Source organism: Lolium rigidum, chromosome 1 (genome assembly GCF_022539505.1).
Source record: "Lolium rigidum isolate FL_2022 chromosome 1, APGP_CSIRO_Lrig_0.1, whole genome shotgun sequence".
In the NCBI taxonomy this organism is placed as follows: Eukaryota; Viridiplantae; Streptophyta; class Magnoliopsida; order Poales; family Poaceae; genus Lolium; species Lolium rigidum.
The window spans coordinates 300480852-300615215 of record NC_061508.1 but is presented as its reverse complement, the minus strand read 5'-3'; the positions used below and the strand labels follow the sequence as shown (position 1 = coordinate 300615215).

General features: G+C 46.1%; 11 protein-coding genes, 2 long non-coding RNA genes and 3 other non-coding genes across 18 annotated transcripts; 8 read left to right on the top strand and 8 right to left on the bottom strand.

Annotated features, from left to right (window-relative positions):
• The first annotated feature begins 18222 nt into the window (after window positions 1-18222).
• Window positions 18223-23048, top strand: LOC124684010 (endoglucanase 18-like). Its single transcript, XM_047218419.1, has 5 exons — window positions 18223-18406; window positions 18507-18790; window positions 21805-22387; window positions 22479-22645; window positions 22716-23048. The coding sequence occupies exons 1-5, from the start codon at window positions 18223-18225 to the stop codon at window positions 23046-23048; spliced, it is 1551 nt and encodes a 516-aa protein (XP_047074375.1).
• Window positions 18949-19020, bottom strand: TRNAQ-CUG. The gene has a single exon. It is a non-coding gene; the product is annotated as a tRNA-Gln (tRNA).
• TRNAQ-CUG lies at window positions 19590-19661 on the bottom strand. Its single transcript has one exon. It is a non-coding gene; the product is annotated as a tRNA-Gln (tRNA).
• Window positions 21534-21605, bottom strand: TRNAQ-CUG. The gene has a single exon. It is a non-coding gene; the product is annotated as a tRNA-Gln (tRNA).
• Window positions 23049-23661: 613 nt separating the features above from the next.
• LOC124684009 lies at window positions 23662-24293 on the bottom strand. Its single transcript, XM_047218418.1, has one exon. It carries the CDS (start codon window positions 24237-24239, stop codon window positions 23670-23672), a length of 570 nt encoding a protein of 189 aa, XP_047074374.1. The 5' UTR covers window positions 24240-24293; the 3' UTR covers window positions 23662-23669.
• Window positions 24294-26628: 2335 nt separating this feature from the next.
• Window positions 26629-29781, bottom strand: LOC124684008. 2 transcript variants are annotated; one of them, XR_006996879.1, is made up of 4 exons: window positions 29397-29781; window positions 27593-29189; window positions 26938-27123; window positions 26629-26855 (listed from the first exon to the last, which is right to left on the bottom strand). It is a non-coding gene; the product is annotated as an uncharacterized LOC124684008 (long non-coding RNA). The 2 variants fall into 2 exon arrangements; XR_006996878.1 differs by having other exon boundaries at window positions 26938-29189.
• Window positions 29782-30900: 1119 nt separating this feature from the next.
• Window positions 30901-34187, bottom strand: LOC124660727 (putative nuclease HARBI1). Its single transcript, XM_047198546.1, has 6 exons — window positions 34171-34187; window positions 32804-33215; window positions 32492-32717; window positions 32076-32415; window positions 31490-31670; window positions 30901-31050 (listed from the first exon to the last, which is right to left on the bottom strand). The coding sequence occupies exons 1-6, from the start codon at window positions 34185-34187 to the stop codon at window positions 30901-30903; spliced, it is 1326 nt and encodes a 441-aa protein (XP_047054502.1).
• Window positions 34188-36046: 1859 nt separating this feature from the next.
• LOC124696862 (novel plant SNARE 11-like) lies at window positions 36047-40049 on the top strand. Its single transcript, XM_047229531.1, has 10 exons — window positions 36047-36140; window positions 36414-36506; window positions 36831-36924; window positions 37030-37067; window positions 37251-37336; window positions 37606-37685; window positions 38791-38847; window positions 38945-39037; window positions 39115-39189; window positions 39766-40049. The coding sequence occupies exons 1-10, from the start codon at window positions 36067-36069 to the stop codon at window positions 39856-39858; spliced, it is 783 nt and encodes a 260-aa protein (XP_047085487.1). The 5' UTR covers window positions 36047-36066; the 3' UTR covers window positions 39859-40049.
• A 5165-nt stretch (window positions 40050-45214) lies between these two features.
• LOC124696854 (probable serine/threonine-protein kinase PBL19) lies at window positions 45215-52292 on the top strand. Its single transcript, XM_047229519.1, has 2 exons — window positions 45215-45839; window positions 51407-52292. Exons 1-2 carry the CDS (start codon window positions 45489-45491, stop codon window positions 52187-52189), a joined length of 1134 nt encoding a protein of 377 aa, XP_047085475.1. The 5' UTR covers window positions 45215-45488; the 3' UTR covers window positions 52190-52292.
• Window positions 52293-58910: 6618 nt separating this feature from the next.
• LOC124684007 (ABC transporter G family member 5-like) lies at window positions 58911-60914 on the top strand. Its single transcript, XM_047218417.1, has one exon. The coding sequence runs from the start codon at window positions 58911-58913 to the stop codon at window positions 60912-60914; it is 2004 nt and encodes a 667-aa protein (XP_047074373.1).
• A 1564-nt stretch (window positions 60915-62478) lies between these two features.
• On the top strand, window positions 62479-71303 carry LOC124684006. The gene is made up of 4 exons (XM_047218416.1): window positions 62479-62576; window positions 62978-63092; window positions 63182-63312; window positions 70964-71303. Exons 2-3 carry the CDS (start codon window positions 63022-63024, stop codon window positions 63306-63308), a joined length of 198 nt encoding a protein of 65 aa, XP_047074372.1. The 5' UTR covers window positions 62479-62576; window positions 62978-63021; the 3' UTR covers window positions 63309-63312; window positions 70964-71303.
• Window positions 71304-74164: 2861 nt separating this feature from the next.
• Window positions 74165-75288, bottom strand: LOC124684005 (FCS-Like Zinc finger 6-like). The gene is made up of 2 exons (XM_047218415.1): window positions 74829-75288; window positions 74165-74701 (listed from the first exon to the last, which is right to left on the bottom strand). The coding sequence occupies exons 1-2, from the start codon at window positions 75035-75037 to the stop codon at window positions 74470-74472; spliced, it is 441 nt and encodes a 146-aa protein (XP_047074371.1). The 5' UTR covers window positions 75038-75288; the 3' UTR covers window positions 74165-74469.
• A 45016-nt stretch (window positions 75289-120304) lies between these two features.
• LOC124684004 lies at window positions 120305-121110 on the top strand. Its single transcript, XM_047218414.1, has one exon. It carries the CDS (start codon window positions 120305-120307, stop codon window positions 120851-120853), a length of 549 nt encoding a protein of 182 aa, XP_047074370.1. The 3' UTR covers window positions 120854-121110.
• Window positions 121111-121158: 48 nt separating this feature from the next.
• Window positions 121159-122161, top strand: LOC124684003. Its single transcript, XR_006996877.1, has 5 exons — window positions 121159-121247; window positions 121323-121451; window positions 121543-121643; window positions 121732-121807; window positions 121886-122161. It is a non-coding gene; the product is annotated as an uncharacterized LOC124684003 (long non-coding RNA).
• A 3726-nt stretch (window positions 122162-125887) lies between these two features.
• LOC124696843 (ras-related protein Rab11A-like) lies at window positions 125888-126983 on the top strand. The gene has a single exon (XM_047229508.1). The coding sequence runs from the start codon at window positions 126100-126102 to the stop codon at window positions 126781-126783; it is 684 nt and encodes a 227-aa protein (XP_047085464.1). The 5' UTR covers window positions 125888-126099; the 3' UTR covers window positions 126784-126983.
• Window positions 126984-127218: 235 nt separating this feature from the next.
• LOC124696826 (outer mitochondrial transmembrane helix translocase-like) lies at window positions 127219-131651 on the bottom strand. Of its 2 annotated transcripts, XM_047229496.1 has the most exons (6): window positions 131274-131651; window positions 130888-131188; window positions 130635-130793; window positions 128059-128354; window positions 127656-127775; window positions 127219-127535 (listed from the first exon to the last, which is right to left on the bottom strand). In XM_047229496.1, exons 1-6 carry the CDS (start codon window positions 131469-131471, stop codon window positions 127509-127511), a joined length of 1101 nt encoding a protein of 366 aa, XP_047085452.1. In that variant the 5' UTR covers window positions 131472-131651; the 3' UTR covers window positions 127219-127508. The 2 variants fall into 2 exon arrangements, with proteins under 2 accessions (XP_047085452.1, XP_047085446.1); XM_047229490.1 differs by having other exon boundaries at window positions 127219-127775.
• Between the last annotated feature and the right edge of the window lie 2713 nt (window positions 131652-134364).

Sequence of the window (134364 nt, the reverse complement as noted above, 5' to 3'; positions counted from 1 at the left end):
GAACATAAACCTTGGTTCAATGGTTTCACTCAATAGCATCAATAACAAGTAGAAATCAATACCGGGAGAGTTTCCCCTATCAAACAATCAAGATCAAACCCAAATTGCTACAGCGGTGACGAGGTGCTGCGGTGGAGATGGCGGTGATGATGATGAAGATGATGGTGATGGCGATGGAGATGATGTCCAGTGATACGTCTCCGACGTATCGATAATTTCTTATGTTCTATGCCATATTATTGATGATACCTACATGTTTTATGCACACTTTATGTCATATTCGTGCATTTTCTGGAACTAACCTATTAACAAGATGCCGAAGTGCCGGTTCTTGTTTTCTGCTGTTTTTGGTTTCGAAATCCTAGTAACGAAATATTCTCGGAATTGGACGAAACGAAGACCCGGGGGCCTATTTCGCCACGAACCTTCCGAGAAGACCGAAGAGCATACGAAGTGGGGCCACGAGGTGGCCAAACCACATGGCGGCGCGGCCAAGGGGGGCCGCGCCGCCACTGTGGTGTGGGCCCCTCGTCGGCCCCCGACTCTGCCCTTCCGCCTACTTAAAGCCTCCGTCGCGAAACCCACGATGCGAAAAACCACGATACGGAAAACCTTGCGAGACGCCGCCGCCGCCGATCCCATCTCGGGGGATTACGGAGATCTCCTCCGGCACCCTGCCGGAGAGGGGATTCATCTCCCGGAGGACTCTACACCGCCATGGTCGCCTCACGGAGTGATGAGTGAGTAGTTCACCCCTGGACTATGGGTCCATAACGGTAGCTAGATGGTTGTCTTCTCCTCATTGTGCTTCATTGTTGGATCTTGTGAGCTGCCTAACATGATCAAGATCATCTATCCGTAATACTCTATGTTGTGTTTGTCGGGATCCGATGGATAGAGAATACCATGTTATGTTAATTATCAAGTTATTACATATGTGTTGTTTATGATCTTGCATGCTCTCCGTTACTAGTAGAGGCTGCGGCCAAGTTTTTGCTTTTAACTCCAAGAGGGAGTATTTATGCTCGATAGTGGGTTCATGCCTGCATTGACACACGGGACGGTGACGAAAGTTCTAAGGTTGTGCTTTGTCTTGTTGCCACTAGGGATAAAACATTGGCGCTATGTCCGAGGATGTAGTTGTTGATTACATTACGCACCATACTTAATGCAATTGTCTGTTGCTTTGCAACTTAATGCTTGGAAGGGGTTCGGACGATAACCTGAAGGTGGACTTTTTAGGCATAGATGCAGTTGGATGGCGGTCTATGTACTTTGTCGTAATGCCCAATTAAATCTCACTATACTTATCATGCCATGTATGTGCATTGTTATGCCCTCTCTATTTGTCAATTGCCCGGCTGTAATTTGTTCACCCAACATGCTTTTATCTTATGGGAGAGACACCTCTAGTGAGCTGTGGACCCCGGTCCATTCTTTAACATCGAAATACAAATCTGCTTGCAATACTTGTTTTTCTTGTTTTCTCTGCAAACAATCATCTTCCACACAATACGGTTAATCCTTTGTTACGGCAAGCCGGTGAGATTGACAACCTCATCTGTTTCGTTGGGGCAAAGTACTTTGGTTGTGTTGTGCGGGTTCCACGTTGGCGCCGGAATCCCTGGTGTTGCGCCGCACTACATCCCGCCGCCATCAACCTTCAACGTGCTTCTTGGCTCCTCCTGGTTCGATAAACCTTGGTTTCTTTACGAGGGAAAACTTGCTGCTTGTGCGCATCATACCTTCCTCTTGGGGTTGCCCAACGAACGTGTGAAATACACGCCATCAAGCTCTTTTACGGCGCCGTTGCCGGGGAGATCAAGACACGCTGCAAGGGGAGTCTCCACTTCTCAACCTCTTTACTTTGTTTTTGTCTTGCTTTATTTTATTTACTACTTTGTTTGCTGCATTATATCAAAACACAAAAAAATTAGTTGCTAGTTTTACTTTATTTACTTGTCTTGTTTGCTATATCAAAAACACAAAAAAATTAGTTTACTTGCATTTACTTTATCTAGTTTGCTTTATTTCTTGTCTTGCACTCTATATTAAAAATACAAAAAAAATTAGTTACTTTTGTTACCATGTCTAGCTACGAACCCGTTACTTCTTCGCTGAAGAATTAGTCTTCACTTTTAAACAAGGGGATGAGGAGAGTTTTAAGGATGCTTGGTCTAGAATTTTTACTTCTTATCGTAAAGCTGAACCTCAAATGACTCTAAGTTTGCTCCTTAGTAATTTTTATTTTGGTCTTATGATTCGCTATAGATATGCCTTGGATGCTCTAGTGGGAGGAGATTTCCTCCATTGTAATGGGGATCAAGCTTTTAATGCCATAAAGAAGTTGGTTGCATCACATGATTCATCTAATAATTTTGATTCAGCCCTTATTAGCATTCATAATAGATTAAATACTCTTGAGACAAGTGCATCTCGCTTAAATGAAAATTATGGATACATTCAGTAACTCGTCTTGATCAAGTTTTAGTTAACTACGAACCTTCATTGTGGAAACCCACTATTAAAATTGTCATAGGTGACCAAACTCTTCGTGCTAATTGTGATATTATGACTGAATTTTGCCTAATGCCTAAGGGTATTCATAAATCTTTGAAACTTTGGGAATTCACGAAGGGGAGAAGGAATAACTCTTATTGATAACTCTGTTATAATTCCTAAAGGGATAGCTGCGGGTGTGCATACAACCATTCTTGGGATAACAATATCCATTGATTACCTTGTCATTGAATGCGCGAGGAACAGGACAAATCACACTCGGAAGATCCCTGCTTGAAATTATTGGGAGCGAGTCATAGACGTGAGAGAAGGCACCATAAAATTCACCTCTACACCCGGGGGTAGTCATATATTCCCTAAGCCAAAGAGTAAGGACAAGAAAGGTAAGGGTAAAGCCCAAGGTAATGTCAATGCTTCATCTCGCGATAATACTTGATATACACTTTACGCGCCTAGGTGAAAGGCGTTAAAGAAAAGCGCTTATGGGAGACAACCCATGTTTTTACTACAGTATTTTTGTTTTATATTTGTGTCTTGGAAGTTGTTTACTACTGTAGCAACCTCTCCTTATCTTAGTTTTATGTTTTGTTGTGCCAAGTAAAGTCTTTGATAGTAAAGTAAGTACTAGATTTGGATTACTGCGCAGTTCCAGATTTCTTTGCTGTCACGAATCTGGGTCTACCTCCCTGTAGGTAGCTCAGAAAATTAAGCCAATTTACGTGCATGATCCTCAGATATGTACGCAACTTTCATTCAATTTGAGCATTTTCATTTGAGCAAGTCTGGTGGCCTAATAAAATCCATCTTTACGGACTGTTCTGTTTTGACAGATTCTGCCTTTTATTTCGCATTGCCTCTTTTGCTATGTTGGATGAATTTCTTTGATCCATTAATGTCCGGTAGCTTTATGCAATGTCCAGAAGTGTTAAGAATGATTGTGTCACCTCTGAACATGTGATTTTTTATTATGCACTAACCCTCTAATGAGTTGTTTCGAGTTTGGTGTGGAGGAAGTTTTCAAGGATCAAGAGAGGAGTATGATGCAATATGATCAAGGAGAGTGAAAGCTCTAAGCTTGGGGATGCCCCGGTGGTTCACCCCTGCATATTCTAAGAAGACTCAAGCGTCTAAGCTTGGGGATGCCCAAGGCATCCCCTTCTTCATCGACAACATTATCGGGTTCCTCCCCGAAACTATATTTTTATTCCAGTCACATCTTATGCACTTTGCTTGGAGCGTCGGTTTGTTTTTGATTTTTGTTTTGTTTGAATAAAATGGATCCTAGCATTCACTTTGTGGGAGAGAGACACGCTCCGCTGTAGCATATGGACAAATATGTCCTTAGGCTCTACTCATAGTATTCATGGCGAAGTTTCATCTTCGTTAAATTGTTATATGGTTGGAATTGGAAAATGCTACATGTAGTAACTCTAAAATGTCTTGGATAATTTGATACTTGGCAATTGTTGTGCTCATGTTTAAGCTCTTGCATCATATACTTTGCACCCATTAATGAAGAAACACTTAGAGCTTGCTAATTTGGTTTGCATATTTGGTTTCTCTAGAGTCTAGATAACATCTAGTATTGAGTTTTGAACAACAAGGAAGACGGTATGGAGTCTTATAATGTTTACAATATGTCTTTTATGTGAGTTTTGCTGTACCGTTCATCCTTGTGTTTGTTTCAAATAACCTTGCTAGCCTAAACCTTGTATCGAGAGGGAATACTTCTCATGCATCCAAAATACTTGAGCCAACCACTATGCCATTTGTGTCCACCATACCTACCTACTACATGGTATTTATCCGCCATTCCAAAGTAAATTGCTTGAGTGCTACCTTTAAAATTCCATCATTCACCTTTGCAATATATAGCTCATGGGACAAATAGCTTAAAAACTATTGTGGTATTGAATATGTACTTATGCACTTTATCTCTTATTAAGTTGCTTGTTGTGCGATAACCATGTTTACGGGGACGCCATCAACTATTCTTTGTTGAATATCATGTGAGTTGCTATGCATGTTCGTCTTGTCTGAAGTAAGAGAGATCTACCACCTTTATGGTTGGAGCATGCATATTGTTAGAGAAGAACATTGGGCCGCTAACTAAAGCCATGATTCATGGTGGAAGTTTCAGTTTTGGACACATATCCTCAGTCTCATATGAGAATAATAATTATTGCCACATGCTTATGCATTAAAGAGGAGTCCATTATCTGTTGTCCATGTTGTCCCGGTATGGATGTCTAAGTTGAGAATAATCAAAAGCGAGAAATCCAAAATGCGAGCTTTCTCCTTAGACCTTTGTACGAGCGGCATGGAGGTACCCCATTGTGACACTTGGTTAAAACATGTGCATTGCAAAGATCCGGTAGTCCAAGCTAATTAGGACAAGGTGCGGACACTATTAGTATACTATACATGAGACTTGCAACTTGTAAGATATAACTTTCATAACTCATATGCTTTATTACTACCGTTGACAAAATTGTTTCATGTTTTCAAAATAAAAGCTCTAGCACAAATATAGCAATCGATGCTTTCCTCTTTGAAGGACCATTCTTTTTACTTTTATGTTGAGTCGGTTCACCTATCTCTCTCCACCTCAAGAAGCAAACACTTGTGTGAAGCTGTGCATTGATTCCTACATACTTGCATATTGTACTTGTTATATTACTCTATGTTGACAATTATCCATGAGATATACATGTTACAAGTTGAAAGCAACCGCTGAAACTTAATCTTCCTTTGTGTTGCTTCAATACCTTTACTTTGATTTATTGCTTTATGAGTTAACTCTTATGCAAGACTTATTGATGCTTGTCTTGAAGTACTATTCATGAAAAGTCTTTGCTTTATGATTCACACTTTTACTCATGTCATTACCATTGTTTTGATCGCTGCATTCACTACATATGTTTACAAATAGTATGATCAAGGTTATGATGGCATATCACTTCAGAAAAATTATCTTTGTTATCGTTTTACCTGCTCGGGACGAGCAGAACTAAGCTTGGGGATGCTTGATACGTCTCCGACGTATCGATAATTTCTTATGTTCTATGCCATATTATTGATGATACCTACATGTTTTATGCACACTTTATGTCATATTCGTGCATTTTACGGAACTAACCTATTAACAAGATGCCGAAGTGCCGATTCTTGTTTTCTGCTGTTTTTGGTTTCGAAATCCTAGTAACAAAATATTCTCGGAATTGGACGAAACGAAGACCCGGGGGCCTATTTCGCCACGAACCTTCCAGAAGACCGAAGAGCATACGAAGTGGGGCCACGAGGTGGCCAAACCACATGGCGGCGCGGCCAAGGGGGGGCCCGCGCCGCCCTGTGGTGTGGGCCCCTCGTCGGCCCCCGACTGCGCCCTTCCGCCTACTTAAAGCCTCCGTCGCGAAACCCCCGATGCGAAAAACCACGATACGGAAAACCTTGCCGAGACGCCGACGCCGCCGATCCCATCTCGGGGGATTACGGAGATCTCCTCCGGCACCCTGCCGGAGAGGGGATTCATCTCCCGGAGGACTCTACACCGCCATGGTCGCCTCCGGAGTGATGAGTGAGTAGTTCACCCCTGGACTATGGGTCCATAGCAGTAGCTAGATGGTTGTCTTCTCCTCATTGTGCTTCATTGTTGGATCTTGTGAGCTGCCTAACATGATCAAGATCATCTATCTGTAATACTCTATGTTGTGTTTGTCGGGATTCGATGGATAGAGAATACCATGTTATGTTAATTATCAAGTTATTATTACATATGTGTTGTTTATGATCTTGCATGCTCTCCGTAACTAGTAGAGGCTCTGGCCAAGTTTTTGCTTTTAACTCCAAGAGGGAGTATTTATGCTCGATAGTGGGTTCATGCCTGCATTGACACCAGGACGATGACGAGAAAGTTCTAAGGTTGTGCTTTGTCTTGTTGCCACTAGGGATAAAACATTGGCGCTATGTCAGAGGATGTAGTTGTTGATTACATTACGCACCATACTTAATGCAATTGTACTGTTGCTTTGCAACTTAATACTGGAAGGGGTTCGGACGATAACTCGAAGGTGGACTTTTTAGGCATAGATGCGGTTGGATGGCGGTCTATGTACTTTGTCGTAATGCCCAATTAAATCTCACTATACTTATCATGCCATGTATGTGCATTGTTATGCCCTCTCTATTTGTCAATTGCCCGACTGTAATTTGTTCACCCAACATGCTTTTATCTTATGGGAGAGACACCTCTAGTGAGCTGTGGACCCCGGTCCATTCTTTAATACTTGAAATACAAATCTGCTGCAATACTTGTTTTACTTGTTTTCTCTGCAAACAATCATCTTCCACACAATACGGTTAATCCTTTGTTACGGCAAGCCGGTGAGATTGACAACCTCACTTGTTTCGTTGGGGCAAAGTACTTTGGTTGTGTTGTGCGGGTTCCACGTTGGCGCCGGAATCCCTGGTGTTGCGCCGCACTACATCCCGCCGCCATCAACCTTCAACGTGCTTCTTGGCTCCTCCTGGTTCGATAAACCTTGGTTTCTTTCTGAGGGAAAACTTGCTGCTGTGCGCATCATACCTTCCTCTTGGGGTTGCCCAACGAACGTGTGAAATACACGCCATCATCCAGCTCGATGACGGTGACGATGGCGTCGATTTCCCCCTCCGGGAGGGAATTTCCCCGGCGGATTCCTGCCCGCCGGAGAGCTCTTTTCTCTCTGGTGTTCTCCGCCCCGCAGAGGCGGCTGTGACTCTTCGCGACCTACCCTCTGGAGCTTAGGTTTTCGGGACGAAGGGTTTCGCGAAGAAAAGGAGGCGAAAGGGGCTGTGGGGCCCCCACACCACAAGGTGGCGCGGCCAGGCCATGGGCCGCGCCGGCCTGTGGTCTGGCCCCACCTTGGGTCTTCTCGGCTCCCCCTTCTGGCTTCCTTCGTCATCTGGCTCCGAAATATTGCATCCTGACGGTGCTTTTTCCAGCAGAATCCTGGCTCCGGTGCGCGATCTCCAAATAATCATGAAACATGCAAAATAGATGAAATAAAATAAGTATTGTGTCCCAATATGAAATATATCAATGAATAACAGCAAATTATGATATAAAATAGTGATGCAAATTGGACGTATCAGTCCCCAACACACCAAATACACTTGTCAGATGTATAGGTGCACTAGTTCGGCGAAGAGATAGTGAAATACAAGTAATATGGATGATTATAAGTAGTAATTGCAATCTGAAATAAAAATGGCAGCAAACGAACATGTAGCAGAACTTGTTGGAAACAGTGTTTCAATGCTTAGAAACAAGGCCTAGGGATCATACTTTCGCTAGTGGACACTCTCAACAATGATCACATAAATAAATAACTTCTCTTCACTTGTGCTACTTTCAAACACTCTCTTGTTGGATAACAAACACCATTCATTGTGTAGGGCTACAAAAGCACACCTCAAGCCGGAGTAAACAAGCTCCACAACATCCGGAGTTCATATTAAAGTAACCTCTAGAGAGCATAATAGACCGTTGCAATTTAGACCGAGTACTAACATAGCATACACACTGTCACCAATAGCTATTAAAGGAGGAATAGATCGCATCAATACTATCATAGTAATAGTTAACTTCATAATCTACAAGAGATTACAATCATAACCTACGCCAAGTACTACATGATGCACACTACTCGTCAACTTTACATCATGGAGGAGGAATAGACTACTTTAATAACATCACTAGAGTAGCACATAGATTAATAGTGATACAAAGCTCATGATCACATAAAGATCACACCATGGGAGAGAAAGATGAACCACATAGCTACCGGTAGAGCCCTCATCCTCGGGGGAGAACTACTCCCTCCTCATCATGGGAGTCAGCAGCGGCGATGAAGATGGCGGTGGTGTTGATGGAGATGACTTCCGGGGGCAATTCCCCATCCCGGCGGCGTGCCAGAACAGAGACTTCTGTCCCCCGAAACTTGTCTTCGCGATGGCGGCGGCTACGGAACTCGTCGTGGAATATGACTGGATGTTTTAGGGTTTTCGCGACGGAGATTATATATAGGCGAAGGGGCGATGTCGGTGGAGCCAGGGGGCTCCCTCCCCATAGGTCGGCGCGGCCAGGGGGCCACCCGCGCCGCCATATGGTGTGGGTCCCTTGCTGCCTTCCTTGACTCCTCTTCGGTGTTCTGGAAGCCTCCGTGGAAAATAAGACCTTGGGCTTTTGTTTCGTCCAATTCCGAGAATATTTCCTGTGTAGGATTTCTGAAACCAAAAACAGCGAGAAACGAGAACTGGCGCTTCGGCATCTTGTTAATAGGTTAGTACCGGAAAATGCATCAAAATGATGTAAAGTGTATATAAAACATGTGAGTATTGTTATATAACTAGCATGGAACATAAGAAATTATAGATACGTTTGAGACGTATCAAGCATCCCCAAGCTTAGTTCCTACTCGCCCTCGAGTAGGTAAACGATAACAAGGATAATTTCTGAAGTGATATGCTACTATCATAATCTTGATCAATACTATTGTAAATCATATGAGATGAATGAAGTGATTCAAAGCAATGGTAAAGATGATGACTAAACAACTGAATCATATAGCAAAGACTTTTCATGAATAGTACTTTCAAGACAAGCATCAAAAAGCCTTGCATAAGAGTTAACTCATAAAGCAATAAATTCTTAATAAGAGGTTTTGAAACAACACAAAGGAAGATTTAAGTTTCAGCAGTTGCTTTCAACTTTCAACATGTATATCTCATGGATAATTGTCAACACAAAGTAATATGATGAGCGCAAATAAGCAAGTATGTAAGAATCAATGCACACGAGTTGACACAAGTGTTTGCTTCTAAGATAGAAAGAAGTAGGTAAACTGACTCAACATAAAGTAAAAGAAAGGCCCTTTGCGAGAGGAAGCAGGGATTACTCATGTGCTAGAGCTTTTTATTTTGAAAACATGGAAACAATTTTGTCAATGGTAGTAATAATTCATATGTGTTACGCATAAAACCTCCTATAAGTTGCAAGCCTCATGCATCGAATACTAATAGTGCTCGCACCTTGTCCTAGTTAGCTTGGACTTCCATGGATTATCATTGCATTACATATGTTTCAACCAAGTGTCATAAAGGGGTACCTCTATGCCACATGTACAAAGGTCCAAGGAGATAGATCGCATTTGATTTCTCAATTTTGATAGATCTCAACTTGAGGACATCCATACCGGGACAACATAGAAAACAGATAATGGACTCCTCTTTAATGCTTTAAGCATTCAACAACATATAATATTATCATAAGAGATTGAGGATTAATGTCCAAGCTGAAACTTCCACCATGATACATGGCTTTGGTTGGCGGCCCAATGTTCTTCCCTAACAATATGCATACTCAAACCATTTAACTCATGGCAAATCTCCCTTACTTCAGACAAGACGAACATGCATAGCAACTCACATGATATTCAACAAAGGTGTAACAGGTTGATGGCGTCCCCAAAAACATGGTTACCGCTCAACAAGCAACTTATAAGAAATAAGATACATAAGCGACATATTCTTTACCACAATAGTTTTTAGGCTACTTTCCCATGAGCTATGTATTGCAAAGACAAGGAATGGAATTTTAAAGGTAGCACGCAAGCAATTTACTTTGGAATGACAGAAAAATACCACATAGTAGGTAGTTATGGTGGACACAAATGGCATATGTTTTGGCTCAAGGTTTTGGATGCACGAGAAGCATTCCCTCTCGGTACAAGGCTTTGGCTAGCAAGGTTGTTTGAAGCAAACACAAGTATGAACCGGTACAGCAAAACTTACATAAGAACATATTGCAAGCATTATAAGACTCTACACTGTCTTCCTTGTTGTTCAAACACTTTTACCAGAAAATATCTAGACCTTAGAGAGACCAATCATGCAAACCAAATTTCAACAAGCTCTACGGTAGTTCTCCATTAATAAGTTTAAACTACATGATGCAAGAGCTTAAACATGATCTACTTGAGAGCTCAAAACAATTGCCAAGTCAAATTATTCAAGACAATATACCCGTTACCACATGAAGCATTTTCTGTTTTCAACCAATAAGCAATAAATGCAGCGGCTTCCAGCTTTTGCCATTGAACATTAAAAGTAAAAGCGAAGAACACTAGTGTTCATATGAAAAAGCGGAGCGTGTCTCTCTCCCACACAAGCATGCTAGGATCCGATTTATTCAGAGAATGAAAATAAAAAAACGAAAATAAAAGTACACAGACGCTCCAAGTAAAGTTTGATGTCTACGCATGCTTCTATTCCTGTAGACAGTGTTGGGCCTCCAAGAGCAGAGGTTTGTAGAACAGCAACAAGTTTCCCTTAAGTGAATCACCCAAGGTTTATCGAACTCGTGGAGGTAGAGGTCAAAGATATCCCTCTCAAGCAACCCCGCAATTAAGATACAAGAAGTCTCTTGTGTCCCCAACACACCCAATACACTTGTCAGATGTATAGGTGCACTAGTTCGGCGAAGAGATAGTGAAATACAAGTAATATGGATGATTATAAGTAGTAATTGCAATCTGAAATAAAAATGGCAGCAAGCGAACATGTAGCAGAACTTGTTGGAAACAGTGTTTCAATGCTTAGAAACAAGGCCTAGGGATCATACTTTCGCTAGTGGACACTATCAACAATGATCACATAAATAAATAACTTCTCTTCACTTGTGCTACTTTCAAACACTTTCTTGTTGGATAACAAACACCATTCATTGTGTAGGGCTACAAAAGCACACCTCAAGCCGGAGTAAACAAGCTCCACAACCTCCGGAGTTCATATTAAAGTAACCTCTAGAGTGCATAATAGACCGTTGCAATTTAGACCGAGTACTAACATAGCATACACACTGTCACCAATAGCTATGAAAGGAGGAATAGATCGCATCAATACTATCATAGTAATAGTTAACTTCATAATCTACAAGAGATTACAATCATAACCTACGCCAAGTACTACATGATGCACACACTGTCAACTTTACATCATGGAGGAGGAATAGACTATTTTAATAACACCACTAGAGTAGCACATAGATTAATAGTGATACAAAGCTCATGATCACATAAAGATCACACCATGGGAGAGAGAGATGAACCACATAGCTACCGGTAGAGCCCTCAGCCTCGGGGGAGAACTACTCCCTCCTCATCATGGGAGTCAGCAGCGGCGATGAAGATGGCGGTGGTGTTGATGGAGATGACTTCCGGGGGCAATTCCCCGTCCCGGCGGCGTGCCGGAACAGAGACTTCTGTCCCCCAAAACTTGTCTTTGCGATGGTGGTGGCTACGAAACTCTTCGTGGAATATGACTGGATGTTTTAGGGTTTTCGCGACGGAGAGAATATATAGGCGAAGGGGCGATGTCGGTGGAGCCAGGGAGCTCCCTCCCCATAGGTCGGCGCGGCCAGGGGGCCACCCGTGCCGCCATATGGTGTGGGTCCCCTGTTGCCCTTCCTTGATTCCTCTTCGGTGTTCTGGAAGCCTCCGTGGACAATAAGACCGTGGGCTTTTGTTTCGTCCAATTCCGAGAATATTTCCTGTGTAGGATTTCTGAAACCAAAAACAGCAGAAAACAGGAACTGGCGCTTCGGCATCTTGTTAATAGGTTAGTTCTGGAAAATGCATCAAAACGATATAAAGTATGAATAAAACATGTAGATATTGTCATAAAACTAGCATGGAACATAAGAAATTATAGATACGTTGGAGACGTATCAGTAACTCGGAGACTTGTTGTAACAATAAGGTTGATGGATGAAGTCCCGCGAGATAAGGGATTTTTTCCGGCAAGCACGCTGGAAAGGAAGAAAAGAATCATCATGATGTTGGAGTTCTTCAATTTTCCCCATGCTACCGAGAGGATTGTCGGAAGCAAAAATGATCCAAGCAAGGCGGAAGCAAGAGGTGAATCTCGAAGAACTCTGGGGGCTACTGTTGTGGGTATACTTCATGGGTGTACCATCGACAATGCCTAGATCCGGCAAGCCCGGGTGGCCCATAGACGGTGATGATGGCATATGGCCCATCGGGCGGCCCAGTTGTTGTAGATCAATACGGATGAAGACCGGCCCAGGAACAAGGAGCCGGATCCACCGACCGACACTGTAAGTCGGATCCGACCTGGCCCGTTTGGGGTAGCCGGATCTGGTACGACATGCAAGGGAAGGCGGCAAGATAGCATACCGTAGTTAGGTAACTTGTATTCCGGCTAGGACTCTCCGTGTAAACCCTAGATCGGTGCGCCTTTATAAGCCGGATCCTGGGAGCCCTAGAGGCACAACCAAAACTCATTGTAACAACGCGAAAGCGCCCAGATAATTCCAGACAAGCAGCAGTAGGCCCTGTCATCGTGCAGGTGTTCCGAAGCTGGGTAACTCGCGTACCACCGTCCCGAGGACACTCCGCCCAATGGCCCCTACTTCTTTTCCCCTCGTGAGGATCCCTCCTCCGAGGTACCGTCGAATAGGCAACGATAGCGCAGGTGCGGGGTGAATTTTCTAGCCGTTGTAGCTTCGCGCGCGTCCGAAAAGATGCTGCGCGCTGCAGCCGACGCGTCACATATGACGCTCCGGATAGTGCAAAACGCCACGCGCACCAAATTTTTTGCAGCGCTGGCGCGGATAGCGCGCCTGCTGAAGGAGCAATTTCATCTCCACACGCTGCATATTGGCGGTTTTTATAGCGTGGGCGTCACCAGCCTGTTGGAGATTCTCTAAGTTACTCATAACCTTTTCATTTCCTCCACCTTGCAGAGATTGTCCACCAAGGCTCATGCCAGATCAATAGCCAGAAATTTCTTCCTGTGGAAATTGCAGAATGTGAGTGAACTTCTGCTCAATATGAGCCACATTTTCACTTTCGTAATGACCTGCCGGAGCCCTCGATTGAAGAGGCTATTTGTGCAGGTAAACATGGGATGCTATATGTTCCATTACATGATGATCTTGTTGATGTCATCTTCTCTATCTTAATAAATGGCTCCATTTTGCTGGTCTCACAGGTCACAGCAAGCCACGTCACCCCAATTACTGGCAGCACTCCCGCACGCTTCCCTCGCGTACGAGGGCGTGGGCTGCAGCAAATTATTTTATCTTGGACCACTTCCAAACGAGAGATTGTTTGGACTTAACCCGCTTTGGACCGACATGGCATGGGCTAGGTTGGCCCGCTTCCTAACGCTCCACGGCTCCACGGTCGTTCGTCCTACAAAAGAAATCCTCCTCCGTCTGGTCGATGGGTGTTAATTTCCGTTGATTGGCTCCTCCATCTAGGGATGGCAATGGGTACCCATGACCCACGTACCCGCCGGGTAAAAACCCAATAAGAGTACGGGTATGGGATAAAATATTACCCATGGGTTTGTAAATGGGAAAATATTATTACCATCGGGTAGAGCGGGTACGGGTATGGGATCGTATAACCCATACCCACGTACCCATTCACCCATCTAAGTTTGAAAAATGGCCATCGTAATATTGTAAACTACTTAATTTCTCCCCTAATCATTTCTTCATGTTGCTAGGCTAAACCTCACCCCTTCTGGTCTCACAATCGCTGGCAGATTAGTGTGGATTAGACCCCAATTTTAAATTGCTTCACCTCCTGTCATATTTTTTGCTCATTCTGATGTGTTGTAAGCATGGGTATTTTTACCCGCGGGTACCCATTTACCCTGTCGGGTAACGGGTATGGGAAAAATTTGTACCCGTTGACGGGTATGGGTACGGGTGACGGGTAAGATTGAATGCGACGGGTACGGGTATGGGATGGCTCTACCCGTACCCATACCCTGCGGGTGCCATCCCTACCTCCATCTGCTGATAATCATCCACAATACATAACGCCTTATTCGGTTGGTATGCATCTTCTAACTTCCTCTCAAATTTCCGTTGATTGCCTTAACGCATGCACTTTCTATTTTTCCAATCATGGTATACTAATTTATTGGTTACCTTCCGTCAAGAGCGCATGCACTTTTTATTTTCATAATAATGTTATACTAATTTATTGGTTACCTTCCGTGAAATGCATATGTTCGAACATATTATTGGCTACAGACCACAACAATTTAGCTATTTCTTTGCAATTTGCGTATGTCCGTTTGCAAAGAGGGCCGTTGCAAAGATGGATAGCTTTCCGAATCCCCAACCTGGCCGGGGAATCAGATCTGGCATATATTTGTGCAAGACCTCCTAGATAGCTTCTACTATGTCGTCCCTTTAAATCCTTGGCCCTGACCTTCCTTAATATACATGAGGTAAGTGGATGCCTGAACTCATTTTTTCTCAATTATTGCTCCTAAGGGCCGTGCTTCGGTGTTCCCCCCTCCAAATAAAAGTTGAAGGGGTAAATGTGTGTTTGGTTCGTGACAAAAAATATGGATGATCCCATCCCAAGAGCTGAATATTTCTTAGAAAAGTTGGATTAGATGATCCGCCAATTTCATGACTAATCTCACCAACCGCCACGACCGCGCATGAGAGTCCATGGCCGTCGACACGACTCCGACACCCGTTATCGTTGTCTGTGTGGCTCCACAGCTCAGTGACGGCCACCACGTCACGGCGAGCGGCGGGCTTTCTTTTCTGTGTGACTCTCCAGCTTGGCATCGGCGGCCTCCACGACGCAGTGAGTGGTGGGCTTGATTTTCAACGTGGCTCCCTAGCTCGGCGTCGGCAGCCTCCATGGCGTGGCGAGCAACGAGGTTGCTACGTCTGCGCGGCACCTAGTCGACAACGGCATCCTCGCAAAATACGTGTGGGCAGTGACCTTGCTAAGCCCGGGCAGGCGGCGGCCCCGCTAGGTCCAGCCTCCGCCACAAAGGGAAAATGACCCGTTAATTACATATTAACTGCTATGTTAATGACATATTTATCCTTTTCTATTAAGCGTTAATCAAACATATTTTCATTCCCATCTCATCCCGTACATGTTTATCCATGAACCAAACACACACGTTAAGTTAATCAACAAAGGGGTATCAGAAGATCCTAGCCGTCCAAACAGACCAAAGTGCAGAAGGGGGGGACACCGGAGCAAAAGCCTGCTCCTAATTGGTGAATGATTGGTGCTGCTGCAGCTTAAGTTGATTGATTTTGGACATAGATTATTGCTCTAACATGTCTTATTAATATTTGTTTCGATTTGATCTACGCTCAATGTTTCATTAGATGTTGCCGAAAACTGAAGATGATGGATGTGCCCAAGTGGCAAGAGCTAGCACTAGATCAGATAAATCGCTCGGTTAGCATCTACCTACCCATCCGCTGTTTCTATTATTGTAACTCACCAATATCTATACATTCAGGTTATTCTTTTGGTATGGTTTATAGAGTTTTTCTTTTCTTCCAAGCCCCGTACCTTTATCACTCGTGCTTCCCTCCCTGACATATCTTCCTCTAGACGTGCTTCTCTTTCTTTCAAAAACGTGGAAGTCATTTGAAATTTCGAAATCTAAAATTATAGAATATGTAACAGGTTCCCATGTAATTATCGTTATAAATTGTCTACCTTTGATTAATGTAGAATTGCTTCAGTCTAACTATTTTTTGTTTGCAAATTTGTTATATTTTTTTTACTGTCAGCCTTCATATCATACATAGTACGGAGTAGTTGTAAGGATACACATAAACAATTAGCTTTGGACAAACTACTTCCCCGTGTCTTGAAATTTATATTATGTTAACTGCAATCAAATCGTACGTGTGTCTTTTCAAAATGGTTGAAACAAATTGACCAACCATTGTGTAAAATATTGCAGCCGATATAGTATTACAAACACTTTTAACATCCAATGTGGTACTATTCTTACTTGATGTGTACAAGTACCTTTCATTTGTAATGAGTTGTTTTATACTCCGCTTACAATTTTTGACATGTTCTCAACGATCATGAATTTATTGATATCATAAAATTGGTTTATTTTGAAGGTGTGGTAAATTAACTGTTTTAAAATATTTCTTATTTGTTTTTCAAATATTTTTGACCTTCGAATCCCGCCGCAACGCGCGGGGTATCATCTAGTTGTTTAAAAGTTAGCCTTATGACCAGTGGCGGAGCTTGCTAAAATATTGGGGAGGGTGCAAACCACAAAACTTCATGATCTGAAGGGGCAAAATGCTAAAAATAAATCTACTACACGCCATGTAAACAAAGCCGAGTTGTGCATAGCTACGACAGTGGTTATAACCTAGAGAAATACATTCGTTTAATAGCAACCTTCTTGTCACTGTTTATGCTCTGAACTTTCGGTTTTTTATTTTGTTCAGCTGAATGATGCTGGGTGTGACCACTGTAAACTAATTTACAGCGTACGAGATGTTCTGATTTCCGGCCGCCGACAAGGCCGTGATGGCTCCATCTGCAGCGTGCGCGAGATAATACGCGCCAACAACGTGGTCACCTGCCTCTGGAGATACCGTATCTGCTCTACCGCTTCCGCCTATGGACGGATCCAGCCTATAGTCAAGGGGGGCAGCTGCCCCCACTCCATTTTCATTAACCTTGTAATATGCTAAGCTAAAAACTGATTTTCACTTAGGTTTTGTTTGGTACTAGACTTTTTATGAGGATAGTGGGGATAATTCCCACCAAATTTTAAATCCTCACTTGTTCTTAAAATTTTGTTTGGTACTAGAGTATTGAACGAATTTAATCTCCAATTTTTTTCCAAAGTATTTTTTTTCAATCCCCAATACTCTACTTGTAGATTATGGATGGGGTTTTGCAGGAATTAGGTGACGGTAGGGGATCACATAATACTCTAGAATATTATCCGCACTAATCCTCACAGAAACTCTAGTATCAAACAAGGCCGTAGAAATATTATTTGCACCACTTACCATTTTTTTGCCCCCCGTCAAAAATTGTCCTGAATCCGTCCTTGCTTCCGCCGGCTATGCACTGATCGGTTTCTTCCCATGCCGCCGTCGCCGTTCGTGCCTGTCTCCGCGCGATCAGCGGAAACATGGGAGGTGGGAGTACGACTGCAATTTGCGGCGGTGAGAATCAATAACTGACATGGCACAGACGGTGTGCTGGTGGCCAAACAATTGCCATGTCAGCGGATAGGGTGACATAACGAGAACGGGGACTGTGCCGGTGTGTTCTGCGAGTTTAGGGACTGTTCTGGGCATGGCCAACGAGTTCAGGGACCGAGCATGGATTTCACTCCCAACTAGCAGCATCTCCCTGGACCCTGGAACCCATATTTTGAACCAGTCCGTGTGCATCCAAGGACATAAAACAGGACACAACTAGTCTTATGACCCACGAACAATCTCTGCAACGGATACCATTTTCCATTTGGCAGGGGGACGAGATGTACATTGTGCGCGCCTGCAGCCTGCATTTATCTACGTGGCAACCTGGAAAACTGCACCCATAAAAAGGATCGATCACAGGTGTCAGCAACTGATCATGGGGAGACGGTCATGGCCAGCCTCTAACTCCCCACCCACGCGCGCGCGTCTCTGTCCTCCCCATCGCCGGCGGCACGTCTGCGCCCCCGCGCGCGCTGTCGGTTACCTCGACCGACGTCGCGGCTAATCAGTTCGCGACGCGTGCGGTTGCAACCGATCGGCCGCGCACAGGCAGGGAATAAATTACTATCTCGCCAGAGAAGCTTGGAGGGATCGATCGATTGACAGCAATGGAGCGCTGCGTGCGGTGCTGCTGCTGCCTCCTGGTGCTGCTGCTCGTGGCGCTCGGCGTCACGGCCGTCGTCGTGTTCCTCCGCCACAGGAACGGCGGCGGGCCCGTCGTCCCCGGCGGCATCGACCGCAAGTACGCCGAGGCCCTCGCCGTCGCCCTCCAGTTCTTCCAGGTCCAGAAATGTACGCACGCGCGCGCTAGCACATTTCGCTGCATTAATCTCTGCGATCTGCTTGGCATCTGAATGTATTTCTTGTTGTCATTTGATGATCGGTTTATCAGCCGGGAAGCTGGTGAACAACAAGATCCCGTGGAGGGGCGACTCGGCGGAGGACGACGGGCAGGAGGCCGGGCTGGACCTGTCCAAGGGGATGTACGACGCCGGCGACCACATCAAGTTCGGCTTCCCCATGGCGTTCACGGCCACCATGCTGTCGTGGTCCGTCCTCGAGTACGGCGGCGCCATGCAAGCCGCCAAGCAGCGGGACGCCGCCCTGGACGCGCTGCGCTGGATCATGGATTACCTCCTCAACGCGCACCCATCCGCCGATGTCCTCTACATTCAGGTGATGATCGCGCAAAAATCAATAATGCAGTTTCCTTACTATTTATTTGACCGCATATCACGTTGGTCGTTTGAAGTTCTTGATTTTTAGACCAGCAAAGAAATTTGATGAACATGAAGAACAAGAAGAAAAATGAAAGAAAAAACTCAAAAAAATCTAGGTCCCACCGAGACTTGAACTCGGGTTACAAGATTCAGAGTCTTGTGTCCTAACCACTAGACCATGGGACCATTCGTGCTATTTGTAACACTGCTTTGTTCCTATTAGGAAATACACCTTTTGCAGAAATATGTTCAGAAATGGCGCCCCAAATAAAGAACTCTGCTGATGGATAGATAACACTAGCTTAGCACCGATCTAGAGGAGCGAAACGGAGTTTGTGCAATTCACAAAAAAAGTTTATGAATTAGGTCCCACCGAGACCAAATTTAGTCTTGTGTCCTAATCACCAGACCACGGGACCTATGGTGATTTGTGTGTTCATGCTCAGTTACTTATTCATGTAAAAACTTTGTTGCATAAAAGTATTCAAGTATGACACCTATAGTTAAATTTAAACTTGCTAGTTGGAATAATTAACACTAATTTACCACTGATCTAGATGAGCAAAACTAGCAAACTTTCTTGCACAAAATATTCAGGTATGGCACCCCAGATTAAATTAAAACTGCCCTTAAATTTTTTCTTGATGGAGTAATTAACATTAGTTTACCACTGACCTAGTTGAGCAAAAGTAGTAAAACATCGTTTCTGCAATATATAGAAACTTCGACAAAGAAGAAAAAAAGAAAAAAAAATCAGGTCCCACCGAGACTTGAACTCGGGTTACAAGATTCAGAGTCTTGTGTCCTAACCACTAGACCATGGGACCATTCGTGCTGAAAGTTTTCCTGGTACTCTACTTAATTCTGCTAGTCAAGTTAGAGTTTTTTCATTTTTAGACAAGTCAAAAAGTAAGGTGGAGAGGCAAAATAAATTAGGCCGGTGAATGTTTATGTTTCTGTTCTCTTGCTTCTTGCTGTTAGAGTTCTTGATTTTTTGACTAGGTGTGATATTTGGATCACTGCTTCCTACCAATTAGGGAAATACACTTTTTGGAGAAATATGTTCAGAAATGGCGCCCCAAATAAAGTAAAACCTTGCTGATGGATAGATAACACTAATTTAGCATCGATCTAGAGGAGAAAAACTAGCAAAACGGAGTTTGTGCAGTTCACAAAAAAGGTTATGAATTAGGTCCCACCGAAACCTAATTCAGTCTTATGTCCTAATTACTACACCACGGGACCTAGGGTGATTCATGCCCAGTTACTTATTCATATGCAAACTTTCTTGCACAAAAGTATTTAGGTATGGCACCCATAATTAAATTAGAACTTGCTAGTTGGAATAATTAACACTAGTTTAGCACCGACCTAGATGAGCAAAACTAGAAGAACTTTCTTGCACACAAAAATCAGGTATGGCATTGCAAATTAAATTAAAACTTTCCTTAAAACTTTGCTCAGTGGAATATTTACGTCAGTTTAGCACCTACTTAGATCGATAAAACTAGCAAAACCTCTTTTCTGCAATATATAGGAACTGGAGCACGAGAAAATAATATGAAAAGGAGAAAAACACTGACCTAGATGAGAAAAACCAGCAAGACCACGTTTGTGCAATATAGAGAAACTTTTTTTTTTGAAACAGGCAAAATATTTTTCATTTTAATTAATAAAGAAGAGGTTTAGAGTTTTATAACAAATGCCTAGGAAATGCCCTAGGACTTTATCAAAAGCCTACTCTCCCGGTATTACATTGCACAATTCCTTAGCACCGGCCAAGCACCAAGCCCGAGCCTCATCTTTGATCTTGGCGATGATAGCATTTGTGGCGGAATAGTGGTGGCGGAAGACTCTAGCGTTGCGCTCCTTCCAAATTTCCAAAGATATTAGCATAACCAAGGATGCCAAAGCTTTCCTATGTTAACCTCTTCCTAAGGTAATATTTGTCCACCAAACATCGACGTTTGGCTCATTGATCCATGACTTCGGGGGTCTATCATGAATACCACCCAAGCTAGAATCTCTTTCCAAACTCGCAAGCTAAAGCGACATTTATACATGAGGTGGTCCGCCGTCTCTTGGACTTGGTTGCATAGAGGACAATTTCCACAATTTTCCAAACCTCTACGTTGAAGCCTATCCGCCGTCCATACTCTATTTTGCATAATCAACCAAGCGAAAAACTTGCACTTTGGAGGTACCCAAACTTTCCAAACCGTGGAGTTTAGGGAGGTTGAAACTAGGCCTTAAAATTGCATCTTGTAGGCCGAGGAGGCGGAATATTTTCCATCATTTGTGAACTTCCAAGTAATGGTGTCCGGAACATCATGGAGGTGCACATTTTGAAGGAGACCCCAAAGCTTGACAAATTCTTCAATGTGAGGCACCCCAAACTCATGAGAGATCTTGATTTGATTGACCCAAATTTTTTTATGGAGAGCCTTCCGGATATTGCAATTCTTCTTCTTAGACAATTTAAAGAGCATGGGCGCCAAATCACATGGGCAAAGTCCGCCAAGCCAAGGAGAGGTCCAAAACTTCGCCTTTTCTCCATTTCCAATATTAACAAAAGTGGCGGTCACAAAAAGCCGCCGGTCCTCCTTATTGCAAGGATTACCAAGACCGATCCAAGATTTCGATTCATCGGTCCACTCAAGCCACTGAACACAAGAAGGAAAAAAAAAGACAAAAAAATTAGGTCCCACCGAGACTTGAACTCGGGTTACAAGATTCAGAGTCTTGTGTCCTAACCACTAGACCATGGGACCTTTGCTGATTTTTGGCGCTCCATTTCCGTACTATCCTTGTTTATACAAACATTGTTCAGCGATGGCGCCACAAATATCCTTTGCTCGACAGAACACTAGTTCAGCACTGATATAGACGAGAAAAACGAGTAAAAACGCGATATGCAATTACCAGAACCAATTCTGAAATCTGAAGAGGAACATGTGTGATCATCATCAGGTAGGCGACCCTGAAGCCGACCACAAGTGCTGGGAGAGGCCAGAAACCATGTCCGAGAAGCGGCCGCTGACCAAGATCACCGCCAAGTCCCCCGGCAGCGACGTGGCGGCCGAGACGGCGGCTGCCATGGCCGCGGCGTCGCTGGTGTACAAGCCCATCAACGGCAGCTACTCGTCGTCCCTGCTCGAGCACGCGGAGCAGCTCTTCGCCTTCGCCGACCGGCACAGGGGCGCCTACACGCGCACCTTCCCGGAGCTCAGCAAGTACTACAACTCCACCACGTACCAGGACGAGCTCCTGTGGGCGAGCGGCTGGCTCTACCACGCCACCGGGAACACCAGCTACCTCGCCTACGCCACCGGCAAGAACGGCGAGGAGTTCGCCGACCTCGGGAACCCCAGGTACTTCAGCTGGGACGACAAGCGGCCGGGCACGCAGGTTCTCCTGTCGAGGGCGAGCTTCTTTGCGTCGCAGGGGTCTGGTCTTGCCACGGACAATGGCCTCGAGTCGTACAAGCAGACCGCCGATGCCGTCATGTGCATTCTCCTGCCGGACTCTGAAACTGCCGCATTCAGAACAGAAGGTAAGGATCTTGCTGCATCTTCGCGCCAAACTGATTGATGAAGAAACCAATGAAGTAGTGAAGTAATTCCGCATGGCTGCAACGATTTCAGGGGGGTTGCTGTATGTCGCCGAGTGGAACTCGCTCCAGCACCCGGTGGCCTCGGCCTTCCTCGCCGCGGTTTACAGCGACTACATGCTGACCTCGGGGAAGACGGATCTCAGCTGCGGCGGGCAGAGCTTCGCGCCGGCCGACCTGCGCAATTTCGCCCAGTCTCAGGTAACACCAGTGCTCTGTTCCGACATTCTTCAGGGAAATGGCAGAACCTGAACATGTTTGTGACTACCAGGCGGATTACGTGTTGGGGGAGAACCCGATGAAGCTGAGCTACCTGGTCGGGTACGGCGACAGCTACCCGCAGCGGGTGCACCACCGGGGCGCGTCGATCCCGGCGGACGTCGACACGGGGTGCGGCGGCCAAGAGTGGCTCAACACGGCGGAGGCCAACCCGAACGTGGCCATGGGCGCGCTCGTCGGAGGCCCCTTCAAGAACGACTCGTTCGTGGACGAGCGGGAGAACGTGATGCAGAATGAGGCCACCACGTACAACAGCGCCCTCGTCGTCGGCCTCCTCTCCAGCCTCCTCACCACCTCCTCCGTCGCGCAGTCCTTATCGTCGTGATTGATTCGATGCTCTCGATGGATTCCTGACCTGTTAGCCAACTGATTCTTTGTGTAGATCAAGTGATGAACTCGTGGTCCAACTGACTTACTGAACTAGTCGATGATTTTATCATTCACTAATCACTACTCAGTAGGTAGATCACACTGAATTGTGTAGGATGTTGTATTGTATCATGGAAGAATTCAGAATCTGTACATGGCATTATGATAATTTGATAGTACTGACAAGAGATTATGATTGTTAGCCTGTAAATCTGTTGTTTACATTGTGATCTTCAACTTCAGAATTGTTGCATCAGATTCAGGTCATCGAATTTACATGTCAATAAAAACCCCAAAAAATAAAAGAAATAGAGCTGCAGTTGTGTAAATTATTCAGGAATTCAGGACGCAACAGTACTTACATCCACGATTGCCAGCAAAAGATCAAAATTTTAGCTCCAAAAAAGTGCAGACGAGCACATTCATCCATCTATAGCAAGTTCGTAATCACAAAAGAGCAGCTCAGCAATCATTCATCATTGGTCGATCCATTCATATCCGCTGCACTATCTAATTAACTACAGAAATCTAGGTAGATACTGGACACCACAGGTACGGCCCGACGGCGGCGCTCTCACTACGAGCCACGCAAGACGTCGGTGGGCGCCAGCGGCGGCGCGTCGAGCTGGTAGAGGCCGGTGAGGGGCCCGACGAAGCGGAAGAGGATCCAGGCGCCGGCCATGATGAAGATGGAGGCGTAGGCGAACTTGTTGAGCCAGAAGAGGGCGCCCTTCTCGCCGACGTACAGCTCCACGGCCTTCTCGGGCAGGCTCATCTCGTCCCAGCCCTTCTTCTTCCGCTGCTTCTCCCTCCTCGGCGCCGCCGACTCGGAGGCCTTCGGCTTCGTCTTGCCCCGCATCATCCTCACCTCCACCGGCGGCAGGTACACCATCTCGGGGGCGCGGCGGGCCTGGTTCCTGGCGGCGAGACGGTTCTTGACGCTGCTGGGGCTGGAGCTGGAGGGTGGCTTGGGCTGGGTGTCCGTGGCGGGCTCGGATGCGGCCGTGGAGGTTTCGCCGGAGTTGCCATCGGGTGCGGCGCTGCAGGGGACGTGGCAGCGGCGGTGGCGGATGTGGAGGAGGACGGGCTTGGAGGCGGAGCCGTGGGCGAGGAGAGGGAGCGGGGAGGCCAGGAGGAGGTGCTTCATGGCGTCGCCGGATGGTGGCTGGTTTTCTTGGCGCCGTTGTGACGATGGGGTTTGGGTGGCTGGGGAGATAGCAGGGACGGGCTGATCAACTGCACGCCGCGTCGATGGTCCGATGGAGATTTCAACGGCTCAAATTGAACCACCAGCATAAATGAAAAAGTTAAAGTCGACATCTGGTTAATTGTCTGATTTGAGCGAATTCTTGCAAATTCAGTCTAAATTATGCACAAAGACTCCTAATACTACTGCACTATGCAGCTCGAACCCTAATTACACATAATTTAATGAGGGTACTTTGTAATATCAATTTTATACTGTCTTGTTCTATCAACATACAACGATCAAAGATTTAGTGGATTCTCTATTAATCTCAATTGTTTGATGTTTCTAATGGAGAGTGGTATCATGTATTTTGTGATTTCATTATTTTGGTAGTTTTATTTAAATGTGAGGGGTTATTTTAAAGTACAAAATTACTTACGATATGATAACCTAAAATTGTCTCAATGAGCTAAAATTATCTTTTGAAGGTCTACTGCTAGATCAAGCTAGAAACATAGGTATTTATAATAATTAAAGGTATTGACAATTCTCACACAACTATTTTACTAATTGCTAGTTAGTCTCATCTTCTATTTTCTTTCTGTAAGAATGAATTTGTTGCCTGGTTAAATTTTTTAAACCAAATGAAATCAAATACAAAAAGGCCAAGCCTACTCAAGAACCAAATCAACTAGCGACAAGCCCATTCGTGCTGACTAAGTGGCACACATAGCGAAAATATGCCAATTAGAAAATTGCTTCGTCGAACTAGATGACCTTGTACTATTGTCAAGTAATAAAATTTATGACTACTATGAGAGGATCAAACCAGGACAGTCCAACGGAGGTTATGAAGACTGCACACCACAAAATCTTACCCCAGTTGAACGCCCAACACGCTTTGAGGCCGACCTCGAGGAAATTCTCCATGCCCCTGAGACAGAAGATCATCTTCCTCAAAGGTGTCAAAATCTCGACGTTGCCGCTCAGAATTCTTGTCGTTCTAAGTGTGTTTTGCACTGTTTCATCAACACCTTCTGATTGACATAGATGCATATACACACATTAACTAGTGTCATCATCGATTTGAAACACATACTAGGAGGCATTGGCGCGGCGGCACGCCGCGCCCGTTCATAACATCTTGTTTAGCAGGCCTACGCAGTGAATGTAGCCTACATGTATGCGGGTCAACGGTAGATTACCTTTTTTTTACTTTAGAACTAACGGTAGATTACTTGGGTACGATAGGAGTGGGCTGAAGTAAATGGGCCGCGGCAGCAAATGTAGCCTACATGTATGCGGGTAAGTTCAATGAAACTCTCTGGTGTACATGATGCGGAGATTGGGAGAGAAACAGAAGAAAAAAAGCTAAGTGAGCAATCTAAATAAATGGTGAGAAGCAAAATGGTGTGAGAATACTGCGAACTGGAGCGGTAGAATCGTAGATGGGGGATGGAGACGGCCGCCGTGAGAGTGGACGGCCACCAGCTTCATGGGTAGAATGCCCTCTGTACTCTGCTCGTTTCTTCTTCAACGACGTCGTCGCCTTGGGCAGGACGACGGATCCAGACTCTCGGCAGCTAGTCGGAGATCTAGCGTTGGGGAGACGAGGGCGGCCTTCATCGGTGTGGGCTCCTTGCCGAGCTGGGGCAGTGGCCGGTGCTGGAGCTGCTGTGCGCGTCCTTGTCCGATGCAGAGCAGCCAGCAAGCTAACGGAAGCATGAGGGATCGTGGATTGAGCTACTGATAGGTATGTTATCGTTTTCGCTAGTGCCTCAACAGTTCTGCTCATCTTTGTTGTAGTTAATCGGTAGAATCAAAACAAAGTTAACTTGCCGAAGAATTTGAAGTGCCAAAGCTAGAGGGATGGTTACAATGCCTTAAAGCATGCCGTTAGTTTGCTCATTTTAGTGAAATTACCTGCTAGTACCGTGGCTGGTAATTAAGAACTGAAGGAAAAAAAATCGTTAGTTCGCTCACTTCGGTGAAACTATTCGACAGCACCGTTGGTAACTACAAACTGAAGCAAAAAAAAATACATGGTAGATGCAGTAGCTGTATGCTTTGGCAGCCAATTATTCATTGAAATACATGAGTAATCTGCTTTATTGGTGCTCTCCTTATCACAACCTTCCTACTCGGAATTTGTGAAGTAGATTAATTAGGAGGTTTTAGGTCCCAGTTAGAAACCTGAGGCCACAACCACAACCCCCAGGTGCAGATTTATTGAGCTGAACCCTAGTATCAGCGTGCTGCTCTACGTGCACTAAAGTCTCAACAACAATCATAATCAGCATAAAAACATGAACTGAAAAGATAAAAAATTATATATTTATGTAGCATAGATACGCATGATAACACATAATGCGGAATAAATAGTTGGAAGAGGTAGTTATCAGGTCATCGCCCGGAAAGGTACAGAAAATTAAGCAGTGGCCGTATGGCCCTTCTAGTTAAACTGGGTGCATGGAGCGACTTCAGCTCTTGACATTCTGCACATAGCTTTTGAACCGAGAAACCATCAACAGGGGTTGCCTTTTGTTAGTTAAGCGAGTGAATACGACCTCGAACCTGCAATTAGCTCTATTTGGTCAGCTCTGAACTTTTGCACTTCAATAGAAACAACTAATGAAAGTAGAAGCCGAGAAATTACCATAATAGCACCTAAACAGGAAGAGATTCACCCATGATGGCATCAACATATAGGAACAGATGGAGTACATGACACTTAAAATTGTCAGTTCGGTCTATCTGGGTTCAGTCAGCTAGGTGCGGTGGCAGGACCATAAGTTGTAGCCTCTTTGGTATAGCTTCAGCAGTAGCACACCATGACGTGCACCTGTAAGCAGTAACCGTATTGGATAGGTTTGATGAACTGCTGGTTGTTGCCGTAGTATGTGTTTTTACCACCGTATTTAGGTTGCAGGGCAAGCCATACATCTTAAGGTTAACAATCTGAGAAACCACACAGCCAACTGACCCATACGCAGTTGTCTACTGAATGAGCTCAAGCTCTCCACAGTGAATCCACAATTCAGAAGAAAGACAACATTTCATATAAGGACATGAAGGGTTATCTTGATTGAAAGTGCTTCATCATTCAACAACGTCACTTGCAAGTTATCCTTTAGAAATGAGTCCAATGTAATCCTCCACTATAATCTAGGCCTCTAGTTCTGTATTTTTTTAGCACACTAACCTTTCCGTAGCTGATACGTATGCTCGGGTTACCAATTTTAGTATAATTACAACCACTCTAGACCTCTTAAAGAGAAACATAATTGCAAGTGTTGCAGCAAAAGACTTACCAATTTTAGTGGTGCCGCAAAATTACGCATGTTGATCTGCATTTAACATGTGATGGAGAGAAGCCATATTCCTGAGATCATCTTTTTATTGTACTACATCTTCTATAGGATCAATCTATTACCAAGTAATCTTCCAGTGCCAATCTATTTAAAATGCATCAACCTCTTTTGATAACTGCAATAAAACTTCTTGAGCTGCTAGAGGGAAACGTTTAGATAAAGCTACTTTCTCTTTTATGATAAGAAAAATCAAGGAAGGGCCTACCATTCATGAACAACACCAATATACATCTGACTGTCGTAGTAGCCAAAAAGATATTCAAACACACTTTCTAGAAACTTTACCACTGCTTGTAGTGATTACACAGAGCACTTGCAGGCTACCACAAATAATCTAGCCTTGCTTGAAAAAATTCATGATCCAGGAGAGAGACATAATCTACGTTGTCCATTTTATCAAGAACACCATAGTATGTAAACTTAGGGCTATTTGGCCCCGCTGCAATCCTAGATCTGCATGGATAATGATTGACACAACAAAGGGAATGAATGCAAGAGTAGAGCAGATATCTCTGTACCATTGAAAAATCTGGAAGCATATATTAGCAATAACATATGAAGTAAATTCAGAAGCCGACGCTGGAAAGAGAAATACAGCGAGAACCTAGCCAGTTAATGAGGATTAAGTGGCAAGAAACTAACTTTCATAAATCTGAAATGGTAACATTGATGCGCTCGGAACATCCCATGCACAATTAAATAGAACATCAATTAACATGCATCTCAATGGGGCTGGGAAGAAAATCCCAGTTGATCATAATTTATATTCTCAAGAATAGCATGATCAAGAGGGAAAAGGACAGGGAAGTAAGATAGGCACACTTTCTAACACTACTTTAGTGAAAAGTATAAGCTAAGAGATCAGTCTAGAGATTTCTAAACCAGTCTCTTAATTCAACACCACATTCCTGTATCTGAGAAGTGTTATGTGCATCTTAACTTTTGAAATGGATGCACTTCCAAACCACAGTATATCATTCTAGAATAAAACAATAACAATCAACATATCCAGGGGGTCAACCTTTCATTGTCTTCCTGTAGGAATGAGGGAAACAATTGCTAAAGGTAAGTCATTGGCTGATTGGCATGCATTCTAAAAACAGAATTAGGAATGCCCTGCAAAATTAGTGTTTGAATACATGTTTTTTATTATCGCTTCCAGGATTTCTGATGTATCATATTCCAGTAAAATAGGCACATCGTTCAGAACTGCTGCACGTAATACACTGGCGGTGGTAATATTTAACTTTTAAGTAAATTAAAACAACTTTCTTGACTTAATCTTATCCCTTAAGTAAATTATAACTCATATATAGTATGCAACCTTTGCTGGAAGACCAAGATTCATGAATCCTAAAGGAAAGAATAACCGGTGAACCGTGTGGACAACCCGACCTATGTGGCTCAGGCACCGACAACTTAGCAAATATGATTGTGATCTTACCTCGTTGGTTGATGATGACAAATGAGAAATCATTAGAGATTGGTCCGAAAATGGAAGTAATGAGCTGTCCAAATGGTAACATCAGCAGCATACCTAAAAAGGATGATAGTGTCATCAGCTGTTATAGAATCAAACTACTCATACCACAAATTATGTAACAAACTAACAATATATTTAGCTAACGCCTGAATCAATCATGGATGCAGACCAAGACATGGATGGAAACCAGCTCAATGTTGGAGATGGCATCGCCAAACATCATCCACAAAAGGCGATGACGGCAAGGCCATGGGTACACACCTGCTGGCAACTCCGTGTAAACCAGAGAAGACGGTGAAGTGTCGTTGATGCCCCTAGCAGTGCCGAGGTCGTCCTCGAGCTGCACACCAAGTATGAAGGAGAAGATCTCCACCGCCGTCAATCTTCTCACCGGCCATGGATAGAAGAGAGCATAGGAAGAAGAAAGCACAACCTCAATCTAGATGTACTGCAGAGAGGGAGCAACCCACCTGGAGTCAGAAACTCCTCCCTCACCTCGGGTCACCTTGGCCACCGGCGATGGGGAGAGGTAGGCCGAAAATGGGGCACGGAGGGAGGGGTCAGGGGAGTCCGCCGCTTGCACTCTCCTCGGATTTCACAGTGCCAGCCGCTCCATCTGAGAGCCTCCGGATCGACGCTCCGGCCATGGCGGTCCTCTTGGCGGCGGCAGTCGCTCCATCAGCCCGATGCGCCGGCAAAATGTGGGCGGTGAGCCGCGCCACCTCGCGCGCCGACGGAAGGGATCCCGGGATCCACAGCGGCAGCAGGGCGTTGAGCGGCGGGGCATGAGAGGCGTGCGCGTTTTAGGATGTGTTTGGTTGGGGATTCAGACTGCATGGGTTGTGGCCAACCATATTTTGCCGGGCCACCCCATTCGTCTGAGTGTTTGGTTGTCTGGTTGGAGCGAATCGAGTTTCGTGATTGGTTTCCTGAGTGGGAGTGAATGGAACAAACCACTCTCGTGTTTGGTTGTTTGAGTCTGAGTAAATGGTGCGAACCAGTTTTCATGTTTGGTTGATTGAGCGAACCAAAAAAACTGAGAAAACAATTTACTTGTTATTTCAAATTTGTGCAAAGATATATTCAGATCCCTACGAGTAAATTGAAACCAAAACACAACAGCAACCGATTATATACCAGTTGTTACGATAATTGTAATAAAGACTCACAAATACGAAATTTTTGACACACATAAGATCACAAACATAGAAGGGTTCGACACACATACTCGTTCGACAAATATAAGGTCCAGCGACACATAAGGTCACATACATAGAAGGTTCGGACACACATAAGGTTCGACACACATAAGGTTCGACACACATAACGTTCGACACAAATAAGATTCGACACACATAAGGTTCGACACACATAAGATCACTCGACCTTATCTAATCTTTCCACTCTTTGTTGATGTACCTAGCCATCCAAGTCTTCTGACCTGTGTGTCCCATCTTCATGAAAGCTTTGGCACTTTTAGGATTCTCAACCAGAAAAGCAAAATAGTGAGCAATTTGCTCCTCGCTAAAGCCTTCCATACCCAACAAAGTTTCATATAGTGCATCAGGGATTTCATCAAGAGGTGGCTGAGGGGCAGATTTCTCACCGGCTGTGATGATGGCAGCCGCAAGCTCGAATCCTACACGACCAAGAATGGAAACGAGGCCTTCTTCTTCGGTAGGATCCTTCTTGTGCTTCTTCACGGGCCTTGTGGCGAGATGTCCCTTCATTGTTGGATTGTGCAAGTACAGCTTCATCATCCTCATCACAGTCCATTGCTTGTTGCGACAGTCCCAATAGGTTCGCTTGACCCTTTAGCATACTTCCCAGTTGCCAAACGGTCACCATATATGATCTGCATCTCTCGATAGTTCTCTATTGGTCTGTTGATAAACTCAGCTGCAGCTTTGTGCTTCTGAAATTAACAAGTATTTCAACAAGTTAATACAAGAATTCCAGCAAGTATACAAGAATTGCAGCAAGTATACAACTATTCCAGCAAGATTATGAAAGAAAGCAGCAAGTATACATCAATTTCAGCAAGTATACAACAATTCCAGCAAGTAATACAGCAATTTCAGCAAGTATACAACAATTCCAGCAAGTATACATCAATTTCAGCAAGTATACAACAATTCCAGCAAGTAATACAGCAATTTCAGCAAGTATACAACAATTCCAGCAAGTATACAACAATTCCAGCAAGTAATACAACAATTCCAGCAAGTAATACAGCAATTTCAGCAAGAATATGACAATTCCAGCAAGTAAATATAACAATTCCAGTAACCATACATCAATTCCAGCAAGTATACAACAATTCCAGCAAGTAATATTATGAAAGAATGACGTACCGCAATATAGTTTATAGCCATTTCATGCTCTAGCCTTATGGTGGATGTTTCATCATCCCACTGTGCACCACTGACTGTGTCTTTGATTTTTTGGATCATTGCAAACTTCTTCTTAATAGTTCTATGATGGTTGCTTATCTGTGCTCCAGTCAAGGATTGGCGAAAGTGTTCATTCAATGCCCTTGCACAGCCATTGTAGTGCATCATCTTAAATCCTGTAGATGTCCTTGCACCACCTTCCACAATTGCACATAGGTGCTTCAACATGAAAGTTGACATGGAAGTAGTCCAGCACACCACTGAACGACCCTCTGAACCTACTGCCGACTCATCCGTTGCATCCGTAGCCATTCCCTAAACACTTTACATAGATTGTTCAAAATATTACAAATATTGTTCATTACATAAATAGTCCAAACATTACAGAAATATTCTAAATGTTACAATAAAAATGGACTAAGCATCTTGATTGGCAAGGTATTGCGCACGCCCTGCCCACATTTCATTGGCTATATTATTCATAAGATTGACGGTGGCTTGATGTTCTCTAGCTTGGGCTCGTGTAGTTGTAGCATGTACAACATACGTTGGGGCTTCAGGTGGATCATTTTGTGCTTCTAAGAAGATATCATCAGCCCCATCAGTCAACATCCAATTATGTATAATGCAGCATGCTTGAACAATGTCAACTTGCGTAGGGTATGGGTGAAAGGGCTTGGCCTCATCAAGGACTTTGAATCTCCTCTTCAGCGAACCAAATGCACACTCAACCCTTATGCGAAGTGAAGAGTGCCTAAGGTTATACAATTCCTCAGCAGTTTCAACTGGATGGTGTCCCCATTCGTTTAAGTGGTATCTTGTATTGCGAAAGGGAGGCAGGAATCCAGGCTTAGCCCCATAGCCAGCGTCAACTAAGTAATATTTACCTACAACATATCATTAATTAGCTAGGTACTTATTTGTCATCTACATATCAAATTGACACAATTTTATTAGTTTTACCTGTGGGTACACGTAGGCCATTAGGTCTTTCTAATGCATCTTTTAACACTGTTGCATCATGAGCTGTGCCCTCCCAACCAGCCAGCACATATGTGAACCTCCCACCAAAATCTACCGCAGCCAAAACATTTTGTGAAGTGAAAGACTTTCTACCACGAAAAGCTGGCTCCATGGCCTTAGGCACAGAACATCTCACGTGGGTACCATCAATTGCTCCAATGCAATCCTAATTCATGAACATTACACCCAGTTAGCAACCTAGTAATATTCTAGAGGTTCTAAAATCTCACATCTATTGCCTACCCATATTACCTTAAAATATGGATCCCATCGATGGTTGCCTGCAATTTGAGGTGCAATATCCAGGGAAGGTGGCTTGATGTATTCATCTCGCAACTCACCAATAGCATGCAATACTAAGTTGAAATATCTGCTTGTAGTTTCAGTTGACCTATCAAAATTTGTCGCAACTAACCTAGTTCTCAGATTGTGGCCTATTGTGTTGAGGAACATTGCAACTTGCTCCTCAACAGACAAATGTATAGTATCTTCAAGCAAATGGCGTTCCCTGAACACATTACAGAACCGAAAAAATGCTCCTTTACCAAGCCTAAGCATGTTTGTGCAAGTAGTCTCATCCCTCCAGATTTTGTTATTCAAATACTCCATACGCATCCTATCTCTTTCAGCAATTGGTGCATAGCAAATGGGTGGTCGTGCTCTTCTTTTTTTTTTTTAGACTCAACCAGAACCACAGCCATGACCATCCAAACATATGCAGCAGCAGCCCAAATTACCAAATTTGTTTGATTTCCCATCTAAAGGCAGATCCAAAATATAATTTCAGCAAGCAATTTCTAGGGATTTCAAAAATATGCAGCAGCAGCCCAACGTTTGGAGAATATGTGTGTACCTTGCGGCTGCTGGTACTGCTACTGCACGAAGATGCTGTTTCAAATGTCGCCGATGCCGCCGCTCCTTGCCGTGTCGTCGCTGCCGCCGCTCCTTGCCGTGCCGCCGCCGCCGCCGCTCCTTGCCGGGCCGACGCCGCCGCCGCTCCTTGCCGGGCCGACGCCGCCGCCGCTTCTTGCCGGACCGACGCCGCCGCCGCTCCTTGCCGGGCCGACGCCGCCGCCGCTCCTTGCCGAGCCGCAGCCGCTGCTCCTTGCCGTGCCGCCGCTTCTTGCCGTGCCGGGCCGACGCCGCCGCCGCTCCTTGCCGGATAGATGGGAACGTCCGGCGGCTAGGGTAATCGTGGAGGGAGGCGGAGGGAGGCAGTACTGGTCGAGGGGGTGGGGGAAAGTGAGCGACTCCACTCGCGGGCCGTGTGATTCGCCCGATTTTGCCGTTTCCCCCGATACAGCATATTTTGGGTATATTCCCTCCCTGGCCGCTCCGCCCCTACCCGCTCGCGAACCAAACAACGGGCGAACCGGTGCGACCCGACGCGAGTCGACCCAGCTCCCCCAACCAAACACATCCTTAGTGCGGCAAGAACTCGGCCGACCCGGATCTTGGGGCCCTCGTGGATTGGGATGGATTGTTGGGTCAAACCGTCAAAGCGGCGGAGGTGGAGGTGGGGTCCATAATTAGATATTTCCAGATGAGAGACACGGTAACCCACCCCATTAATTTCTATCGTGATCACCGGGAGAGTAGGAAGGAAATAAAAGGCCAACCCGTTGCCGGTAACCATCTCACCCAAATAAAAAGGAGAAGAAAAAGAAAAGATCAGTCAAACTTACCAAGAGATAAATATGAGGCTACGTGTCGCTGAACGGATGTACTAAAACCATGAAAAATTGGCCATCTACAGTACCCAAACTAATCTGGGGCGGGTAAACTCATTACCTTTTATATAGGTTATAATGCTAGACATGTATCGCCAATGTTCATTTATCTCTATGTTAAGAGCCTCTTTGGTTCGCAGTATAAAAACACATGAGTAGAGAAAACATGTAAATGTAACACTTGGATAGGAGTACCGCTTGTGTATTCTATGAACCTGTTGGCATCTGACCATGCCGACATTTGAAATAAAGTCGCAACTTATTCTAAAAAAAAGGGATTGAGATTTCATGCCACATGGTTCCTACAAGAAGTGAAAAGACACAATCAAGGGTTAGAAACATTGCATAATTGTCGCATAAACAAAGGAAAGTTTCCATGAGAGTGAATCTACGGAACATTTCTACAAAATTACAGGCAAAGTGGACCACATAATATATATTTTTCTATAATTTCAAATCATAGAAAAAGTATAAGGTTTATAGAGAATTTATAAGAAATGTTATCCTTCAATTTTCAGAACCAAATAAATCCTAAAACGATGTAGCAATGAAGGTGGTGCCACTACTCATATGCATGCATATTCACTTGTTTTGCTGTCATCTCAGTGGTCAAACATATGATCGAGATGGCATGCTATATTGGTCCTACAAGAAGTGGAAATACACGATCTTGTAAAAAGAAAATATTTGGTTGCAATAGTGAATAATCCAGAAGGGTTAGAAACATTGCATAATTGTCGCGTAAACAAAAGAAAGTTTCCATGAGAGTGAATCTAAGATGAACATTTCCACGAAATTACATGCAAAGTGGACCACATAATATAATTTTTCTGTAATTCTAAGTCATATGAAAAAATAAAGATTTATAGAAAATTCATAAGAAATGTTATCCTTCATTTTTCAGAATCAAATAAATCCTAAAACGATGTAGCAATGAAGGTGGTACCACTACTCATATGCGTGCATATTCACTTGTTTCGTTGTCATCTCGGTGGTCAACAAAGTTGCTGAATTTGGGGTATCTTCATGTGGGCTCATGCTATAGGTTGGATTGGCACCTCCCAACAACCAATGCACGTTCGTCCTCCTCCTAGGATATTGTCAAGTCAAACACGACCAAATTCATACCACCAGTTCCCCAAACATTTGATTAAACGGACAACCTATCTTCATGCTTTGTTCTTGTTCTAGAGTCTAGACTATAGCATAATTCTTTCCAACAGAAAAATGCTCCTGTCTTCGCTCGATACAAGAGCCCAGCATTTGATTACACTCTGTTATCAAGTAACCTGCAAATGCAAATTTGCATTCCTCTCACTTGGAAAATGCAGAATATTTTAATCCGAGCTGCGGCGTTGATCATCTCCCCAGCAGCGTCGGATGCAGATCGGACGGACACGGGCGCGCGGTGTTCCACCGGAAAAGGTCGCCGGAATCCAACATGGGAGATACCGAACCCGTAAAGCTAAAGCGAACCAAAACAAAACAAACAAAAAGGTCCAAAACAAGACACGCCGCGTCTCCGACCGAAGCTGTCGGACGGAGGCCACCACCACCCTCGCCGCCGTTGGGATCGACCGGTCCCTCCCGATTCCGGCGAACCTTGCCCGGGCTGTCCCCGCCGCATCTGCGCTGGGACCCCCTAGCGCGGTCCCCGTCGATCCGGCCGGCTTGTGGGGTTCGGTTTGGTCCCCGGCCCCCCGGGGATCCATTTTTGGTTTGATTTTCGGTTCCCTCCGCGCGCAGGCGGGCTAGATTTTTGGCGGGGCTGCCCCGGGGGAGGGGATGGATTTGGCGTCGGTCAACGAGGAGCTCGCCGAGATCGACGGGCAGATCGGCGACATCTTCCGCGCATTGCAGTAAGCTCAGCTGATTTTCCCTGCTTCCAGACATCATCTTTCCTTTTTGCTCGGTTTGAATTCAGACATGCTTCGATGGAGTTGCCAGTAGATCTCCTCTGGCTTGCTATGTTTCCGCGTGCGGAGGTCAGATTGTTGACCTGTGGGAGAAGTGTTTCTCTGGGGCCGGCGGGATGTGCTTGGTGATCTCGGCTCAAGTGGCAAATGTAATATGACTAAGAAATGGGCGCTTGATTGTTTGACTGATGGATGTTTTGGCTCATTTGTCTGCAGAAATGGGTTCCAGAAGCTGGACAAGATCAAGGACGCCAACCGCCGGAGCAGGCAGCTCGAAGAGCTTACCGACAAGATGCGAGACTGCAAAAGGTCACTTGTTCTTCTTCTCTTTATTGTATGATGATACACCCTGGGAGTACTTGCTAAGTTGCTAAAACGGAAGTGTGTCGAAGCTTGTAAGAACGGATGCAGCATTTCGCATGAGTGCGTATGTGGCTTCTGTTTGGCTGATGTTGACTTATCCATTGGCCATCACAATTTTTTCACTATCTTGAAGTACCAGATACATCGGCAGTGCATACTACCTGCAATGTCTGCTTTCGGAATCTTAGCCTTGTGATCAGCCAGTAGCTTATCGGACAAACAGATAGCTGGTTTACTGAATTTTGATGCTTTGTGTGCGTGCTTTTATAGGCTTATCAAAGACTTTGAACGAGTTATGAAAGACGAGACGGCCAATGTTGATCCCAACACTGCTAGAATGCTGAACGATAGAAAGCAGTCGCAGGTAAATGTTGCGGAAACTCATTCAGCTCCAAAATTCATTTATAGACTTTGCTATTGTGATTCTTAACCCTCCAGTAAACCCGGGTTTGTCCTATCTATTTTGCAGATCAAGGAACTGAACTCTTATGTTGCTCTGAAGAAACAGTGAGTTTCTGTCTGTCTTGTAGTGCCATTTGGTTTGTGTTATAGCCACCTTGTGCATATGCACCACACGTATTTGGCGTTGTGTTTCTAATTCTGCACCATAATTGCTCATAAGCTTGAAGTAAAATGTTTCATCAATTCTGGTAGCATTTCATGATCATACATGTATTGTTTGGATTGCAGACATGCAAGTGAAAATAAGCGAGTTGATCTTTTTGATGCTCCTACTGAAGATGGCTTTGGTGAAGAAAATGTGTTGTTAGCATCAAGTAAGTTGCAATATTACAGTCCATGTGGGTGAAATAATGCGGCTTTGGTTAAGAAAATGTCGCATCAAGAAAGTTGCAATATTACAGTCCATGTGAGCAAAATAATGTGATAGCGTGATCCCATCCAGGCTAATGGAATACAAATATTCCATCCTTTCTATCTTAAATGTGCTTAACAAATGCATTGAAATAAAACAAACGTCTGTGACTTGTCCAGTTTGGATTTGTATATCTCTTAGATTATTGATCCCTGCATGTATTTTCTGTAGATATGACAAACCAGCAGCTAATGCAACAGGGAGACAGTCTAATGGATGAGACTGACCAAGCTCTCGCACGATCTAAGCAGGTTAGCTTTCTACTGCAGTGTCCCTTTATAGATTAATGGTGGGTACAGTAGTTTGGCCTTGTCGGTATGTGTTCATGCCGGGCCTGTAAATTTGAATTATACATCAATGTTGCATTAAACGATTTCCTCTTGGATTGTTTATGCAACTTAACAGTCGATGAGCTATCAATTGGCAAAGCTCTTATATATCTTGTCAGGCATGTTGACTTCATATTGTGTTTAAATAAGAAGTTGAAGCGAAGTACTCACATCTCTGTGTATGCGGTATTTTCATATTATTTTGATATTTGGCCTCGTTGTTTACCTTAGTTTACTGGAAGTAGTCTGTCTGTGTGTTTCACCTGTATCTATACTATTCATGCTGCTATTTTATTTCTATATTGTGCAAGATGTCATCTGTGTTAGATTGTATGTATCACAGACAGGTTTACCATGCAGTATATATTTTACTGTGTTTACTTTCTTGGAGCGAGTTCATATCTTCGTAATGAAATGTACATATTGTTCTCTCCTTTTCTTGCATTTATATACTGCTGTTGTAGAAACCTATGCATGCTCACTTTATTTACCCTCGTGTATATGCAAAACTTACTTCTGTCAAGAGTTTGTGTATTACCTATAACGGACCGTGCTGAACATCTTCCAAGGAACACCCATGATCTAAAACGTTGAAGTTTTTTCTCATAACGAAAACTATTGTATCTTTGTTTGGTCATAACAGAAGTTGTTCTTTGTTGTACCGTTAGCTTGTTATTTTCTCATGTTCTCTACTAATTTGTTATGATTATGATGGTTGGATTTGCTCCTCCTCATTTTTCCTGGATATAGACAGTAGCACCATATGTGCTCTCTCCTGGATAATCAACTTGATATAGACAACGTTACTAACAAATGAGTGGTCATCAGTTGGACATGTCTCTTCCCATCGTGAGAATGGAACTATTGCTTGAGTCCTCATCCTTTCATGTATTTTAATCGCTTTGACTGATATGATGCAGTTTGTTTGGGTTGAACCTAAGTCTTGAATTTCTTTTGCCTTCATAATACCCGTGTTTTTTACACTTTATCAGTGCTTCTAGATGCTGATTTGTTTTCCTTTTTGTAGACCGTGCAAGAGACGATCAATGTGGGTACAGAAACTGCAGCTGCTCTCAAAGCACAGGCAAGGCGTTCTTTCTTGTTCTCATCACGAGTCTATCACAGTATTTTGCTGTCTAATTGGGACATAAGAGAGCTAACTTTTGATTATTTCTTGCCAGACAGAGCAAATGAGCAGGGTTGTTAATGAGCTAGATTCCATCCATTTCTCCCTGAAAAAGGCATCAAAATTGGTGAAAGAAATTGGTAGACAGGTAGGTACTGTTAGTACATTAACGATTTTCTTTGTCCGCTCCTTTATTATTCATTTTCACTTTCTTAAATAATGTAGGTTGCGACCGATAAGTGCATCATGGCGCTACTTTTTCTCATTGTGGCTGGAGTCATAGCTGTAATAATTGTTAAGGTCAGTGCTTAGCTTCTTCAGAGAGATGCTTAGTTACAGTACTTCTGTGTACTACTTACACCCAGTTGACTATGATAAATATTTTGGAAATTGCATGCAACTGGATTTTACTTCTTCCTTGCCTCTTGTCTTTTTGGTTTGGTGAGGGTTACAGATGTGTCAGCAAGAATGAGTTCTTTGTTAAACAGTATTTTGCTAAGGCGGAAATGAATTGGATTGATTTTGTGGGTCATGGTTGTCATCACTGAACACAAACTTCAACACTAGTTCATTAAATAAAAGGACCACATGGCTAGAAGATGAGATCTGTCAACCATTAATTTGTTGACTTGCATATCGATTGGGTAAATTGTGCATATCATGTCTTCTTGAGTCCTGACTGATGTCTGTGGACTAAGATACTTTTGTACACTACTTTACTAGACATAAACACCCATAAGGAATTAAGGATAGATAACATGATGGGACAGCAGACAAGCACTTCCTTAGTGTGTTGTGCATCAAACATTGATTTTTTTTTTTGACTATGTTCAGGTATTACAGTGCCCTTCTGACGATTATAGTGTTTCATTGCAGATTGTAAACCCACACAACAAGGATATTCCGAATATCCCTGGACTCGCTCCACCGGTTGGTAGAAGGCTACTGTCTATTGTAGAGGGCAAGTGAGTTTCCATACATGTGTAAAAAATTGACGAGGCGTCGCGTGAAGTTCCTTGAATCATGTGGCAGAGAGTGTTGTAAACTTGTAATGTTGTACCCACGGGATCCATATGCAAAACCAGAGGTTACCAAACCAAACCAGTGTAAAATTGTATGTTCTTACTCTCCTGGCAAGCAAGCGGGTTTTGTTTTGGCAAGGACCAAGTTTCCTGTGAACATTCACATCTGTATTTTACCCGAACCATCAGACTGCTAAGAGTGCGTCAGCATATGGAAATTTTGGATCCTGGCAATAATACACACATACTTGACTGCGGACAAAACTCCTGGTTGTGTTGTAGCTTCTGTGTAGTGAATTCTCTTGCTAGGGTGAATGACGGTGACTCAAGAATCAGAGATGTCCACTTTGAGTCTTTGACCATATATAGAATCTTGCATCACCTGAAGTCACTTTTCCCAGTCATGCTGCCCTGGATTTGTAACTTTCCTGTCAAAAAAGCTATCGAGAAGTCGACTAACAATCATTTGATTAATCCCTAGTGTTTTCATCACCGTTTTTGAGTGGTTGTTTCCCATGGGGTTTCCAGCCTAGTAAAAGGTTGGTCTTTAGCAGTTAGCACACAGTTTCAGACAAAATAAATGATAGGACAAGATGCAGGTGCCAACTTGTGAGAACAAGTGAAGCATCGTCATGCATGATTGCATATTTGCATGCCATGCTTTTTTCTTAGTGGAACGTGCTTGGTGTCAAAAGGATTGTTAGCCGAAATGACATTGCACAGTCTTCGTCCTCGTCGGAACCCACCGCGTAGTCTCCGCCCACTTGCTCACCTCGTCCCGTTGGCGCAGTGTGGCTACCCAAACAGGGCTGGTCCATAGATTTCGGAGGCTCCAGGGCGAAACGATATCAAGGGCCCCTTGTTCACAATAGTGAAGTTATCGTAGGGCAGGGGGCCATTGCCCCCCTACTATAGATTTTTTTTAAAGATATATATTTATGCTAAATTTGTATATATTACTTAAAGTTTAAGCATGATTGGTGGTCTGGCCACCTAACAATATCCATCACACACGAAAGACTTAAAAAATATTAGTATTGGGCAAGAGAAATATTAGAGTAATGCGATAACAAACTAAATAATATTTACATTTGAAATATCCATGGTCTTTGAAATCTTTAAGAATCACTCTACAGCCTAAGTACAAGTATAAATATATCAAGTATGTAAAAAAAAATCATGGGCCAGGGCCCTCGCTCCTGAAGGCCCGGGGCGAGCGCCCCTTTGCCCCGCCCTATGGGCCAGCCCTGTACCCAAAGACGGTGCTCACAAGTTTCACCGAGTTGGCACATTTGTTGGCATCCTCATATATTTGACCACTTCTCTTAGTTATATCCTTTTGAGTGTCTTCTTTTGACAAGATTAATGCTCATCGATCGACAAAAGGGTCCCATGCACTATATGTGGTCAGTCAACTGGTGAGGAGCTGCGCTTTAGTTTTTGATTAGTTCAGTTTGGTGGAGATGCGGCTGTTGGGAAGTTGGGTCAGGTCATGGGCAGACGGTGACTTGTGTAGAAATACCTTGTCTGAAGGTGAACTCATTGTCTGGACTGGACCTCCTCCAACTGATCAGATTAATTAGCTCCATGGGAAAGAATGGATGCATGAGAAATAAACAGTGGGCACGGCACGCTCTGGGCCATGGAGCTTGCTCTTGCGCAACTTGCAGAGTCGGTTTCGTAAGCGTCAAAAGCTAGACAAGAAATGCAGAATTGGTCGACCCGATGTGACCACAGAAATGCATAATCGGTGCGTACCTGAGACAAAAGACAATGACGATAGTGAGGCGGCGGTAAAATCCATCTGCTGTTTCATCCCTCTAGCTGGCGATGCTATCGATTTGATTTGGCTTTTATGGACTTGGACTTTAGAGATGTGGTGGATCACGGTCTCTCGTTGGAGAGAGGTTCTTTTTTGTTTAGGTTAATTTCAGTATTTTTTTCGAGATGGTGATATGTCACCATGGCAGCTACATCTTGAAACGAGAATATGGTTCTTTCCGCCCTACCCTTGTTGCGGTGGTGCGTCTAGCGTTGGCGAAAGGCGCTTGAAGTTTTATGTTGCAAGAATCTCGATCTAGTTAGCTTCCGTGTTTGTTGGTGTAGTTTCGAGTATGGCTCTTCCGATCTATGGTCCTTTTGGGCCTTAGCATAGCAACCTTGTGTCCGTTTACTATGGTATGCTTCACTACGTCAAGATTTATCCGGCTCTTGTGATGGAGGGGTCAAGAAGGCGACACATATTTGGCTTATGCTAGTTTATGTAGTCTTTCCTAGGTGGTTAAAACACCTATCTATAATTTTATTACCTTTTAATTTTTTGTATATAAATGATTATCGCCAAGAAAAAAAAAGCATAATTGGCGGTAGGTAGGCTAGCAGCATCGTCGATGCTTGGACATCTGGGGATGGTCACTCTTTCAGGGAAAAAAACAATACTCGCATGGATATGCATTCCCACTCTTTCATGTCCCGCATCCTCACAAGTCACAAGGCCTTTTTGTCTTTTACTTATGTTCTTTGTATGTTCACAGCAAAGTAAGTTTAGCTGAACATATTTGACTTCAACACACAGAAATTTAGCTTAGATACACTTTTGTGGGGCCCTCTGGTTCACTGAGACGTCATTTTCCACCTTCAGATTTTACCCCTTTTATTTGAAGCTCGATCATAGGGCTCCAAAGAATTTCTCCCTCCATTCTATAATTTCTTATCGTGATTGTAGTTTAAATTCGAACTATAAAATTATGAAACAAATGAGTACTACCCACTACGGGAACCCGCCAAGCTTGCCGGCCGTGGCACAACCTGCCTCGCCGTCGGCACCTTGCCGTCGGCACAATATGGCCTCGGCACAGCCAGGCTGACCATCGGCACAGACGACAACCCGACAGTGGGTCCGAGCCGTCGGCACAGACGCCGTCAGCACAAGCGCTGCGGGCCCTAGTGCACGGCTAACACGGCCGTTAGCCCACGGAGGAGTCTGTGCCGACGTGCCGATGGCAATGCCGTCGGCACAGCAGCGACGCTCGGACGATGCAGCGCCGCCACGCATCGACCTTTTATGGGGAATTGAGATTGCGTTCATGTGGGCTGTCGCCAGGGGCGGATCCAGGATTCGAACATAGGGGGGGCGAGAGTCAAAAGAGACAATAGTTACAGGTCAAATATAATGTATCTACATATTATAGGTAATAGGTCCAAGCCTGTTTTGTCCATGGTTCGTGTCTTTGTTTGGAAATTTACCCACACAACAAATACTTTTGATAGCTTCAATTTAAATGAAATAGCTGCATTTTAAATTTGTGCCTATGGTAACCAAGATTGTACGAATTTTCAACGCAGAAGAATTAATTCTTGAAAGAACATGCTTGAAAAAAGCCATACTATGTTTTATTCTTGCTCTTCAACTTTCCCAATTCCCAGGAGACGTATAGCTAAGCAAACAAAATATAACTTACATATCTATCTCTCGTGTGAGGAGATAGAACGACAGTAACTAATCCGTTGGCCATTACCAGCATAATTAGATGCTCGTGTGTACCTTACTACCTTGAGAAATCGGGGGGAGTTCCCAGAACGATGGTCCGGCAACAGCGACCAGAGGCAGTCGCGGCTTCATCGCTGATCGACCAGAGGCAGAAGCGATGTTGAGCACAAACTGACGCCTGACGGTGACGGCAACACCATAGCACGAGAGGAGGGCGGCGGCGGCGGCGATATGTGAACTTATTCGTGGTGGAAACGGATCGTCGAACTGATGATGGATTAACAGCTCCAGGCCGCACGTACGTACATCTAATTCCTAAGCTATTTGGGCTTGGGCCATGTGACAATCTAATGAATAATGCCCATAACTAAGTTGCTGGTAGCCAAACCGTAAGGAAATCAGTGCTGGCCCCTGCTGTAAATCCTTGGGGGTGGCCGACGCATAGGGGGGGCCTGGCCACCGCTCGCCCCCCCCCCCTGGATCCGCCTCTGGCTGTCGCCCCGTTGCTCCCTCAAATAAAAGATGTTTTTCTACGAGCATGAATATGCATGCAGAGTCACACTTCTAGAGTTCTAGTTTCATGGGTCGCTTTTTCGCATCGAATCAACGAACTGGTTTGAGTGTCTCACCGGGAAACACATCAAGCACAATGTGCTGCAACTAGTTAGAGCAAAAAATCTTTGCGAAAATGTACCTTTCATTACACACGACTATAGGAGCACCCGTTTGGACTTGTAGAGCAGCATGGTACATAGTTTTCTGTTTTATCCGGCCAAGAAAAATGCAAGGCAAGACATGAATGGCGCTAAAATATCAATTTAACTTCCTTTTTCTCGGATTTACCATAGATTTTAATATCTTTTTTCTTCATCGTTGCTGAAAGGTCTTCAATAATCTATTCTTTCTTGTTTGGTAACAAGGGAATAGGCAATAATTGTGTGTCTCCATCAATCTCATCCCTTCAGCGCGCTGCTCCTGCTTGTGTACACTAGGCAGTACAACTACCAAGGGGCGGAGTTCCTAGTATGTAGGGCAAGGTAGGGTAGCCACCCTATCTTGATTTTCGGAGATTTTTTTTACAGGCACGGTGTTTATCTGAACAATTTGAATTGTTATATGTTGAAAAGGGTATCTCATTATATCTAGTCTAGCCGGAAAACACGTATTTCTCTTTGCAATATCTCATTCTCAATTTAACAAACTCGACTCTAAAACAGTATCCTAGGTGAGGTACTTAATAAGGACCTACGGATATTTTTGCCAGCTTATTAGGTGTGGCCGAAACCAACTCTAGATATGCCATGGATTATGTTTTGCGGTTCTACTTTAGCTTTGTATATATTTTATTAATCTAAAATTATAATATTTGTATTGATCAGTAGATGACTTTGGTTAGGGATGCTGGGACATGTTTTCTCAAGAAATGATGGTCGAGAGCCCCTATCGAAAGATGTCAATATGCGTAGAAAATGACATCACAATTCTAAGTATGAATGAAATGATAAAAAAAATGGGAAAATCAAGAAAAGAGGAAGACACCAGATTACTATAGATTATCTTAAAAAAGTTCCCATTGCCTAGTTATTATAGCTTCCTTCTTGGTATTTTTTTTAGGTTGTACACGTATTCAAAATATGTCTCGATTTCTCTTTTAGTATTTGCATTAGTGTTCACCATGCCCTTAAATTCTTTCTTCCTTCGCCACAGCAACTACCAGTCAAACCAGCAGGTGAGGTGAGTAGGAGCCGTGTGTGTGTGAGGGCGTATATATTATCTTGGCGCCGACGACCCAACCGCACACCAGCGATCGCGCGCGGCACCAGGGCGGCCGGTTGACTGTCGACGTAAGTATCTCCTCTCGATTCCTCACATGATCCGTGGCCATTTTTATATACGACGATCTCATGCCGTTGTTTCCACGAACACCTAGCTAGTTGTCTCTGTCAAAGCCAATTCTGTGTCCCGTCGATCCCATCCAATCCATCGCTAGCGTTTCTTCCTCGTCTCTCCACTGTTTCATCCCGCTACTCTGCTTCTTCTGAGCCAGTTCTTGGATTGCCTCGTATCTCCATGGACAGCTGACCAGGATGGGGTGCTTCGCCTTCAAGAGCGGCAAGAACAAGGCCGAGAACCAGCGGCCACGGCCGGCTGGCGGGGCCAAGTCGCCGGCGCCAACGTCGGACGGCACTGGGCCGACGAGCAAGGCCTCGTCAGGGTCGACGCCGACGCGGAGCATACAGGAGCTGTCGGAGGAGAGGGGCGCGGCGCGGCTGCGGGCGTTCGGGCTGGAGGAGCTCGGCAGCGCCACCAACGGCTTCAGCCGCTCGCTCAAGGTCGGCGAGGGCGGCTTCGGCTCCGTCTACCGCGCCTTCTTCCGCTCCGCCGCCGGCGGCCGGGTCGTGCTCGCCGTCAAGCGCCTCAACCAGCGCAGCCTGCAGGTCCGTTCAGAATCGTTTGAGCAAGTAGTTTTTTCAGAGAATTGTTATTACTGGGAAATTACTTGTTTTGCCGTGAAATCGAACTTGAGCTCCATGAAAAATCTTCACATAACGATGAATACATCGCAGTCGGGGCTAGGGCATCCACTTGTTAGAGATAGAATTGTAAACGTATGAGACTAGGATTAGTATAGAATCCGTTGTGATTACAACACGTATTGTAACCTGCTATATAAACATATGAAGAAGAGCCTCGGTGATTATCCGAGTAGTCTAGATCTACCTGATCGTTATATCGAGTTTTACATGGTATCAGGCCGCCTCTTCCGGCGATAACCTGTCCATCAAGTTCATCGCAAGCTTCGGCGCCGCCGCCCTCATCGGCCATGGCGTCCTCCGCTTCAAACCCGCCGCTCTCCCTCGGCCCACCTCCGCGCACTCAGCTGACGCGGGATAACTACCCGATCTGGCGATCCCAAGTTTTGCCAGCTATCCGCGGCGCGCAACAGGTCGGCTTGATCACCGGCGTCGACAGCGCTCCGCCCACAGAGGTCATTGATGTGCCGGCTGACGCCGCCACCAACACGCCGGCGAAGATGAAGGCCAACCCTCTCTATGCCGATTGGATCGCGCGTGACCAGCTCGTCCTCTCATACCTCCTGCAGTCTCTCTCCCTGGAAGTACTGCCCCACGTCCATCGCATTGAGAGCTCTCATGGCGTTTGGAGCGCCGTCGAGGAGATGTTCTCCGCCCAGAGTGAAGCCAAGGTCGACAATCTACTGGTCGCCCTCGCCACAACTAAGAAGCTCCAGATGTCCACCGCTGAGTACCTTGCGAAGATGCAAGGGTTTGCGGATGAGTTGATCGCCGCCGGCCACCCTCTTCTCGACCGCCAGTTGGTCTCGTATATTCTGGTCGGCCTCGGCAAAGATTATAATGCCCTTGTCGCAGCCCTTGGTGTGGCGACGACCCCCATCACCCTCAGCCGGCTATACTCCCAATTGCTGGCATACGATCAAAGACAGCTCCTCCTTGCCGAGCCCACTCCACCGGAGTTCGAGTCCTCGGCCAATGCTGCATCTAGGCAATGGCGTTCTCGCAATGATGCCAACAACAGCTACAACGGACGGTCCCGTGGTGACCGCCGAGAAGACCACCGTGATGACCGTCGTGACTCTCGACGTGATGATCGCTCCTTCCAACAGGGGCGCGGTGGGGGTCGTGGCAACCCTGGAGGGGGGCGCGGCCGTGGCCGTGGACGTCGCCGGACTACTCCCTGGGCTGATGTCACGTGCCAGATTTGCAACAGGGAGGGGCACTATGCCAAAGACTGTTGGTCTCGTTACTCCAACCATGATGACTATGGCGAGAAGGAGGTCCATGCTGCCTATGGCGTGGACACAAATTGGTACCAGGATTCAGGTGCTACTCATCACATTACGGGAGAGCTAAACAATCTCACTCTTCGTGATGCCTACAAGGGACATGACACGGTCAACACCGCCAATGGGCAAGGTATGAATATTTCTCACATTGGTCATTCAGTAGTACGTAATCCTACTCAAGATTTTCATCTTCGAAACATTCTTCATGTCCCCAATGCCTCCAAAAACTTACTATCTGTTCATCGCTTCACATATGATAACCATGTCTTCATTGAGTTTCACCCTTTCTTCTTTTTGATAAAGGATCTGGCTACCAGGAGAATCGTCCATAGAGGAAGGTGTGTTGGCGGCTTGTACCCCCTCATTGCATCCTTGGCGTCCTCCACGCCATCCAAGTTTGCCTTTGTTGCCGCCAAGCCCTCTCAATACCAGTGGCACAGTCGTTTAGGTCATCCTTCTATAGTAATTGTTAGGCAAATTATTAGCAAGAATAAACTTCCTTGTGTTAGTGATTCTAGTGGTGAGTCTATTTGTGATCCTTGTCAACAGGCTAAGAGTCATCAACTCCCATATCCTATTTCCACCAGTGTATCTACAGTACCTCTACAGTTAGTATTCTCTGATGTATGGGGTCCTGCACCTACTTCTGTTGGTCGTCATGATTATTATATAAGCTTTATTGATGATTATAGCAAATTTACCTGGATCTATCTTCTTAAACGCAAATCTGATGCATTAGCTGCCTTTGTTACCTTTCAGACTCTTGTTGAACGAAAGTTTAATAGGAAAATTATCACTGTCCAGTCTGATTGGGGAGGTGAATACATAAAATTGAACTCTTTATTTCAAACACAAGGAATTACACATCTTGTCTCTTGTCCTCACGCCCATCAACAAAATGGTGCCGCGGAGAGAAAGCACCGTCACATTGTTGAAGTTGGTCTAGCTCTTCTTGCTCATGCTGGTATGCCCTTAAAATTTTGGGATGAAGCCTTTCTCACAGCCACATATCTTATCAATATGCTTCCTAGCAGGGTCATAAATAATGATACTCCAGTTCATCGTCTCCTTGGTACTCGTCCTAACTATTCATCCCTGCGTGTGTTTGGTTGTGCTTGTTGGCCCAATCTGAGACCCTATAACAAACGCAAACTAGCTTTTCGCTCTACCCAATGTGTTTTCATCGGTTACAGTCCTCGCCACAAGGGGGTTAAATGTCTTGAAGTTTCTAGTGGCCGGGTCTATATTTCTCGGGATGTTGTCTTCGATGAGACAGTCTTTCCTTTCAAAAACCTTCATCCCAATGCTGGTGCTCTTCTACGCAAGCAAATTCTACTTCTTGATCCTTCTCTCCAAAATTTTGAGCAGGAACACGTTACTACTAATGATTCACATGTTGAGGATACTCATACTATTAACCCTGTTGCTAGACCTATTTTGCCTCTTGTGCAGGATGCAGCACCAGGAGATAATCATGCTGGTGAAAATTCTGATTCAAACGGTGCCAATAGCTGGTCATATGGCTCTTTTGAATTCTCTGCAGAAAATGACAGAAGAGCTGAACACGAGGAGGATCTGCCGCCAGAATCCACCTCGGGATCGACCCGCCGCGTCGGATCACGTGCTGTCAGCACTGACCGCCAAGATTCGGTGGGGACCCCGTCTGCCGGTCCCCGCGCGACTCCACCGGCCCGCGGATCGTCTGCGCCCCGCGCGTCTGCCACACCATCCGCCAGCGCCACACCGCGGGAGTCCTCCGCCACAGCCGATCCCGCGCTCAGCAGCTCACCTGCGTCCTCTGCGGCCGATTCTGCGTCGCCTGGTGCTGTCTCCCTGGCCGGATCTCCTGTGCCCGCCCGCCCTGTGCCCCCAGCTGCTGCTCAGACTCGCCCCGCTACACGCGCGTCGTCTGGAATTGTTCGTCCTCGACAATACAAAGATGGCACGGTTCGTTGGCTTCTCTCGTGCACGTCCGGTGAGCCTACCAATCTTCAATCTGCTCTTGCTGATCCTAATTGGAAAGGAGCTATGGATGATGAGTTTAATGCCCTGATGAAGAACAACACATGGCGTTTGGTTCCTCCAGGCTATGGCAAAAATGTTATTGACTGTCGGTGGATTTACAAGGTCAAGCACAATGCAGATGGGTCGATTGATAGATACAAGGCACGCCTGGTTGCCAAAGGATTTAAACAACGTTATGGGATTGATTATGAAGACACATTCAGTCCAGTTGTCAAAATTGCCACTGTTCGTCTTGTCCTGTCTATTGCTGTTTCTCGCGGCTGGAGCTTGCGTCAGTTGGATGTCAAGAACGCGTTCCTTCATGGCGTTCTGGAAGAGGAAGTGTATATGAGACAACCACCTGGGTATGAGGATCAACGACATCCAGGATATATTTGCAAACTTGATAAGGCGTTATATGGACTGAAACAGGCACCTCGTGCATGGTATTCACGGTTGAGTGCCAAGTTGCTTTCTCTTGGATTTGTTGCTTCCAAGTCTGATATGTCATTGTTTATCTATCGCAAGTTCAATGTCAGTATTTTTATGCTTATCTATGTGGATGACATCATTGTTGCTAGTTCCTCTCAAGCTGCCACAGATGCTCTGCTTACAGATTTGCATAAGGAGTTTGCCCTCAAGGATCTTGGTGATCTTCACTATTTTTTGGGCATTGAGGTAGCACGGGTTGCTGATGGTCTTGTTCTTAATCAGGCAAAATATGCTCAAGATTTGCTTACCCGTGTTGGCATGGTTAATTGCCAAGGTATGCCTACTCCGTTGTCATCTTCGGAGAAAATTTCAGCTCATCATGGTGATCCTCTAGGACCGGCTGATAGTTCCAAGTATCGAAGTATTGTTGGCGCCCTGCAGTATCTTACTCTCACTCGCCCAGATATCTCCTATGCAGTTAACAAAGTCTGTCAGTATCTACATGCACCCACTACAGTACATTGGACTGCAGCTAAGCGCATCTTACGCTATGTTAAGCATACTCTCACAGTTGGGCTTACTTTCTCCAAGTCTGCTTCCACTCTAGTTAGTGCCTTTTCTGATGCTGACTGGGCAGGAAGTGTTGATGACCGTCGGTCCACGGGGGGATTTGCTGTGTTTGTTGGACCGAACTTGGTTTCTTGGAGTGCTAAGAAGCAGAATACAGTGTCCAGGTCCAGCACTGAAGCAGAATATAAGTCTCTAGCAAATGCAACAGCTGAAATGATTTGGGTACAGTCACTTCTTGCTGAATTGGGAGTTAGGCTAACACAGAGACCGTGTTTATGGTGTGATAATCTTGGAGCAACATATTTATCTGCTAATCCTGTCTTCCATGCAAGAGCTAAGCATATTGAGATTGATTTTCACTTCGTCAGAGAACGAGTGTTGAAAAGACAATTAGAGGTGAGGTTTATTCCCTCAAAAGATCAAGTTGCTGACGGGTTTACCAAGCCACTTCCTTACCGAGCCTTTGAAGATTTTAAGCATAATCTCAACTTGTCGAAGTTGTGATTAAGGGAGGATGTTAGAGATAGAATTGTAAACGTATGAGACTAGGATTAGTATAGAATCCGTTGTGATTACAACACGTATTGTAACCTGCTATATAAACATATGAAGAAGAGCCTCGGTGATTATCCGAGTAGTCTAGATCTACCTGATCGTTATATCGAGTTTTACACCACTCATGTCAACTTCAATCACAGAATTAATCACCGATTCACCGTGTGAATTTCGGTCCAGGGCTCAGCCTCGATCGAGACAGCGTCAGAAGTCAAATTTATTAAACTGTACAAAATCACCTTGCAAACAGCGTGCCAAAGTTGTTGAAACGTTCTGTTTCCTTGGAAATAAGCAGCAGTCCGTTTGCACTGTGCGGATCAAAAACGGGTATTACCGTGACTCCAAAAATTTAAATAATTTTTTTTGCATGTAAATGAGGCATGTACGTGCAAAATTACGCACCGAAAATTAAAAATATGTAGGTTGGGAAAAAATGACAAGTTTAAAATGAACATTCTGAAGGGATCATCTCCTAAGTTTCCGAACGATCTGTAACTTAGTCCGCGAACACCTTGTAACTTAATGAAAATTGTAAGTATAGTCTGTTTCGAAACTGTTCCAGTCAGGATCAGCAACACCCATGTTCTGAAAAATCGCTTTCTTGTTTCCTGATCATTTCAGGGTCACAAGCAGTGGCTCGCCGAAGTCCAGTTCCTGGGCGTCCTGGAGCACCCGAACCTGGTGAAGCTCGTCGGCTACTGCGCGGTGGACTTAGACGCCGGTAATAAGCACCGGCTGCTGGTCTACGAGTTCATGCCCAACAAGACACTCGACGACCATCTCTTCAGCAGAGCCTACCACCCGCTTCCCTGGAGGACCAGGCTGCAGATCATGATCGGCGCCGCGCGGGGGCTCGACTACCTCCACCAGGGAGTCCCGGAGGTCCAGGTGATATACCGGGATTTCAAGGCCTCCAACGTGCTCCTCGACGGCGACTTCAGGCCGAAGCTGTCGGACTTCGGGCTGGCGAGGGAGGGGCCGACGGACGGGAGGACGCACGTGTCGACGGCCGTGGTGGGCACGCACGGGTACGCCGCGCCGGACTACGTCGAGACGGGGCACCTCACGGCGAAGAGCGACGTGTGGGGGTTCGGCGTGGTGCTCTACGAGATCCTCACGGGGCGGCGGTCGCTGGACCGGAACCGGCCGGCGGAGGAGCAGAAGCTGCTGGGCTGGGTGCGGCGGCACCCGCCGGGAGGGGGCAGCTTCAGGACCATCATGGACCCGCGGCTGGGCGGCCGGTACCCGGTGGCTGCCGCGCGTGAGACGGCGAGGCTGGCTGACCGGTGCCTCGGCAAGAACCCCAAGGAGCGGCCGTCTATGGGGGAGGTTGTGGAGGAGCTGGAGCGGGTGGTGCAGATGGAGCCGGCCCCGACTTCTGCTCCGGCGACGGCCAAGAGGTGATCGATCGGTTGCCATTGGCTGCACCGGTGCACGCTGACCGGCTCAACAATACGTAGTAGCCAGTGTCAGAAGGAGGATAGCATAGTCGCATGCTTCGTCTGAAGTGTACTATACGATCCCAGGGAACTGATCATTTCCCCCAACCTCACTCTCTCCCAACCTTATCCCCTTGAGAGTCTCCTCCCTCCGCCCGGCTCCTCTCCCCTCCTCTCCGGCGGCCTCGCCGGCCGGAGGGGATGTGGGAGAGTATGGCGTTATGCCGTGGCGGCTGATGCTCCTAGTGCTTCTGCGCAGCACTGGGTGGTGGCGGGCGGCGCTCTCCGGCGGATCTCCTGGTGGAGGTCGGGTTCGGAGGCGGAGCTGACCAAGCCGTCTTCAATTAGCGCGGTGGCGAACCAGAGCGGGCGGATTTTGGTGATCTTTCTTCTGCTATTGCCCATCGTGGGGATGGGGACGCAGAGGGAAAGATCCTGGAGTTCGTTGCTGATCTGGGAATCGGGATAGTCCAGCAGCTGCAATCAAGGAGTTCATCGGGAGCACACCCTCGGCGGACACTCGTCGACGGCCTGGTGCCGTCCTGCCGCCGACTCTCATGGCCGAAGGGCGGCCGCTCCAAGCGCTGGCTCCGGCAAACTGCCGGTGCTATCTCAACTACTTCCTCCAGGCCAGAGAGCCAGAGGGGAAGATCTTCCTCAGCACCGTCAAGGCTTCCATCACCTGCCCTGTCCCAAGTGGTTCCGTCCCCGGTGACGGCGTGGGTGGCCATGGCGGCGAGCTTTTCGTCAACATCGGTGGAGAAGGACTCGATGGCGTTTCCACATTTCTTTTCAGGGTCCTTTGTGAAAAACTAGAGGGTGTTTTAGTAATTTTATTTTTCTTTCAATCCCTCTGTGTAACTTGTAATCCCACCGCTCCTTATTGATGCAGTTTCTAGGACCTTCTAGGCCCTCCTTGTGTTCAAAAAAAAAAAGTGTACTACACGATTGCTGACCTAGTGAGACCTGTAGATTGATCTCAGGAGAAGAAGGTGTAACCAATTTAAGGTGAAATGCATTTGGTTAGAGCAACTCTAGCGGTTTAGCACATAGCCATATCCTCTTAGACTACCACAATGGGGGCATCAATGCATCATAGCAAGAAATGCAATTCTAACAGCGTTGTGGTCTACTACGTCGTGATTTGTGCATTCTATCAGTATCATTACGATTAAAGACTAAGTTACAAATACTGAAACTTAATTGTGTGGTCCATGTATTCTATAGCGCGAATCACGAGGAGAATCGAACGGTTAAAGCTTGACCGGTAGATCATGGGGCTGCTAGAAAAATTATTTTAGTATCATAGCTAGTATCATACATGCAAAATACTACTATGTCACATCAATTTCTAATGCAAAAATTTAATATGTCACATTAATTAATGATGAAAGAGATGATAGTAGTATTACATGTATATACTCTATCATAGTACCTAGACCTAGGAAAAATTAATTCCAAACAAATCTTATACACGTATAGAGATTCTACAAATCAATAAATATATTTAGCCTATAATACTAGAACATGATATTATGCATTGTGGAAATAGTACCGTATACATCATACTTAGAACAAATCAATAAAGTGCTTTTCAATACGAATCCAACGATACTAATTACATATAATATAATCAAGATTTTGTTGCTCAATTTGTATGGTCAAAGTTCATCTTGAAGGTGCCATGTTTGATTTGCAGGATCTTCTGTGGACCGGTCTACGGGATGTTCTGCGGGCATCGTCCGACCTTGAACACGGCCAGAGCCAAGATCGCGTAAGTATGCTGTCGGCCGTTCCGTTGTCGTGAGTTTGGCCAGGTTAAATCGAGCGCATCGTCGGCCGTGCTCTTGGTCAGCGCGTGGATGCGGCAGTGGGAGGGCATGGGTGTGGCGAGCATGGGCGCGACGAGGGCAGTACGGTGGCGAGGTCGTAGGCGGCGGGGCAGGTCGCTCGCGAGCGTAGGGAAGTCCCGTACGGCTGCGGGAGTGGAGCGACTGGGCGCGTCGAGCGTGGGGTCCTCCCGTCGTAGCGAGTCGGGCGGCCGGTGATGCAGGGTGTCGATGGAGAGGGTGAGGCAGGATAGTGGCGAGGCTCAGGGAGGCCGTAGGTGGCGGGGCAGGTCGTGCGCAAGAAAAAACGGCATAAGGGCGGCGTCGGAGCTTCGGATGATGGTGGCGAGGCTCGTGGAGGCTCGGTAGTCGGCGGGGCTGGAGGGGCGGAGTTGTGTCGAGGCCGGAGAATTCTGGGGCCAGCGGCGGAGGGTTGCGGTGGCCGGCCGGCGACACAAGTGAGGGGACGTGGTGGCTGTCGGCGGTGCAGGTGAGAAGCCGGTGGCACAGGTGAGAAGTCGGCAGCTATGGTGGAGGTGAGGGATGCGGGTGGGGAAATTAGTGGAGGAGTTTTTTAACGGAAAATTGTATGAAGTGGGCAAAGTGTAGCATCCCAAATTTTCAAAATTCAAAAGCAACATGCATTTAAAAATTTAAATAAAATAAACAAACCCTAAAAATCCTAAAACCTTAAAAGTCTTATTTTCAAAAATTTCCAAAATAACTTATATGCCAAAGAGCATATAAATATTGTTTTGCTATTTTACATATGAGATTAAACAAACTCCCATCCTAAAACACTAAATTAAATTTTACAAATTTTTAGAATGTGTTTTGAATTCATTTGGAGGCTTAAAACAAAAGATATAAAAAGAAAACAGAAAAAAAAAGAAACAAAAAAGGGCAACAACCCAACTGGGCCGAGCCGGCCCAGCCCAGCCAGAAAACCCACCCGCGCCCCTCTCCCTCACCTCCCCCGCGAGCTGACCAGCGGGCCCCATCCGTCAGGCCCGACCGGTGGGTCCCACCTGTCAGGTCGTCCCCAACCTCCAACCCCGCACCGCGCGCACCGCAACCACCCCACCTCGCCAGTCGCCACCTCCCCCACTCCCTGCGCCACCCCCACCATTAGGTTGCCATTTAGTATAGTACTTATGCCAGGGGTGGTGTCCAGATCCTTAATCTGATCAGTGGCCGATCTCTACAAATCTCGCGATCGACGTGCAGAGTCATATTAGTAGTGGCATTTGATTCGTTGACTCAAAAAGAAATACTCGCATATGATTCGTGCCAGATGATTAATCGGGGGTCCAAACGAACTTTGATATACGTACGTAGGAAAATATATGTGCGACGCGACGGGCGGAACCATTCATCACTTCCTCTCCTTGAAGCACCTGAACTTGAGGAAAGGGCTCCTTGAGGCTGGAAACTGTATTAGAGCATCCAGTGATTCCAGTCGGATTCCCCAAACTGCGTCCGGCACTTGTTTTTGGTGGAGCAGTTTCGCCCAGCGGCATCCTTCAATTGAAGGATTGGAAATTTAATTTTTATTCAGAAGACCTCCCTCCCGCACCTCCCTCCCTCACCCAAAAAACCCTAGCCGCCTCCCGCCGCCGCCGCCGGCGGCGCCGCCGGGCAAAGGCCGCGGGGCGTGGCGGCGGCGGCGGGCTTCCCTCTTGACGCGGCGAGGACGACGGCTGGGGATCCCCTCGATGCCGCGGCGGTAGACCCCCGCCCACGTGTGATGGCCGGGCGGCGGCGGTCCGGAGGAAGGAGGCTAGGCGGCGGTCGGACGGTGGCTGATCCGCCGCGGCCTCCCCGCCTCCCGTCGACGGCACACCGGTGGTGGCGGTGCGGGGATGGGTTGCGCCATCTCCTCCCTTTCTCGCCGGTGCGGGGTGGTGACCTTGGGATTCTCCCGCGGCTCGAGGACGCCCGGCGCAGCAGCCTCGGGTTCGACGGAGGAGGCGGCCTTCTTCTTCGTCGGAGGTGGTCGGCCAGGCTGGTAGCCCTGTGTGGGGGATCATGGGATCTCACACGTGTTTCTAGCAATGGTGATCTAGTCCGGGGTGTCATGGCGGCCGGTGAAAACCGAGCCTCGACCTCGGTCTTGGCGGATGATGGCGGCGTCGGCCGACGTCGTTACCTTGTCGAAGGCGTCATCTTTGCCCATCTTGGCACTACACTCGGCGAGTTGGGGATGCGCGGCTGCCGGTGAAAACCGTGCTCCGACTTCGGTTGGCGGACGATGGCGACGTGTCGCGCCGCTACCTTCTTGAAGGCATCGTCGTCGCAGCTCGCGGTCTCTCACTTGTGCTACTCCGGGGAAACCCTAGGTCCGGGTCTCCCGGATCGGACGATGGCGGCGCGCCCTGCGTCGTTCTACCTCTTGGGGCATCGTTTTTGGAGCAGATGCCGGATGTTGGTGGTTCTCGGTGGAGTGGTGTTCATCTACCACATTGTTGGCGCCGAGTCTCAGCCGGCATGGTGTCGCAGGTATCAACGACGGATGCGGGATGATGTATAGGTGCGGGATGGTGGAGCCGTCCGGCGTCATGGTGGCATCGACGGCAGGTCTTGCAAGCTCAATGCGATGATCTCTCTTGAAGATGGAGTCGAGGAAGACGGCGGGAGCAACTCCCGTGGCGTGGGCGTTGGCGTGCGCCGTGAGTCCGCTTGATCGGATGTGCTTCTCACCTGCTATTGGGCGGTTTGGGAAGGCATTTAGTTTTGGTTGATGTGAGTTGGTGTATTGTCACCCTTTTCATCCCACTCGTAGGTATAGTAAGGTTGCTTCGAGATTGGTCTTTTGTATTGTTTCTTGTAAGGTTCGTGAATAATCTAATAAAAAAAAGCCGTGTGCATCCTTTGGATGCAGAAGCTGGGGCGATATTTCCCCCATTTCGAAAAAAAATAAATTACAAGTTTGAATGAAAAACAACTAAATCTGAACTACAACTACCTTAATTATTTTTTGATGAAACTACGGCAGGAGAGGCTCCTACAACTACCTTACTTGTAGTTGGTTGGCACTACTCCTCGGCAGGAGGTGGGCGGGCCAGCCCTGCTTCGGAGTCGTTCTTTTCCCGCTTCCTCCTCTCCTCCTTCTCCTTCAGCCTCACCATTCACTTTGCCACCATTAATTCACGCCAGTGCTGGTTCTGGATCACCATCGGTGAGGCCTCATCGCGAGCGCGGTGCTGCTCCATCACCCACTGTCGCTTGTTGGCGGACTTCTCGTTCATGTCAACCCGCAAAGCCTTGCAACGGCGCTCCTCGGCGAGGGTGCATGCGTTTTTCTCAATGAGTCGCTGTTTCTCGGCCTCCATGAAGAGGCGGGCAGACTCCTCCATCTGTAGGCGCTCGCGGGAAATTTCTAGGCCGTGTTGGAGAAGAAGCTCACTCGCCTCCTCCAGATTGCGGGCGGCGGCCTATTGTCGTGTGCCTGACGGCAGTACTCGAGGATTGTTGCATGCTCCGCATCGGCATGCTGCTCTTTGTCCTCCTCCTCCTCCCCGGTGGTGGCCCGGCGATCCGAATTGGCCATGGTCAGCTCGTCCAGGCAAGCCAGGCAGGGCTCCTCATCATCCGAAGGCTACGTTGTAGCGGCGAAGGCTCCTGATGGTCGTTGCGGCCTAGCATGGAGTACGTGGTCGCGAGGCGGCGCACCATTGTGGCTACATGGGAGCGGCGAGGTTGTGGATATGCACGGCTCGATTGTCGCTCGACGAGTGTGGTGGTGAGCTTCGATGGCGGCCGTGTTTTATAGGTGCGAGAAGAGACGAGAGAGGGGGTGGGAAGGAGGAGAGGTGGGCATTAACGATGTCGCATGGGGAAGGCGCGAAGGCGACACGTGGGTACGCCCAGCTCCGAAGGGACGTATTGGCTACCTCCGCCTTGGAAACCAATGCACCATTAAGGAAAAGATCTGACAAGCACACATTACCATCAACTCTGAGAAGTCATCGTGAAGGTCGCCGTAGATGTGGGAGTATAGTTGAGCCATATTTATTCACCTCGACAATGCTCGCACCAACCAATGACGCCCCACAACAGACAACCCTAACCTTACACGGACCCTGTTCTCGCCGGAGAGGCAAATGAAGGGAGAGGGGACCAACAAAGCCCTAGCCATTTAAGATCGGAGGGAGTTTGTCGCTGCTACCCATGTTGCCTACAGACGAACGGAATATTAACTCTATTAGTTCTGTGCCAGAATATAAGCCATTCTAGGAAGCTAGTTTAGTGGAAATTCAATTCAGCTCCCGTGTCCATATGTTTCATCCACTTATAAAACATATTTTTAATTGTCAAAAACTTTCAACAAATAATTTAGCATGTATATCTCGATAATCTATGTTCGTTCGTATAATTTTGCGAAAACCCGATATTTTTTGTGGTCGATGTACTTTTAGCATGAAATTTTATCGTTTTTACACAGTTGAAACAACAAGTTATTTTTTCTTAGAAATACTTTGTATGCATGTAACATGTAAAAGGTACGCTTGAATTTTTTTTTGCATTTTAAAATATATTAAAGATGCATTTTAAAATTAAAAAAAAAGCATAGACACCAAGATCCAAAACATCACTCCCCCTAGTTTAGCCTTTAAAAATGTCATACTTTGGACAGGTGGAAAATGCTCCGGCCTGAGACAACCCATAAGCTTATGTACGATTGAACAATCATGAAAACCGACTCAAAAATAACAATTGAATTGGCCGGGAAGAGAGAAGCCATACATGTCTCGAATCCTATAAGTAGGGAGTGGTCGATCACAACACCAGCCATCCACCATCCACAATATGATGTCAGGTAGCGTGGCATTCGAACAGCATCCCGTCGCCGCAAGCATGGCGACCTCCGGACACGTCGTCGTCGACGTTGGCCCCGACGAGCAGGCGCCGGCGCCGGTGCCGTACGTGCTGTCCTTCACGGATCTGTGCTACAGCGTCAAGAAGGGCCACGGTGGGCTGATGGGCTGCCTGCCGTCAACGGGCAAAAAGACGCTGCTCGACGGCATCTCGGGCGAGGCGCGAGAGGGCGAGATACTGGCGGTGATGGGCGCCAGCGGGTCCGGCAAGTCTACGCTGGTCGACGCTCTCGCAGGCCGGATCACCCAGGCGAGCCTCGGCGGCCACGTCACGCTCAACGGCGAGCCCCTCCACGGCCGCCGCCTCAGCGCCATCTCCGCCTACGTTACGCAGGACGACCTGCTGTACCCGATGCTCACCGTGCGGGAGACGCTGCTCTTCGCCGCCGAGATGCGCCTCTCCCGAGCGCACTCCTCGGCTAAGAAGAAGGAGCGCGTCGAAGCGCTCATCGACCAGCTCGGCCTCTCCCGCGCCGCCGACACCGTCATCGGCGACCATGACCACCGCGGCGTGTCTGGCGGCGAGCGCCGCCGTGTATCCATCGGCACGGACATAATCCACGACCCCATCCTGCTCTTCCTCGACGAACCCACCTCTGGTCTCGACTCCTCCAGCGCGCTCATGTTGGTGCAGGTGCTCTGCAACATCGCCATGAGCGGCAGCGTCGTCGTCATGACCATCCACCAGCCCAGCGCGCGCATCCTCGGCATTCTCGGCAGCGTCCTGCTCCTGTCCCGTGGCCGCACCGTCTACTCCGGCCCGCCCGCTGGCCTCAAGCCTTACTTCTCCGCGTTTGTCGGCACGCCCATCCCCGAGGACGAGAACCCTGCCGAGTTCGCGCTCGACACCATCCGAGAGCTCGAGCGCCAGCCCGACGGCGCCGCCCCTCTGGCCGACTTCAGCGACAGATGTCACCGGCTCCTGGACGGCATCACCACCGACAAGCAGGTCAGAACGATGCCGCTGGAGTTGGCCGTCGCCGAGAGCGTCTCCCGGGGGAAGCTGGTGGCCGGCAGCGGCACGGCGATGTCGGCGGCGGCGTTCGCAAACCCGCTGCCGTTGGAGGTGTGGGTGCTGGCGAAGCGTGCCTTCACCAACACGCGGCGCATGCCGAAGGTGTTCGGGGTGCGCCTTGGCGCGGTCATGATGACGGGATTCTTGCTGGCGACCATCTTCTGGCGCCTGGACGACACGCCCAAGGGCGTGCAGGAGCGGCTCGGCTTCTTCGCCATCGGCATATCCAGCATATTCTTCGTCTGCGCCGACGCGCTGCCGGTGTTCGTCCAGGAGCGCCACATCTACCTCCGGGAGACGGCGCACAACGCCTACCGCACGGCCTCCTTCGTTCTCGCCAATGCTCTCGTGTCGTTCCCACCGCTGGTCGTCCTGGCCCTTGCGTTCGTGGTCATCACCTATTTCGCCGTCGGCCTCGCCGGAGGCGGTGAGCCCTTCATCTTCTTTGCGCTTGTCGTGCTCGCCTCCCTCTGGGCGAGCAGCGGCTTCGCAACGTTCGTGTCGGCGGTGGTGCCGCACGTCACGGTGGGGTACACGGTGGCGGTGGCCAATCTCGCCTACTTCCTCCTCTTGTCCGGCTTCATCATCAACCGCGACAGGATCCCCAGCTACTGGATCTGGTTCCACTACATGTCGCTCATCAAGTACCCGTACCAAGCGGCGTTGCAGAACGAGTTCGGCGACGCCTCGAGGTGCTTCGCGCGAGGAGCCGAGATGTTCGACGGGACGCCCATAGGCGGCATGGCCGAGGCCACCAAGATGGCGGTGCTCGGCGCCATCAATACCGCCGGCGGCACCAACATGACGGCCAGCACCTGTGTTATCACCGGCGCCGACGTGCTCGCCAAGAGTGCCGTCACGGACCTAGGGAAGTGGAAATGCCTCCTTGTGACAGCCATGTTCGGGTTCTTATTCCGTGCTCTCTTCTATGTTGTTTTGCGCGCCGGGAGCAAGAACAAACGAAAATGATATCCATGCTTCTTTTTCAACAAGGATCATCCTAGCTTGCCTGACTGATTCCTTATTTTCAACCTGCTGATTTACAGTTCAAGAATTGCAAGGTCACGCTTTTTTTTTTTAAAAAAAAACGGGATTACAAGGTCAAGCTCAAGTTTACAACAATATATATTTAGCAACTCGGTTGTAAAAAATGAGAATGTTCATGTACTTCAAAATAAATGTTCACGTTACGAAAATAAGTGTTCTTATATATTTCCAAGAAACATTCTACTGCTATTTCATGACTGTCTAATGAAGTATAAACAAAAAACAACTAAAATTTAAAATAAAAGAAATATAATCGTGTACTCTCTTCGTTCCAAAATAATTGATGTTGTAAGTTTGCCCTATGTGTAAGCAACTAAGCACTCGCTTTGGGCGGGTTGGTTGCTAAACATGAAATCCTGGAAACTCACGGTAGGCGTGCTCAAGGAGGCACCCAGAACATGAAGAAGCCGGCAGGAGACATGGAGAAGGCACTTAGGAGCAAGGCACGAGCGAGGTATATCGTGATCAAATCTGGCTCTCCCAAAGCATCAGGCAGCTAGGCAGGTTAGCATATCTTAGTCGGCAGCATACCGCCATATCTATGGCGACAAGAGGGTTGCCACATCCTAACCACCATCATGACCACTATGCCCTACTCAGCGGGTACCCGACCCAACAAGTTGACATGGCTCAGTCGCCAAGCAGATGCCGATATTATGCTTGGGTGGTCATTGGCTTAGTTGAGAACCACCATATGTTTCTAGCCGGCAGAACGCCAACAAGCGGCAAGGAGACCACCATGCCATGCTCCGGCCAACACCCTATCATCCCATTGGGAAGGCGTCGTCTGGCATGCTATCATTTCCACATGGCAGGCCATCACTACTTAGTCGGCAACCATCATGTTTAGTTAGGCGCCGAAGTCCGTCTTAGTGGCTGATTGTGTTGCGGGCTCATATTTGAACTTCTTTCATGTTTGAAAATTTCCATATTTAAACTTTTCAGTTTTTTTAGATATGAACTTTTTCAAATCTGAACTTTTTTAATCTGATTTTTTCAAGTTTACTTTTTCGGATTTTTTCAAATTTGAACATTTTTTTGTTTGAAAGGAAAAAATAGTACTGTACATGTAATTTTGAGCTGCATTGTGAGCAGCCCATGAAGGAAAGTTGCGTGCGTGTGACGGAGTTACTCCCACGGTCAGGCGGTGAATAGGGTCTCCCCCGCTCGGCAGCTCAGTTGTTCGTACCGCCCGCGTTGCTCCTACCGAGAATCCGAATCTGCTAACCGTTCTAGTACATGGCCTTTAAAAGCCCAGCCCACTAAAATGAGACAGCAGCCCAGGCGATCGGGGGACCTGGACCGGGCTCTCGGCCCATCAATCGAGCTGTCGATCGAACTGAAGAACTGCTGGAGTTGGAGTTGTTCGTCCCCTTCCTTCGTTCGTTCCCTGCCTCGCCGCGCCGTAGACCCTCGCTTCCTCTGTGCCGGCGCCGCCACACGCCGTCCCCGGCCGCCGCCTCCGCCTCTATTGCCGGTACCCAGCTTCCGCGCCATTCCGCCAGCCCCTGCGGCCGCCGAGGACCGAGGACTACTCGTTCCCCTCACCGCCGATCTGCTCCTCACGTCAATCCCCATCAACAGGTTGTAGTCTACTCCGAGACTAGGACGCTCGGTGATTTTCTCAGATTTCGCTTTCTTAGAGCCTGAATTGTTGCATTTTCTTCTCAAATTCGTGTTATATGATTACAACATGAGCTTCCGTTCATCAGCTGATGTACGGAACCAAATCAATTCCACGGGCAGAAACAACCGTAGAAACGCGATCTTCAGTGCCCCTGTACAATTGTGCTTAGTTCCTGTTATGTTCTATCTACTTTTCATGGATCATTAAACATTGAGTTCAAGTTATATACTAGTAGTTGTGCAATCAAGCACATCTTATAATCAGACAGAGTAAACTTCAGATGCACCCATAGTCAGTCTCACAGATTGCCAGTACCTAGTACTTTATTGATGTCTGAGCCAGGGTTTCTGCACTGCAGCCAGCTGCGGGCGAACTCCCCCGAGTCCGAAGTCCTACCAGAAGATGCAGGCGAAGAAGCTGACTCTGCTGCAGACGGTGGCCGCTGCAGGAGTTTTCTCGGCCGTCTCCTGCTGGTAACATGTAATCCGATGTACCTCTAGTGTCCACCAGGTCAAACCTATGTTCACAGGGTTTTAGATTTCCCCTTCCTCTCGTGCTGCAGGTACGGCTTCATGTTTGGTAGGGAGTCTGCCCGGCGTGAGCTTGGTGGCATCATTGATGACCTCCGCAGCAGCTCCACGACGCCCTCTGCTGAGTCACCTGACTCTCACACTCCCTCCAAACCCTAGTGTGGTACGTAATTTTTCTTCTTCCTTTTCTGGGCGAGAAACTCTGTTTACCAGACAGGAAAATGCTTTTATCATGAATTGGGATGGATTCTGTTGGAAATAATCCAAGTATAGTTAAGTCTTGACACTCTAGGCGCGGCAATGTACACTAAAAAAAGTAGTGATATTGTGTGTAAATGCAAGCTGAAAGTGGTTTTGCATGTCAAAAATTGTGATTTCCACTCCAATGCATGGAGTGGAGATGCGGTTGCGTGCAATTGGTAGTTGATCGGATCGTGTTAATGTTAGCTGGCTGCATGCATATTGTGTTTTGGCCTGGTCCTGTGACCGTTGAGGAGATAAACAAAAGTTGGTTGGAAAGAAATCAGGGGCATGCACAAGATAAACAACACATTGTCCCTTAAATTTTCATGACGGGCAAATATGTGAGCCATCTCTGTGTGCATGTTTCCTTCTCTAATTTCCATGACGGGCAAATATGTGAGCCATCTCTGTGTTAGTGACTGCTTGGCTGCTATTCATTGAGTAATATCTTTTTCAGTAGTGATTTATTTACTTGTTGGCAGCATTTACAAGGTACCAGCAGCAAACATGGCATTGTGTTTAATATTGCACAAAAGAGCTAAACCTGGTTGATAGTATTAAATACAGGAGGAATTAAGTTTGGCTTAAGAGTGTTGAAGTACTCCCTCCGTCCAGGATAACTAGGCCTCTAGTGGAAATCTATTTGTACAGAAACTCCACCTCCACAAGGCCTGTTAGAATTAATTGCTCATAAATCACTGGGCCTAATTATGGCTAATCTCCTCCACCACCGCACGGTTTCCTCTCTCTATCCCTTAATTCTCTCCACCGCATGCATGGTCGTGTGAAAATCTTCTCCACCGCACCTTCCTCCCTCTCTCTCCCTTAATTCTCCTATTACTCCGCATGGGCAAGTGGGAATACGTTTCTGTTTTTTGCTCCGCATGGGCTTCCACATGCAAGTCTGAACATGATTGCATGCAAGTGTAAACATGAGTGCATGCGAGGCCTCCTCTCCCTCTGTTTTTTTGCATTCACAAGTGTACATAGCTGGGTATAAAACCCCACACATGGAGTCCATGTGACACACAAAACGTGGAGGTTCCTGCCATGGAGGGGGTGCAAGGCGTGCTCAAGGATCCTGGCGTGGAGGTGGTGCAAGAGCAAGATGGCGTCCATGGTGATGTGGATGGCGTACAGGGCGAGGTGGAGATTTTCGATGACGATGTGGAGGTCACACAAGGCCAGGTGCAAGAACTAGAGGATGAATTTGAGAGGGTTCATACAAACATCCAAGATCTTTTTCAGAGAGTGGATCGTGCAACCAATGTCGGAGCTACAGAGGCAAGGATTTCAGCTACTCCAAGGTACTACTAACCTCGCGCAAGATGTGGATTCATCCGGCTTCATCAGAACCTACTCCAACCCGAGCTCAAGTTGCGAGGTGTGCATTCATCCGGCTTTGTGCCTCAAGTGTGGCGTCCGCGGTGAGCCTTCCATATTCCTTTGCTTAGGATGTAGGCTCCCGGTACCAACAGATTTGCGTTCTTGCGAGTCTTGCGGAAATCTTTGCCTCTGTGACAATTTTTGGTGCAAAGATTGTGCGGCTATGGTGGCGATAAACGAAGAAGGGGTATGCATAAGGTGCCGTCGCAGCCCATCTATCTATCTCGAGAACGAAAAGAACTTGACTATCCGGCACATCGTTCTCGAGATAGATAGATGGGCTGCGACGGCACCTTATGCATACCCCTTCTTTGTTTATCGCCACCGTAGTCGCACAATCTTTGCACCAAAAATTGTCACAGAGGCAAGGATTTCCGCAAGACTCGCAAGAACGCAAATCTGTTGGTACCGGGAGCCTACATCCTAAGCAAAGGAATATGGAAGGCTCACCGCGACGCCACACTTGAGGCACAAAGCCGGATGAATGTACACCTCGCAAGTTGAGCTCGGGTTGGAGTAGGTTCTGATGAAGCCGGATGAATCCACATCTTGCGCGAGGTTAGTAGTGCGGATGTACCTTGGAGTAGCTGAAATCCTTGCCTCTGTAGCTCCGACATTGGTTGCACGATCCACTCTCTGAAAAAGATCTTGGATGTTTGTATGAACCCTCTCAAATTCATCCTCTAGTTCTTGCACCTGGCCTTGTGTGACCTCCACATCGTCATCGACAATCTCCACCTCGCCCTGTACGCCATCCACATCGCCATGGACGCCATCTTGCTCTTGCACCACCTCCACGCCAGGATCCTTGAGCACGCCTTGCACCTCCTCCATGGCAGGAACCTCCACGGTTTGTGTGTCACATGGACTCCATTGTGTGGGGTTTTATACCCAGCTATGTACACTTGTGAATGCAAACAGCTGAAAAGGGAGCCGAAAAAACAGAGGGAGAGGAGGCCTCGCATGCACTCATGTTTACACTTGCATGCAATCATGTTCAGACTTGCATGTGGAAGCCCATGCGGAGCAAAAAACAGAAACGTATTCCCACTTGCCCATGCGGAGTAATAGGAGAATTAAGGGAGAGAGAGGGAGGAAGGTGCGGTTGAGAAGATTTTCACACGACCATGCATGCGGTGGAGAGAATTAAGGGACAGAGAGAGGAAACCGTGCGGTGGTGGAGGAGATTAGCCATAATTAGGCCCAGTGATTTAGGAGCAATTAATTCTAACATGCCTTGTGGAGGTGGAGTTTCTGGACAAATAGATTTCCACTAGAGGTCTAGTTATCCTGGACGGAGGGAGTAGTTATCTGTAGGCTTTTGGGGAAATTGTGGATGGGTTGGTCACTTGGACCTCCACACCCTCTCATATATATAGCTCAACTTAGGCTTACATGTTAACTCATACACTAGAATAGTCTAGACACTACTACTATACTAACACTCCCTAGAATACTCTAGACTTTGCTAATAAACTAACTTAGATCCTAGCACACTACTGGAATATTCTAGACTTTCCTAGGAGACTACTACTAATCTCCAATTCCCCTAGAGCATTCTAGACTCTACTAGAGTACTATTACACTAATCTTAGATTCCAACACTCCCCTCAAGATGGGCGATGGATATCTATCATTCCCATCTTGTTACATGCCAACAAACATTCCTTACTACCTAATCCTTTGGTTAGACAATCTGCTATTTGTTCTCTAGAGGTTACATGGCTTAACTTCAAGGTTCCTTCGTCAAGCCGTTCTTTAATGAAGAATCGATCTATTTCCACATGCTTTGTTCGGTCATGCTCGAACGGGATTGTTAGCAATGTTTATTGCGGACTTGTTGTCGCACCAAAGATTCAATGGCCCTCTCCGCAGTAGCTTCAATTCGATAGGAGGCCTTTCATCCATAACATCTCACACAAACACACCGCCATTGCTCTATACTACGCTTACGCAGCTTGATCTTGAGACCACATCGTCGCTTCTTGCTCCTCCAAGATACCAAGTTTCCTCCTACGAAGACACAAAAGCTCGATGTTGACCTTACGTCATCAAGGCAACTTGCCCAATCGACGTCACAATATCCCTCCACACTCAAGTGCCCATTGGCCTTGAACCATAGATCTTTTCCAGGACTTCCTTTCAGATAGCGTAAAATTCTATAAGCTGCCTCTAGATGTCCACTTCTTGGGTCATGCATGTAGCGGCTCACCACACTCACGGCATAAGATACATCAGGTCTCGTATTGCATAAATAGATAAGTCGACCAACAAGCCGTTGGTAGCGCTCTCTATTAACTCGGATCTCCCGATCGAGCACATAGTCGGTGATTTTGCTCAATAGGAGTTGTAGCGAGCCGACACCCAAGCATACCAGGTCTCATTGAGTAGATCCAACACATATTTCCGTTGAGAGATAACTATTCCTTTAGGAGATCTCGCAATCTCAATACCCAAGAAATACTTGAGTTGTCCTAGATCCTTAACCTCAAATTCTCTCGCTCAATCTCATCTTCAGTCGGCTTATTTCATCATTATCGTCTCCGAGTGATAACAATGTCATCCACATAAACTGCAAGGATGGTAATACGACACCCCGAATGCCTATAGAACACGGTATGATCCCTATTACATTGCTTGTAACCCATATTGCGCATGGCTCTCCGGAACCTATCAAACCATGCCCTTGGTGACCGCTTGAGACCATACAAAGACTTCTTCAATCTGCACACCTTCCCCGGGTGTTGGAGTTACTAAAGCCAGGTGGAATGTCCATATAAACTTCTTCCCGGAGATCTCCATGCAAGAAAGCATTCTTGACATCCAGCTGATGCAAGGGCCAACCAAAGTTAGCAGCACAAGAAATAAGAATTCTTATAGTACTCATCTTTGCAACAGGCGCAAAGGTCTCGTCATAGTCAATCCCATATGTTTCACTGTAACCCCTTGCCACCAACCTTGCCTTGTATCGTTCTATTTTCCTTTCTGGGGATTGCTTCACGGAATACACCCATTTGCAAGTAAGTGGACGTTTTCCAGCTGGAAGAGTAACAAGATCCCATGTATTGTTCTTCTCAAGAGCTTTCATTTCCTCCAACATGGCCTAGTACCACTTTGGGTTTTGTTTTGCTTCTTTCCAATCTCTTGGGATCACCACAGATTGCAATGATGCGATGAAGGCCACGTAGTTCGTAGATAGAGATGCATATGATACATAATTAGCAATGTCATGCTCCTCCCGGTACCAATTTGGAGGTTTTCTAGCTGCAGCTCGGGTTCCTTTTCTTAAGGCAATGGGCAAGTCCATTGAATCCCTTGTAATAGATGTACCGCGTCATCGGACAATTCATCGGTTTCAACACCTGTTGGAGCATGTTGCTCCCCGCACTCGTGTGTCACTTGTCGTGGGAGCCTCGTTGTTGCACATGTTGCTCCCCCTGCACTCGTGTGTCACTTGTCGTGGGAACCTCGTTGTTGCTGCTCTGCTCATGCTGCGATTTTCTCCGTGTATACACTTTCAAGTTCTCTTCCTCGTTTGGCTTTCTCCATCTCTCTTCACTTGTAGCTTGTCTCCTTGTAGACACCCTTAGATTTTCTTCCTCATTTGGCTTTGTCCATCTCTCTTCACTCGTAGGAGATGGAATTGAACTAACAACAACTCCGGATGGTTCATGTTCCTTTGTCCTCAAAAGTTCACTCTCCCCTCTCGACTAGCTTCGATTGTGCTAGGAGAGTCAAAGTCAAACAACGAGCCGAGGTCCGTCTTCTCTCCATAGAACGGCTCGGACTCTCTAAATGTCATATCCATGCTAACAAATATTCTCCGCTCACTAGGGCTCCAACACTTGTAGCCCTTTTGTCCGGATGGGTATCCAATGAAGATGCACTTCACGAAGACGAGGATCCAATTTTCCCACCGAAGGTCTATGGTCTCTAACAAAGCAAGTACACCCAAACACCTTTGGTGGAACGATGAACTCATTTTGGCCATAGATCATTTCATATGGAGTCTTCATCCCAAGCACTCTTGAGGGCATCCGGTTGATGAGATAAGTAGCAGTCATAACCGCTTCACTCCACAAGAATTTGGGCACATTCATGGTAAACATAAGTGATCGAGCCACCTCCAGCGAGATGACGATTCTTCCTTTCAGCTACTCCATTCCGTGGAGAAGTATCGGGACATGAAGTTTGATGAAGTATTCCTTTTTGGGAAAGAAAATTGCCAAATTCATTGTTCACATACTCCGTCCCATTATCTCGTCCCGATAATTTGAATACTAGCGTTGAAGCGATTTTGGACATATGCATAGAAGTCCTTGAAGCATGTAAGCACCTCACTTTTATGTTTCAGAAGATATATCCAAGTCATTTGGGAGTAGCAATCAATGAAGGTGACAAAATACTTCATCCCGCTAACAGAGACCACCGGGGAAGTCCATACATTAGAGTGAATCAGTACAAAGGGCAACGTGCTCCGCAGTCCACGACTCACATATGATGTCCTCGGTGTGTTTTCCAAACTCACATGCATCACACACAAGTTTTTCTTTGTCCACCTTCTTCATTTCTTCGGGGAATATCTTACTCATAGTATCAAAGGACATATGGCCCAATCGACAATGTTGGAATATCAACCTTGCCTCATCATCATTGGTAACAAGCTGTGAGAGCGATGCACAACGCTTCATCGGTTTCCCTTCTATCCAAGTACCACAATCCCTTATGTCTCACACCTATCCCAAGCCTCCTTCCGAGTCTTCCTCTCTTCAATTATACAATTATATCGATCGGCAATTATTCGACAATCAATATCATCAACCAAAGAGCTCATAGACACCAAACTCACCGAAACGATGGAGCATATAATACCGAAGACAATGTAATGGACGGAGTGCATTTCACCGTGCCGACCCCTTTCACAGAGTTGATAAGTTCCATCGGCTGTTTGGATTGTCTCTTTATGCATGGGTGGATGTGGAGTATATGATGCAAACTCACTCCACTTACCCGTGACATGTGCTCGATACTCCCGAATCCGAATCCAATTTGAACAAGTTCCATTTAATGCAGGAGCCCGACTTGAGATTGCTTCTTCGTTTGTGCAAGATTCACACAATTTCCTAGGACAGTTGTTTTTCCACTTTGTTTTGGAATTTCTGCACTCTCCCTTGATTGTCTCAACTTCTCAATCTCCTTGAGCAATTGAGTCATTTTCTCAAGTAGCTTCTCAATTGTTTGATTCTCCCCATTGATCATTATTGCTGAAAATCACCAACAAACCAGCTTATGTGCTTCTTCTCTTCTCTCGCTATATTTGACCTACTCTTGCGGATCTCTCGACCCCTCCGGATCTTTCTTCCGGCTGCACACGCAGCTTAGGTCTCTCCTCTCGTCCTCTACTCGCACACGCAGAAATCAGCACCTTTGCTTCTCCCTCTTCATCGCAAGCCACAAGCAGCTACACCTCACCCAGCTGCTCCCTTCACCACCACACCGAACTTTGCAAGATTCACCACCACTCCGAACGCCGCAGACGGTTGGCTCCGCACCTCTGCAGCAGCTCACATCAACACTTCTACCTGGGCAACACTCCACTCCTCTGCCCGTCTGTTGTATTTCCCCTGGATTTTGCGGAACTCCACCTCACTCCACCGAATCACCACAGGCAGCCCTTAGCACACACCATCACTGCCTCTAGCTCCTGATACCATGTAGGCTTTTGGGGAAATTGTGGATGGGTTGGTCACTTGGACCTCCACACCCTCTCATATATATAGCTCAACTTAGACTTACATGTTAACTCATACACTAGAATAGTCTAGACACTACTACTATACTAACACTCCCTAGAATACTCTAGACTTTGCTAATAAACTAACTTAGATCCTAGCACACTACTGGGAATATTCTAGACTTTCCTAGGAGACTACTACTAATCTCCAATTCCCCTAGAGCATTCTAGACTCTACTAGAGTACTATTACACTAATCTTAGATTCCAACGTTATCTGTGTTATTGCATTCACTATGGAGTGTACTCTGCCTGAAGTTTATAAGTAGTTTCATGTTAGTTATGTTAGGTGGATTCCAGCGTCATAGTGTTCTTCTCGCGTGAGTGGTACAAATAGTGATCAAGTTAACAGTACAGAAAAAACTGATCTAGCATCTTTCTGATGTTTACAGATCCTCTTCTACAGTGTCAAGAACAAGAATGGTCATCATAAATGACGAGGTGAGGTATTTGAAGAGTTTACCAAGTAGTGACATTGTCAGATTCTTGTAAAAAAAGAAACATTGTCAGATGAAGATTTAAGCAATTAGTAGACTGTTTAGCAGGTTTCCTTTTTGTGTATTTTACACAAAAGAATTATGCTACAGTTTGATTGGGTTGTCAATACCTTTTCTTCCCCTGAATAACAATGTTGTACATGCGCTCTCCTGATGAACTAGAATTAATCATGCATTGTACTGCTGACCATGATCAGATTTTCATGCCATGGAATTATTTAACTTCTGAGTCGAATAGTGATGCAAGGATTATTCCGATAGGAACCGCCTACACCTTGAGAGATATTTTGAAATATCTATAGTCCTTTTCTGTATGCTGTGAGCCCTTTAAAATGCATAGGTCACTCTCAGCGCAATAATTCATTTTTGCAAGCCAGTTTTCGGTGGAGCTAGTCAGAGCTTTGAAGAACCTTTTGGAATCTATCTTCCTGACCTGTTTTGTGGATTCGTGCTTTAGCATAGATGAGTTCGACATCTTGTACTATGCATGTTAGCAGCTGGTCGACTAGGAGGAGTTAAGGGGAAAAGATGCACTGTGTCCATCCAAGCACTGTTAGTCCCATATATGAGCTATCTTCTCAAATGAAACTTCCAGGAACCTAGGGGTGTTCAAAAATGGTTTTGCGAACCAGTGTGAACCCTTCACTTGTACTAGCATAGACATAGAATTAGTGCAATAGTAAATGCTAGAGTTCTTCCCTGCCAGTTTTTTTTTGACCCTGCTTGAAACAGGCTTCGGTACCCCTATTATGAAGCATCTTGTTTGTTCAAAGTTCCTTCTTCCATACCTGGCCTTAGGTTTATATGATCTACTGTAAACAGGGAGCAAAGTGCAGCTTGCTTATCAACTTTAGTCTATATTCATACAAACATTCAAGAAATAAGCGTTTGTGTAGCAACCTTGTCCTTCTTGACTAATAGTAAATTTTATGATTTTATTAGATGCACTTTCGAATTAACGGTCTGAAGTTGACCATTATGGCTGAAAGGATTGTTTCTTATCATCGTTCAGTCTCTGTCAGGAGAGGCACAAGACAGGCTCACAATTTAATACTGTAGATTGATGTTCTCATCCCATTTGCCCTTTTGTTGCATGTCCTGTCATGATCCTGAATCTACATGATTTCCAATGCTTTACTTGTTACACCTTTCTCTATTATCAGTTTGTTGTATTATTCATTTTCTGCAAGGTTTTTATCACATTGTTTGGAAAATCCTGCACCTGGTTGTCTCATCATACTTAAACATATCATTCTCGAGTACACTTGATAAAGAGAGTTATACATGTGGGAGCTAGAGCAACTACTAATAGATCAGTAAAAGATTGTCTGCAAGAATTTTATCAGTGAATTACAGTCTAAAAGTTGTAGCCCTTCCACATAGTACTTGTAGAATGAGTCTTCCAGTGCCAAATGGAGATCACTCATAAGTCACTCTCTTAGGGTTGATGAGATCAACTACTGCTTCAGAGAAGGTAGAATAAAGTGCACTTTGCTGTCAAGTAGAAGAATCTCTTGTCTTTCTATCGCTCTATGCTGTTTGTGTATCATCACTACTCACTCCTCTCCTTTGCAAGCACTTGTTCCAACCTTGATAGGCTCTCCTGTCCTTCTCATTTGGTGTCATGGAGGACCCGTTGCTTGCTCTTTACTTGCTGTCACACTCCAGCTCTTGGAATATCTCCAGTGGCATGTCATTACTAAATATTTACTTGATCGCGTGTGGAATTGTTAATGGTCCATTGATTTTAAACCTAGCTCGTAGTTCATCCTTGAGGTCATGATGGATGCTTGCACTATTATTTTGTAGAATTGAACCAGGCTTCATAGAACGGTGTTGTCACTGATCAGCTCCAAGAATATCTTAAGTAGTATCTGATTCTGCGTGTTGCATGATTTTTTTTTTTTTTTTTGTATAAGTTGATTTGGTCACAGGAAAAAGTTTGCCAATGGGTGTGACCGATAGTAACTGCCACTTGCTCACTTAATCCTGTATAAAAGTGCAAGTGGCACGGTCATTCATGTCTGTTTTCCAACTAATATGCTGATAGACAAATCAATAGAAAAGCTCTGCCTCACGATTTATCTGTAAAAGCTAAAAGCAAGATGAAAAGATATGCCAGTTCAGTGATCAGATCACTGAGATCAGGGTCCTTAACTCAAGATATCATACAGGGTATGTTTTTCTTTACCACATGAAACTGTCAAGAATAAAGTGCGAAACACAAAAAGTTATATGGTAGCCATTTGGATTTCTTGTTGGACATAATAGAACACAAAAACAGCTTTCATCCAGCAAGTGAAAGATTAATCTATAGGAATTTTGGTTATCGTTTATATGATCTGGAAAATCATAATTTGGTGTCTAAAAATTAAAATTCGGTAGATGTCATGTGAAAATTCTATGGTCCAGAGATCGTTATGATGGACGCTTTTATGTCAACATTCATGTGGTTCTGTTTGAAAATATCCGTATGCACATGGTATCGGTGGAGGGACTTCAAACCTTTCAAGAGAAAAACGGAAACATCTTTGTAGAGGTTTTTCCTTCTTCTTCTTCCGGGAAGCAAATGTTTTTATGCTACAATATGTGAACCTGTAGGCATTCATTCAAGAATAGGGTTGTGTATAGCTATCATTGAAAGACCCTCTCAATAATAAACTTAAACAATCAAACAAAGTACGTAATGGCCTCATGCCTCTATTACATGGCCTCAAAAAGAATGCACAAGTTAAGTGAGGAATTATTGGCACATGGATTATGCAGCATTTGGATCACTGGGAATTTTCTTTATAGTTTTTTTTTCAGTGAACCACTCTGCAATCAAAATTTCCATTGAGTGTAACCTGTAGAAAAAATAGTCCTATTGCTGGTGGGTTCATACACGTTCCAACGTGTAATCAAACACACACTGGTGTCAATTACTTAAAAAAATCTTGGATACAGTGTTGTCAGTTACTGTTGTTCCAGTCCTGTAAGATGTAACATCAGCTCAGAAAAGGATTTATTTTTTCTTAATCTGAAAATTTAGTTAACACGGGATATATATCAATACATCATTGACAAGAACACGCGCTCAGATTCGACCCGAGAAGAAGACTCGAAGTTTGGAGGTGATCAGCAACCTACTAGATCCATGGTCGATCCTATGTAGTAGAGCTGATGATGATCACCTTCAGCTTGATACCTCTTGGCAGCAATAACACGCAGGAAAACATTTTTAAGCTTCCTAAGCAAGTCTTAACTATACATCACTGATCGATCGATCTTCCCTTTCTCGCTAGTTCGTCGATGGACTGCTGTTATGATCATTCCTAGTCTCTCCTAGCTAGAGGCGTAGAAGATCGATCCATGCCGCGCGCAGCCGCGGCTGCACGCCGGCAACGCGCGGGGTAAGCTAGCTAGCTCGCGGCCACTGGAGTGCGCGCCGCGTTGATGTTGGCGATGGTCGGTCGCCGGCGCATCATCGCCGCCGCCGCGCCCTCCTGCGGCGCGGCGCAGCTGGCAACCGGCTCGGCCGCGGCCGGCTTGAGGTGCTGCAGGACCCGGTGGCGGCGTGCCACCGCCTTGAGCGCCTCGTCCATGCACATCTGCTCCTGCCGGCACTCCTCGCTGCAGAAGGCCTCGTCACCCCTGCAAAAAACATTTGAACGCCGCATCACCACCAAGAATCTCTTGTGATCTTCCTCCCGCGAGGAAGAGAATCGATCAATTGCAGCGGTAGGATAGAACGGGCCAGCTCAATTCTGTGCGCGCGTACCTGTACATGAAGATGTCGCGGTCGCGGGAGATGCTCTTCTTGCAGAGGAAGCATGCGTCGAGGAAGTGGGGACGGGTCATAGCGCCGCCGGTGTTCTTCATCCGGAAGAACCTCGACCCCACCTGCACGTACCGCTCCTCCTCCTCCTTCACCGGCGGCAAAAACGACGACGACACCGCGGCCGCGTCGGTGTGTGCGACCTCTCCCATGTGCGCACGCAGGTATGGAGGATATCTCGATCTAGCTAAGCTATGATATCATGAGAAGAAGAGGAAGACGAGAGTGATGCGTGCGTGCTCGGGTGTTGGTCCTGGACACGCTTGTTTGGTAGATAACCAGGGCAAGGCTATATATGATGAAGCCTGCGTGCCTGCTTTGTCTGGACGTGGGCAGTAGTGTCTTCCGCCTGTGCAGTTGTGCACATACGGAGTACATGTCAATGCCGTCCGATTCTTGTGTACCGGCCCGGAGGTTTGCGGCGAACCCGTGGGTGGACGGAGAGGGGTGCGATGGAACCTGTTGGCTGGCCGGGAGGTTGATGGCTGGATCGAATCAGACTGATTGTGAACATGTGGAAGAGGGGGGCCAGATATCTGGCCACCAATATTCTTTGCTCAAACCATCAGGCCAGCAGTTAACAAACGTTTCTTTTTTTGAGAACGCAGTTAACAAACGTTTCAGCTGGCAGCCACGTACTAGCCATACCTGCAGGCTGCAGTCACAAAAAAATAGTTGTGCGCACGTGCATGGTTACAACAAACCCGCTCCCCGAGTTCTTCCGGCGGAAGGATCTCTCGAGGCCTGGTACGTGTGGCCGCCACTCGGCACACGGCTGCGATCACCGATGGCCGGCTAAATCCGGCATATGAGAGCATCTTCATTCATCCGCGACCCGTGCCCACAATACAATTTATAAAACCCGAATAGGAAATTTAAATTTTACTCAAGTTTTGTTGTGTATTACAAAGTTAAATGAAATTTGGCTGATTTTTTAACTAATACAACATCTACTTGCCATCGGTGCGGACGCGAGACGGGCCGACTTCCTCGTACTTCATGCCTTTTTGGCCCGCGCTTGCCTATCAGTCATGTCCGCAGATGCCTGCGCCCTCCTCTCCGGCTCCACTTGGGCCGCGCTATCCATAGCGCTGGCTCCGGGCGCCCGGGTTTCGACCACACCAACGCCAATAGTGTGGGCGTCGCTTCCATACGCCGATGAGCCTTCAGTGTTGCAATCTCCAGTTAGGACTCCTCGTTCTTACTGACCCGCTGAGCCTCGTAGGCGGCGGCCTCAGTGAGTCGCTAGACATTGATCTCGATGATCCTTTGCCGCTCGGCGACCATGCGGATCCGAGCTGACTCCTGCACCGGCGCCCTCTCGCGAGAGATGTCCATGATGCGTTCCACGAGGGCCGCACCGGCCTACTTGAGGTCTCGAGCAGCGTTCCTCTCTTGGTGACAAGGGATTAACTTATCAATGCCTACGTATTGTAGACTAGGGTTTAGTTGAAAGTAGAGGGCAAGTAGATCTCAAAGATTTTAGCCGAAAAGTACTCGACGATTAAGAAACTAGGGTTGTGTGGACAATGGATTCGATCCTCTCTTTGTCCCTCGACTCCCCCTTATATAGGAGGCGGAGCCGAGGGTACCGTGTTACACAAGATTACAGATTCCGGGAGACTCTCAGAGTCAACCCGTAGAATTACAAGTCTCTATCTTTTCTAATACATCTCTAACTTTCCTTAATACTAACTGGGCTTCCGAACTTCATATCCTTCGACTTGTGGGCCTTCAGTAAACCTAGGGTACCATCTTTGGCAGACCCATTGGGGATGCCTATGTCAGTAGCCCCCGAGATTTTGCTTGAATCGAAGAATCATGGAAAATCTCCAACTTTATAATCATCACATAACTTTTTCAAGCCATCATATATCTTTAAATAAACAATTATATTTTGTACAGGGATAATGGTAGTTGGGGCTAGTTCATCTGACGGATCAGGTACTAGTTAACTGCTCTAGTGGCAATCCGCAAAAACCTACTTCAAAATCACGTCCCTGGACATGATCTCGGAATACTGGTGTTAACTCGACAGGTGCCGCTTAAGGTCTTACCATCTGCCGAGTCCCAGTTACATTTTATCGGGTACCTAACGCATTCGTTAGGATTTTTCTTCGTATCTGTTGATACAGAAAAAAGTAGCAAACCGACGTCAGAGACGGTGCCACGCCGCTCAGAACGGATCTGGGGTCTTACCTTTGCAAAGTTTTGTGGCATTTAGAGATTATTCGCGACTTAGGCGCTCTGAGACTATATTGTCGAGTGCTTTTTCGGCTGTTGGAATAGCACATTTCATTGAGTCAACGGATGACTTATCTTGTCTTCCCGATGGGAGTATATGAAGAGTTATTTGTATAACTCGAAATATACTTATTATACTTTTTCAATTTCATCGGGCACGCGAACAGCGTTCCCGATGGGAGTAGCCCCCGAGGCTACAGCCAAGGACTTGTACTTGGTGGTAGGCTCAACACTTCAACGCCTGATGTCGCTATATTGTCATATTTTCTTTGAATTTTTATTTCTATCGGGTGCGCGACCAGCGCTCCCGATGGGAGTAGCCCCCGAGGCTACGAACAAATGCTTGTATTTGATCATAGGCTCTCGCCATTTCTATTTTGTCATACCAGAAATTTCCTTTTTTCAAAAGTAGGCCCCGAGCATTTGATCAAAAACTTGTATTTGACCAAAGGCTCTCGAAAGTACCATCACTTGTATTCGTTGACCGGTCTTCGTTTTGTTGCTGTCGAAAATTTCCTCTGCCAAAGTGACATCAATGCTGACATTAGCCACGACCTCTTTATTTAAGAAACACGAATTCTCTCCTGTCCCAGACTGGTGGACCCAAAATCCGCGGCAGTTTGACACGTTCGCGCAAGTGGGGGCACACGTCCTCCACTTTTTCTGGCACGCGCTGTAGCGCCTGTCCAGTTACATCCATGTGAAAATACCACTTTACCCTTTAGGCCACGTGTAACCCATCGAGTTTGCAACTGCTCCATCCAACGGTGCATCGACATGCACGCTTCCTATAAAACATCGTCTTCCTCCTCTGGCCGCCGCTTCGCCGCGCCGCACCTCTGCTTTCTCTCCCCAAATCTCCCATTGCGCCCAACACTTCCTGAGCTCAACCACACTCCCACTCGCGCCTACGTCTTTGTTGATGCCACCACGCACGCGACTCACTAGGCATAACACCCCTGAATCGAAGATGGCTGCACCAGATCTTGGGATGACGGAGTGGGAAAGATCCAAGATCTCTAATCAGGACATCAACCTTATGAAGAAGCTTGGGTTGATGAAGAAGAAAGATGCGCTGCGCTTCGCCAACGAAGAAAGCTATCCGTCGCCTCCTATCCAATATCGGGTCAGTTTCGTTGACCATCTCATCCGCGGCCTCTCTACCCCCATTCATGATTTCCTCCGTGGTTTGCTCTTTTTCTATGGGTTGCAGCTTCACCAGCTGACTCCCAATTCCATCATCCATGTCTCTATTTTCATTACTCTCTGCGAATGCTTCCTTGGAGTCCGTCCTAATTGGGCTCTATGGAAGCGTATCTTCTGTCTTCGCCGTAATGGCTCCCACAACATCGCCTACAACATAGGCGGTGTTGTTATCTGCGTTCGCCCTGACGTCGAGTATTTCGACGTCAATTTCCCCGACTCCGTCCAAGGGTGGCGCAGAAGATGGCTGTATGTCCGCGAAGAATGCGCCGACTCGGTGGAGTATAACATTGCTCCTTTCGATGGGGGTGCCGAAATTCTTCGCCGCCGATCCTGGGACGCGGAAGCCACCGAAGAAGAAAAAACGGCGACAAAAGAACTGATGTCCCGTATCCACGAGCTTCAAAATACCCACGGCAAGGAATTGTCGGGTATCCAAATTACAACATATTTCCTTAGGATTAGGGTCCAGCCTCTGCAGGCTCGCAAGAACCCCCTTTGGATGTATGCGGGCGAAGAAGATGTTGACCGGCTCTCCCAAGACCTCGAAGTAAAGGACTTGGAAAAGCTTGTCCGAAGAATCTCCTCGCTTAGCAAAAAAGACGCCATTCCATCCACCTGTCGCGTGGTGCCGTATAGCGGCGCCAACGCCCTCCCCGAGGTAAATTTTCATTCTTCCGAGTTTTTAGTATTTGTCGACTACTATTTTTGATGGCATCCTTTGTGTAATCCTGTTGTCACCACATCTTGCCCTTGTAGAAACACCAAGTCCTAGTTTCTCTTCCTCCTCTTCCTGAAGGCGGGGAAGTCGAAGAACGGACCGTCATCACCGACGAACCCCAGGGCACTTCTCGCCCTGAGAGCGAAGTTGCAGGTTCTCATAAATCTGCGGCTTCCTCTGAAAAAGAAGTTGAATATGAGGCTTCCGAATCCACGCATTCCCTCCCCTCAGCTGTTTCTCCAAGGAACAAACGGAAGAGAGATGGTGCCGCAGATTCAGGCACCTCAAAGACTAACAAGTCCCCTCTCGAGGAAAATTTACCCGAAGAGGAGGATAGACCTTTCAATCCTTACGAGGATGCCCTTGTCAGCTCGTAAGTTTCTATCAACTTTCCCTTTGTATCCGATAATTTTGCCTGTCTTTGTTCCTTATATTTTTCCCTAATGTAATAGTGGTGAACGAGCACGTCTCGTACTTTAGTTCTCTCCGAGACTCGTCCCACGGGGGACGAAACCTCGCCTCCACAACAAGATATAGGACATCCCAGTCCTGTTGTGAGCCCCCGTGCTCCGTCGCCAAAACGAGCAAGGACTAATCAAGGAAAAGAGCTGAGTCTCTTGACCGATAGCTCGGCGACCCCTCTTATGGATGATGTAAGTGCCTTTTTTGCTGTCTTTTGCTGTCGAATGTTTCCATCTATTTTGTTGTCGCAATTCTTCAATCTCTCTTTGTTATTCCGTGTTATTTTTCAGCCTTTGATGAAGGAATTTGTTCGTCTCGGTACCCAATTCATCGGGTACCGTGATCTTACCAATGAACTGAAAGGTATTCTTTCTTGCTGCATTCCATCGAACATTTTTGCCTCTTCTATTTTGTTATAACCTGTATCATCTTTTATTTTGCTAGAATCACTTTCTCAGGCAAACAAGCGTGCTGATGACCTGGCCCCGAAGCTTGAACAGAGTGAAAAAGCTCGCGAAAAGGCTGAGTCAGATGCTACCGCTGTCGAGGGTTTTCGAAAGAGACTTCAAAACGCGGAAAATTCTTTAAGTGATAACATAGCTCAGCAATCTGCTCGCGAACAAGAAATTATCACGCGCTTGGAGTCACAGAGCCGACGCTTTGTTAGTAAGTGCTCAAACCACTTTAATTTCTTCTGGAAATCATGCTTTTCTTTGCGCATTTGCTGACAAGCTAAATTTTGCCTCATCAGGGAAGACGCACCAAGATTATGATCTGGAGAATCCTGAAGGTGATCGCCTTCTTGACGCGCTCTCCCTCCTTGAAATTCATGGAGACGAGGCACGCCAGGGCCTTGCTGACGCTAAAGCGGGACTATTACGGCTGTTTCCTTACTTCTTCACGAAGAAAAAGGAACCCGACTCTTTCGCTGAACTGGCCCAGTACTTCATCCCTGCAGAAGATCTTGGACTAGGTCTTCGGCAAGAGGGCTTGAAGATTGGCGTTGAAGGCACCATTGCTTTGGTTGCCGAGAGCCAACAAGCTGTCGATTGGTCGAAGGTTGGTGACGTCGGGCAGATGGAGACAAAAAAATGGCAATCTATGATTAGAGCTGCCAAGTCAAGCTCAAAGAATATCCTCTCCTTCCTTGGATGCAAACCAACTCCTTCCCCTAGCTCGACAAAGCCAGAGGTCAAGTAGACCGTCATGTCCTTGTCTTTTATTTTGTTCTTTTGCTTTTTTCGACGTCGCCGAAGTGGCTTTGTCGACAACTGCCCCATTGGTTCACTAGGAACTCTCTTTTGTAATGTCCATGTAAATATTTGACTGAATCAATGAAAAGTTGTCTTGCCGAAATATTGATATCGAAATATTTTCCTCCAGTTGATTTTCGACAACTATACCATGGTGCCTCGCTCTTCGGCTGCGTTACCAGCTGCGTCTTACTCGAAAAAGGCCCCCGTTGTCGAGTTTATGGAAGGCTCTTCGAGTGTTGCACAGGATGAAGATTTGAACGATCTTCGACACCAACTTCAATCGATGAAGAAACAAACTCTCGTGATAATGGAATAGTCTCGAAAATCTTCTGAAAGGGAAAAACTTGCTCTTCAACAGGCTCGAGAAGCCCTAGCGCTGAAGGAAACCGCGGTTTCTGAGGCTGCCGAAGCTTCTTCACGAGAAAATTATATGCTTCAACTGATGAATGATTCCAGCTTAGATATGACAGGTATACTTCGCACACTAGGTCGTACTTGATTTTATTCTTCCTCGCTGATGCTTCCACTGAAACATGTTCTTTTTTGGATACTGCTGCCGAAGATCAACGTGTTGAAGCTCGATCCAATATGCTTCTCAAGCTTGCATTGGAGCATGGTTCTAATTTTTGGGTTACGCCTGAACGTACCCGCCAAATCGTCAGATTTCAAGATCGCGCGAGTCAGGTCCGTGATTTTCTCGACTTCTGCACAAGGACATTGTCCTTAGTTTATAACACCATGTTCCCGCGCAACAAAACGCCAGAAACCCTTCCTGCTCTGATGGACAAATTTCGGGATGCCCCTCGAATCCATGAATTTGTGCGGGCCCAACTGTCTGCCGGAGCGAGATTTGCTATGATTATGATACAAATCTGCTACCCAAAGTTAGATATGACTCGAATTGTCGCCAAGTGCCAGGCCAAGCTGACGAAGAGGAAGAGGAACATTGACAAGATCAATGATACCGTGACCCCTGTAGCAGAAGAGATGATGGATGAACTGCTTCGGATGGACGCTGAATTCTTCGTGAGAGGTAGCTATGCTGAACATAGAACTGGTGCTGCAAGCAATGACCGAATAAACATAGATGATATACTAGGTAGCAATTGATAGTTTTTCTTTGTCTTGTCGAATTTATCTTGATAGCCAAGTTTTGTATCTTGTAAACACAATCTTTATTGTAAAGCCGCTTGATATGTTTTTCTCTTTTCTTCTCATCAAGCCCCCGAGCGTATTGTTGGCCTGTGTTTATGTTTTTTGTTGCGAACTATTTTTATGCCAAGGTGAATAACTGTATTGCGCAGGAAGTTATATATATTGTTTATGAGCCCCCGGGCCTGTCGACGAGAAAGATGTAGATCATCAATATCTTTATTATATTGCAGCACCGCGAGCCCGCCTCATTAAAAACCTTTCAGCCCCACTCGGTGCCCTGAAAGGAAAAGAGTGCGTCTGAAAACTCGCGGGCGTTTCAGTACATTGTATGTTTACAAGGAGGACTATTAGGCGTAGAAACGCCTGAGTTGCGCCACGTTCCAAGGATTTGGCTCGGCGACTCCTGTCTTCTTGTCCTTGATTCTGTATGCTCCTCCTTCGATTACTTCTGTGACGATGTAAGGGCCAAGCCATGGCGACTCGAGTTTTTCATGGCTTTTTTGCGTGAGCCGAAGAACTAAGTCGCCTACTTGGAAGGATCTTGGTCGCAAACGTCGACTGTGGTAATTTTTCAGGTCTTGCTGGTACTTGGTGACTCGTGATAATACTTCGTCTCGAGCTTCGTCGAGTGCATCGACATCGTCCTCCAATGCTTTTTTTGAAGCTTGTTCATTATATTCCATTACTCTTGGAGAGTCATGTTCTATTTCTATCGGCAGCACGGCCTCAGCTCCATGGACCAGAAAGAATGGAGTTTCCTGTGTCGCTGTATTTGGTGTTGTTCGAATACTCCATAACACACTAGGCAATTCCTCTGGCCAGGCGTGTCGAGCTTTCTCCAACGGCGCTAGCAGGCGTTTCTTGATACCATTACATATGGTACCGTTGGCTTTCTCGACTTGACCATTGGTCTGTGGGTGCGCAACTGATGCAAAGTGCAATTTGATGCGTACCTCTGCACAATATGCCTTGAAATCGTTGGATGTGAAATTACTACCATTGTCCGTGACGATACTATGAGGGACTCCAAATCGAAAAACGATACTTTTCACGAACTTGATTGCTGATGCCGCATCTGGTGAATTTATCGGCTTTGCTTCTATCCACTTCGTGAACTTGTTGACAGCTACGAGCATATACTCGTATCCTCCTGGAGAAGCCTTGTGTAATTTTCCCACCATATCAAGACCCCATTGAGCGAAAGGTCATGACAGCGGCATTGGCATTAACTCTGCTGCCGGAGAATGAGGTTTTGTGGCAAACCTTTGGCACGCGTCACACGTGCGTACTATGTCCTTTGCATCCTCAATTGCTGTTAACCAATAGAACCCTGCTCTGAAAACCTTGGCTGCTATAGCTCGACTGCTTGCGTGGTGTCCGCACACTCCTTCGTGTACATCCTTCAAAATTAACCTCCCTTGCTCAGGTGTGACACATCGGTGTAATACTCCCGAGATACTTCGTTTATACAGCTCTCCTTTTACCACAGTAAAGGCTTTGGATCGCCTGATAACTCGCCTTGCTTCAACTGGATCGTCGGGTAGTTCTCTCCTCGAAATATATGCTATGTACGCCTGCATCCACGGGATCTGTATCATCATTACTACCTCTGGTTCATCCTCTTCTCCCGATGGTATCTCTTTAGCCCCCGAGGGTTTCTCCTCCTTCTCCTTCTTCTGCTGCTTCTTCGCCTTGGTTGACCTTTCAGCTATCTCTTCCCAAAACACACCAGGTGGTATTGCGACACATTGCGACCCGATGTTTGCAAGAACATCAGCTTCATCGTTGCTTAGCCTGCTGATATGATTTACCTCGCATCCGTCAAACAGCTTCTCGAGCTCGTTATACACTTCCTTATATGCTATCATACTATCATTGACTGCGTCGCACTGTTTAATGACTTGCTGAGCCACCAGTTGTGAATCGCCGAAGATTTTTAAGCGAGTTGCGCCACAGGCCTTCGCCATCTTCATCCCATGTATAAGAGCTTCGTATTCTGCCTCATTGTTAGACGCGTTTGGGAACGTCATCCGTAAGACATACTTTAACTTATCGCCTTGTGGTGATATCAGTATCACGCCTGCTCCAGCTCCCTCCAATCTCTTGGATCCGTCGAAGTTCATAGTCCAAGTTCTTGATAGATCCGGAGGTCCCGTATTTTGTAGCTCCATCCACTCTGCAATAAAATTTGGTAAGATTTGCGACTTTATTCTTTTTCTTTTTTCATATGTGATGTCCCGAGGGGAAAGCTCTATTCCCCAAAGGGAGACACGACCCGTAGCCTCTGGATTATTTAATATATTGGATAAAGGCGCTTCATTGACTAATATAATCGGATGCACCGAGAAATAGTGTCGCAGTTTTCTTGTTGTTGTAAACACCCCATATGCTAGCTTTTGGTACTGCGGGTACCGTTGTTTGGAAGGTGATAAGACTTCGCTGACGAAGTATACTGGCCGTTGTACTCCATGGAGTTTTCCTTCTTCTTCTCTTTCGACCACAAGCACTGTGCTAACCACCTGAGGCGTGGCTGCGATATATAACAGGAGAGGCTCCTTCTCCTTAGGCGCCACCAAGATTGATGGTGTCAAGATTGTGCGCTTGAGATCCTCGAAAGCTCTATCTGCTTCTTCATTCCATTGAAACTTCTCTCCTTGCTTGATCAAAGCGTAGAACGGCAATGCCTTTTCTCCTAGCCTGGCGACGAATCTGCTCAGTGCTGCGACTCGCCCAGTCAACTGTTGTATTTCTTACAACTTTGTTGGCTTCCTCATTGTTACAATAGCTTGGATTTTCTCTGGATTGGCCTCGATCCCTCTTGCTGAAACTAGGAACCCGAGAAGTTCTCCCGCAGGAACACCAAAAGAGCACTTTGTCGAGTTCAACTTGAGGCAGAACTTGTCAAGGTTGTCGAAAGTTTCCCTCAGATCCTCGATCAAGGTTGACCCCTTCTTTGTTGTTATGACGACATCGTCAATATAGACTTGTACGTTTTTACCAATCTGTGTTGCAAGACACTTCTGCATCATCCGCTAATATGTTGCTCCCACGTTTTTCAGACCAAAAGGCATTGTTCTATAACAAAACACGCCATAAGGTGTTATGATGACCCACAAGTATAGGGGATCGCAACAGTCTTCGAGGGAAGTAAAACCCAATTTATTGATTCGACACAAGGGGAGACAAAGAATACTTGAAAGCCTTAACAGCGGAGTTGTCAATTCAGCTGCACCTGGAAACGAGACTTGCTCGCAAAAGTTTATCGAGAGTAACAGTTTTATAGTAGTAGCAGTAGTGAAATAACAGCAGCATAGTAACGAAGACAGCAGTAGTGATTTTAGTAAACAGCAGGATTAAAATACTGTAGGCACGGGGACGGATGACGGGCGTTGCATGGATGAGAGAAACTCATGTAACAATCATAGCAGGGCATTTGCAGATAATAATAAAACTGTATCCAAGTACTAAACAATCAATAGGCATGTGTTCCAATTATAGTCGTACGTGCTCGCAATGAGAAACTTGCACAACATCTTTTGTCCTACCAGCCGGTGACAGCCGGGCCTCTAGGGAAACTACTGGATATTAAGGTACTCCTTTTAATAGAGTACCGGAGCAAAGCATTAACACTCCGTGAACACATGTGATCCTCACATCACCGCCATTCCCTCCGGTTGTCCCGATTTCGTCACTTCGGGGCCATTGGTTCCGGACAGACGACATGTGTATACAACTTGCGGGTAAGACCATAAACAATGAATATCTTCATGAATCAATAACATGTTCAGATCTGAGATCATGGCACTCGGGCCCTAGTGACAAGCATTAAGCATAACAAGTTGCAACAATATCATAAAAGTACCAATTACGGACACTAGGCACTATGCCCTAACAATCTTATGCTATTACATGACCAATCTCATCCAATCCCTACCATCCCCTTCGGCCTACAGCGGGGGAATTACTCACACATGGATGGGGGAAACATGGCTGGTTGATGGAGAGGCGTTGGCGGTGATGATCTCCTCCAATTCCCCGTCCCGGCGGAGTGCCAGAACGGAGACTTCTGGCTCCCGAGACGGAGTTTCGCGATGTGGCGGCGTTCTGGAGGGTTTCTGGCGACTTCGACTTCTCCCCGTGCGTTTTTAGGTCGAGGCGAATAAGTAGTCCGAAGGAGGGCGTCGGAGGCCGACCGAGGGGGCCACACCATAGGGCCGCGCGGGCCCCCCCTAGGCCGCGCCGCCTTATGGTGTGGGGCCCTCGGGCCTCCACTTGATTTGTCCTTCTGGCTCCGTCGCATTCGGGAAAATAGGGCCTTCCGTCAAAATCCCGAGGTTTTTGCTCGAAAGTTGGATTTCGCACAAAAACGAGACACTGTAACAGCTTCGCTGAAAACAGCGTTAGTCCGTGTTAGTTGCATCCAAAATACACAAATTAGAGGCAAAACAATAGCAAAAGTGTTCGGGAAAGTAGATACGTTTTGGACGTATCAACTCCCCCAAGCTTAGCTTATTGCTTGTCCTCAAGCAATTCGGTTAACAACCGAGCGATAAAAGAACTTTCACGAACACATTTGTTCATATGATGTATATATTCTCATGATATGGCTAATACTTAAGCAGCTCATAATAAGATACGTGCAAATAAGATCATCTAACAGCTATGTCAATCATGAAGAGGTACCAACAATTAATAATAAGCATCATGAATCATGTATATAAGTAGGATTGCAATGTTCATAAGAGAGTATGATAAAGTGGTATCTCGCTTGCCCATATTTGATCGGCAAAACATAAATGCCCGGGCACCTCTGGAGTTCATAGAAAGACTAGAAGTAGTGATTGTCAAAGATAAAAGCATCAAAGTTATACCACAATCAATCATATTTTGAGACAAGCATATTATACTAAGAATGAAAGTTGTGCTCTCAAGAAAGTGCTCAAAGAAAGGATGGAGACACAACATAAAAGTAAAAGATTGACCCTTCGCGAGAGGGAAGTAGGGATTAACATGCGCTAGAGCTTTTCATTTGTAAAGCGAGAGTAAAATTATTTTGAGAGGTGTTTGTTGTTGTCAACGAATGGTAATGGGTACACCAACTACCTCGCCAACCGGACTTTCAAGAGCGGCTCCCATGAATTATTTGCATTTTTATGTGGCACTCCTTCCAACCTTTCTTACACAAACCATGGCTAACCGAATCCTCGGGTGCCCGCCAACAATCACATACCATGAAGGAGTGCCTTTTTAGTTTAGTTTTATTATGATGATGACACTCCCCCCAACCTTTGCTTACACAAGCCATGGCTAACCGAATCCTTCGGGTGCCGTCCAACAATCACAAACCATGGATGAGTGTCTATTTAAGTTAATTAATTTGGGACTGGGAATCCCCTTGCCAGCTCTTTTTGCAAAATTATTGGATAAGCGGATGTGCCACTAGTCCGTATGAGAGTCCGTCAAAAGTAAATGACAAGGTTGAAAGCTAAACACCACATACTTCCTCATGAGCTATGAAACATTAACACAAATTGAGAAGCATTTTGAAGGTTTTAAAGGTGGCGCATGAGAATTTACTTGGAATGGTTTGAAATGCCATGCATAGGTATTTATGGTGGACACTTTGGAATAACTTGGTTTTCATGTGTTGGGAGGCACGAGCAGCGTTCCCGCTCAGTACAAGTGAAGGCTAGCAAAAGACTAGGGAGCGACAAATCAAGAGAGCAATAACTATCATAATCATGCTTGCGGCAAAATAAATTAACTGAGGCATAAAAGTGATACAAGAACTCTGAAGCAATGTAAATCATTGAGGCTTAATTGACTTTTGTTCAGTCATATGCATGCGTGAGCATGTGCCAAGTCGATATAAATGAATTATTCAGAGGAGGATACCACAATGCCATACTTACTTATGAATAAAACAATGCAAGCAAACATCCATGACATGCTACTCATATTAATAAATTGGAGCTAAACATGAGAGATCATGAACTACTAGACTTTCTTAAATGACATATACCTCACATGAACCAACTAAGCATGCTCACATGGATGAGTATATGTACAAAAATGAAAACAAATAGAGTTCATACCAGCCTCTCACCACAATCAGATTGTCGTAGATCGTCATTATTGCATTTTCACTTGTGTAGCTTGGATAATATGAAATGAAAACCACGCTCCAGCCACCGAAGACCATTGAACTCATAATGAACTTTACAAACCAAAGAAGAACAGCAAATATTTTTGGTGTTTTCGAATTTGAGAACAAGAACAAAAGGAAACAAGCAAACAAAGCAAAATCTTTTTGGGTTTTCTTATAGCAAACTAGCAATAGCAAATAAAGCGAAACAAATGCAAGAAACCAAGATAAACAAGTGGTGAAGAGAAACAACATAAATATTTTTGGTCTTTTTGTGTTTTGGGAAAGAAACAAAGTGAAAGCAAGAAATAGCAAACTAAAAGAAACACAGAAAAGCGAGATGGCAGAAATCTGCCAAAACCTGACAGCAGTACAGAAATCGATTTTTAAAAAAATCTTACGTTGCTCAGCTCGAAAAGTGTTCATCTAATGAAAGTTAGATAACAACCTGGGGAACCTGCACAAAAATTGGCAGCTCAAAATAACGCTCTGGCTGTGCGCACGAATTTTTCTAGTAACAGTCCAGAATCTGTTTTCAGGCAGCACCTCCCCAAATATCATCTCCTTCTCATTAGAAAACCACTCAAAGAAACTCAACAAGTATATACAAGTATCTAACAACCATAATATGCAAAGAATTAGTGATGCCGGTATACCTCCCCCCAAGCTTAGGCTTTTGACTCTTCTTGATCACATTATATCACCCTTCTCTCTTGACCCTTAAAAACTTCTGCCACACCAAACTTCTCATAAACTTCATTAGAGGAGTTAGTACTCAAAAACTTTAATCCACTTTAGTCCTGTAGTGACACATTGCAAGAACTCAATAAAACATTGGCTACAGCTCTCCACGTCTAGAAAGCCTTGCTTAAAGTCCACAAGAGACAATGCAAAAAACAGAGACAGAATCTGCCAAAACGAACAGCCAAGTAAAGACGAATTTTAAAGAGGTACTTCCGTTGCTCAAATCAGAAAACTCAAAACTAATGAAAGTTGCGTACATATCTGAGGATCACTCACGTAAATTGGCAGATTTTTCTGAGTTACCTACAGAGAACCCTACCCAAATTCGTGACAACAAGAAATCTGTTTCTGTGCAGAAATCCAAATCTAGCATCAACCTTCTATTAGAGACTTTACTTAGCACAATAATGCAATAAAGTAAAGATACAAATGTATTGCTACAGTAAGTAAAATAAGTGGAGGAAGAAAGAAATGTTGTTTAACTCCTCTATGCATGTAAAGTGAATTTGTTAACAAGGTTGATCAAGTCTTGCCACCAAATAAATTTTACATAGCATAAGAAGAAATAAACCTCAAATCAATCATGTTACCTTAAATTGTATTGATATGGATTCAATCACAAGAGTTTGATATTCTTCTTTAGGCTCATATATAGGACAATCGATAGTTCCAACTTTGATAGTTCTCATATTAGAAATAGTATTAACTCCGCACGCTTTTTCAATCCTCTTGGGGAAATAGACGGTATACTCCTTGTCATCAACATTGAAAGTAACCTTTCCTTTATTGCAATCAATAACAGCCCCTGCGGTGTTAAGAAAAGGTCTCCCAAGAATAATAGACATATTATCATCTTCAGGCATTTCCAACACAACAAAATCAGTTAATATCAAGCGGTTATTAGTAACTTGAACAGGAACATCCTCACATATACCAACAGGAATAGCAGTAGATTTATCAGCCATTTGCAAAGATATATCAGTAGGTATCAACTTATCTAAGTAAAGTCTCTTATAAAGAAAAAAAGGCATGACACTAACACCGGCTCCCAAATCACATAGAGCAGTTTTAACATAATTATTCTTAATAGAACAAGGAATAGTAGGTATACCTGGGTCGCCCAACTTCTTTGGAACTTTGCCATTGAAAGAGTAATTAGCAAGCATAGTGGAAATTTCCTCATTGGGGATTTTCCTTTTGTTAGTAACAATATCTTTCATATACTTTGAATAAGGAGGCAATTTAATAGCATCAGTCAAAGGGATTTGCAAGAATAAAGGTTTCATCCAATCACAAAATTTATTATAGTGTTCCTCTTCCTTTGATTTTAGTTTCTTAGCAGGAAAAGGCATTTGCTTTTGCACCCAAGGTTCTCTTTCATTACCATGTTTCTCAGCAATAAAATCTTCTTTAGTATACTTTTTATTTTTAGCATGCTTTTCAGGTTCTTTTTCAACCTCTTCTTTATCAGGAGTATCATTCTTATCATTGTCTTTATCATGCTCATTACCACTTTCAATTTCAGCATCAGAAATAGAAATACTATTAGGATCATTAACAGGTTCAGAGGATTCTACAACATTCTTATGTTTCTTTTTCTTTTTCTTAGATGGAGCTCTAGGTTCAATGCGTTGAGAATCTTGTTCAATTCTTTTGGGATGCCCTTCAGGATATAGAGGATCCTGGGTAGAGACACCACCTCTAGTTGTTACTTCATAAGCATGTTTTTCTTTAGCATTATTTCCTAACAAGTCATTTTGCACTTTAGTGAGTTGATCAATTTGAGTTTGAACCATATGAAAATGTTTAACAAGCATCTTAACATCATTGGAGGTTCTCTCCACAATATCATGCAATTCACTAATAGCTTGAGAATTTTCCATTAGATGATTCTCTACTCTCATATTAAAATTTTCTTGCTTAACAATATAATTATCAAACTCATCTAAGCATTGTGCGGGAGGTTTTGAATACGGAATATCTTCTCTAGTAAAGCGTTGAAGGAAGTTTACCTCAATCATGGATGAAGGGGGATTTATCTCACATATATCTTCTATGGGAGGTAGATTCTTCACATCTTCAGATTTAATACCTTTCTCCTTGAGAGACTTCTTGGCTTCCCTCATATCTTCATCATTTAATTTAATTAAACCCCTCTTCTTCAATATTGGCGTTGAAGTTGGTTCAGGCATAGTCCAATCATCATGATTCCGGCCTATTTTAGCCAATAATTCTTCAGCTTCGTCTGGAGTTCTTTTCCTGAAAACACAACCAGCACAACTATCCAGGTATGCCCTAGACTCAATGGTTAGTCCACTATAAAATATATCAAGTAAATCATGCTTTTCCAAATCATGGTCGAGCGAGCTCTAATAAGAGAGCAAAATCTCGCCCAAGCCTCGGGCAATTTCTCTCCATCTCCCGATCAAAATTATAAACTCTCTGCAAAGCGAGCATGTTGAGCACTAGCAGGAAAGTATTTCCGGAAGAAAACATTAAGCAATTCTTTTGGACTTTTAATAGAACTAGGTGGCAAACTATTATACCAAGTTTTAGCGTCATCCTTTAATGAGAATGGAAAGATTTTAGCAACAAAGTAAGTACGCTTCTTAACATCATCAGAAAACAAGCTACTCGAGTAGATAACTCGGTCATGTGTTCAACGACACTTTCTTTTTCAGTACCACAAAAAGGTGTTTTCTCAACAATAGCTATATGAGATAGATCAAGAGAAAAATCATAATCTTTATCCTTAATGTTTATAGGAGATGTGGCAAATTTAGGATCGGGAGACAGTTTATATCTAACGAGTATGTTACGCAAGCAACTTTTTAATTTTTCTTGCATCAGTAGTAGCATGGCATTTTTCAATAAAATCATCATCAAGTTCCACATATTCTTCATCAAGATCATCACTAGAGTATTCAAGTTCAGGTGAATTCACAGGTGTAGTAACATCAGGAGTTTCAGTATTTTCAATTTGTCTAGACCTAGCAATTGTAGCATCTAGAAAAGTTCCCAATGAACCACTATCATCAAGCACAGCAGAAGCATCATCAATATTATAAGAGGAATTTTCAGATTCAGCAGAAGTACCAGCATTTGAAGCTTGTGGTGGTGAAACAAGTTTACTTATCACCGATGGTGAATCAAGAGCAACGAGAGGTACTAGAGTTGTACCTTTTCTTGTAGTGGATGGTAATATGGCGACCTTAGTATCGCGAGTTTTACCCATGATGGAGAATTTGCAGCGAACAATATCAATCCAAGTGAACTTCCAAATAAAGCTATGCTCCCCGGCAACGGCGCTAGAAAATAGTCTTGATGACCCACAAGTATAGGGGATCGCAACAGTCTTCGAGGGAAGTAAAACCCAATTTATTGATTCGACACAAGGGGAGACAAAGAATACTTGAAAGCCTGAGTTGTCAATTCAGCTGCACCTGGAAACAGACTTGCTCGCAAGAGTTTATCACTAGTAACAGTTTTATAGTAGTAGCAGTAGTGAAATAACAACAGCAGAGTAACAAAGACAGCAGTAGTGATTTTAGTAAACAACAGGATTAAAATACTGTAGGCACGGGGACGGATGACGGGCGTTGCATGGATGAGAGAAACTCATGTAACAATCATAGCAGGGCATTTGCAGATAATAATAAAACGGTATCCAAGTACTAAGCAATCAATAGGCATGTGTTCCAATTATAGTCGTACGTGCTCGCAATGAGAAACTTGCACAACATCTTTTGTCCTACCAGCCGGTGGCAGCCGGGCCTCTAGGGAAACTACCGGATATTAAGGTACTCCTTTTAATAGAGTACCGGAGCAAAGCATTAACACTCCGTGAACACATGTGATCCTCACATCATCGCCATTCCCTCCGGTTGTCCCGATTTCGTCACTTCGGGGCCATTGGTTCCGGACGACGACATGTGTATACAACTTGCGAGTAAGACCATAAACAATGAATATCTTCATGAATCAATAACATGTTCAGATCTGAGATCATGGCACTCGGGCCCTAGTGACAAGCATTAAGCATAACAAGTTGCAACAATATCATAAAAGTACCAATTACGGACACTAGGCACTATGCCCTAACAATCTTATGCTATTACATGACCAATCTCATCCAATCCCTATCATCCCCTTCGGCCTACAGCGGGGGAATTACTGACAAGGGATTAACTTATCAATGCCTATAGATTGTAGGCTAGGGTTTAGTTAGAAGTAGAGGGCAAGTAGATCTCGAAGGTTTCAGCCGAAAAGTGCTCGACGAATATGAAAACTAGGGTTTGCAGACAATGATTCGATGATCTCTTCGTCCCTCGACTCCCCTTTATATAGGAGGTGGAGCCGAGGGTTTCGTTTTGTACAAGTTACGAGTCCGGGACGGTTTCTAACTCATCCCGCCGGATTACAAATAACACTTCCTATTACAACTCTATCTTTTCCTTTAACACATCTTGGGCTTCCGAATCTTCTTATTCCTCGGGTAGTGGGCCTTCAATAAACCCCGGGTACTATATTTGGCAGGCCCATTTGGGATGCCTATGTCAATTACTCACACATGGATGGGGGAAACATGGCTGGTTGATGGAGAGGCGTTGGCGGTGATGGCGGTGATGATCTCCTCCAATTCCCCGTCCCGGCGGAGTGCCAGAATGGAGACTTCTGGCTCCCGAGACGGAGTTTCGCGATGTGGCGGCGTTCTGGAGGGTTTCTGGCGACTCCGACTTCTCCCCGTGCGTTTTTAGGTCGAGGCAAATAAGTAGTCCGAAGGAGGGCGTCGGAGGCCGGCCGAGGGGGCCACACCATAGGGCCGCGCGGGCCCCCCCTAGGCCGCGCCGCCTTATGGTGTGGGGCCCTCGGGCCTCCACTTGATTTGTCCTTCTGGCTCCGTCGCATTCCGGGAAAATAGGGCCTTCCGTCAAAATCCCGAGGTTTTTCCCGAAAGTTGGATTTCCGCACAAAAACGAGACACCAGAACAGTTCTGCTGAAAACAGCGTTAGTCCGTGTTAGTTACATCCAAAATACACAAATTAGAGGCAAAACAATAGCAAAAGTGTTCGGGAAAGTAGATACGTTTTGGACGTATCATGTTATAAAAGCTGTTTTGACCTCGTCATCTTCTTTTAGTTTGATCTGGTTATAACCAGAATATGCATCCAAGAAGGAAAGACGTTCACATCCTGCCGTAGAGTCGATAATTTGATCGATCCTCGGGAGGGGAAAGTGATCCTTTGGACAATGTTTATTGAGACACGTGAAGTCGACGCACATGCGAAGGACTTTCGTGTTTTTCTTCGGGACCGCATCGGGTTAGCTACCCATGTGGCCTCCGTATGCAGTTCTTTGATGAAGCCAGCTTCTCTGAGTCGGTTGATTTCTGACAGCATAGCCTTGCGGTTTGGTTCCGAAAAACGCCGCAAGGGTTGTTTGATTGGTTTCGCCACTGGATCAAAATTAAGGTGGTGCTCGGCAAGTTCCCTGGGTACTCCTGGCATGTCAGCTGGACACCATGCGAAGATTTCCCAGCGCTCACGGAGGAACTCGACGCGCGCGCTTTCCTATGCGAGGTCCATGTTTGTTGCAATGGATGTCGTTTTCTTGGGATCTGTCGGATGAATCTGAACCTCCTTAGAATCCTTGGTAGTGTCGAAGGTTGGTTCTCTGAGTGGCCTCCCTGTGTCTGGCAGCACATCATAATCAGTTGTTAGCCTTGACGCCATATATTCCGCCTGCATCCCGAAAGTTTCTGACAGTCGATGAAAGTCCTTGTTGCATTTATCAGCTAGCGCAAAACTGCCTTTTACTGTAATTGGCCCCTTGGGTCTAGGGAGCCTCCATAGCAAGTATGTATAATGTGGTACCGCCGTAAACCTGGCATACGCTGGTCGCCCCAACAAAGCGTGGTACTGTGACGGGAAATCCACAACTTCGAACTCTAGTCTTTCTCGGGTTCCAAACTGAACGTCGAGATTAATTTTCCCCAACGGATAACTTGGCTTGTCTGGTGTGATACCATGGAAACGTGTGTTAGTTGGTTTTAAGTTCGCCAGGGATATGTTCATCTTTCTTAATGTATCTGCATAAATGAGGTTTAAACTGCTGCCTCCATCTATGAATACTCGAGAAACGTCGAATCATGCGATCACCGCTGGTAAAATAAGTGTTGATTGCCCTGGTCGAGGAACTTGCTGCGGGTGGTCCGCTATTGTGAAGCCAATGTCCTATCCTGACCAATTCAGGTACTCAATTGTTGGTGGAGGCATCTTTTCTGCCATAAATACTTGATGCGAGATTACTTTCTGGGCCCTGTTGGATGGCCTAGCTTTCTGAATCATCGAGACAACGCCGTTGGCGTTGGGGTCGATATATGGAGGTGGGTGTGGTGCTGCTGCTATTCTGAGCTGGTGCCGATTTTCATCCGTAATTGCGGGAGGAGGTGGAAGGTGGATCTCACTCCTTGGCCCTTGGGGGTTTCTGTGCGTTGCTTGAGCATTAGCTTTCCCTACAAATCTCAACATTGCTTGAAAATTTCGACAATCCTTCTGCAGATGTCCTGACTGCCTCTTCCCATTATTGTCAAGATAAAAATGCATCTGACACGGTCCGTTCATCATATCCTCAGGAGATACATATGGTCTCTGGAACGTTGGTCCATTATTTTGTATGTTATTACGAGAATCGTCTCTATTGTCGCCTCGCTGCTCGCTACTCCTTTGATAATCATCTCGATTGTTTCCTCCAGTATTTCCTTGAAATCCAGCCGATATCTGACCAGGAGCATCATAATTTGAAAACTGTCGCGAAAATCGTCGTCTATTTTGAAAGTTTCGACTGCGATCCTCCTCGGGCGACCTATGTCGCTTGTTGTGGACAGCATCTTCTCCATCTGCCCATCTGTTCGCTATTTCCATCAATGCTGATACTGTCCTTGGGTTGGTTCTCCCCAAATCTTCGACGAAATCTCCTCGTCGAATTCCTGCCACGAACGCATCTATTGCTCTCTCGTCAGATATGTTCTCTGCCGAGTTTTTGATAATATTCCACCTCTGGATGTATTTCCTCATTGATTCATCATGCTTCTTCCTGCAAGCCCTCAACTCTTCTAATGATGCGGGTTTTTTGCATGTGGATCGGAAATTTTTCACAAAAACGTCCTCAAAACTGTCCCAACTATCAATGGACCCCGGAGGTAACTTTTTTATCCATGATCGTGCGGCTCCACTCAAATATACTTGGATGCTTTGCATAGCTGTTGCTCTGGTTCCTCCTATCAATTTCACCGTCTCGAGGTAATCAACTAACCAATCCTCAGGATCTTGTAGACCATCAAATTTCTTGAAATTGTCGGGTAACTTAAATCCTGACGGGACTCGAGTTTTCCGAACTCGTCTCGTAAAGCACGGGAGTCCACACATATCTTCTTCATCAACTTCTGGTGAATGCCGATGTTCCCTTTTGTCCTGTCGCGCTCTATCCACCCTAGCCTGAGTCGCTGTATCTCTGACCCCACTTGCTCTCGGGGGATCCTGCACTGCTACAGTAGGTCGTGGACTATTTTGCCTTGCAACTCCTTCGGGAGGTGTAGTTGCGAATGCTGCTCCCATGGCTCCACATCCTGCCATGGCCATGTTATACAACGCTTCTCTTGGATCTCCGGGAGGTGGCCTGGACGCTAGGATGAAAGCTTGTGTTGCCATGTATCTAGCTTCCGGTGTTTTGGGAATGATATTCCCCCTCGAGTCGATTGACATAAAATACATGTCGAGGTTTTGAACTAAATTTTCTCTGTCTGCCTCAGGTATGTTTTGCAGCCGAGATCTTGCTCTGTTCCGAGCTTCTCTGTGACTATCTCCCGAAGTTCCTGAATGTCGGCTTAAATCCGCCCTTCGCCTGCTTGACGCAGAAGCCGCCTCCCTTCTTCTATTCAGGGCAGCTATCTGTTTTTCTAATTCTCTGCTTACACGAGCAAGTCTGTATTGGTAAGCTTGCAATTCTTCTGCAGTAGTGATACGTCTCCGACGTATCGATAATTTCTTATGTTCCATGCCATATTATTGATGTTATCTAAATGTTTTATGCACACTTTATGTCATATTCGTGCATTTTCTGGAACTAACCTATTGACGAGATGCAGAAAGGCCAGTTGCTGTTTTCTGCTGTTTTTGGTTTCAGAAATCCTAGTAAAGAAATATTTTCGGAATCGGACGAAATCAAGACCGAAGGGCTTATAATTCCCGGAAGCTTCCGGAGCACCGGAAAAGAGTCAGAGGGGTGCCAGGGGGCCCCAAACCACAGGGCGGCGCGGCCCAAGGGGGGGGGGGCGCCCCCCTATGGTGTGGTCACCCCGTGGCCCCTCCGACTCCGACTCTCGGCCTATTTAATCGTCTTTGACCTAAAAACATCGACAAGCGGCATGGAGGTACCCCATTGTGACACTTGGTCAAAACATGTGCATTGCAAAGATCCGGTAGTCCAAGTTAATTAGGACAAGGTGCGGGCACTATTAGTATACTATGCATGAGACTTGCAACTTGTAAGATATAATGTACATAACTCATATGCTTTATTACTACCGTTGACAAAATTGTTTCATGTTTTCAAAATAAAAGCTCTAGCACAAATATAGCAATCGATGCTTTCCTCTTTGAAGGACCATTCTTTTACTTTTATATTGAGTCAGTTCACCTATTTCTCTCCACCTCAAGAAGCAAACACTTGTGTGAACTGTGCATTGATTCCTACATACTTGCATATTGCACTTGTTATATTACTCTATGTTGACAATATCCATGAGATATACATGTTATAAGTTGAAAGCAACCGCTGAAACTTCATCTTCCTTTGTGTTGCTTCAATACCTCTACTTTGAATTATTGCTTTATGAGTTAACTCCTATACAAGACTTATTGATGCTTGTCTTTAAGTACTATTCATGAAAAGTCTTTGCTTTATGATTCAGTTGTTTACTCATGTCATTACTATTGTTTTGATCGCTGCATTCATTACATATGTTTACAAATAGTATGATCAAGTTTATGATGGCATGTCACTCCAGAAATTATCTTTGTTATCGTTTTACCTGCTCGGGACGAGCAGAACTAAGCTTGGGGATGCTGATACGTCTCCGACGTATCGATAATTTCTTATGTTCCATGCCATATTATTGATGTTATCTACATGTTTTATGCACACTTTATGTCATATTCGTGCATTTTCTGGAACTAACCTATTGACGAGATGCCGAAAGGCCAGTTGCTGTTTTCTGCTATTTTTGGTTTCAGAAATCCTAGTAAAGAAATATTTTCGGAATCGGACGAAATCAAGACCGAAGGGCTTATAATTCCCGGAAGCTTCCGGAGCACCGGAGAAGAGTCAGAGGGGTGCCAGGGGGCCCACACCACGTGGCGGCGCGGCCCAAGGGGGGGCGCCCCTATGGTGTGGTCACCCCGTGGCCCCTCCGACTCCGACTCTCGGCCTATTTAATCGTCTTTGACCTAAAAACATCGACAGAAAAGACGGAAACAGAGAAAAACCTTCCAGAGCCGCCGCCATCGCGAAGCCAAGATCTGGGGGACAGGAGTCTCTCGTTCGGCACCCCGCCGGAGCGGGGAAGTGCCCCCGGAAGGCTTCTCCATCGACACCGCTGCCATCTCCACCGCCATCTTCATCACCGCTGCTGCTCCCATGAGGGGGAGTAGTTCTCCATCGAGGCTCGGGGCTGTACCGGTAGCTATGTGGTTCATCTCTCTCCTATGTACTTCAATACAATAATCTCATGAGCTGCCTTACATGATTGAGATTCATATGATGACGCTTGTAATCTAGATGTCACTATGCTAGTCAAGTGAGTTTTACTTATGTGATCTCCGGAGACTCCTTGTCCCACGTGTGTAAAGGTGACGAGTGTGTGCACCGTGTGGGTCTCTTAGGCTATATTTCACAGAATACTTATTCACTCGTTGAATGGCATAGTGAGGTGCTTATTTATATCTCTTTATGATTGCAATGTGTTTGTATCACAATTTATCTATGTGCTACTCTAGCAATGTTATTAAAGTAGTTTTATTCCTCCCGCACGTGTGCAAAGGTGACGATGTGTGCACCGTGTTAGTACTTGGTTTATGCTATGATCATGATCTCTTGTAGATTGCGAAGTTAACTATTGCTATGATAATATTGATGTGATCTATTCCTCCTACATATGCATGAAGGTGACAAGTGTGCATGCTATGTTAGTACTTGGTTTAGTCTTTTGATCTATCTTACACTAAAGGTTACTAAAATATGAGCATTATTGTGGAGCTTGTTAACTCCGGCATTGAGGGTTCGTGTAATCCTACGCAATGTGTTCATCATCCAACAAGAGTGTAGAGTATGCATTTATCTGTTCTGTTATGTGATCAATGTTGAGAGTGTCCACTAGTGAAAGTCTAATCCCTAGGCCTTGTTCCTAAATATCGCTATCGCTGCTTGTTTACTATTTTATCGCGTTACTACCGCTGCGTTACTACTGCTTGTTTACTCGTCCCGGGCAAAGCACTTTTCTCGGTGCCGTTGCTACTACTTATTCATACCACCTGTATTTCACTATCTCTTCGCCGAACTAGTGCACCTATTAGGTGTGTTGGGGACACAAGAGACTTCTTGCTTTGTGGTTGCAGTGGTTGCATGAGAGGGATATCTTTGACCTCTTCCTCCCCGAGATCGATAAACCTTGGGTGATCCACTTAAGGGAAACTTGCTCGCTGTTCTACAAACCTCTCGCTCTTGGAGGCCCAACACTGTCTACAAGAATAGAAGCTCCCGTAGACATCAAGCACTTTTCTGGCGCCGTTGCCGGGGAGGAAAGGTAAAAGGAACTCATACTCCGGTCTCAGGTAAAGTACTTTTCTGGCGCCGTTGTGTGTGTGCTCGAAGCTATTTCCTTTAGATCCTGCAATTGCATCTTTTTGTTTCTTGTTTACACTAGTTTGGCATAATGAACAACAATGAGCTTCTTATTCTATTTCCTGATTTAAAACATGGATTGTTTGATGCGAAAATTAAAAAACCTATGAAATCTTATTTGCATGCTGGTAGTAATATTAGTATGAACGCTTTGAACACCATTGTTGATAATAATGTAGAAAGTTCTAAGCTTGGGGAAGCTGGTTTTGATGAGCATGATATTTTTAGTCCCCCAAGCATTGAGGAGAAAATTTACTTTGATGATGCTTTGCCTCCTATATTTGATGATGATAATAATGATAGCTACTTTGTTGAATTTGCTCCCATTACAACTAATAAAATTGACTATGCTTATGTGGAGAGCAATAATTTTATGCATGAGACTCATGATAAGAATGCTTTATGTGATAGTTATATTGTTGAGTTTGCTCATGTTGCTACTGAAAGTTATTATGAGAGAGGAAAATATGGTTGTAGAAATTTTCATGTTACTAAAACACCTCTCTATGTGCTGAAATTTTTGAAGCTACACTTGTTTTATCTTCCTATGCTTGTTACTTTGCTCTTCATGAACTTGTTTATTTACAAGATTCCTATGCATAGGAAGCATGTTAGACTTAAATGTGTTTTGAATTTGCCTCTTGATGCTCTCTTTTGCTTCAACTACTATTTCTTGCGAGTGCATCATTAAAACTCGCTGAGCCCATCTTAATGGCTATAAAGAAAGAACTTCTTGGGAGATAACCCATGTGTTATTTTGCTACAGTACTTTGTTTTATATTTGTGTCTTGGAAGTTGTTTACTACTGTATCAACCTCTCCTTATCTTAGTTTTATGTTTTGTTGTGCCAAGTAAAGTCTTTGATAGTAAAGTAAGTACTAGATTTGGATTACTGCGCAGTTCCATATTTCTTTGCTGTCACGAATCTGGGTCTAATTCTCTGTAGGTAAATCAGAAAATTATGCCAATTTACGTGAGTGATCCTCAGATATGTACGCAACTTTCATTCAATTTGGGCATTTTCATTTGAGCAAGTCTGGTGCCCTTTTAAAATTCGTCTTTACGGACCGTTCTGTTTTGACAGATTCTGCCTTTTATTTCGCATTGCTTCTTTCGCTGTGTTGGGTGGATTTCTTTGTTCCATTACCTTCCAAGTAGCTTTGAGCAATGTCCAGAAGTGTTAAGAATGATTGTGTCACCTCTGAACATGTGAGTTTTTGATTATGCACTAACCCTCTAATGAGTTTGTTTCGAGTTTGGTGTGGAGGAAGTTTTCAAGGGTCAAGAGAGGAGGATGATATACTATGATCAAGGAGAGTGAAAGATCTAAGCTTGGGAATGCCCCGGTGGTTCACCCCTGCATATTATAAGAAGACTCAAGCGTCTAAGCTTGGGGATGCCCAAGGCATCCCCTTCTTCATCGACAAATTATCAGGTTCCTTCTCTTGAAACTATATTTTTATTCGGCCACATCTTATGTACTTTACTTGGAGCGTCTGTGTGCTTTTGTTTTTGTTTTTGTTTGAATAAAATGGATCCTAGCATTCACTTTTTGGGAGAGAGACACGCTCCGCTGTAGCATATGGACAAGTATGTCCTTAGGCTCTACTCATAGTATTCATGGCGAAGTTTCTTCTTCGTTAAATTGTTATATGGTTGGAATTGGAAAATACTACATGTAGTAATTCTAAAATGTCTTGGATAATTTGATACTTGGCAATTGTTGTGCTCATGTTTAAGCTCTTGCATCATATACTTTGCACCCATTAATGAAGAAATACTTAGAGCTTGCTAATTTGGATTGCATATTTGGTTTCTCTAGAGTCTAGATAACATCTAGTATTGAGTTTTGAACAACAAGGAAGACGGTATGGAGTCTTATAATGTTTACCATATGTCTTTTATGTGAGTTTTGCTGTACCGTTCATCCTTGTGTTTGTTTCAAATAACCTTGCTAGCCTAAACCTTGTATCGAGAGGGAATACTTCTCATGCATCCAAAATACTTGAGCCAACCACTATGCCATTTGTGTCCACCATACCTACCTACTACATGGTATTTATCCGCCATTCCAAAGTAAATTGCTTGAGTGCTACCTTTAAAATTCCATCGTTCACCTTTGCAATATATAGCTCATGGGACAAATAGCTTAAAAACTATTGTGGTATTGAATATGTACTTATGCACTTTATCTCTTATTAAGTTGCTTGTTGTGCGATAACCATGTTTACGGGGACGCCATCAACTATTCTTTGTTGGATATCATGTGAGTTGCTATGCATGTCCGTCTTGTCCGAAGCAAGAGAGATCTACCACCTTCATGGTTGGAGCATGCATATTGTTAGAGAAGAACTTTGGGCCGCTAACTAAAGCCATGATTCATGGTGGAAGTTTCGGCTTGGACATATATCCTCAATCTCATATGAGAATAATAATTGTTGCCACATGCTTATGCATTAAAGAGGAGTCCATTATCTGTTGTCCATGTTGTCCCGGTATGGATGTCTAAGTTGAGAATAATCAAAAGCGAGAAATCCAAAATGCGAGCTTTCTCCTTAGACCTTTGTACGAGCGGCATGGAGGTACCCCATTGTGACACTTGGTCAAAACATGTGCATTGCAAAGATCCGGTAGTCCAAGTTAATTAGGACAAGGTGCGGGCACTATTAGTATACTATGCATGAGACTTGCAACTTGTAAGATATAATGTACATAACTAATATGCTTTATTACTACCGTTGACAAAATTGTTTCATGTTTTCAAAATAAAAGCTCTAGCACAAATATAGCAACCGATGCTTTCCTCTTTGAAGGACCATTCTTTTACTTTTATATTGAGTCAGTTCACCTATTTCTCTCCACCTCAAGAAGCAAACACTTGTGTGAACTGTGCATTGATTCCTACATACTTGCATATTGCACTTGTTATATTACTCTATGTTGACAATATCCATGAGATATACATGTTATAAGTTGAAAGCAACCGCTGAAACTTCATCTTCCTTTGTGTTGCTTCAATACCTCTACTTTGAATTATTGCTTTATGAGTTAACTCCTATACAAGACTTATTGATGCTTGTCTTTAAGTACTATTCATGAAAAGTCTTTGCTTTATGATTCAGTTGTTTACTCATGTCATTACTATTGTTTTGATCGCTGCATTCATTACATATGTTTACAAATAGTATGATCAAGGTTATGATGGCATGTCACTTCGGAAATTATCTTTGTTATCGTTTTACTTGCTCGGGACGAAGCGAGAACTAAGCTTGGGGATGCTGATACGTCTCCGACGTATCGATAATTTCTTATGTTCCATGCCATATTATTGATGTTATCTACATGTTTTATGCACACTTTATGTCATATTCGTGCATTTTACGGAACTAACCTATTGACGAGATGCCGAAAGGCCGATTGCTTGTTTTCTGCTATTTTTGGTTTCAGAAATCCTAGTAAAGAAATATTTTCGGAATCGGACGAAATCAAGACCGAAGGGCTTATAATTCCCGGAAGCTTCCGGAGCACCGGAGAAGAGTCAGAGGGGTGCCAGGGGGGCCCAAACCACAGGGCGGCGCGGCCCAAGGGGGGGGGGCGCCCCCCTATGGTGTGGTCACCCCGTGGCCCCTCCGACTCCGACTCTCGGCCTATTTAATCGTCTTTGACCTAAAAACATCGACAGAAAAGACGGAAACAGAGAAAAACCTTCCAGAGCCGCCGCCATCGCGAAGCCAAGATCTGGGGGACAGGAGTCTCTGTTCCGGCACCCTGCCGGAGCGGGGAAGTGCCCCCGGAAGGCTTCTCCATCGACACCGCTGCCATCTCCACCGCCATCTTCATCACCGCTGCTGCTCCCATGAGGGGGGAGTAGTTCTCCATCGAGGCTCGGGGCTGTACCGGTAGCTATGTGGTTCATCTCTCTCCTATGTACTTCAATACAATAATCTCATGAGCTGCCTTACATGATTGAGATTCATATGATGACGCTTGTAATCTAGATGTCACTATGCTAGTCAAGTGAGTTTTACTTATGTGATCTCCGGAGACTCCTTGTCCCACGTGTGTAAAGGTGACAGTGTGTGCACCGTGTGGGTCTCTTAGGCTATATTTCACGGAATACTTATTCACCTGTTGAATGGCATAGTGAGGTGCTTATTTATATCTCTTTATGATTGCAATGTGTTTGTATCACAATTTATCTATGTGCTACTCTAGCAATGTTATTAAAGTAGTTTTATTCCTCCTGCACGTGTGCAAAGGTGACAAGTGTGTGCACCGTGTTAGTACTTGGTTTATGCTATGATCATGATCTCTTGTAGATTGCGAAGTTAACTATTGCTATGATAATATTGATGTGATCTATTCCTCCTACATATGCATGAAGGTGACAGGTGTGCATGCTATGTTAGTACTTGGTTTAGTCTTTTGATCTATCTTACACTAAAGGTTACTAAAATATGAGCATTATTGTGGAGCTTGTTAACTCCGGCATTGAGGGTTCGTGTAATCCTACGCAATGTGTTCATCATCCAACAAGAGTGTAGAGTATGCATTTATCTGTTCTGTTATGTGATCAATGTTGAGAGTGTCCACTAGTGAAAGTCTAATCCCTAGGCCTTGTTCCTAAATACTGCTATCGCTGCTTGTTTACTATTTTACTGCGTTACTACTGCTGCGTTACTACTGCTTGTTTACTGTCCTGGGCAAAGCACTTTTCTCGGTGCCGTTGCTACTACTTATTCATACCACCTGTATTTCACTATCTCTTCGCCGAACTAGTGCACCTATTAGGTGTGTTGGGGACACAAGAGACTTCTTGCTTTGTGGTTGCAGGGTTGCATGAGAGGGATATCTTTGACCTCTTCCTCCCTGAGATCGATAAACCTTGGGTGATCCACTTAAGGGAAACTTGCTGCTGTTCTACAAACCTCTGCTCTTGGAGGCCCAACACTGTCTACAAGAATAGAAGCTCCCGTAGACATCAAGTAGCAGCTGTGGTCATTGGTTCTGTACCATCCATGGCTCTTGCGGCTCTGTCCCACGCTTCTTGTGGGAGTTGAACCCTTAGACGTGGTGTAGGCCCAACATACTTAGTGCCTAAACCTCGCTCGAGATCAGCGGGATCGACATATGGGTTTCCCGCATCGTCGAAAGCCTCTGATGTTTCCGGCTCTGATCGGCTTGCTTCTCCAATTGCATAGATCTGATGATATTTTGAACTTTGATATTTATCACGAGTGGTGACACCATCATATAGATTGGTGAAGACCTTTCCAACAACAATAGATCTGTCGATGAAGTTGAAGCTGTCGGAGCTGTCTGAGTCGCTGCTCATATCAGAGTCCGCAGACGACTCGAAGGACATGTCGCCGAAGATCTTGACGAGCTTTTTGCTTGCCATAGTGTTGATGAAGCGTGGCGGCGAAATCTCCCCTTTGCCTGACTCAATTGATGTCTTTGAGTCCGAAAATTCAGAATCAACCGCTGATAATCCCGACGAGACCGAAATTTCGAGACGATACGATCCTTCCTTCTCGACACGGAAGCGGAACCTTCCGAATGTCATCTCCATGGGCTCCTCCAGATACGCATATGCATCCAAACGGGAGGGCGGGTGAGGAACAAAATCGACTAGATCAGTTTCGATCCGTTTACCTCTATCCATCGCGTTGCTTGCTACCGACGAAGTCGACGATCTTGAACGTGCCATCGAGATCAGCTCCTTGTCGCCTCTAATCCCCACAGACGGCGCCAATTGACAAGAGATTAACTTATCAATGCCTACGTATTATAGACTAGGGTTTAGTTGAAAGTAGAGGGCAAGTAGATCTCGAAGGTTTGAGCCGAAAAGTACTCGACGATTAAGAAACTAGGGTTGTGTTGACAATGGATTCGATCCTCTCTTTGTCCCTCGACTCCCCCTTATATAGGAGGCGGAGCCGAGGGTACCATGTTACACAAGATTACAGATTCCGGGAGACTCTCATAGTTCAACCCGTAGAATTACAAGTCTCTATCTTTCCTAATACATCTCTAACTTTCCTTAATACTAACTGGGCTTCCGGACTTCATATCCTTCGACTTGTGGGCCTTCAGTAAACCCAGGGTACCATCTTTGGCAGGCCCATTGGGGATGCCTATGTCCCTTGGCGCACCATCCCGTAAGAGGCAAGGAGCGCTCCCTGCTCCAGGTACGCCGGCTCCATCTAGTCCTCTGATACGTCCCAAACGTATCTATAATTTCTTATGTTCCATGCTACTTTTATGATGATACTCACATGTTTTATACACATTATATGTCATTATTATGCATTTTCCGGCACTAACCTATTGACGAGATGCCGAAGAGCCGATTCGTTGTTTTCTGCTGTTTTTGGTTTCAGAAATCCTAGTAAGGAAATATTCTCGGAATTGGACGAAATCAACGCCCAGGGGCCTATTTTTCCACGAAGCTTCCAGAAGTCCAAAGAGGAAACGAAGTGGGGCCACGGGGCGCCGCCACACTAGGGCGGCGCGGCCTAGAGGGGGCCCGCGCGGCCCTAGCGTGTGGGGCCCCCGTGACGCATCCTGACCTGCCCTTCCGCCTACTTAAAGCCTTCGTCGCGAATACCCCGGTACCGAGAGCCACGATACGGAAAACCTATGCGAGACGCCGTCGCCGCCAATCCCATCTCGGGGGATTCAGGAGATCACCTCCGGCACCCTGCCGGAGAGGGGAATCATCTCCCGGAGGTCTCTTCATCGCCATGATCGCCTCCGGATCGATGTGTGAGTAGTCCACCCCTGGACTATGGGTCCATAGCGGTAGCTAGATGGTTGTCTTCTCCTCATTGTGCTATCATGTTAGATCTTGTGAGCTGCCTATCATGATCAAGATCATCTATTTGTAATCCTACATGTTGTGTTTGTTGGGATCCGATGAATATTGAATACTATGTCAAGTTGATTATCAATCTATCATATATGTTATTTATGTTCTTGCATGCTCTCTGTTGCTAGTAGAGGCTCTGGCCAAGTTGATACTTGTGACTCCAAGAGGGAGTATTTATGCTCGATAGTGGGTTCATGCCTCAATTAAATCTGGGATAGTGACAAAAAGTTCTAAGGTTGTGGATGTGCTGTTGCCACTAGGGATAAAACATCGATGCTTTGTCTAAGGATATTTGTGTTGATTACATTACGCACCATACTTAATGCAATTGTCTGCATTGTTTGCAACTTAATACTGGAAGGGGTTCGGATGATAACTCTGAAGGTGGACTTTTTAGGCATAGATGCATGTCTGGATAGAGGTCTATGTACTTTGTCGTAATGCCCCGATTAAATCTCATAGTACTCATCATGATATATGTATGTGCATTGTTATGCCTTCTTTATTTGTCAATTGCCCAACTGTAATTTGTTCACCCAACATCTGTTTATCTTATGGGAGAGACACCACTAGTGAACTGTGGACCCCGGTCCTATTCTTTACATCTGAAATACAATCTACTGCAATTGTTCTTCGCAAACAATCATCATCATCCACACTATACATCTAATCCTTTGTTTACAGCAAGCCGGTGAGATTGACAACCTCACTGTTACGTTGGGGCAAAGTACTTTGATTGTGTTGTGCAGGTTCCACGTTGCCGCCGGAATCCCTGGTGTTGCGCCGCACTACACTCCGCCACTGTTGACTGCCAAAACCCACCGGCGGGCAGCGGCCTTGTCAACACCGTAGAGCCGGGAAGAGCCTAGAGCTGCGGCTGGCTGAGACCCCTCCGAGCGACGGCCCGCAATGCTCTTCCGGTCACACGCGGCGTTGCGAAGTGCAAGGGCGTGCCACCGACCTATACCCGGTCGGGAAGGTGATGGGGATGCCTCGCTTAGTTTCCTGCAGGGCATACATGTAAACATTAAATACGAGCCTCGATCGGCTCTCGGGTTATCCCGTGAATCGGCTCAAAGAGCCGATCCACCCATGATTCGTACGGGGTGCACGAATACTTGGTGGTCCTGCTTGATCAAGATGAAGCTAATGAGATCTACGACGATTTAGGGTTTTCACCGCATAATCGGATCATCCTACTCCGAGGTTGGGCCTCGCGGCCACGCACGGTGCTCGTAAGCCGATCCTAAACAAGGCCTAAAAACCAACATGAAGTTGATCCTCGGAACATCCCGTTTAGGACTTGCGAACGCCACCCTACGTGCCACTGGATCCTCCCCCTTTGTAAGGCCTAACTATTGCGGATATTAAACTAATCCTTGTAGAACAAGGAGCAATCGTAACGGATCAGATCTACTAAATAATGATCAAGCGGGGTGCCGCCCCCACACCTGAGATAGGCGTGAGGGCGGCTAGATATGCAAGGGTTGCACTACGTAAGCATGCTTAAACGAAGAACAATGCTAACCCTAACACATCTAATGATAACTACGTTGCTCGCCATCAAAAGCGCTTCGGTACGAGCAACGCATGAACAACGTGGGGCTTGTGCTGCCTAGATCGCAAGATGCGATCTAGGCAGCATGTCGCTTACCCGATAGAAACCCTCGAGACGAAGGAGTTGGCGATGCGCCGAGATTGGTTTGTTTTGGGGTTGAACGTGAGTTGTTGTTTATTCCATAAACCCTAGGTACATATTTATAGTCCGGGGGACTTTCTAATGTGGTCATGCACTAAACCGTGCACGACTAAGATTCTATCTCTAAACTAAAATAGATCTAATATGTTACAGATACACGGGCAATTAAGCCCAACTTGGTATAACAGGCCGATTCATATAAATCTCCACGTATATTTCCTTAAGCCCATCTTGACTGCGGCCCACCTCTGACTCGGTTAAATTCTGGTGATAACACATGCGCCCCTGGTTTTGGAATTGGTAATTCCAAAATCACTCTGCTTTCCTTCGTCGGGTCATGTCGTGGCAGAACCGTCGCAGTATCCCTCATGACGATGACTTGCCTTCTCAACTTCTCCGCGTGACTTGGCAGTCTTTTCTCTTTCTTTCAAACACCGCTTCCTCGGAAACTGCTGTGGCATTGAATTTTCACCATATCCCCTTTTATTTAACCGCTATGAACAGTTCTGCTCTGCATCCCCCTCGCATTAGCAGTCCCAAAAACCTCCTGCGCCATCATGTCTTCTTCCTCCTCTTCCCTATCAGATCCTTCCAGCCAGTCCTCCATGCCCCGCGAGCCGACGCCGGAGCACAACCCGGCGGCGGTCCATGCGGCCAACACCCGCCGCGCCATTGCGGCCGGGGAGGAGTCAGATCATGACTTCTCCATCTGGTCCGAGGACGACCAGTCCTCGACGGACGGGGAGAGCGACCTCCGTTTCCTCGGCGACGGGGAATCGGAGGAGGAGAGCGATGACGATCGCTTCTCCTGGGACGACTTCACCTCCTCCGAGGGGGTGGTGGAGGAGGAAGAGGAGGAGGAGGACGACGACGACGACGACGACTCCCTCGAGGGCTACCCACCAGCGAAGCGCCTCCGCATGTGGTGGGACGACGACAGCAGCGACGACGAAGACGGGGATGAAGCCCCCGTGGAGGGCTACGGGAGTAGCGACGAGGAGCCCATCGGCAGCGGTGCCGATGAGAGCTACGAGGATGACGATGAGGGCCAGTGACGGCCCGTAGATAGGACCTCTAGCATAGGGTCAGTAGTAGTAGATGGGGCAATGTATCCCCTAGTATTTCCTTTTGAGAGTAATTAGCTCTTTATGTAAGAAATCCCGCCTATCATTGAAGAACTGTTCCCCACTTTGATTTTGCCGATTTCTTCTGAGTTTTAATTGAGCCGATTCACCCCTCCTACTGACCTTGCCGATTCACCCCTTCGCCAATGTGTAATGAGCCGATAACAACACATCGGTCCTTCGACATTCATCCTTCTATTCTTCAATTCCTTCGCGAGCGCTCATCGTTTTGTGAAGAAGGTTGCAACGAAGATCAGCCGATGGTACTTCAATCGGTCCTTCAATAGAGCATCTACCAGGCCTGTTGCCCCCCGAGTCTCAGCCAAGGCAAAACAGAGACGAGGATACGCAAAGGAGCTGCATAAACCTGGGCTTGATCGTGTGTGGGGAAGTTCCTTATGCAGCGTCAGCCGATTTGAATCGGCTTCTCTGAGCGGAAAGCCTTCAAGGTGAGCCGCCCCCCGAGCTTCTTTAGTTCTTGCTGGCTAGATCGGCTCCTCTCCTTTGGTGAATCTAATGTCATCCATCCTTGACCTGATCCGTCCGCCCATGCTGCTCCTGATATTGTTCTTGAAGAGAGGATCCGAGCTTCCAAACTGCTCCATTGAGGAGTTCCTTCATAAAAAATCTCCCTTTGTGCTCCATTGACCCTCTGATAGTAACAGTTACTCCCCTTGAGTCGATGGCCATGCTTCGGCTTTCATATCCTTAAGTCGATGCCTGCTGCATCGGCTGTGTTCGAAAATTTCCGAATTTTCACTTTTTTTTTACGGCCGACCTGTGCATCGGCCCCCATATTCCAATACCCATCACCAGAAGATGAGATGCTTCTTATCTACCTGGGTGCCCCCCGAGCCGATTCTGTCAAGAGAATTGATGGTATCGGCTCTGTTGGATAACATGTTGAACCCAGGCAGAATGGTGGGTGAGGGTAATTTTGGCCGATTGCTGGAATCGGCCTCCACGTTGCTTGCTCGTTGAAGGTTTTGTAAGTTCCCTTCATAATTTTTTTGGGGCCGATCACAAGGATCAGCCTCGCCTGTTTTGCTCATTGGTTTGATCTTGCTACTTGGTCAGGCTGGATAAAACCAACCCAACCTCTGACTTGATGCGCTTGCTGTCGTCCACCTTGAGTGCACCGTAAGGTCGTGGAGCACTAAGCTCTGTCGGCAAGACGAGTACCATGTTTGTGCCGGCCGATGTCTCATCATCGGCTTTCCTCGTTTGGGGCGCCACTCCATTTTCCGTGGACCGACCCTCTTCATCCAGGGTTCGCTGAACCTTTGCAGCCGGATCAGGCCGTGCCTTCCTTAGCGTATGCGGGTACAACCTTTCGGCTTCCTCCGGGCAGCGCAATCGCCTGAACCTCGCGCTTTTGGGAACGGCTGAGCCCGTCGGGGCACCACCTTGGCCGGTGGTACCTGTCTTCTTCTACTTCTCCCTCGTCTTCCGAATCCTCAAGATCTGCCCAACGAGGTGACTCAGCGCGTTTGCTTTGTGGCGGGAGAGGCCCTAGGCGCTCGAACACGGACACGTTGGCTGCCTCCTTCTTCTTCTTGTTGCATTCGGGCAATTGCCGATTGTGGGCAATCGGCTCATTCCTGAATCCCAGCGATAGTCCGAAGAAGGGGCAGTCCCAATGTCCGGCGTTGTCATCTTGCTCCCTCGATGCTTCCGTGGCACGGCGCTCGTGCTCCTCCTCATCGCGATCCCGCCGACGATATCTTCGGCTTCTCTAGCCGGACGATCTCCTCTATCATCGTAATTGGACCGTCGGCGTTGGTCATACTGACTCACATATTTGTTGAGGAGGTGATCGAGAGAGAGGTCGTCGATATCTTATATTCTTCACCTCTCCTCTGCGACATAGCGCTTGCCATCATGACGGAGCCGATCGCGTGGAGCGGCCTCCTCCGTATCCTTGCTATGAGAGCAGCTGCCCTCATCTCCCTCTTTGCCGCAGTGGTTTCCGGGTCCTACCATGTTGATGCCGAACGAGGGACCCGGCTGGCAACCTTCGGGGTAGGTGATTTCCACCATGTTAACGGCGGGGAAGGGTTGGGTGTCGACCTTCATGGCGTACTCGGTTGAAAATTAGCCGCCCCTTCTCTATCGCCGCTTGGATGTGCTGACGCCACACCCGGCGGTCGTTGGTGGCATGGGAAAGCGAGTTGTGGAATTTGCGGTACGGCTTTCCGTTTAGCTCTTTCGCCGTGGGGAACTTGAGACCTTCGGGAATCGTCAACTCGTTTCTCCTTGAGCGAGGAGGTCGAAGATTTGTTCGGTCTTGGTCACGTCAAAATCAAATCCCCCGGGCGGCCCTGGTGGCTTTACCCATTTGCGGGCCACGGGGTTCCTCCCCGAGTCCACTCAGCCACTCGCTATTTCTTGGTCTCCCGCAGGCACTTCATCCTCCTCTCGTATCGACCATAACTATTGCACGCTTGAACTTGTCTTGGTACAGGTCGGGGTGGCGCTGTTCATATGCTGATAGTTTCTGAACCATGTGCGCCAGCGAGGGATAATCTGCTTGGGAGGCCATGTCCTTGAGCTGTGTTGCAAGGCCTGCTACGCCAATTCGATTGCTTCCTTTTCAGTTATACGAACCGAATAACATCGGTTCCTAAGATTCCTGAAGCGCTGGATGTATTCTATCACCGTTTCCCCGCGCTTCTGACGTAGTTGTGCTAGATCGGCAATGCCAGACTCGGAAGCTTCTGAATGGTATTGCATGTGGAACTGTTCTTCCAATTGCTTCCAAGACTGGATGGAGTTTGCTGGCAAAGAGGTGTACCATCCAAAAGCCGATCCCGTGAGGGATTGTGAAAAGAGCCTCACGCGTAGCTGATCCGACACTGAAGCCGGTCCTAGTTGAGCCAAATATCGGCCGACGTGCTCGATGGAGCTGGAGCCATCTGATCCACTGAATTTGGAGAAGTCAGGGAGCCGATATTTAGGTGGCAGCGGGATCATCTCGTAATCGTCGGGGTACGGCTTGGAATAGCCGATCGCCCTTCTTTTCGGCATCATGCCGAACCGGTCTCTCGGTATGGTACCGATCTGATCCGCTGTGCCGGCCGTAGGAGTTGCACTGCGAAGATTTGCCGGGGTGGCGTACTTGGCCAGCCATGTGTGCTTTTCCAGCTCCGAGCCATTTGCGGAGAGCTGGGCTCGGGAGTTTCGTCGGTGTGGCGCATTTAGTTAGCCACGTCTGCTTCTCAAGCTCTGTCGCCGACGTTCCTCCTGTCTTCGCCGGAGTCCCTGATGTTGTGGCCTGGTTTGTGAGTGCCCAGTCACCACAATCCGGCACATACATACACGCGTATCCGTGAGGGATCTCCTTAGGCGCCTCCATTAAGAACTGGTAGTCACTAGGGTCGCCACCAATCCTGTAGACGAGGAATGCCGGTGTAGTCGGCACTTCAGCAGGTGCTGCCAACGCATATGGCAGCGGTGGACGGGACCGGAGTGGCAACTCTCCTTGATGAGTCCCGAGAGCTGGTCCTGACGGCGAGTACTGGTGGCTCATGATCTCCTGGATCACGCGCAGAGCGACACGCTCCAACACGTTGACCAGGTTCTCAGAGTGGCGGTGTAGCGAGTGAGCCACCAGGTAGTTGATCTCCTGCCGCAGACCCCTGGTGCGTTCCTCCGACGGGGTAGAGAGGTCTATCCCATCGAGTGCACCTTGCGGTGAGAATCCCTTCCATCTGATGCCATGGGAACGGGTTCTGCGAAAAGAGCCGATGAGGTCGGCTTCGAGGGTGGCCTTGATCTCGTTGTATTGCTTCTTGAGGTCGTCGGGCAGATCCTCGTAGGTGACCGGCGTGCCGTCCGCCATCTCGGATGTAGATGGCGATGTGGTTGATGTAGACGATGGTCCCACCGGGCGTGCCGGAATGTGTTGATCGCCAAAACCCACCGGCGGGCAGCGGCCTTGTCAACACCGTAGAGCCGGGAAGAGCCTAGAGCTGCGGCTGGCTGAGACCCCTCCGAGCGACGGCCCGCAATGCTCTTCCGGTCACACGCGGCGTTGCGAGGTGCAAGGGCGTGCCACCTGACCTATACCGGTCGGGAAGGTGATGGGGATGCCTCGCTTAGTTTCTGCGGGGCATACATGTAAACATTAAATACGAGCCTCGATCGGCTCTCGGGTTATCCCGTGAATCGGCTCAAAGAGCCGATCCACCCATGATTCGTACGGGGTGCACGAATACTTGGTGGTCCTGCTTGATCAAGATGAAGCTAATGAGATCTACGACGATTTAGGGTTTTCACCGCATAATCGGATCATCCTACTCCGGAGTTGGGCCTCGCGGCCACGCACGGTGCTCGTAAGCCGATCCTAAACAAGGCCTAAAAACCAACATGAAGTTGATCCTCGGAACATCCCGTTTAGGACTTGCGAACGCCACCCTACGTGCCACTGGATCCTCCCCCTTTGTAAGGCCTAACTATTGCGGATATTAAACTAATCCTTGTAGAATAAGGAGCAATCGTAACGGATCAGATCTACTAAATAATGATCAAGCGGGTGCCGCCCCCACACCCGAGATAGGCGTGAGGGCGGCTAGATATGCAAGGGTTGCACTACGTAAGCATGCTTAAACGAAGAACAATGCTAACCCTAACACATCTAATGATAACTACGTTGCTCGCCATCAAAAGCGCTTCGATACGAGCAACACATGAACAACGTGGGGCTTGTGCTGCCTAGATCGCAAGATGCGATCTAGGCAGCATGTCGCTACCCGATAGAAACCCTCGAGACGAAGGAGTTGGCGATGCGCCGAGATTGGTTTGTTTTGGGGTTGAACGTGAGTTGTTGTTTATTCCATAAACCCTAGGTACATATTTATAGTCCAGGGGACTTTCTAATGTGGTCATGCACTAAACCGTGCACGACTAAGATTCTATCTCTAAACTAAAATAGATCTAATATGTTACAGATACACGGGCAATTAAGCCCAACTTGGTATAACAGGCCGATTCATATAAATCTCCACGTATATTTCCTTAAGCCCATCTTGACTGCGGCCCACCTCTGACTCGGTTAAATTCTGGTGATAACAGTCACCAACAACCTTCACGTGCTCCTTGACTCCTACTGGTTCGATAACCTTGGTTTCTTACTGAGGGAAAACTTGCTGTTGTATGCATCACACCTTCCTCTTGGGGTTCCCAACGGACGTGTGTCTTACACGCCATCATCCTCCTACTTCTCCCCCTCATCTACCGCCTCCCACAGAGCCTCCGCCTAGTCCTCCTTGTCGAACTCATTGTAGTCGAACGATCTGTCGTCTGAAGAGGGCAAGGGGCTTGGGTTCGGCTCTGGCGGTAGGACACTATCCAACCATAGCGTATGTGGTGGCTAGACGGTGAGACATTGTTGCAGGCGAGGAAGGCATCAAGTCGTGAGAGGCGGGAGACCACAACTTGGCTTGTCTCGGCATTTTTGCAAGCGAGGAAGGTAAGACGTGGTGAGAGGCGAGAGAGCACAGCTTGGCTCGTCGTGCGGTGTTCAACCTTTTAAGCCAGAGACAACGCGGAAAACGGAGGAGGAAAGCGGGGGAGACAGGGGGAAAGAAGAGGTGTGAAGCTTTTATAACTAGAGATGTCTCGCCGTCGAATTGACTTTCTTGTCGTTGCACTCTGTATCCCTTTGGGCCTAGCTCAACCGGTTGGGAGAGTGAATGTACAAACTTAGCATCTTAATTCAAATCCTCACAGACACGAATTTGGGTTCCTATTTATACTTGAGGCCTATGCTGGCCTTGATACTAATGATGTTGGTCCTGATACTAATGCAATTTATCTTGAGGACTAGGCTTTAATCTTCACCAAGGCTAAAACTCCTAGCAGTCATAATTAATGGTGTATGCAATACTCCTAGTTGGTGTAGGGTTAGGAACTGAAGTTCTCCCCACTTTTAAGGGAGTGATCCTAGCTCAACTGGTTGAGAGAGTGGATGTACAAACCCATCATGTGAGTTCAAATCCTCACATACACGAATTTAGGTTCCTATTGGTATTCATGAAATTTGTCTTAAAGGTCGTAAAAAATTCTAATACTCATGCTTAATGGTTGTGTGTATCCTTAGTTGGTGCAGAGGCTCTGGAAGTGAAATTCTCCCCAACTTTTAAGTACAACAAGCTTACTTAAAAAATAAAAGCAACGACTTTCATCGATTATAGATGACCTAGATGCTTTAGCAGAAGTTCATCCGTAGTCCACACAAGTGATTGAACTAAAAAGCCAATCAAATGCGAACATTGCAAACCTTATGCGAGAGGAGGAGATCAAATGTTACCAACGATTCAAATCCCAATTCATTTTTGAAGGGGATTCGAATTCAAGGTATTTCCATAGTATTACCAATGGCAGGCATAGGAAGAAACATATTCGGTCCCTAGTACAGGATGATGGCAAGATTGAAGGTCACGAGCATCTAAAGTCGTATATCACTAATTACTACAAAAGTTGTTCGACGCACCCGAGGATGGTAACTTCTCTTTGGATGAGTCTAAAACAGATGATATCCCTCGGGTTTTCGACGAGAAAAATGGCTTACTTACGACACCTTATATTGAGGCTGAAGTAAGAAAATCGTTCTTCTAGATGGAACACAATAAATCCATAGGTCATGATGGCTTTCTAGCAAAGTTTTATCAGGATTTATGGTATGTCACCAAGTCCGGCCTGCTACATTTGTTTGTCTTTCTTCATATTGGACAACTAGAATTTTTTCAACTGAATTTTGGTGAGATAATTTTATTGCTTAAGGTTAATGAAGTAGAAAGGATTCAAGAATATCAGACTATTTGTCTTCTTAATGTTAGCTTTAAAAAATTACTGCGTCGCTATGATAAGGGTAAACTCAATGGCTGGCCATGTGGTTCGTCCCTCTCAAACTGCTTTTACGCAAGGGTGTAACATTCTTGATGGGGTGGTTATCCTTCGTGAAACAGTTCACTAACTACATAGAAAGAAGCTGAATGGGGTGATATTTAAAATTAACTTTGAAAAATCCTATGATAAGGTTAAGTGATCTTTCCTTCAGTAGACTCTCAAAATGAAAGATTTTTTTCTGATGAGTCGCGTGTTTTAATTCATAGCTTCGTTTCGGGAGGAAGTGTTGTCATTGAAGTCAATGATGACGTTGGAAATTATTTTCAAACTAAGAAGGGACTTAGTCAAGGCGACCCGTTATCACCAATGCTATGCTTGGGTAGAAGATTGGTCCTTATCAATTCAGTACCAAGCAATATGGTGTTGTATATGATGTCATTTTTACAACTTTCAAAAGGAGTCTTAAAAATATTGGATTATTTCTGATCAAGATTCCTTTGGCAAGGTAATAGTGAGAAAAAATATAGACTGACCAAATAGAGTGTGGCCTGCCGGTCCAAAAGATTAAGGAGGTCTTAGGATTCAAGTCCTTGAGATAAAAAAAAAAATAGGACCCTACCTATTAAATGCATATATAAGCTATTGACCGAGGATGGGATTTTGCAAACCCTCCTTAGGTGAAAGTATGTTGGCCCGCATGCGTTATCTCGGGTTTCCTGGAAATTTGGAGACTCTCCTTTCTGGGCCGGTCTTATGGCGACAAAAAAATTATTATTCTCATATGGTTCCTGATCCAATAGGGATGGATCAGAGATTAGATTCTGGGAGGAGAAGTGGCTAGGCAATGCCACACTCCGAGAAAAATGTCCGGCTTTGCATAGTATCATGCGACATAAGAGTGTTACGCTCGCTAAGGTGTTGGAAACTTCTCCACCCAACGTGTCATTTAAAAGAAGTCTAATTGGGCTTAGACAAGCATCATGTAATGACTTGTTACAACATCTGGATTCGTTCCATTTGACACAAGGCTCCGCTGCATTTCGATGTAATCTCATTGAGAGTGGTAAATTCTCGGTGTCTTTTATGTACAAAGGTTTAATCCAACCCGATGTTCCAGTTGATAACAATAGAAAAATTTAGAAGATGAAGATACCACATAAAACTAAGGTCTTTGCGTGGTATCTTCGTCGAGAAGTAATTCTTACCAATGAAATTGGCGGGAAGTAAAACGTGTGTATTTTATCACCATGAAAAGACTATTAAGCACTTATTCTTCGAGTATAAATTTGCTAGTTCTATATGGTCAGCCATCCAGATAGGTTCCACCTTATACCCACCATGTAGCGTTGCGAATATATTTGGAAATTGGCTAAATGGTGTGGATCCTAGGTTTAAGCTACTTATCGGGGTGGGAGCGGTTGCCGTTATCTGCTCGATTTGGCTATGTTGAAACGAAAAGGTTTTTAACGATAAAAATGCTTCTCTTATGCAGGTCATCTACCGGTGTACAACTACACTTAGTTTATTGTTGCCTCTACATCGTGTGAAGCAGCGCAACCTTTTTAAGGAGGTGTCTACAAGATTGGACGCCTTACACCTATTTTTTGGTTTTTTTTTCCATTTGTAATCGTCGAGGACTTTAGTCTTCTTATAAGGGCATCTCCAGCGGGCCGACGCATTTCGGACGTCCGAAATGTCCGTTTGCGTCGGCCCGCGGACGCGTTGTGGCCCAGGGCGACCGTTTGCGTCGGGGGTAGCTCCAGCGGTGCGGACGCATATTTTATCCCGGGACAGCGTCAAGGTCGCTAATGGCGTTTTACGTCCCGTCGAGGACTGCCGCCGGCGATTAACCGTTCCCGCGCGACGACGGTCGTTCCCGCGCGCGCCCAATACATTGGCAAGTTTCGCCGGCGTTTCGAGCGCGCGGGAAACGCCCTGCGCGCCAACGCCGTTTCCCGCCCCGCCGTGGCTATATATGGTGGACACCGGCGGAGGCGACGGGCACACCTCAAGCTACCATCCATCCATGGCCGACCACATGAATTGGGAGCACGTTGTTCACATGTGCCGCCAGCTCCACCCGGAGGAGGAGGAAGACGAGGTAGCCGCCGCCGACGTTGAGGCGCAACAGCTGGACCTGGAGGTGGCGACGGCGGAGGCGGAGTTCGCGGAGGCGGAGGCGGCAGAGCGCGCGGAAGGGCGCCTCGCGGCGACCAGGGCGGAGATCGCCAACACCATGGCCGAGCTCGCCGACGCCAGGGCCGAGCTCGCGGAGGCGCGGGCGGCCATCGCGGCCCCTCCGGCCGACGCCGTCATCCACGACATCGCGGACGACGACGTCCCCGTGCCCATGCGCTTCGAGTGCGCCGGTGACCGGCCTGGTTCTGCTCGCGTCCTTCGAGTCCTCGGGCCGGGGACGCCCGGCGCCGTCGGGCTTGGCCGGCGGAGGAGGAAGCCCACGCCTATGCGATGGCCATGGGCGGGGGTTAATGTGCTCCGACTCGGACTCGCTCCAGCAGTAGGGGCCCTTCTCCCGCGCGGGTCGAGCAGAGAACCGGGAGCTGGAGGTTGCCATCGCCGCCGGGGACGAAGCCGTGGCGGCGGCGGCTAGGGATAGGGCCCGGCTCGTCGCCGACGTGGCGGCGATCCGAGCGGGCGGTCGAGGCGGAGGACGACGCGGCGGCGGCGGCGGTCCGAGCGGCGGCGGAGGAGGAGGCCCGGCAGCGGCGGCGGTCCAGGCGGCGGCAGAGGAGGAGGAGGCCCGGGCGACGGCGGAGGCGGCGGCTACCAAGGTGGCCTTTGCGACGGTGACGGCCCCGTGGGACAGCTCCCTGGCCGAGGCCCTCGAACGCCGCAGGCGGCAGGACGAGATGTCCGTTCGCGCGCATGCGCGGCGCGCGGAGTGCAAGAAGCGATCCCGCTTCGACGACGGCGCCGGCCCATCCGGCGGCCAGTAGTAGGGCGCACGACTGCGAGTAACCGAGGCCGGTGTAGGCCGCGCGACGGCGAGTAGGTACGGTCGTTGTAGTTTTAGGTTAACTCTAACCATCTCTGTAAAGATGGTCCTTTTGGCCAATCAATAGTAACGAAAAAATCTTTTGCTTACCTAGTCACTGCCGACGGGCCCGGATGTACCCAACGCGGACATTTTCCGCGACCGCCGAGCGTCCGCGGAGACGCAAACCCAGCGCATATTTGGGCCAGGTTTGCGTCTCCGCGGACGGCCCGGTCACTTTGCGTCGCCCCGCTGGAACAGGCCCCAGACGCATTTCCGGTCACGGCGACGAAAACGGTCGCTCAGGTCCGTTTGCGTCGCGCCGCTGGAGATGCCCTAAGGTGTATTTAGAAAAAAAACGTTTGGGACACGGGGATAGGATACTCTGAAATCCGGTTATTTGGGACGGTGGGCACCTGTTCCTCCACGTGTTCTCGCCTTGTCGGAGGTATGCTCGGAGGTTATCGCTGGGCTAGTACGGTGTGCCATACCGTGGGAAGCAATGGCGGCATGGGAGCTCAGCAGCGGAGGAGCAACAGGGTGAATAGTCACCCGATCATCATCGCCCCTGGACCTGGGCACGCAGGATCAACGGGCGGTCCGGCCACAGGTACGTACGTTTCCATGGGCTATCCAGACACACGTCAGGAAGAAGCTACAAGTCCAGTCCAGTGCCGTAGCTATCACAACTTGCGTGGAAAAGGCCCAGGATAAGCTCACCTGGGCCCGCGAAACAAACGAAAGCAAAACCCCGGTGGCGTTTCCCGCTTTCGCCCATGCCACTTGCTCCACGCGTTCGTCGGACACGACAGCCGTGACCCCACGCCGTCGCTCGCGTCCAGTGCATCGTCCGGCCGCCGTGCGCGCGCGTGTCCCACCTCGCCCACGGTCCACGCCACCCCGACGAACCCAACCCAATCCGAGAGCGCAACCACGCGCGGCGCAACCAGCAGCCACTCGTCCAGCCACTGCCCACCCTCACGCGGGCGCCATGGACGCGGCCGTCTCCCTGCACCACCACGGCGCGCTCCCCGCCGCCGCCGCCACCTCCCTCCCACCCCACCACCACCACCACCGTTCCCTCCACCTCAAACACCCTCTCCCCACCACCTCCACCCGCCTCGCCGCGACCTTGCCGCCATCCAGGACGCCCCGCCGCTCCACCTCATCCACCACCGCAGCTCCCGCTTCCGTCCCGGCGCGCACCACCATCAGCAGCGCCCGCGCCGCCACGGGCTACGCGGCCGCGCTGGCCGACGCGTCCCTGCGCGCCGGCACGCTTCCACGAGCCGCCCGCCACGCAAGCGCGCTCCTCCGCCGCCTCCAGGACCCGCCGCGCGGGCAGCGCCTGGAGGAGGCCGACGGCCGGGTCAGCGCGCTCGTCAGGATGCTCGTCGCCAAGGGCAAGGGCGGCATGGTCGCCGACGTCCTCGCCGAGTTTGCCGCCATCTGCGACCGCCTGCTCGCACCGCCGCCCGCCTCGTACTCGGCCTCGAGCAAGCGCGCCCACTCATCACGCGCCTCCTACTACTCCTACTGATCGGTGCTTGCGCGTTGGAACATTTTGATTTGCTTCAGGATTGGCTTCTGGAACAACCACTGGTTAACCTCATCTTATGATACACAACTCAGTTGCTACGATTATTTGATTATATTACAATATAAGCTTGTGAGCAGACGGTGCTACGTTATGTTAGTGATGTCAAGCGACATGACAAGATTTGAGTTAGCTGCACCAATACTACACTTGTGTTTAATCGTGATTTGTCTGCATATATGCAATTATTCATACGTATATACCTTAGGCGTCTGCTTCAGTACAACCCCCCCCCCCCCCACCCCCCCAAAAAAAAAACTGGTTTTGGCTCAAAAGCCCACCAAACCCAAATCGAGCCATTCACAGATGCATGGACGAGTATTTTCATAAACCGAAGGTACGCCATGCAATACAATGGTGTACATAATTCATTCAGTGTATATTGAAATATACTTACACATTTTTATTGCAGTACTATCTCGCTGTAAACGTTAATGGCAATCATTGGGTCACCGTCGTGATGCATGTACCCAAGAAGGAATTTCAAGTATTAGATTCCCTCTATGTTCTTCACAGTTACATACATATCATTGAAGCATTGGTATGTTTTCATACTACTTTACTGTGTCATAAGTATTTTGTTAAAATATTAATCATTACTTACTTAATCTTAACTACTCGTTTTACTTCAGAGAACCGAAATTGCTTATGACATAGCAAAAGTAGATCATGGTTTTCCTGATCCTTCGAACTGGCCTATAAAATAATACAAAATGCCAAGACAAAAGGATGGGTGAGTACATGGCGCAACTAATTTTCATCTATATTAATATACAATGCAATGTTACTTACTGTTTTTTGCTTGTCTTGTATTATGACAGAAACTCATGTGGACTTTGGGTCCTAAAATGTATGGAAGAATGGGATGGAGATGAATTTAGAACCATTATTACACAGGTAGGTAAAACAAAATTCTACTTACATGATGAACTAGCAGCACATGTCATAACATGTTCTCTTACTTTATTTTTGCAGACACTCGTTGACTCTACCAGAGAAGTTATGGTCGGTGAAATAATTTTTTCACCTAGTAACGAGTTGGATAGGATCAAAGATAAACTACTCAACGCCAATGGCGAGGAAGATGATGCTTAGGTCCAAGGTTTAGTGGATATGGTCGGGTTTTCGTCCCGTAGAAGGTTTCCCGGTGGTGTTCAAGACTTAGTTCATTTTATTTTCTATTTTCAGTTAGCTGTGTAATGACTTGGAAACTATACTTTACAACACCTATTTGCGTCATATGGAATACCATACTTTGTGGAATATGTATGCAATCATCAAGTGCCGGATAGTCTCACTATTGTCCGTGGACATCACTATAATCTTTATTGCGCAGAATTTGTTGTCAAACTTTTGCAAACAATCCGTTAACACCTTTGCGGATGATAATAACTTGGTATGAAAAGTTTTATCTCGAAATACTTCAGGTGCAGCAATTTACCCAAAACCAATTGTGTATTGACTTTCTGAAAAATAATACCCAAAGATTATGACTTATTAATAGCTTAGGTCAACAAATTATTGAACTGGTACAAAAGGGATAACACTAGCCTCATAAAGTGAGTTCACAAAAACCTTTTCGACAGTTGGCGCAATGGATAAAAGTTTGGTACTTATCATCTGCATTTTTGTTCACTTGCAATGAACCTTCAAGAGAGATAGGCGAAGGAATTGGACATTGCATACCAGGAAAACCCAAACTTGAAAGAGAACTTACATCTGTCCTATGAGAAATGCTGGTGTTAATTCATTGCCGGACAGACCGGCAAAAGATTCCGGTCAGGCCGACAGAAGCTGCTGCCTGTATGTCTTCTCCCCGGACATGCTGGTGGCTGTGGCCGGACAGACCGAAATGCAGTGCCAAAAGCCTTTGAATATTCGTTAATTATTTTCAGGTCTGACTGGTTCTCTACGTCGGTCAGGCCGACAAAAGATGCGTACAAAAACTCCTTGGCCGGACATGCTGGCTCGTCTGGCCAGACAGGCCGATAGAATTGGCAAATGCCTCTGGAAATTTTATGTTCCTCCGGAACAACATTACCGGTCTGTATGGCGTATATGTTGGACAGTCTGACCGGTCGATCACGTAAACCGCGACCCGGACAGTCCGTTCCCCTATGAACTGGATGTCCGCCGAACCCGGACTGTCCGGCTAGGTCAGGACCGGACTGTCCGGTGTCTCCGATCTGCCATGGCCGGCCGGCGCCCACCACGATGGTGCACATGCCACCATGATCCGCCAAACTTGCCGGGGGGCCCACAACTGTGCCGTACTTGTATCTCGTATAATTGACTAATAGAATTGGGCTATACGAATTTTGTACGGTGCCACGTATCGGTATTTTATACTAATAACGAAGGGGTATCGAGCGATCTTAGCCGTTCTTGTGTTTGAGCCCGCTTAAGCCCAAACTGAGTTTGAGGGAGTTGGGGGGGGGGGGGGGGGGTTGTACCGGAGCAGATGCCATATAGCTTTGACATCACTTGTTCCAATTCCTAACCTCATCGTGTATGCACGCGCAACAAATCATCCATGATCTGTTTTTTAGTTTCAGTTTTTGAAGCTGGTTCAACACAATACAATTGCAACAGATGCCATGTACTTGCACATAACAAGAATTAATGATCGAAAAGGTATCGAGCTGTAGATTCATGCATCCTATATGAGTAAGTTGAGCCTTTACGGCATTGCTGGACTTCTTGTTGCCGCACCTTTCCAACATAGACGTAATTCTCCCCGAAAAAAAGGAACTACGAGAATACATCCTCGTGCCTCCATTACGGTTATTTATACCCTTTACTTCTACAATTTTACTTGTTTTGTGTATGCTTGTTATATAGATTGTTCATCTAGTTGCACATCTAAATAGCCTATAGTTGTTCATCTAGTTTACCATCAACTTGAACCCTATTTATTTGATAAAATTCAACAAATGCTTTGTTATATTCCATTTGAGAAATGGCTTAAAAAACTGCTTCCTCCATGAGGTCAGTAAGAAGACCATTCACCTCTAGCGATAATTGCGGTATATCATTATAAAATTTTGGAGCTAGTGCTCCGAACAATTTCTTATAGTATTATATTCAGTAGCAAAGGCTTTGAAATTATTTCCCTTGACTATAGTTCCCTCACTTTTTTTTCAGTTGGAAGATATTTTAATTCCTATATTTCCCATTTGCAAATAAATGAAAATACATAGTATTATTACCACCCTCATATTTAACTTTAGCACGCTGAGCCCACTTGGTCTCTACATCTCATGTAAGTTTAGGGATTCGTTCATTTGCATCTCTCAACGCATCCCGTTCGGATACACTTAGAGATGTTGATTCAGCCTTAATACCTAGTTCATCAATAATATCCCATAGCGTTTCTTGTTATTTTCTATACTTTCCACTTAAGTTCTTTGCCTAGCCTTATAGGAAACAACGTAAATGGTGAATCTTGTTTTGCCATCTCATTCGGCTGCCACCATCTCGTAAAAACCATCTTTCCTAAGCTAAGATAGATCAATCGAGAGATGTGCTTTGTTTCCTAGGTGACCATGCTGGCCTAAATCAGTTATCAATGGTGTATGATCAGATCTTTAACGACTTAGTGCATGAACGGGCACTAATGGAAGCTTATGCTCCCATTCTACACATGCTACTATTTCATCAAGCTTCGCATAGGTCCCGTGTCTCACGTCGATTTGCCCATGTATATTGCCGGCCTAAGAGAATTGTTGTTTTCTCTATTTAGAATTGAAATAGGCTTTCACTCCGATTTATAAATAAATCAATAGTTGGTTGCTCGACAGAACCATGTAGTACCACATAACCAGAATTAATGACCGAATAGGCATCGAGCTGTAGATCCATGCATCCTATATGCTTGGTTTGAGCGAGCGCATTGCCATAATTTGTTCAAGAAAACTTGGTCAAATAAAACCAGGGGCTTCTAGACAAGGTCTGGTCAGCTCAACTGCTTGCAACTAAATCAAATAATTATTGAAGCCCATAATGGATAATGCGAGCCCTATCATGTGCTCAGTATAATATTTTGAGCGTCGCGAAACCTGAAACCAGATATGATCATATGAGCTACAGCTAGCTGCTGCACTGTTGCTGACAAGCAGCAGTTGAGGATTGCACAGATTAGTTCAAACCGAAAGCAAGGGTTGCATGTACAACTAGGCGTTTGAATTCATCAGACTAATAATAATGCAGACGTAATCCCATCCGTCGCTCGACCAATCAAAGCGACCAGCTATTAGGTTAGGCACCGCGTGTGACGCCTAGGTACATATTATACCCCAGCTTTCGTGCAATGCTGGTGTTTGTATATGACTTGTGCACTAATCCATCCTAAACCGCCATAGACATATTCTGGAGCCACATGTTGACATGTCGTATTGTTTTTGTTTTCACCATCGATCGAGTTGCTTTCCGATCAGAGGATTAATTGGGTAGGAGGAATGGAGTGGACAGGCATGGATGGCCTCATATGGATTCTAGAATGAAGCATGTGGCATCTTTCTGCCTAACCAACAACTTTTTGAATGATGATGCCGATGCATGAGAGGAGAACACCATTGATCTTGACAGAGAAATAAAGCTATATACGTACTAGAGTACTCGTACTGCGTACTCTACAATGAGTGCCGAAAGATAAAAGTGCCGGCGACAGGCAGTGCCTGTACGAGACAAGAGATCTACACTCAGCTATTGAATCCTTTACTACCTACTAACGTACTCCATCGCCTCCCTCCGATCATAGTAAGTGTTGATGAGTTAGTACGTACAACTTTGCAAAGTTCAAATTACCACGACAAGAATTTTGGAACTGGGAGAGTATCAGTTAACCAATAACCCTTTGGTCTTAAGAATCGACACCATGATCCATCACGAAATTAACCTTTTGTTTCATGATAGAAAAAAAAGAGAAATGGACAGATAATTAATCAATACAATACCAGCACATCCTATAGTATGAGCAAGTGATCAACCTCTCCTTCAACCACTCTCTATGTCACCCACATATTTATATCTTCGAGCACACGTATGTGAGATGACATACACGCGTTGAGCTAGCTAGCATCCATAGATGATACAGGTCGCAAAAGGCAGCACCCATATAGAACCATCGTTGCAGCTTGCCCAGCAGAGTTTGCATTCGGACCAGTCGCCGGAGAAGCTCAGCGGAGCCGATGGAGGAGGACTACGTGTTCAAGGTGGTGGTGATCGGCGACTCGGGGGTGGGGAAGACGCAGCTGCTGGGGCGCTTCACCCGCGACGAGTTCCACCTCGACTCCAAGTCCACCATCGGCATCGAGTTCCAGACGCGCACCGTCGTCATCGCGCGGCGGCGCGTCAAGGCCCAGATCTGGGACACGGCGGGGCAGGAGCGGTACAGGGCGGTCACCAGCGCCTACTACCGGGGCGCGCTGGGCGCCATGCTCGTCTACGACGTCACGCGGCGGGCCACCTTCCAGCACGTCGCGCGGTGGGTCGCCGAGCTCCGCGCGCACGCCGACAAGTCCATCGTCGTTGTGCTCGTCGGCAACAAGGCCGACCTCGCCGCGCTGCCGGGACGCCGCGAGGTGGAGGTTGAAGAGGCGGAGGCTTTTGCAGAGGAGCAGGGGCTCTTCTTCTTCGAGGCGTCCGCGCTCAGCGGGGACAACGTCGAGGCCGCGTTCATGGGTCTGCTCGGGGAGATACACGCCACCGTATCCAGGAAACGGCTGGAGGTGGAGGACAAGGTGGGGAGAAGCGGCGGTGACGGTGGGGCCGCCGACGTGCTGGTGCTCAAGGGGCTGTCGCTGTCTCAGGAGCTGTCCATGATGGAAACCAGCGCCATGAAGACACCAAGCAGGTGTTCTTCATGCTCCTGATACGATTTACCTCATGTCTGACGGATTGAACAATTCTTAGACTGAGTAGACAAGCTGTCACTCATTACGGTGCTTTCTCTTCTTTTCTTTCGTCCAGCAAAGAAATAGATTGTTTTCTCTTGGTGAGAAAAAAGATCTCAGCAGAGATATAACAGGTGTAAATTATACTGTGATTTAGTAACATGAATGTGAAGAAACAATTATGATTGTGAAGCATGGAACCTGCATTCATTTCATCTTCTCTAGTCCACCAAGCTCATGGCTGATGGATTGAAGAGTTAATTATTGAGTGAAGAACACTGCATCTCATTACTGTTATCGGTCTCAGCAAGTGCGCTGTTTCCTTCAAGAAAGAATATATTTCTCTCTCAAAGAGTAAAATAGAACCGACAGAAATAAGGGGTACGAGTATAATCAGATGAATGAAAAGAATCATGTTCGGGAAGCATGGAAGGGCACATTTCTTCAATATGTATACAGTCTACCCTACAGTAGTTAAGTTTTAAAAGAAACAAAAATTACAAGATGACCAGAACAAGCGTTCCACAGAAGATAAGTTTCTGTTTTTAACCACGCAGAAGGATGAAACTTGAACATCAGTGCAAGCTTTGCCAGCTGCAGCTAACTTCAAAAAACCAGAGCAGCCCCATGACGCTAACTGAATCAATACACATATGCTGAATCTTGCGTAAGAAAACCTAACGATATTGAGGTAATGCCAGCGCTTACTCCACTGCGGATTTGCATGAGATCTAGCAAAAGGAAAACCTTGTGGTTTTAGTTCAAGGTGAAGATGGCTCTTGCGGTTCCGACTGACTGTTCTGAACTATTCGAGACATCATCTTAGATATCTCAAAAATTGCGCTCTGTACCTGGTCATCTTCCGGATCTGACGGCCGGATCCACACAGGTGACTGTAGGCCTGACTTCTTTCCCTTCCTAGATGTTGACAAAGCTTTCTCCAGGTCTGATTGCTTCAAGGGTCTTGGACTCTAAGTCAGCAATCACAAACAAGAAAGTCAGAATCAACATGTAACAAAGACTGTCAACAGCTTAAAGGTTACTATATTGCTATCCAAAGATAAATGCAGAGAATCTTAAACAAAAGCCTAATTAAAACATGTAACAGATGTTTGTCTACAAAATCACATAAATAATTGAACAGCTGTAAGTCACACAAATATTCATGCATGAGGTTGACATTAACAGGCGCACCCAGACAAACAATACCAAAGGAAAGTTAATTGACTGTAGAGAGAAGTACTGGCTACTCACATCTGGTCTGATCCCATCTTTCTCGCTGCTCAAAATCTCCCTGATCGGGTAGAATGCAGCCTGCTTGCACAGTTCTAGGATATCTGATCCAGTAAAGCCGTCACACATACTGGCAATGTAATCGTAATCGATGTTGGACTCGACATTTTCGCCCTTCAATACAACTTGAAGTATCTTGCTTCTTTCACTGCGAACGGGGACCCCAATTTCAAATATCTGCGTAAAGCGCCTGAGAATGGCCTCGTCTAGCTCAGAAGGTCTGTTTGTAGCAGCAAGCACCATCACACGAGCATTCTCTACAAAGCCATAATAATTCATGTAAGAGATTGATCAGTATTATCTATGCAAGTTCGACTGTAGAAAGCACACATGCATATGTAAAATAATTCACTATTTCATCAGATACATAATAAGCCAAGCAAAATCTCACATAGGTAACCAACTGGGCATCAGAACAAGTTTGGCCAAAATACATTCTTATTATCTGTTTCAGAAAAAAAAAGGAAAAAACTTATCTCATGTCCACCTCCAAGATCAGACTTTATAGAAGTATAGCTAAGTCTACTTTCTATGAGTTTAGCTTCTCCTAAGTTTACAACAACCATCCTGTGTTTGATATTCTGAGATAAACAATATTTCAAATTTAATAGTCAAACTACTATAGCTGAAAGTTAGCATCACAAATCATATACTACTCCATTTCAATGACTATGGCACGCGCATATTTCAAAAATTGTCTTTGACCAAGAATTAATCCATGTATGCAAGTAATATTTGATATAGAATTGGTTTCATTAGAAAGTGTTTTTCAATACGAATATAACAAGAACAATTATGTACTATACAATCGTGGTATGGTTGCTCAATTCTTTTAGTCGAAGTTCATCTTAAAATGCACATTCGCCCTATTTACAAGAATGGAGGGAGTATTGCAATTCACAAATACGTGGAGTTCACTAAATAATACTAACCACATAAAAAGCAACATGAAGAGAACATATGTACAGAAAAGTAGATTCTGAATCTGTTATTCCTGCATAAGGCTGTTAGCTAGTTATTAGTTACTGGACATTAATCGACTCAAATTTGCCAAAAACACCAACTATGTCTAACAACGACAAACATAGCTAAGACGTATAACATAAGTAAACTGTTCACACACTCCTATGTCTCACCACCTATATCAAGCAACGAGAAAACATAGCTAAGACGTATAGCATAAGTAAACTGTTAACACACTCCAGTCTGCTCATTTAATTTCACATAAGTACATTTGTGACAGAACAAACTTATTAGTACTATCTAATTTTAACTTAAGATGTCAAACTGAGCTGTAATGTCCAGGGGGGGTATTATGTGTAAAATGGCATGGTTAAGAGCATTGCCAATCAAATCAAATAAAGATAGCACGTGTCAAAATTTGATGTGATAATATCTGCAGCTTTATGAATATGAAAATATCATTGGAACTAATAACCAAATCCAAATAGGTAACAAGAAAGACAAAATAAGACAGTAAAACAAGTTTTTTTAGCATAGATGCGTTTATAAGAAGTCAATTTCCACATAAACTTTAACATATAAATACCGTATTTGTTGCTAGTACATTCAACAGACTTAGTTCATCATAACAGTGAAATAAATTAGCGTAAAATTCTAGTAATACAAACCAAAAGATTTGAATAGTGTGGACGTCACAAATAGATGTTGATACATGGTTTCATGGGGTGAAATCGTGTGAAGCCCCCAGATGGACATGTATTGGACTGTGATCAAACGGACACATAAGAAGATCTACATATATTTTCTAATAATGTGAAATGATACAAATTACATGGTGTCAGAGATAAAAGAAATGTTCTTTCGCTAGTCCAAGCTTCTACAGAATCAATTTGTTGAAGACCATATGTGTTGTAAAGATTAAATCATGTAAATCCTCAGACTGACTATTGAGTTCAAAGGAGCATGGAAGTAAATCTGTACACGAACCCTAATAATCCAAGAATAGCAGGTGCCAACAAGATGGAAATTATCAGAAGCCAAATTTGCTAGCATGTACTTTTATGGGGTAATTTGATGAAGAATATCTTCAATACAGATCAATATGCAAAATTCACAAATGGACATGTATTGGACTGAGATAGATGAAAGAAATGTTCTTTGGCTAGTACAAGCTTCTATAGAATCACTTTGTTGAAGACCATGTGTTGTAAAGATTAAATCATGTAAATCCTCAGACTTACTATTGAGTTCAAGGGAACATGGAAGTAAATTTGTACACGAACCCTAATAATCCAAGAATAACAGATGCGAAACAAGGTGGGAATTATCAGAAGCCAAATTTGCTAGCATGTACTTTTATGGGGTTAATTTGATGAAGAATATCTTCAATACAGATCAATATGTAAAATTCACAGACAGAGCCATGGAGTACTGAATTGCGATCCACATCCAAAACTGCTACTCTAAGAGGCCATCCAAAATATACTACTCGTATTGTCCTAGTTGTCAAGCAGATACGAGTGCGTAATAAACACTCTTATTGTTCCTGAAAGCAAACGGGGGAGGGCACTCACGATCGGTGGTGAAACCGTCCCATAAGGACATGAACTCCGTCTTCATGTTAGTCATAGCTTCGTGGTCTGTAGTCCGCCGCTGTCCCAAGAAACTATCAACCTCATCGATGAAGATGATAGCGGGCTGGAGCTTGTGCGCGAGGCTAAACACCGCAGACACTGGCACATACAGTTGCACAAAATCAGCATCTTTACACGGGAGATTTATACAAGAGAACAAGATTAACGCGGGAGGCAGGTTTCTTATTAGTACCTAGCTTCTGCGCGTCCCCGAACCACTTGCTCATGAGATTGGATATCCTGATGTTGATGAACACGGCGCCCGACTCCTTTGCGATGGCCTTGGCGAGCATGGTCTTGCCCGTCCCGGGCGGGCCGTAGAGGAGCACCCCCTTCTGCGGGCTGAGGAGCTTGCCGTAGGCGAAGAGCTCGGGGCGGCGCAGGGGCAGGATGACGAGCTCGTAGAGCGCCTGCTTGACCTCGTCGAGCCCGCCGACGGAGTCGAACACCACGTCGATCTCGTCGGGGTTGATGACGTCGCACGCAATCACGTCCTGCGGCAGGGGGGGGATTGGAGGAAAGATCAGGTCTTTGGGTTGGGAAGGGGATTGGATTGGATTGGATAGGGTTGGTGCGTACCTCGTAGGGGGTGGTGGAGATGAGCGGCCTGCCGAGGCGCTTGGCGATCTCCTTCTTGTGCTGCAGCGCCTTCTTGGAGGACTCGCGGTTGGGGTCGAGCTGGCGGAGGCCGGCGAAGAGGACGAGGCAGCTGAGCGCCGCGCTGGCCGCGTAGAGCACCAGCTCCTGCACGAACCGCGACGAGTCCGTCGACCTCATCGCCGGTGGTGGTGGCCGCCGCCCGGAGTGCCCCGTTGCTTGCGGCGGAAGGGAAAGGGGGCGAGATTCGATTGGATTCGTTCGTGGAGGGGATGGGGAAGGAGAAGAAGATTGGGATTTTAGGAGGCTGGCTGGTTCGGCTTTGGTCGCTTGGAGAAGGGTTTGTTTGGTCGGTCGTTCCTCTTCTCTTCCGTGCGGCTCTTCTCCTTTGGGGAAGCTGTGTTGTTGTTGTGTTGCGTTGTGCGCCGCAGAGACTCTGGAATTGCTTTGTTTGGGTCGGCTGGATTAATTGCTTCTTTTCCGTTTCTTCTTTTGTGTTTTTTTTTTTTTGCAAATTAAGGGCTTCATTGATTATGCAACAGGATTACAATCACTCGCGAGAGTGTCAATGAGAAAGCCAGGGTTATAATTAATCCACAGGCACCTCCTCCTATCACTACTAGCTTGCTTAGCACACAAATGAGCAGCATTATTTGCTTCCCGCCCAACAGCAAGAATGCTAAAGCTAGCAAAAGCCCTCCTAATGTCTCTGATCTCTTGGACAATAGCTCTCAGTTTTGACCTGTTTTGATCGTCAGCATTGCACAGATTAACAGCCATCAGGGAATCACTTTCAATCACCACATGCACATATCCTTTCTCCTGCGCCAATCTTGCGCCTTCTCGGATAGCCAACGCCTCCATCGAGAGTGCACTTTCAGCATGGCCATACCATAAAGCTTGTCCCCTAACCAGATTGCCCTGGTAATCCCGTGCTACCAATCCAATTCCTCCAGTCATCTCCTGTTCTTGAAAACTGGCATCGGTGTTAATTTTAATTACACCCTCAGCCGGTGGCTTCCAATGTTCTTTAGGCTTCAATACCTTCCTTGGTTTCTCTCGGCTTGAATGAGATAGATCAAGAGAAGTCTGCATTGCCCATCTAACCGAATCGATGAACCGATCGACCCCTTTCACCATGCTTCCTTGCATTTCTCTCTTGCCAAGCCGCCCAACACCCACATAAAATCATGGATGTTTGAGACTCAACCATCACCTTGCTATCAATCACATCCATGGCCCATGTGTTTGGATGAAACTGAGGCACCTTGACATTTGCCGTAATTTTAAGTTCACTCCAAAACAGCCTTGCCCATGTACATTCGAATAGTGCGTGGAAAATTGACTCTTCTTGCTTTCCGCATGCTTCACAGAACCCGACTTTTTCTACATGTCTGAATTTTAGAACTTGTCTAGATGGTACAAAGCCTTTAATCACTCTCCACCAGAAGGCACGCACCTTAGGTGGAACCGGCAGTTTCCAAAGTTTTTTCCAACAGGTTTTAGAGCCTGTGCTAGCCGGTTGAGTGGCTTGTTGTATAGACGACAACATTCTATATGCAGATCGTACAGAAAAAACTCCATTCTCTTCCTGTGTCCAACCCCACTCATCCTCGGCAAACCGGCCTAATGGAATTTGACAAACGGCACGTCTATCTGTCTCAATCAGATTTACCTCCAATTTCTCTTCAGACCAACACATTTGCTCGGTATCGATCAACTCGTCGACCCTTACCGCCTTAGCCTCTCTAGGCTTACACAAGGGACGGCCATTACTGTTTGTTGGTATCCAAGGATCATCAAAAATACGGATGGTGCTACCGTCGCCCACCCTTTTAATTAGTCCTTTTTGTAAGGCTTCTCTACCATGCAAAATAGCCCGCCACACATGTGAAGAATTCTTCTTCTTTGTAGCTGATAGGAAATCCGATCCATGGTAATATTTCCCTCGCAAAACTTTGGCACACAACGAATCTGGTTTTGTCATAAGGCGCCACCCTTGCTTAGCTAGCATGGCCTGGTTGAACAACTGGAAATCTCTAAAGCCCATTCCTCCTGCAGCTTTTGGAATCGCTATGTCCGACCATTTCTTCCAATGTATCTTCTGTTTGTGCTCATCTCCTCCCCACCAGAACCTAGCCACTATACTTGTGATCCTTTTGCACATCTTCTTTGACAACCGAAAGCAGCTCATCGAATATGTTGGAATTGCTTGGCAAATTGCCTTCACCAACACTTCTCTCGCTGCTCCACTTAAATTCTTTGCCGCATAACTATTCACCAATTTCTTCTTTTGTGTTTGATTTGACTCGGATGTCACTTGCGTGCACTGAGTATGTTTTGTCACGACTTTTCCTTTGGGAAATTGTGGTGGCATGCCACGCTTAAAATCGGGTAAAGCAGCTGAGGGCATGGCCAACGCCTAGCCTCAACTCACTGCCTCAAATGCCAACTAGGCTCGGATGCCAGGTCGAACCTGCAACTAGCTGCCTGGCAGACCAACTAGTCTCTTGCAGGGGAGGCTACATCCTCAACAGATAAAGCTAGAAGAAAGGAGGAAAGGAAAGAGAGAGAAGAGGAAAGAAGGAAAAGTGGTGGACCGTTGCTACTCTATGGAAACAAAAAGTATCTGTATACAAAGTGATAGTGAGGCCCAGTGAGGCAGTAGCATGCATTGGACTGTTTTTCTTCACAACCACTGCTTCATCTTCTTTTTTGCTTCGTGCTTACGTGGGGAAGTAGCATGTAGCTGCCACCATTGCTCATGCCTTGATGTCTCCTGCATCGGTTGGACTATCATGCGCGAGATATACCTTTTCAAAAGTGCTAGACCATCTCCAGCCGCTTTCCCAAAGCGTTTCCGGCATCGGATCGAGTATTTGGGGAACGTGTTTTGTTCGTGCCGTGTTTGGGGACGTCGCTCCCCAGCCGTGGCCCCCAAACTGCCCCCAACCTTTTTTTTAACATTAAAACACTTTTTTTGCATTTTTATTTTAATAGAGAAAAGAAACATTCCACAAACTAATATATAGTTTGAAACATGGTTTACACAAACTAAGACATAGTTTGAAAC

Coding starts and splice junctions, on each gene's coding strand:
- LOC124684004 (XM_047218414.1), top strand. CDS start 120,305: ATGGACGCGGCCGTCTCCCTGCACCACCACGGCGCGCTCCCCGCCGCC.
- LOC124696843 (XM_047229508.1), top strand. CDS start 126,100: ATGGAGGAGGACTACGTGTTCAAGGTGGTGGTGATCGGCGACTCGGGG.
- LOC124696826 (XM_047229490.1), bottom strand. CDS start 131,471: ATGAGGTCGACGGACTCGTCGCGGTTCGTGCAGGAGCTGGTGCTCTAC. Junction 130,794..130,887: donor CGGGGACGCGCAGAAGCTAG/GTACTAATAAGA, acceptor TGTATGTGCCAG/TGTCTGCGGTGTTTAGCCTC. Junction 128,355..130,634: donor GGACGGTTTCACCACCGATC/GTGAGTGCCCTC, acceptor ATGGCTTTGTAG/AGAATGCTCGTGTGATGGTG.
- LOC124684007 (XM_047218417.1), top strand. CDS start 58,911: ATGGCGACCTCCGGACACGTCGTCGTCGACGTTGGCCCCGACGAGCAG.
- LOC124684009 (XM_047218418.1), bottom strand. CDS start 24,239: ATGAAGCACCTCCTCCTGGCCTCCCCGCTCCCTCTCCTCGCCCACGGC.
- LOC124684005 (XM_047218415.1), bottom strand. CDS start 75,037: ATGGGAGAGGTCGCACACACCGACGCGGCCGCGGTGTCGTCGTCGTTT. Junction 74,702..74,828: donor CGCGACATCTTCATGTACAG/GTACGCGCGCAC, acceptor TGTTTTTTGCAG/GGGTGACGAGGCCTTCTGCA.
- LOC124696862 (XM_047229531.1), top strand. CDS start 36,067: ATGGATTTGGCGTCGGTCAACGAGGAGCTCGCCGAGATCGACGGGCAG. Junction 37,686..38,790: donor CTCTCGCACGATCTAAGCAG/GTTAGCTTTCTA, acceptor TCCTTTTTGTAG/ACCGTGCAAGAGACGATCAA. Junction 38,848..38,944: donor CAGCTGCTCTCAAAGCACAG/GCAAGGCGTTCT, acceptor ATTTCTTGCCAG/ACAGAGCAAATGAGCAGGGT.
- LOC124684010 (XM_047218419.1), top strand. CDS start 18,223: ATGGAGCGCTGCGTGCGGTGCTGCTGCTGCCTCCTGGTGCTGCTGCTC. Junction 22,388..22,478: donor TGCCGCATTCAGAACAGAAG/GTAAGGATCTTG, acceptor CAACGATTTCAG/GGGGGTTGCTGTATGTCGCC. Junction 22,646..22,715: donor GCAATTTCGCCCAGTCTCAG/GTAACACCAGTG, acceptor TGTGACTACCAG/GCGGATTACGTGTTGGGGGA.
- LOC124684006 (XM_047218416.1), top strand. CDS start 63,022: ATGCAGGCGAAGAAGCTGACTCTGCTGCAGACGGTGGCCGCTGCAGGA. Junction 63,093..63,181: donor TTCTCGGCCGTCTCCTGCTG/GTAACATGTAAT, acceptor CTCGTGCTGCAG/GTACGGCTTCATGTTTGGTA.
- LOC124660727 (XM_047198546.1), bottom strand. Junction 31,671..32,075: donor GATCCACCTGAAGCCCCAAC/GTATGTTGTACA, acceptor TGGCTGTGCAAG/GGCATTGAATGAACACTTTC. Junction 31,051..31,489: donor TGGCTATAAACTATATTGCG/GTACGTCATTCT, acceptor TGTTAATTTCAG/AAGCACAAAGCTGCAGCTGA.
- LOC124696854 (XM_047229519.1), top strand. CDS start 45,489: ATGGGGTGCTTCGCCTTCAAGAGCGGCAAGAACAAGGCCGAGAACCAG. Junction 45,840..51,406: donor TCAACCAGCGCAGCCTGCAG/GTCCGTTCAGAA, acceptor TGATCATTTCAG/GGTCACAAGCAGTGGCTCGC.